Source organism: Thermobia domestica, chromosome 16 (assembly GCF_964235325.1).
Source record: "Thermobia domestica chromosome 16, izTheDome1.hap1.1, whole genome shotgun sequence".
Taxonomy (NCBI): Eukaryota; Metazoa; Arthropoda; class Insecta; order Zygentoma; family Lepismatidae; genus Thermobia; species Thermobia domestica.
This window is the reverse complement of record NC_137469.1, coordinates 61247198-61375831: the sequence shown is the minus strand read 5'-3', so window position 1 is coordinate 61375831 and position 128634 is coordinate 61247198. Positions and strand designations below refer to the sequence as shown.

Sequence of the window (128634 nt, the reverse complement as noted above, 5' to 3'; positions counted from 1 at the left end):
AACCGGCGTCAGAATACAACTCTGCTCCCGCAAGCCTTCCGAACAACAACAGGACGCACAATATCCACTCAAACGGTCCGCAATCGCCTTCGAGAAGGTGGTCTCTACGCACGTAGGCCTATGGTGTGTGTCCCATTAACTGCGCGACACCGTGTTGATCGAAGAGCGAAGGTAAAGGAACATCGTGGGTTGGGACGCAATGAATGGGGCAATGTTTTGTTCTCTGACGAATCTCGATTCAGTGTGGAGCCTGATAATCGACGTGTTTTCATCTGGAGAGATTGTGGAACACGACAGAATCCCATGTTTGTGCGAGAAAGATCCCAGTATCATGGTGGTGGACTGATGGTGTGGGCAGGAATCAGCATTGGTGAGCGTACTGAGCTCCACATCATCCGAAATGGCTCTTTGACGGCTCTCAGATATAGGGATGAGATTATGAAAACTCTTGCTCTTCCCTATGCTGGTGCCATTGGTGATTCGTTCCTTTTCATGGATGACAATACTCATCCTCACAGAGCTCGGTTAGTGGATGAGATGCTGGATGCTGAGGGTATCGCTCGGATGAAGTGGCTAGCATGCTCTCCGGATCTCATTCCAATTGAGCATGTCTGGAATATGCATGGCAACGAATTGCCGCTAGGCCAGTAAATCCATTAACCATTCCAGAGCTGGAAGTCGCTCTTCTGGATGAGTGGCACAACATTCCCCAAGAACTCATCGATAATCTGATTGAATCCATGCCACGCAGGTGCGAGGCTCTGTTGGTTATTCGAAGTGATCATATGACATATTAAGGAACAATCAGTGTTGTTGCCTTGCCTGTTTGTGAGCAGTTCGAGAGGTACACACATAACCGTCTTGTGTCATGAGCCATGTGAACAAGGTTTTCCGTGCCCCAACACCAGTATGTGCCCCATTTTTCTAGTGTATCTTAAAGCATTCCTTTTTGTAAGATATATATGAGTCAAACACAAGCTTATTCATACACTATCTTAAGGTCTTGTGTGATGTTTCAGCTGAACCCCTAATTTTTTTGAGAATTATATACAGTATAGTGGCGGATCCAGGATATGATCAAGGGAGGGGCTAAACCATAGTTTGCAGTTTTATCCAGTGTAAAGCAGGATTGAAGCCCATTTTATGCAGTGTATACTTGAGTGTGAAGAGAGGGGGGCGATAGCCCCCTTGGATCCGCCTCTGTGTGTATATATGTATATATATCTACCTATATATACATACATGATCGAAAATGGCCTCGAATCCATACTCGCTGAGATGAACAGAAGATGCCGTTTAAATCCACAAATTCAGCCCCATTAGTACTCTAAGGGGGATGGTGACATGTAAAGATAATTGAAAATTATCGGTATTAATGTCAAATTCATAGTTTTGGGGCTTCACAACTTCATTGGGGACAGTTTTGGTGCCCTTTGCGTCCAAAATGAAACGTATTCTCCCCGTGCGAAGAACGGATATTCTGCTAGTCTGTAATAATAACTAACGGAAGTTTCACTTAATATATTTCTCGCTGCTCAAATTTACTCACTTGTGCGGTATATGTGTGTAAAGTAGAACTAAAACCTGTTGCTTTAAGTATTTTTCCGTTAGCGAAATACATTGCATATATAGTAGGACGTCGATAATCCTAACGTCAAAAATCCGAACGCGGTCCCTAGAAGCTTTTTACATTTTGTCTTAACGCGAGAAACAAACAATAGCGTGTCCATCGACGTTATGTGAAGTCAGTGTTTTTACAAAAGTTCATTTATATGTAATTGTTCGTCATGTATTTTTATTTTTTTTTTTATTAGGCCTATAAATTTTAAGTGTGACTTACAAGAACAGTGTTATTTAGAGTACAAGCAGGTTCTTCAGAAACATTAAATGTAAGTAGCCTTACGTACGGTATTGTAATTACTGTATGTACTGAATAACCACTGTATCGATAGAAGAACATACCGTACAGTATATGTAAGCCTAAATGGCATTTTCTTGGTCATTTTCGAAAATCCGAACAATTTGAAAATCCGAACTACCTGTGGTCCCAATTAGTTCGAATTTTCGACTTCCCACTGTATATGTTGCAGACATGTTACAGCAAGTAAGATTACTAGCATCAGGCCAACAAATAGTTTTTAAACTATATTTTCCTGTTTTTGCCAATATTTCCGAACAAATGATTTCTTTCTAATGGTTTCAAAATTTCCGGAATTTTACATACAACAATGAAGATATCTCTATGAAATATGTTTGATTTAACATATTAACTAAAATGATTCTGTGATTAGCAAAAATGATGATTCTGATAATACCCAAATTTTCCGTTTTTTCCCCAGCTCGGGAAAACCGTAAAAAACTGTTTTTTTACCCAAAATTTCTGTTTTTTTCACAGACCTTTACAACACTAGTCTGAACACACGGTGCACCGAACACTCCTACCGATGGCGAATGTTAACACCACGACATCGGCAACTACAACTGAAATGAATACGTTACCATCGCCACTAGAGCTTGGCACAATGGCAGAGCGTTGCATTATCTGATGAATCCCGATATCATCTTCATCATGACGATGTGAGGGTGCGAATCCGTCGTGTTCCAAGGGAACAGCTCCTTGATATCTGTACTGGGGGGCGGAGACAAACTGGCTGCGGCTTAATTATTATCTGGGGAACATTCAGGTGAGCATCCATGTGTCTATTGGAGCTCGAGGAAGGCACCATGACGACCGAGGCGTCACACGCTGCTTGCAGACTACGTACATTCCTTCATGACGGCCATGTTTCTCATCGGTAGTGGCATTTTTCGACAAGATAATGCACCATGTCACAAGGCCAGGAGTGTGATGGAGTGGTTCGAGGAACACAGGAGCGAGTTCCAAGTGCAAACTCTCCGGATCTGAACCCAATCGATCACATCTGGGATGTGATTGAACGTGACCTGAGGGCGCATCACCCCCTCCCCGGAATTTACGGGAATTAGATGACCTGTGTGTGCATATGTGGTGCCAACTCTCTCCAGCGACCCACCGAGGAACATTGCGACCACGCCAAGACGCGTTGCCGTTGTTATTCGTGCCAAAAGGTGGACATACTAACAATTAGGTAGGTAGTCATAATGGTCTGGCTGATGTGTGTGTATATTTTAACTCATATATTTTGTCTCGACTCGAATTTCGAGACGTCTCGACTCGAATTCGAGTCGAGTCGAGACAGAGACTGTCGAGTCGAGACGGCAACATATTTTCGAGTCGAGACAACATTTTCTCGAGTCGAGTCGAGACAGGCTTAAATCTCGACTCGACTCGACTCGAATGCATCCCTAGCCTCGGATACTTTTTGGAAGCGGAGATATGGTGTTTCCTCGCGTACTCCCTGCTTTTACCTCTGTTATCAAGTACCCGGAAGCCCTGATACCGCGTACCCCTGATATTTTTGCTTTATCATTAACTAGCATTTGTTATCGCATAAACAAGTTGCTAATTTAAGGAAAAATGACCAAAGTGGAATGAGTCATAATTGAACTTGGGTCTTTCTTCCAGAAAAGTCCTCAATTAGTACAATCAATATGTAGTTCAGAAAAGAGTGCATGACTTCCACAAATGCTCTGCTCACAGTGAGCACACCTGACAAAGGCAATCGAGTTACACTTGACACATTTGTCGTTAACAATTCCGTCAAAGCAGTAGTCGTAAGGAGCAATCCATTTAATTTTGTGCTGGTTAATGATAAAGCAAAAATGGTTATACCGTTGGAGTTATGGTAAAATTTGCTATTAATAAGGTATCAATGTCATGCGTTTTGTTTAAAACTTTTTTCTGATTCAAAATGGCGGATTTGAACATGGCCGCCATCAAGGCAACTCTTACCATAGACCTAATATTTATCCACCTGCTTTTTATTTAATTATTAACACAAAATTTACAAGGTGGGGTAAAGGACTAATACCGCAACAATATTTAATTTCCCTGTAACTTTTTACTAATTGCGCGTAAATCAAAATTAACGTCACCATTGTTTTTCTGATTAAATTTGCGCCTTAAATCATGTATCACATGACCCTATTCCTATTTTAAAAACTTAACCTTAATTCAAAATGGCGGATTTCAAGATGGCCGCCGTCAGGTATACCCTTACTATATGACTTCCCCCTAGTCCTAATATGCACTCATATAATTGTTATTCACCTTTTGTCGTTACAAGAGGTCTTACAGAGCTTTTACCTCCAACTGTATGAAGAGTATTCTGTACTTCCATGTGATGTTCTGGTAGCTGTATCTCCTAAACCCCTGGAGCTTCGCACCTACAACTTCACTGAAATTCTGACCACATTTAGGACTACTTTCTCATATGGGTCTCAGTCAGCAACTCGATTCACCCAAACGTAAGGTTTACTTGTCAGACCTCAGAGAACGTCATGGACTGCCTTCTAGATTGGGCTGTGTGTTGTCGGCTGACATTGATTGTGTTGACCGTGTTCTTTCTTTTCTGCACGCCTCCGACCTAGCTCGTGTTCTCTGAGGATTTTAAAACATCCGTATATTGCTGTTACATTTTTAGCTTTTCCTCTTCCTTTTTTCTATTTACTGTTATATATTTTATCTCGTATACTTACTAACTCATTTTTTTCTTAGCATCTTTTATTTTTTTATCTCTGACTTAGCTGGATCCACTGTTTTCTATCAGGCAGTCCGTGTGTGAGCTCTCGCCTCTATCGTGATGGGGACAAATAGCCTTGCAGCTGACGTCCCCATTCAATTATATTCATTCATTTAATTATTCAAAGAGGTTTCAAACACAATTCATATTGTATGAAGAAGGGTACTCGAAATTCTTCCTTAAAAAAATAAAAAAAGAGAGTAAAAAGAGCCAGAAATCATACCTTTCCAGCCCGGACGGTACTTCTAAGTAAAAGAAAAGGAATCGGATCTCTCACACACAACAATCAAAGTATTCTGAAATTTAACAATGAATACATGACTACCAAGCGTGATGATAAAAATAAAAAAAAATATCTAAGCACCTACCTTTAATAGTAGCTCTCCCAAACACAGGATACTGAAAATAGTGACTCAGCTGTTTTGACTATGTGTAACAAAATTTTCTCTTTCCTACATCGTACTGCCAGCTATTAGTTGATTTGCAAAGCAGAGAAAATTGTTACTAAGGAGTACCATTCGAACACAACGTACCAGTTCTTCCCCACAACGGTTTCTTTCCACTGGTACTTTAAAGTACCGTTAGTAAATAAAGGGTTAAGCAAAGATGTGAAAAATGATGAGCCAATCAAATTGTATCAAGAATAATCTTCCGGCGATCAACCAATCAGACTGCACCAAGAATTGCTTCTATTTATAATTTTGACAGTGAATTGTGTTTAAAGTTCAAAGCGTTGTTGCATATCAATCGATTTATTAGGTATTATATATATATATTCACATCAACAATTTTAGCCCATGAGTCATATCTACAATTCTACAATTCTATATAATAACTATATAATGTGATAAATTCTCATAAAAGAGCATAAGTCAAAAACCTCCGAAATTTGCATTCTACGGGAATTTTGCTACCTACCGTATCCCTTGGATACTGGCTTCCAGAGTATTCCCTAAAGAAACAGTTGATAACAATTCAGGTTAGAGCTCGTGTCCTGTCCAAGCGCAAATTGATAGTAGTAAGATAAAACAAGTGATTTGACTTGAGTAGCTGCAGTGGTTCGGAGACTTAGGTTTAATCATACTTACTTTTGTGCATACATACGACTGGCAAGCTGACGATCCATAAGTATTCGCACACACACAAATAAAAAAGAGAATATTACCTTGGGTGAATTCTTATTTATTGAATAGATATGTGTATGTATGAAGCAAACGAAAAGATATTAACAACACAAAATTTTCACTTAATACAGCATGAATACTTGAGCGAAGGAAACTGCGCACACACTTGAGAAATATAAAACACTTAATATCACGAAAAATATGTGGTTAATGAAGACACTGAAAATATAGCCCTTTCGTTATATTTGTAATCACTTTCACTGAATCATTATTCACATTGAAGTTGGGTTTTCACTGCGAAATAGGGACAATGAGTGTGGGGGTTGGAGGGAACACTAACTTCTGACGAGGCTCCGCAACTTCAAAGTTGATGCACTTATAAAGTATTTATACAAGCAACACTTCGTCTACTTTTCAATTGATGCTGAAACTACAATTCCATCAAATACTTAATACTTTTCCGTAGCCATCCCATGTTAACACATAAGTAAGTTTGTCTGTAGGAAACATATGTTCTTCCTTTACTCAATACTAGACGCCAACTCCTCGCGTCTGCCAACGCTTGAGAAAATCCCGATCATCGTGTCTGGTTGGCAATGTATTTTAAAATTTAATAAGAGAAACACAAAAGTTTTTATATCCCTACATAGTACAGATATAGTGGTGGTAGATTTAATAGCTCTGGCAACACGTGTTTTAGTTTCGTGGGAGCGAAAACTTGAAGATTGCAATTAAGCTGGATCGCTAGTCACTATTAGGGTAAAACTTTCTCAATAGATGGCAGAGCACATTGCGACACATGCGATGTTGCCACATGAGTTACCGATCGAAAAGTGTTTAGACACGATCACATTTTATACATGATTTACTACGAAGAGAAATGAGAGTTTTATTTCCATTTTACTCAATACTACCTGCTTTAAAATGTGAATTAATTATATTCTTGGATCAAAGGTGATTTTTTCAACTCATAAAAGGTTATGCGTATATTTCTCTCAAACTAGATGTCTTTAGGGCGCAGATTAAGAAATCGTAAACTAAAACAAAATCATTACATAAATTTCATCTTGTGGACAAAACTGACTCTCAGTACGCTCAAAAATGGTATTTTATAAGCGTAGTTGCCATCCTTGGTGTAGCTCTACTTTAGAGGCTTAATTTTCATGGTTAAAATTCCAGCGTTTTCAGGTCAAAGCGCAAGTCAATTTGTATTTAGAGGAAAATTATATAATTTTTATGATAATAGTTTCTCAGAAAGTGGCAGTGTAACGTTATACATTTATTTATAATTACATGTCTCTACGGTGCAAATTAAGAATATATGTACAAATACAAAATCATTACCTGGGTACATAGGACAAAACAGATTCTTAGTAGTTCAAAAATTGTATTTTATAGGCGAAGTTGCAATCCTCGGAGCTGCTTTAGTTGGGGACGCGGCAGAAGTCCTAAACGGCATTAGACCTAAAATGCACAAGTCCTAAAAATTATTTAACGGCACAAGTCCTAAATGGCAGAAGTCCTAAAAGGCACAAGTCCTAAAAATCATATCGCGGCAGAAGTCCTAAAAATTATACCGAGGCAGAAGTCCTAAAAGGCAGAAGTCCTAAAGTGCAGAAGTCCTAAAGTGCAGAAGTCCTAAAGTGCAGAAGTCCTAAAAATCTCTTGTGGCGCTACCATCGCGTCCGTAAGAAGAATACTGTCAATCTGTTAGTCAAAGTTTTAGATATACTGTTTCATATTACAGAGCCTTAGTTCTTACAAGTTATTTGTATAAATACATATTCTATCGTTTTGAAATAATAAATAAATAAATAAATAAATGAAGCCTATTGTCCTTTCTTACTCTTTCCATGATATATTTCTATGTTGACAAAATTTTAACTTTCTACCAAATGTGATTCCCAGATCTTTCATAATGTCTGTTTTTCTCTATTTCCACACCATTGACTTCATATTAGTAACATAATATTGTGTTTTAGTTATGTACGTCATAAATTTTGCTTTCCTTGTTTTGTTTTGAAGTAAATTATTTTTACACATATATTTCTTGTACAGAAGTCTTTCTGTAGCAAATAATTGTCAAAATCGTAATTAACTACTCCTGGGATACGGCTGTTTCGGTGTAGGACGTTTTGGTGCAGGGCGTTTCGGTGTACGGATTACTCGGTGTAAGGACGTTTAGGTGTGAGGCTGGTTCGGTGTAAAAGTTCTAATGTTTACACCGAAACGTCCACTCTTCAAAATGAAAATTATTCGTTAGGGAGAAATAAATTCACGAAGTAGAATATATAAATTAATAAATAAAATAAAAATTAAATGTTTCTGTAATTGGCAAGGGTTACTTATTTATAGTGAGTCCCCTCGCTTCACTCTATGTCAGAACTTCTTATATCCTCAAATGTTATAATTATTAATTGATTGGGAAAACGTTTTACGGTAATGATATATAGTAAAAAAGTGTGTGATGCATAAACATTGTGTACACCACACACATCTTATTACGGCAATAACTGTGCACAAATCGCAAAATGCTGCACAATCTTTGAAAGAAAATTTTCAAACACAGGTGGTTTTTCTTCCAATAACCGCTTTTATATCATGCATACCCAATAACATTAGCAAATCTAGGAAAAGAAAACTGATTATGAATCAGTGATGAGATCTTAATTATATTATTACGGAGATGTAAATTCATGTTATAGTTGTAGAGAAGGACAGTGTCAGAAAAATGTCTCAAGAAAATTTTTAACGGCCTAAAGAACACAACAAGAGGCTGAATCCTACCAGTTGTTCCTGCAGAAATTGTTTCTATTATGAGTTACTCTTTTGTTCTTAAAATAGGTCAAAGTTGAATTGTGACCACTCCACGAAACTAATAACAAAATGGACTTTGCATTAGACGCTTGAAGAAAAATCTCTTGGAACCATGATCTCACAAGACTTGTTAATTTTTCCGGATTTGATGCTTTTACAAGGATATCTTCAAATATAAAGAGGTTGTGTTGGACTATAAGACCAAATGTTCCATTGTTTTCCTACAAAACAATTAAAAGTGTTGATAACAAAACACTATTTGCAGAAATTAAAGGCTGTATGATGTAGCTACGAGTCATAGAATTTACAGACTGTACCACCCTTTCTACTGTTTGTGTCCCTGTAAACACTAGAGTACGTCCCGTCTGCATTTAAAAATTAAACCTATTGATCAGAGTTATAAATATTTAATTTTCCAATATGTGTTGCTTCACATTCGCGACAAATGCATTGGCATTGGCTTCTAACTTTTTGGCTATAGATTTAATCAAACGTCCTATTAAAATAAGTACAAAAAGGGGTTTCAAATCAGTCTGCACCTTCTCTCAGTAGCCCCTGCCAATTATAATTGTTCTTGGCTAACTGCAGAACATTTCAAACCAGAAGACTATTTGTAATTGTAATCATCATATTGGATCCGCCAATTTGAATTTTGTAATTTCAACGTCAGGTTCTGAATCACCTGTCCTAAAACCTCCTTGACAGTAAGCTGGTCGTATCATTTAATCTTCTATTTTAATGATTGCTTTCCATTTATGCTTGGAGCATAACCTCTAACGTTCAAAGAGTGGTTTCTACCCTTAAACCCGCACCATTGCTAAAAATAAAATTTAAAAAAAAAGTGACGATTATTTTTTGATATTCTACAAGTATGCAAAGATTCATTCAAATCAGTAAATTACACTTCCGTAATTCTCCTTGTTAGTGCTGTTCAAATGGAAAAAATAAGTTAATTGGCGGATATGAAGTCAGAACAAAGAAAAAATACGCCAATGTTACGAAGAGACTGAACAACGTTTGTGAAAATTACAAATCTGACGATGTGATTACAGTCTTAAAAGGAATTGTGTACAATTTTAGATTCTTAGTTGATTCTATGTAATTATATTTTTTTCAACAAAATTCCTTTGAGTTGAGACGAGTTGATTCTGAGTTTAACGTCCCGTTCAGCAGTGAGGCTATATGAGACGTCCACATACTGATTAACGTGGAATCCGAACCACATGAGCTCTCACCGGAAATCGAACCCGGGTCTCCCACGCCAAAAATTCCTTTGAGGTGTTATTCAGTTTGTATATATTATTACTGTGTCTCAGGAACTTTGTACAATATATTTATTTAAATTTAGAAATAATGCTGAATATTTTGCAGTAAATTTGATTATTATTCTATAAAACTCGCCTATGGACATCTTTGAATAGAAATTATTGTTGCGAATGGATTGGTGTTGTATTATCATCCTGTCTCAATAACAATGAGACTCAATAACAATGTTAATCAGTTTACACTATTCCAGATGGCTACACTATGACACTTCATGCCTGTTCATTACAAGCATATGATTAATGCAATCAAATATTAGGCTATACAACGAAACGTCCTTTACAGCAAGTGTCCTTACACCGTAGCGTCCGTACACCGAAACATCCTACAGCGAAACAACCTACACCGAAACGTCCTACACCGAAACATCCTAAACCCTTACTCGTTATCATTATTAATAATAATTTTAGTGTTACTAACATAGTTGTTACCGTTGGAATTAAATACGTTCATATTGGTATTGTGGCAACTACTTAGTACTGAAATGCTTTATCGAATATTTAAGTCTGTAGTTTGTAGCAGGGTGGCCATAGAAATTAATGGCTTATAGCCCATAGTGCGTCACTGAAATTTTAGAGGATCTTTGAAAAGCAACTTAATTGAAATTAATGAGAAATATATATTTAAAATACATTTATTTAATACAAGAGCATTACATTTAATCAATTCCGCAACCATGGTTGAGGAAGGGATGTATTAAAGTACGAACCATTGAAATAGTGCAGAAGCAATAGCTGAGTTTTTTATAAACATATATATAAATGAAAGTATACTAGAATGTAACTAACTAGACTAGAAATGAAAGAATGTAACTATATATATATATATATATATATATATATATATATATATATATATATATATATATATATATATATATATATTTATTTATTTATTTATATATATAAATGAAAGTAACTATATTTGTAACTTAACAACACTTGAACCACCAGACTGATCTCGACAAAAACTTTCAACATAGATGAGGTTCGGGCCTGAGATGGCTTTATCATTTCACTTTGAAGGTGCAACTTGGAGGAAGGAAGTGCGGATATATATTAAAAATTATCGATCTTAGTGTCGAACCCATAGTTTTCGGGGTTGTGAGATGAACACTGACATCTCCGATGAAGCTTAAATTCTAATTCAGCACTGCAACTTGGGGGAAGAAGAGGAAGATGTATAAAATGATCTAAAATTACCGCTATAAATGTCGAATCCATAGTTTTTGCGGTCGCTGAGATGAACAGTTACACTTTCGATGCCGTTTAAATTCAAATTTACTCCCGCAAATTGAAGGAGGTACATAAAAATGGTGCAAAATAATTGATATTAGTGTGAATCCATAATTTTTGGGGTCGCTGAGGTGAACAGTTACACTTTCGATGCTGTTTAAAAAATTTTAATTTGTCCCCGCAAATTGAGGGAGGGGGAGGTATATTAAAATGTTGGAAAATAATCGATATTAGTGTGAATCCATAGTTTTCAGGGCCACTGAGAGGAACAGTAACATTTCCGATGCAGTTTAAATCCAAATTCAACGCCGAAACTTTAGGGAGGGGGAAGGGGTGATATATAAAAAAAATGATCGAAAATGACTGATATTAGTGTTGAATCTATAGTTTTTGGGGTTGCTGAGATGAGCAGTGACACTTCTAATGCCGTTTAAACCCAAATTAAGCGCCGTGACCTGGGGACAGAGGAGAGGGGTATATATATGAAATGGTATATATATATATATATATATATATATATATATATATATATATATATATGTGTGTGTGTGTGTGTGTGTGTGTGTGTGTGTGTGACCGATATTATAGTCGAATACATCGTTTTTGGGGTTGCTTTGATGAACAGTAACACTTCCGATGCCGTTTACATCCAAATTCATCTCCGCAACTTGGAGGCGGAGAGATATATAAAAATGATCGCAAATAACCGATATTAGTGTCGAATCAATAGTTTTTAGAGTCGGTGAAATGAACAGTAACACTTCCGATGCACTTTAAATCCAAATGCATCCCCGCAACTTGGAGGCGGATATATATATGATCCAAAATGATCGATACTAGTGTTGAATTCATGGTTTTTGGGGTCCTGAGATGAACAGTGACACTTCCGATGACATTTAAATCCAAATTCAGCACCGCAACTAGTGGCGGGAGAAGAAGTAGATATATAAAAATGGTCGAAAATTGTCGATATCAGTGTCGAATCCATACTTTTCTGGGTGGCTGAGATGAACAGTGACACTTCCGATGTCGTTTAAATCCAAATTCAGCCCCCATTATTACTCCTAAAGGGAGAGGATGACATGTAATAGTAAGTGAAAATGACTGATACTAGTGTCAGACTCATAGTTTTGGGGTCCCTAAGTTCACTGGTGACAGTGTTGATGCTCCTTATACTGAAAATGAAACTATTCTCCCCGTATGAACAACGGGTATTCTGCTAGTCTTTAAGAATAACGAACGGAAGTTTCACATGTTAAATTCTTTATTATATTTGTCGCTGCTCAAATTTACGCACTTATGAGGTGTATGTGTGTATATGTAAAGAAAATCCTTTCTCTTTTTGAGTTCTTCGAAAAGTATACAAATAATAAAGAGGTATTTTTTTTTATCAGAAAACTAAAAAGTAAAATTAAAATATGTTGCTTTAACTATTTTTCCTGCTAGCGAAATACGTTGTATGTATAGATGCTGCAGACACGTTACAGCAAATAAGATTCGCATCACGCGAATAAATAGTTTTTAAATTACATTATCCGGGTTTCGCCAATATTTCCGAACAAAAGATTTTTTCTAATGGGTTCAAAATTTACAAAAAATTACACAGCACAAGGAAGATACGTGTATCCATAAAATAGATATTTGATTTTAACATACTGGTATTAACTAAAATGATTCTGGGGCCCTGTTATTTTAACACTTCCCTGCCATGAAACGGTAACTTTTAAGATTACTTAAGATAATTTAAATGCGTCTATATTATTTAATCTAACTTCGATTATATTTCAGAATTTTTTGTAGCCATAACTCCATTCTATCACGGTGCTAACTTTAAAGGAATGGTGTAAATATATTTATTGCCATTAAATTTCCCTATTCTAATACAAGAAACATAACTACTCAATGATCTTAACTGTAAAGCAGTAAATATAAAATAGTGTAGTTTTCATTTTAAAAGCATAATGTGTGAAACATTCGAATATTTCAATTTTTCCCAATCTTTTCGTTTTTTTCAGGTTCGGGAAAAACGGTAAAAAACTTTTTTTTAACCAAAATTTCCTTTTTGTTTTTTCTAGACCTTTGCAACACTAGTCGCACATACTGTGAACATTCATCAGACACGAAGATATGATTCATCACTGAAACTCCTATTCTCCAATTATCAGCAGTCCAATGTTCTTTGCCACGTGCCTATTCGAGGCGCTTCTTTGTAATGATTGGAGTAATTTTTGCTTTCTTTCTTGGCCTGAGTACTTTTATTCCTTTAACACAAAGAACCCTTCGAACATTTTCAGTCGAAATGTCTACACCATACTCAGCCATTTTAATGTTTAAGTCTCTAGAAGTTGCGTTTCTGTTTCTCAGAGCCAATCTTTTTTAGTTTTTTGATACCTCTTAGCAATAGCTTTGGATCTCACCCACTGTTCCAAAGCCTATTTTGCTTTGGAACAATATATATATTATTTTAAACTCTGTTAAACTAACTTTTGTGACACACAGAGTTTGACCGTGGTTTAGCAGATACGCAGTAGTGACCAACAAATTCCCTTTTGTTGTATGTATATCTTATATAAATAAACAATCATCATCATTATATATTTTCTCTCTTATTCCATTTTGCAATTGTTAAATAAGATTAACAAAAGTTTGTAAGAACTAATAGCGTTATATTAACAAAGGTTCACCAAGTAGTTTATAAAATAATTTCGTCCTTATTTGTAATGGAATTGCAGGGGCTTATCGCCCATCCTTGTTAGGAAGAAGAAGCATATGCAGTTTATTGCATTGCAGATAGCATACCCTACAGGGAAATTAAATTATAGGTCACACTCTATCACTGTACTACCACACCAAACTAGTAATATTCCAAGACAAGAACCATTGTCTTGTTCTACAAATAACACTAGACTAGCAAGTGATAACACAATACGTGTACAGAAACCAATACATAGTCATTCAGGGAGTAGCCAGCAAGTTATTCTAGAGGGCCTTGATTTTTACAAACTAAAAACAAATCCAAAGTTTCTTTCAAGATTATGAAAGAATAACGCATAGATACATACGTATTTCAGAAGTGCATATTATTATTATTATTATTATTATTAGTAGTAGTAGTATGTAGTAGTAGTAGTAGTAGTAGTAGTAGTAGTATAGTAATAGTAGTAGTAATGGTAGTAGCAGTAGTAGAAGTAGTAGTAGTATATTTCATATATGCTACATTTCTGAGACTTGAGTCTTGAGAGTACGTGAAGTTAAAATCAAAGGTTATGTTACGGACGGCAAATGATGGCTTAACACCAAAAACACATTCCTGGCCGGGACCGGGAGTTAGTCTGTTTTATGTTTACTAAACGTGTTTAATAATTACAGCATGAAGGATGTTTATAATAGAATGTGAAAGAATACAGTTTTAAAAGAATTAAACTACGTCAACATGTTAAAATAATTAAAAGAACCTAATTAATTAGCCACTTTGTACTCTTGTTTGCTTAACTGGATGAACCGAGGCCTAAAGGAAAAGAGTTTTGCGCCCAAATCTTATAAGTAGTGGGATATTTTAATATTATAGAAATTGACCCTCCTTCCCCTTAGAAGTGTAATTTTCAAGATGCTGAAATATATAGTATTTTATTACTAGTTAAAAGTTCAAATACCGAGTTTCACGCATCTAGCTTAAACAAATCCTTCCTTAATTTATTTACATATTTTCTGAGTAAGTAATGGGGAATTCGAACATAAAAAAGTGCTCCCTTTGCTCTTTCCTTTTTATGTGTTCAATTTTCAGTTTTTTTTTAAACAGGAAAGTTTATATGCCAAGTTTCATTTTACTAGCTTCAGAAACTTGCGAGATACACTACCATTTAAAAAAATCTTGCCCCATCCTTTTTACGATACTTATTTCCAAAGATTTTTTCTTATGTCCTGCTTTCATAAGAAAATTATATTTTATAATTAAAATTTAACGGCTCTATTTGTAGTAGTATGCCCAAAAAATTACTCATCTTTACTCTTTTATATAAGAGTACAGAAGATAAATACAGTCAAACAAATGGATTTCCATGAACAGTTTCCGATTTCTTATAACTACCTGATTCGTACATTTCCCACAAGCTGTGATTTTAAATTTACGCTCTGTCAAGGTCCAGGTTTCAAAAAGGAACTAACTGGAAATATAATAATATTATGTATTTGTGTACATGTGTAATATGTATAAATTTATTGTCTTATTGAAGCTTTCGTAATCTGGAAATAAACTTTTGATTTCCTTTTAATATATAAAAATCATGCTCCCCTAGAAAAATTTGCAGGCTACACCCCTAAATGACTATGTAATAATTTCTGCAAAAATGGCACAGGAACTAAAATTTAGGTCTAGTGCCTATATTTTTAGGACTTGTGCCGTTTAAGACTTATGAATGTCACCCACTGTATTACATAATAAATGTTCTTTGTTCAGTTTTAAATTTACTGCGTTCTTTATGTATACAGTTGGTATTTAATGTTCACTCGTGAAATGTCTAGTGAGCTTTTGTCCTAATTAAGTAAATTTCGGTGGATTTTTGTCCTACTCTTAATAAAATACGCTCCGCACAGTATATATTGCAATTCTGAATGTTTGCTTGGTTTCAGAAGTCTGGTAAAATATGCTTTTTAAACATTTTTTTAATTATTTATTTATTTATTTATTTATTTTTGTTTTAGGAATTTGTCTTGGGATTCTCGTATCTTCATTCGAAAGAAACGAATTTCTTAACTGATTATGTAATTAATTCTTAGAATGAAATAGGTTGTATTATGTAATTCGTGTATAAGTGCAGAACAGATAGTGATAATAATAATCTTAGTAGTACAAATATAGCTGTTACTGTTGGAATTATATACGTTCGTAACATTATTGCCAACTAGTTGCTGCATCGTCCCAATTTCGTGTGGTGGTGGCGAATTTCAGAACTAAAGCAAGTGAATGAAAAAGGCACAAGTCCTAAATGGCAGAAGTCCTAAAAATCATATCGTGGCAGAAGTCCTAAACGGCAGAAGTCCTAAAAATCATACCGAGGCAGAAGTCCTAAATTGCAGAAGTCCTAAAATTTAGGTCGTGCCCATATTTTTAGGACTTCTGCCTTTTAGGACTTCTGGATGTCACCCCTTTAGTTTAGGGGTGTAAATATCATTGCTAATATCTAGCGTTTTCTGGGCAAAATACGGCTTAAACTGCTTAAATGAAAACTGTTACCAACTTTTACTAGGTTGCTTACTTACATAGGCAGATTTGTTCCACAATCCAGGTGGAATGAGGAATCTGAGACTTATAGGGCCTTATGCAGAGTCGTTTTGACGTATGGTTTGCGTCATACTAAAAGCCTGATCACTGCAGGAAACATATTTTAATCGAAGGCTTTAGTATGGCACTAATCACGCATCAGATCGACTCTGTATAAGGCCCGTAGTGAGTAAAGCTACGCGATTAGCACGGGTGTTAGGGTACCGAAGGCGTTATTTCAAATTCTGTTGTTTAATATTCCACTATTATATCCCGAATCTAAAAGAAGCAGTGATGGTGACTATCGAAATGGTGTACTGAAGGAAGTGGGAAAACACCGAGAAAATCCACACACACTATGTGTCCTACATAAAGTCCTCCGGGTAGTGATCCACCTTAAACAAGTGTTGCAGACCAACTTTGAAGATTCAGTCCATGACTGATAGATTTTCCACCTCATAGTTCGATACAAAGCAGTTTAGTAAAAAGGAATGCACATTGGCAATTGTGTGGCTTAGCCATTCTGTCTGCGACTCATGCAGGCTGCGAGCACTGTTCTCACGATAGGTGAGATAACGAAAAGTTAATGCGTGGGAATGCAACGTTCAACGCGCACTTGTTTACACTGTAGCAACTTCGTGTCTAAAGAGATTTCCAAACTTCAATAATTATTGTCGCGAAGAATATATATAAAATAGTGTTAGTAGCGAAAACCATGAGTTGGTAACTTCACTCAGGGAAAGAAAAAAAAGTTTGTTGTTTCAAAGCTCTCTGCTAAGGAGATAAAAGTTCGGTGCAGAAACAACGATTTCTTTGTATTATCATCAGAGACGACAAGACTGAGGAACACCTGCGGGCAAAGAAAGAACAGTTTCTCACCAGCTCGGAAGCGTTCAGAGCCAAGCAAGAAAACAACTTCTCCTTTTCCGCGAATAAAATAATTATTTTGCATGATGATTAAATGTTAAGAAAATACAGTCTGTCCAAAAGTGCATCCTTGTGGCCATGCTAACGGTCACAATTTTTTTTTTTTATCCATATAGAAGAGAACAAGATGGACCACCAAAATTTACAGAGGTACATACTCTGATCCTATACTACGATACCAAATGTTTAGTTTTGGCAATTTTCAAAGTTTAAGAGGAGTCGTCCTATGCATCCGACCCAAAATTTGGAGATGAGCCGTGGTACTCCTGCCAAAATCAAGAAGACATTGACTCCTACGACGCTGCACCACGTGATCCGGTAACGTGATGTCCCACAGCCAATCGGAGCCGAGTAAGACCAAGTGGCCGCATTATTACTCATTGCCACTGCCAAAAACTGATTTTCACATCTGACAGCTCGTCTTTACTCACAGTGACTATTCATGAGACACGAACAAAAATTGAATCTCGTGTTTTTGGCTTATAATCAAGACATTCTGCTTACTTGTACTAGATTTAGCCCAACTTGTCTGAATTTGAGAAGTTCTCACGTAAACTCCTACAACTCTGTTACAGATTCCATAAATAATAAATTAAGTTTTGTATTGTTCCTTGATTTCATTGCCATAGTCCCTTCAGTGCTATTTTTTTGGCTCTGTAAGAAATCGAGTTGGCTACATGTTTGGTTTAACATGTAGAATTCATGGTAAGTTGTTACTCCAGTAACATAAGTAGTTTGACCAGTGGTAGCAAATTGTCAGTGTTGACTGGGGATGTACACATAAAATGTTGCACCAACGAAGATACACTAAACTAAAAGAATTCCCAACAATACATCTTCCGTGTCAATTACATAGGAGCTACAGGTACTCAACATTGGACCTACCTTATTAAAGTTGCACAAATATCCAGACGATAGTTTTTGAAATGTCTGTGAGGGGAAAGTATGATCATCTTATCTAATGATAAACCAACTGTAAAACAATGATCCAAAGTTAGCCCAGCTATTTTATTCCTACTGAGATAGCTGCAGTTGCTTAGCAAGGCGCTAAGTCCGGACTGTATGTCAATGTGGTAAACCAACTAAATTTCGCAGTAAGCTCCATCGTCGCAATACTAATATGAGGTCTGACATTATCGTGTTGCAGCTGAAAGCCTTTCCTCTTCTCTAGTTTGACTCATGCAATTCGGGCTTTTAGTTTATTCAGTGTCTTCTTGTGGAACACAAGTTTTCCTGCAGATTGGCTGTATCTTGGACTTCTTTCTTGATGAAGAACTTGCATATCGCCATAGACTGGTTGACTGGACTGACTTTTGCGTTCCAGTTCACAATGGTGACATTACGTCTCATCCACAGTGACAACGCTGTTCAGGAAATTGTCACCTTCAACCTCATATTGGACCAGCAGGTCTCGACACATGTCGATGTGCTGGGTTTTGTGATCATCTTCAAGCATCCTCGGGATCCATAAAGCATGAATTTTTACGATAACCCAAGTTATCCAACATATCTTCCACGACATTTTAGCAGAAATTCAGCTCTGTACACAGTTTTGCGATCGTAATTCGCCTATTAGCACGGATGAGTTGATTGAGGCATTGTTCATTGTCAGGGGGGGGTGGCAGCAGAACAGGAACCCCCGGGGCCGTGACTCGTGTATGTCATTTTCTCCACTTTAGAAACGCACTACTCATCGCCTTCTGTGCTTACATCATTGTATCGTCTCCGCAGGCCTTCAGAAAGCGTAGACGAATGTAAATGAGTGTAATTTGTTCATCAGTCAGGAACCCAATAATACATCTCTATGTCAGAAGGAAGGCTTCATCTTGACTAGAACCCGAACATCGTTAGATCTGAATGTTATACATAAAAATACACATACAAAAGGAGGCATTACTTACGGAATGACCCTCGTATATCACAAACATGTATTTCTTTAAATGCTAGAGAACAGCCTGAGTGGTCTATGATTAGAAAAGGGGCAGATGCACAAAATACGAACAATAAATATAACATTACGTTTGCTCTTAGTCCATGAACACAGAGGAAACCGTTTGAAAATAACGTGATGATACTTTTTCCCGACATATTAAATTTGATACAATTTGATACATATTAAATTTGATGACCTTTGAAATTCAAGACTGAAAAAAAATATTGAAGACACACGGAAAGTTTGGTAACCAACTTGAAAATGTACGGAAGAGGAGGGGGGTATGGAAAGGGACAGCAGCAATATTTTAGCATACAGTATGTCAAAATCAGAGAGACTAAGACTATAAAACTCCTTTCAACAAAAATGTTAGCCGACTTCAACACAGCATCAACCGAGATGATTCATGGCCTAGTTATAAAAATTACCATCAGATCCTAAATGAACTAACAAAAATAAACACAATTCCTGCACCTATGTCGAAGTTATACGTAAACATTCCCACAACGACTTAAATTGAGAACTGCCACTCTTTTTTGAAGTCAATTAAGAAAAAGGCGTAAGAAACTTAGTTCCCCTGGATATCGTTCTCAGGCTGCCACTGCGGTCAAAGAAAATAATGTGTGTGTTAGAAAGTCAATAATTAGTGCAAGGTATTTATTTTTAATTAACCTTCTAAACTACTGTAATTCCCAATGAATATCAAAGCAACTTTCTGATTACCTCAACTATTTTAATGCACCTGTATATCTCTGGGTAATTAACATACACTTTATAACCACTAAGATTCAGAGATAACTACACTTCAACTAACTTTGATAATTATACAAAAAACTCAGCCACCCAAGGCTCATATCCAATCTACAAATAACTTCAGCCACTTATGGCTCCTTTAAAACCTAAACACATTTTCACGTTGTTTATATTACATAGTTACACTAGTTACGCCCTTCATTTGTTTTCACAATTTCTTAACACCTTGTCCGATTATTCAATAGCAAACATCTTGTCCAACTAATTGACAACCTAACCTAACATTCTCCCGCGTGTTACCGAAAACCAAATTTCCAAACATAGCAGAAAACAATAACTCTTATTTTTAATTTTGAGATTCTGACTTTTTCTTCCTTTTTTCCCGTTCTTCCAACTTTTTCAACTTGCATTCCATCTCTGAAATTCTGATCCATACCACTTTAAATTCTTGAACTCGACCTTTTAGTTCCCTGAAAATAAACTTTGTCAACTCCTGTTCCAAGTTGAGCATTAGGTTTTTCAGCCCATTATCCCCGTTGCGTAGACTAGCAGCTGATGTCTCACTCCTCATGCTTTTTCTTCGAGTTAGTTTAGGGGAACTGTAACCTTTTTTCTCCGACTCCATAGTCTTGTCTCGCACTTCATCTTCTTCCGAGTCAATCAGCTGTTTATATTGACTTGCACTCTTCTTGTATTTCTTTTCTAACTTCTCTTCTGCATCAACCACTATTGAAATGAGTTTTTTTGTTGTAGAGAAGCGAAACAAAGTCTGCTTTATCAGTTTAAAGCAACATTTTCAAAAAAGCCCAAAATTTCCCAAGCAAAAAAGCGAAGCAGAAAAAACCGAGTTTTTTTTTCCCAAAAAAGCCGGTTTTTTCCGAGCCCTTGCATCTCTATATTTTAAGCACGTAACCTCTGTGTGGGACGCCCTGGGCAATTCGAAGAAGATGCATATACTTTATTACTATTATTGAATTTACTCAAACAACTTGACTTTTGACAATGTTCTGTTCATATTTACCTGACTTGCTATACATCGTTTTTACACTCTTATAGTTTTTGAGATATGTGGACAACTTCAGTTTTTTCATTGATTTTCCATTGACTCCAATGTTCATGTTTCGTTATTTTTACTATGTTCCATCCATTTTAGGACAATTTGGGATATAGAACCTACATAGTCTCTTTTATATTAAAGCTGAAATTCAGCCATCTCCCTCTTTTGGTTTTTGAGGTAACTGGAGAAATTATTTGTATTTCATTGATTTTCCATTGACATTAATGTTAACGTTTCGTGCTTTTGACCATGTTCCATCCATTTTAGGGCAATTTACTTTTGGAATATAGAATCTACATAGTCTCTTCTACTGTATATTTAAGCTGAATTTCAGCCCTCTCTCCCAAAATCTGTTCACATCAGTGCAACCGGAATCAAAGAATTGTTATTGAAGGCACGTTGGAAGCATTTACAGATAACACACGATCGGGAAACGGAACATCAGAAGCATAGAAACTTTGCTCACGGTGTGCAATCTTCACAAAAGCTAACTCATTACACTTGGAACAGGTGTCACTGTCGATTGAAAAATAAAATGACATCTTTAAGTTTTATGTCCTACGCTTATGCCGGTTAGGCTAAAGGAGACGGTGATGGTGAGATATGAGTGAAATGGTGGAATGAAGAAAGTGGGAGCAAACGGAAGAATCCCGAGAAAACCCACGAGCACGGTGTTTGTTCACCACAAAGTCCACACAGTGCGAGCTGGAATCGAACGAGGAACCCCAAGCACCGGAGGTGAACGCTCTACCACTGAGCCACCGCGCCCCCACACTGTCGATTGAGTCAAAATAATAATCGTAAGAGGAAATCCACTTTCTCGGTGCTACGTTCAAGTAATCAGCTCTGATCTGGTAGTGATCCACAAAAATAGCATGCTTTATAGATTAAGCTACGATAAAAAAGATGGAATAAGGGAACATTGAGCGAACTTTGTAGAAATAGCCAACAGCCAGAAGTAGTATGCAAAACTGTCGTAGACGAAATATTGCTGAGGAAAAATACAAAACGTCATTGAGGTAGAAATTTCATTTTTACTTATTTTACATAGAATGAGCGTAAACATGAAAACGTTAACATATCTAAAACCTAAGCTTACGCCACATGAGGTTTTGCTGTTAATGTGGTGAACAGAAGTAAGTGTCTCCATTACACATTCTTTCCTTCTGGTGAAACCATTAATCTTGTTACGTACACTGCAGAAATTGACCAAATCAATCGGAAGCGTGTATTTAACAGCTGTTTTGGGTCAACAAGAAGGATCTTCTGATACTGAAAGACAGCAAACTTATGGAGCAGAAGCTGAGTGAGCTAAAGTACGAAACATTTCCCAATTCTTATAATTCCCTTGACTTACACCAACAGAATAACATATGTTTGTGCTTTAAGTTACTTCCTGAAAGACAGGGTGTTCAAAGGTACGGTTGATACCAAAGTGCCTTTCGGAGCTTTTTTGCATTATAGGACTGTCTTTCTTCAGGAACAGGCTTGAGAGTTTTGTGCATACGAAGGCTATTTTGAATCATACAGGTATATTTTCTTTACTGGAAAGCTTGTAACGTCAATCCTGCGGCGATGACCACCAAAATTATGTATAACGACAACCGTAATATTTTATATGACGACACTTATACAAAGGCCCTCAGTCATATTTATATTTAGAACAAGCTACGAAAATCACATAAAACAGTTTATATGGCATTTAATTTTCCTTCTTTTTATTGTGGCACACAATTACTAAAATAAATACACACCTTTAAAGATTATGTGTATATCCTCCTTTTAAGATGGATCCGGAATTACATCATTTATTTACAATTCGTTGTTATGACAACCTAAAGACAAAAACTCATCAAATCACAATCTCTACATAATAATCTTAGAATCAATTTGAAAATGTTTTTTCTTCTTCTTCGAACTGGTTAGTGCCTATTTTAAAATCACACATTGCCCGGAAATATAAGAAAAGATATTTAAAAATTATACAGAAAATACAAGATATTGTTACATGATGTCGCCCGAAATATAGGACTTTCTTTTATTGAGTTTACAAATAAAAGAAAAGAATTCTGGATTATTAAGTAATACATATTAATCATTCGAGTTTTCGAATGCACCTCGTATATATAAAAATTACAATTTATATAAATATATATAATATTTATTTTAAGCTTTATCATTGACTTCAATTATTTACATATTTTAACGATGATAAGACACATTCGAAATTCGATTTACAAGTTATTTAATGTTATTTAATTTTAAGTCCTTTTCGGGTCCATTCAAATGTCCGTTACAAGTTAATAATTATTTACTTGGGCATAATGAAGAAGGTTTTGAAAAAGACGTATTTATGATACTCATATGGTTGTTCTTTGAATGAGGAAGGATCAAGTACATATATTTTCAAAAAAAAAAAAAAAAAAAATATCAATGGTATTCACGATAAAACATCATGATTAACATCATAACAAAAATTAAAGTTACAGTTTGAACAAAAGATAAAGATAAGATTTTATCGTAATCATGAATGTACGGGATTTAAATAAAAATGTGAACGATAAACAGATTCATAACGACACCTACAATAAAGCAAAATACAAAATTAAGGGAATATATTACAACAATTAGTTAATGTTACATATCCAACAAATTCATTTACTTCATATTAGATATCATAAATTAGAATTTAACATGACACGTTGTATATCTCTAAAGTTCTTTGTTTCCCATTTTGAGAATTAGTGCCATCTGTTATAGGCCATTCGTGTTGACTTTAGTCGCAATCTCAGCTGGAACGAAAGTCTTAACTAATTCCATCCATTTACTTCTAGTATACTTTGAAGAACGTGCCAAAATGCAGTTCATAAAAAAGAAAATGTTACGATTTGAACGAAAGAAGTTCTTATCAAGATCATAAATGTACGAATGAATTATCTTCATAGAATTCACATAAGGTACGAATAACAAACAAAATCATAACGATATTTAAAGCGAAATAAAGCAAAAATCAATTGAATACGGTTTTCTCGGATGCCGTTACTTTAGCTTAAGTTACATGACCAATAAATTCGTTTAAGTTGCCTTGAAAGTCATAAACTGGAATACAATCTTGCGTGTTATTTACATCTACAGTTCTTTGTTTCCTATTTTGGGAATTTGTAACATCTATAAAATTTCTACGAAATCCAATTCGAACGAAATTAGATCTAATGAGTACATGCTTCTTAAGTGTACGATTAGTATTACTGTTGCTACCAAGATTAGGTTCGGTTACGCGATTACTATTACTGTTACTAATAAGGTTAGGTTCGGTTATCTTACCGGTAAAATTAGGTTCAGTTCTCATTCGTTTTACTGGTGGTGAAATGTCGTGTCTCCTAACGGATCTGTACTTGTCCTTTACATGATATTTACGGTAGTCTGTCCTACCACGGTTTCTGTTTTTTCTGTAATTAGGTTCGGTTACATTACCGGTATACGTGAATTTAACATCACCTTTTACATTGGGATCACACTTTAATTTCACATGGACATTTCGAATTTGGTTTCGATTACGGTTAGTTTGGTTCAAATTAGTACTGTATTGCATCATTGATGGATTTTCAAAATTTTGCAATGTCATACTTAGATGATTGAAATCAATGCACTGCACCGCATTCGGTAAAAGCACCATCTGATTGTTCACTACTATCATTTTGGTCTTTTCGTTGAAGGAACATTTCAATAGCTCTAACTCAATCGAACAATCATTACAAACATTGGTAGGAACACACGTTTTCTTTCTGAATTTCACGAATATTGGAATCAATTTTCTTCCTGCTACATGAACCATGGTCGGGTACATATCATTGAACAATTCTATTACCATTACTTCATCTCCGGGATTAATATCATGTTGAATATATTGTGAATACAAGCAGTCAATAGCATTCACTAGACGAAGATAACCATAACTTTTCACATATTGATGCAAACTAAAATCTTCATTACACAGCATCAGTAAGACAATCAAAAACATTCGAATGAAGAAAGAAGTCGGGATAAACTCATTCAATCAACACTGCAGTATGCAGTGCCTTTCGGAGCTTTTTTGCATTATAGGATTGTCTTTCTTCAGGAACAGGCTTGAGAGTTTTGTGCATACGAAGGCTATTTTGAATCAAACAGGTATATTTTCTTTACTGGAAAGCTTGTAACGTCAATCCTGCGGTGATGACCACCAAAATTATGTATAACGACAACCGTAATATTTTATATGACGACACTTATACAAAGGCCCTCAGTCATATTTATATTTAGAACAAGCTACGAAAATCACATAAAACAGTTTATATGGCATTTAATTTTCCTTCTTTTTATTGTGGCAGACAATTACTAAAATAAATACACATCTTTAAAAATTGTGTGTATATCCTCCTTTTAAGATGGATCCGGCCGGAATTATAACATTTATTTACAATTCGTTGTTATGACAACCTAAAGACAAAAACTCATCAAATCACAATCTCTACATAATAATCTTAGAATCAATTTGAAAATGTTTTTTCTTCTTCTTCGAACTGGTTAGTGCCTATTTTAAAATCACACATTGTCCGGAAATATAAGAAAAGATATTTAAAAATTATACAGAAAATACAAGATATCGTTACAAGCTAAGTACAAATCAACCTGATAATACATTTAGTCTTACACAGACTTACAAACTTCAATCGTGTTACTTGTTCATTTAAGACCTAGTCTAACCCATATTAACTCTATGTACACCAAGGTGGGTTAAAAATTGTCCACCCCTTCATTAGAATAAGAATGTTTATGGATGTTTCTTTAGTATCATGTCATAACTCAGGTTTTGTGACAAATATAATTTTAAAAAGATTCTGTCATTCAATACTTTTAATTTCTAGAAAATAACCCAATTAAAAAAAAAAAAAAAAAAAAAAAAAAAAGTGGTGGACATAAAGTATCCTCCCTTGGTGTAACGTGTTACTATAATGTGCATCAAGTTATTTCCAATTAAAGTTGCAGATTCTGACACGGCGTCGCTACGGGTACAGCTGATGCAAAGCGTTGTACACCTAAACGGAAAAAATACCTGCTGGTTTCAGAGTAATTCAATTAAAAAGTGAAATCATGGGTTACGCGTAACACCGTACACCAAGCGAGGGTTTAAAATGTCCACCATATAAATTATTATTTTCTGTACCAGAAAATATACTATTCTTCTGTATTTTGTGCCTTCAGTTGTCTTAGTTTATAGTTAATACAAAATAGAGAGGAATATTGCATTTTCTGGGACAGAAAGTAATGATTCATTGCTGGACATTATTTTTAACTCTCCCTTCGTATGCGATGTTATGCGTAACCCCTTGGTGTATGTAGGGTTAACAGCAACAAGATTGCAATATTCTTATAGTGACTAGACTATTAGAGTCCGAACAATTTTTCAATTTTTTTTTTCCAACTGCCCAAACATTTGAACGTACTTCGTTAATTTTCTTATGCAAACCAACTAAAAAAGTAATAGCCACTCTTGAAATTGTTCTCTGCAATAAGAAATTTCAACATTTTTGATTTACTCTTTTTACGTAGTTCTATCAAAATAATTTAATTTTAGAAATGATTTTTGTAGTTCGTATTTACTTCACAAAATATATGAATTTGTCCCAAAAACTCTTGCACAACAACCACTTACATCAAAACATAAGATATAAATTTACAGACGACAAAAAACAAGACTGAAACGAACTGTCTCTTACTCTTTCAGAACAATGCAAATAAAAATAGTGAGAACATGAACCACTCTATTATTACTAGGGTTAGGATCTTGATGATTTTGCATCTTTTTTCTGGATTAGTATAAACATTGCTCATTGAGTTATATATCCTGTTTTATTAAAAAGAAGTAATTTAAGACAAACTTGTTTGTGCATTTTTTTGCATTTTTTGCCCATTTCTGTGTATAAGTGCATTTTTTAAAGTTTTTGGACATTTTACGTGCATATTTAGTATTTATTCTTACTTCTAACTGCATAATTCTCATTTTTCTTATAAAAACAATAAATTGAAGCAGAATGCTTCCGCCTACACTATTCTAGTTCGAAGATTCGTTGGAACAAGTGTGGCCAATGTCCGCAGAATGCAGTTTCTGGCGATTAGTCGCATGAAGCCAAGGAGCGAGAGTTCAGTGACCTTGGCATTCACTGTTTTGGTGAGCTGTTGGTAGACGCCTAATTCCGCAGTTTATCTGGTTAAAATGCCGAAGATAAAAGAGAGTAGTGCTTCCAAGCTTAAATGATTTGTGAGTGAATTTGGAGCTGAAAAAGTATTTACAACAGATGGAAGTGTTCTCTACTGCAAGTGTGTAATACGGCAGTTTGAGCCGAAAGAAAATTTACCGTTGAACAGCATGTTTCAAGAGACAAACACACACGGGGACTTAAGTTACGTGCGAAACGAGAGGCAAACGCCGCGCAAGAACTTCTCCCGCAGTGTGGTACATCCAAAAATCATTCTGCTTTTTTCGAAGATTTGTGTGAAGCATTTATTTGTGCTGACATCCCGTTGAACAAAGTGGACAACGTGACATTGCGTGCCTTTTTGAAAAAATACACTTGTAAACCCCTCCCCGATTCTTTGACATTAAGGAAGAATTACGTGAACAAACTATACGAGAAAACAATGCAGCGCATTAGACAAGAAATGGCCGGAAAGAAAATATGGGTGTCCATGGATGAAACTTGTGATTCGGAGGGACGAAATGTAGTGAATGTTGTTGGAGTGATGCATGAGGGTGGGCCGGGTAAAACATTTCTTTTGAATTGCGAAGTTCTGGAAAAGGTCAATTATTCCACGATCAGTAAGTTATTTGATAAATCAATGTATCTCTTATGGCCTAATGGCGTCCTTTACGAAAACGTGCTGCTCTTTGTAACCGATTCTGCACCGTATATGATAAAAGCAGCAAACTCATTGCAGACGCCATATTCGAAAATGATTCACACTACGTGCCTCGCGCATGGTTGCCACAGAGTGGCTGAAGATATACGTGTGCAGTTTCCTGATGTTGATAAACTCATAGGAAGTGTAAAGAAAATGTTCAGTAAGGCCCGACCACGTGTAGCTGCTTTTAAGTCGGAGCATCCTGAACTCCCTCTATCACCTAGCCCCGTTCTTACCAGGTGGAGAACGTGGCTAGAAGCCTGTAAATACTATTGTCCAAACTTCGAAGCTGTGAAGAAAACGATAGACTCTTTCGACTCCTCCGAAGCTTCCGCGATTCGAACTGCACAAGAGATACTGGTCAATCCTGAAATTCAAGGTAAACTTGTGCACATTCACTCTAATTTTGGATTTTTCTGCCAGGTGTGATTACTTCTTTAGAGAAATTGGAGAAAAGTTAACTTCAATTGACTCAATCAAAAATGCAGCAAGTGCATTAGAAAGTGTTCCTGGGGAAGTAGGACTTGTACTGTCAAGAAAAATGACAGATATGTCGAAAAAAACTCAGGTTACCATGTTTTGTGTGCGATAGTGGACACTCTTTCAGGCAAAAAATTTGTACTGCCCAAATTAGAAAGTGATCTAGGAATTAGTGATATGGCCTATTTCGAATATGCTACGGTGGTTTCTGTAGAAACTGAAAGAACCTTTTCAATGTACAAATCGTTATTTGCAGACAACCGCCAAGCATTCCAGTTCGAAAACCAACCTTCATTTTTTTTTGTTTTGTTTTGTTTTGTTATGTTTTGTTTTGTTTTGTTTATTGCAACTCAGTGTTAGGTGCAACTTTTGAGAAAAACACAACAGGGTAGAACCACGTATATATATATATATATATATATATATATATATAGGTAATCCACTAATAAACAGTAATGGATGATTCTCTGTGAAAGCATTTTTTTTTCAAATTATAGTACATTTTTTTTAGATTTTTAGTGCATAATTGCATTTTTTATTTTGCATTTTCCCCGCATTTATAGTGCAATAAAATCCTAACCCTAATTATTACCATACAAACCATAAATAATACGAGAGGTTTATGACGATTAGTAATGATGTAACATCCATGAAAAAAAATCGAAACAGTTTCCGATACAATATTACTGCAGTAAGCACCTCGTCATATTAAACATTCACACCGAAGTCTACTACAGATGTACATTTCTTTACGAACTAGTAACATCTGCCTTTTTGCTTTATCTAATACCGAAGTTTGTTGGGAAGAAAATGAAAATGAAATATCTTGAGTTTTACGTCCCACGGATATGCCGGTTACGCTAAAGGAGACGGTGATTATGAAAAACGAATGAAACGGTGGAATCAAGAAAGTAGGAGGAAACGGGAGAACCCAGAGAAAATCTATGCCGTGTCCACTACAAAGTTCACTTAGCGCGAGCTGGGATCGAACCAGGGACTTTATATACCAGAGGTGAACACTTTACCATTGAGCCACCGCGGCCCCTAAGTTCGTTCGATTTTTGGCGGTCCACATTACGGTCACGACTGCCATTTGAATAAGGACGCTAAAACGACGCATTAGCTGTCGTGAGCAGCAGTGTGTTTCTGAAGCTGTATGCGGCAAGTGTCGTCACATGGCGCATAAAATAAACCGTTACTGTCATGGCACATGCTCCATTTTCTTACGTACAAATACTGAAACAATCTCAGGAGAATGAATTCACACTCGGTGTGAATACTACGGAAGTTATTGTGGTCCGTTACAGAAGCCAAGAGGAGTCAAAAAAAAAAGACTCCATGGAAAGTGTCATTTGCAATACTGCCGGGGATCCACCGATCCAATATGCCATGGGACAACGATTTAATCTGGCACTTTCACTATGAATTCAGTCATTCATAAGCGGATGGTGCGTCTGTAAAGCCACGTGTACATCACCTTTTTTTCGCACCACACTGTAGGGCGAAAAACGAACTGCAGGAAACTGTGCCTAAAACAACTGATGGGATCCAAATGGCAGACAGTCGTTACAATAGATGGGATGTGAATGCAAGCTACTGTCACGAATTCACTATGACATCTATTTTTCGAAATCGACATCGGGACACAATAGTATGCTGTTGACGTCAACTAGGCGAGAACCCAATAGACAAGGAGTCATATCATATCGCCAGAACAACTCTCAGTTTTTATCAAGAAATGAAACGAGAATTAGGAATTCGTATCATTCTGTCTCGAAGACATTTCCATGAAGAGCCCTGATGACAGTCCAATGATTTCTGCAGCTATGGCCTCTTGAAAAGGCGCCATCAACATTGGCATCCATGCACTCTCGCTGGTTACTAAAAAGCTTCAAGGAAAAGTTGAGCGAATGTCCTTCCCAGTGCTTATCCGGAGTTTACTCCAATGGAATTTCGATGTTGAGCTATATTCTACAGTGCTAGGAATTCAATAGAACACGATCGGTGGTGGTGGCGAGGTTTCTCGTGAGCTGAGTACCATTCAAAATCAGTCCGATACAAACCGAATAACCTGGTGTAAGGTATTTGTTTCGAATTTCGATTTGAGATTAGTGGCCCTTTCAGCAACGAGGCTATATGACACATGGATCTACAGCATAATGTGTGATCCGAACCACATAAGCTCCGCCGGGAATCAAACACGGGTGTCTCGCGCCAAAGATAGTAAGGTATTTGTGTTAAGAAATACTACTACTCTCCGAAAAGTTCTGGTAGATTTTGATTCATGTGTCATTCCATCGCATTACAAAGATAAGCAAAGAATATCATTTTCAATCCTTGGCGTTTCTTCAATTTTTCCAGAACTTAAGAATTTTTCAAATTAGTTTCCTTCATCCACTTCATGAAGACAAACTTCCATTTTCAGTTCTGCCTCAGCCGAAATGAAAATAATCCTTCCCTTCCTCTAGATTCAAAGAATTGAGATTTCTTTCAAAAGTTCCTTTTGTTAAGTCCTGTAAAGAAAAGAAAATCACTAACACGTTCTACCACACGTAATTTCTGATCTATTATATTTATTGATAATTAACTCATAATTAATATATTTAACTCTTAATACGCTAGAAACCCCTTGAAAAAAATCTTAATTAGAATTTCCAGAATTCGTTACATAGCTAAGATTTATTGGCTTGAGGTGTGACGGTAGCTCAGTAAAAAAGCTTATTTCTGGTGAGAATGGTCCTTAGTTCAATTCCAGGACATGTAGGCGTTTGGTCGACAACGTATGTACGTGGGTTTTTTCAACGTTCTATCACTTCCTCCCATCACGTCATCATTCTCTTGCATTTATCGTCCGTCCTTTTTGTTCTACATGATTAACTGAGGAAGACAGCTCTTTCACTTTATTTTAACGACTTCACAATTAAAAACAATGAACACTTAGAATTACGGAAATAAACAGAAAAGAAAATCATCAACTCTTCTTTTTCATTCTTTTTTGTTTGTTTAATTTCAGATAATTACTACTACTATCTCGTCGTCTTAAGAAAAAGTTCTTCTCATTTTTAAAAATGAAAATGAAATGAAATATTTCAGTTTAACGTTACACGATTATGCCGTTTAGACTGAGAGGGACGATAATTAAGACAAGTGAATGATTATGAAAAATGGTGGAATGAGAATGTGGGGGGAAACAGGAGTACCAACGATAAAACCCACGGACACAATGTTGTCCACCACAAACTACTTGATCGGGGATCGAACCAGGAACCCCACGCACCAGAAGTAAGCTGTCTACCACAGAGTCAGCATGTCCCCCCCCCCACAGAAAATTTGAGGTATGAAAGTAATTCTAAGATTAACCAAGAAAGGGGAAATTTCGTATGAAAAACTTCAGTGATTTATAACTAAACATTACGAAATATACCTCAATTTATTGAAGTAAACAGAATATACACGAATAAAACAACACATTTTTATTATTAGTGGGTCACACCCAAAACTTACCATTTTAACGCAAATAATAAACGGCGGCCTTGCTTCACTGAAATGAACTATAGGTATTTGTGGTTTAGGTATTTCCGTGGATTCCTCGTAAGTGTAATACTTGTTGATCTTTTTAACATCTACATCACAAAATGCAACAACTTTTTTCTGGTTAGTTTTTGAGATGGATCTAAAGAAGCGACGGCCCTGCTTCCCAGCATTCCAAATAGTAAATTTACACCAGAAACATAACACTTTGTCTTGCAGTCTTTTTATTCTGATATTCCAAATTGTTTCCCTGAAATAAAAATGAACTATGTGTGATTATTGTTACCTGTCACGAATATACTAATTAAATATGCAATCTGCTATACTGAACTCCATTAATCATAAGGTTTTCATTTCTAGTTCACAAAATTGAACAACAAAACACGTTGATACATATATATCGAGGAAAAATTTTTTGCCTGTCCTCAGGAAAATCTATTACTTGTTGGAATGGGTGATTATGAGACCACCTGAAATCATTTCGATATTTATTGCCCTTATTAAACCTTTTGAAGCTGTGAATGTGGTTTAAATAAGTAAAAATTACTTTCACTAATGCCGTTCATGCAACATATACAGGAACGAGCAAGCAAGTCTGCAAATGTTTTTTTTTTTTTTAAGTGAACAAATAATTATTCCGGGTTATAATCTGGTTTCTAGTTATTGTAGAAATACAATGAAGTGTGGGGGTGTTTGCATATTAATGAAAAACACACTTAACCCTTCACGCCCCAAAGTAATTGACAAAAATAGAAAGCATTGACAGACATTTTGAATATACTGCAGTAGAGTTACCAAATAAAACAACTAATCCAATTATTATTGTAGTGTATCGCACCCCAGACTGCAATGTATGTATATTCTTCTAAAAACTACAACAGGTTTTAAGTGGTCACCAATAAATATGATACAGTTGTACTATGTGGTGATTTTAACATAGATACAAAAGAATCAATCACAATGCGTGATACATTCCTCAATATTTTATCAACTTTTAATTTACACATGATAATATTTGAACCAACTCATTTAACAAGATCTTCCTGCAGTTCAATTGACAATATATTTACAAATCTTCATCTAAATTGTTACAGATCCCATACTCTTAACATGGCATTGAATAACCACGTAGGAGAAGCGTTCTATTTGACACGTTTTTCTAAAGATAGCGAACAAACTATAAGAACGTTACGGAAAAGATACTATAACGAACACAAAATAGCAAAATTTCTCTCTTTGCTTGAAAGCGAAAATTTTGTAAGTGATGAAACTGTCAATTCTAACGTTAATGACATGTACAGATATTTTATTTATAAATTTAAACTATTATTTGAAAGCGCCGTACCTTTATCTAATGGAAAAGTAAACAAACCGTGGATTATACATAGCATTAGGGTTTCTAGTATGAAACTAAAAGAGATGTTCAAACTTAGCAAAAAGCAAATAATATAGGAACTATTGAGTACTATAAAAAATATAAATCCATGTACAAAAAAGTTATTAATAAAGCCAAAAGGGACTATTATAGTAATAAAATAAACAATGCACAGAATAAAAGCAAAGTGAATTAGGAAAGAAAAACGAAAAGCACAAAAATATAGAGTTACGTATAAAAGGCAGTAACTTAACTACAACTGACCCAAAGTTGGTTTCTGAGTACTTAAATAATTACTTACTTTTGTACTGTTACAGAGAAAGCTATACGTGATATATCTACCCCAAGTGACATAAGTAGACTACAGCCGCTTAAGTACATCAGTAGGTCATTCTTCCCTACCCCAACTTCCCCATATGAGATCGTGGAAACAGTAAGTAAATTTGATAATAAAAAGTCTGTAGGAATGGATGATATTCCGCAGTTTCTTTTGAAGAAATGTATCCACATTATCGCGCCTGCATTAGCGGACATCATTAATGAGTCATTTTCCCAAGGAATCTTCCCTGATGCACTAAAACTCTCAGTCGTTAAACCTTTGTTCAAAAAATGATGTAGAAACGAAATAGTAAACTACCGTCCCATATCACTTTCTTCTGTTTTTTTCAAAACTTGTTGAAAAACTAGTATGTAAGCGACTACTAAGTTTCATTAATCAACAAAACTTAATCACGAAAACGCAACACGGATTTACAAAAGGCCAATCCACAATTACTGCCATATATGAACATATCAAAGTAGCTATAACGTCTGTTGATCAGAAAGGCAATACTGTAGGCATATATTGTGATCTCTCAAGAGCGTTTCATTGTGTAGACTATGATATACTTTTTGGTAAATTAGAAAAATATGGCATTAGGGGTATTGCTTTGGATTGGTTCAAATTATACTTGTGCAATCGTAAACAAATAGTACAAATTCTTCATATGGACGAAACAACTAAAAGTCTGAGCAAAATAAACTCAAATGAACGAATAAATAGAAAAGGTGTTCCATAAGGATCAGTTTTAGGACCAATTCTCTTTCTTCTATATCTTAATGATTTATACTTAAATACAGAGAAGGGTAATTTACTCCTTTTTGCTGATGACACAACAGTAATTGTAACTGAGAAAGACAGAGATAGCTTACAAGAAACCATTGCTCTTACAACATCCCAACTTAAGCATTGGTTTTCTTCAAATAAATTAAAACTAAATGCAGATAAAACAAAGTGTGTTTTCTATCATTTATCTCTCAGAATATCACACCAACTGCCACAGATATCATTGAATAATGAAATATGTACATTTACAATATTGTAAAATTTTTAGGTATGTATCTGGATGATAATTTTTCATGGCAAGAACACATAGAGAAACTAAGCAAAAAATTAGCCCAGGCTATGTACATAATACGAACTCTAGTCCCAATACTTAATCTGCAATCAATTCTGTCCTGTACTATGCCATATTCTTTTCTCATATTAAATACGGAATTGCGTTCTGTGGGTCTTCGCCGAAGCTTCAGAATATATTTACAACAAAAAGTGTCTTAAGAATCATTACTAAATCACCGAAACGCACCAGCTGTAAGAAACTATTTGAATCATTGAATATGATGACAATTCCTTCTTTATACATATTTGAACTTCTGAACATTACCTGGATCATTTAGATAATATTAAAAGAGATGGTGATACAATTACCTTACACGTGGAAAAGATAACTTACCCACTAAGTACCATAGAACATCTGCATACGGAAAATCACTCATCTATATAGGTGTAAAGTTGTATAATAAACTACCTGGGTGCATCAAAAATAGTCATGGAAAGAGTTTCTCTGTAAACTCAATTGTGCAAACTGCTATTAGAAAACACATTTTATACTGTAAATGAATATCTTAGTAGCAAATTTTGAAACTTCCAAAAATAATTAAATTCCAATTGTATATACTAGATTTATGTCAGTTCATGTAATTTTATATATAGTTAGGATGGTAAGTACAAATATACAGTAATTAAAATAGTAATTAAGTCCATATATATATATATATATATATATATATATATATATATATATATATATATTATTGTTATATAGATTGTAGAATTGGTTCAGCCTATATCTATTTTCACAAGTTGTTGAACACAAGAGCATTATATTTGTTTTAAATATTGTATCGAAATTATGTACTGACGAGTTCTATACCATTTTGTACAAATGTACGTGTAACATGGTCCAGAGAATGATTAATTAATCTAATCTAAGTTCACACAAGAAAAATATAACCATCATTTCTATATGCATCGGATCTGTTGATGATGCAGATCTGTGAACAAGTGGATATTGTTCTTAGCTACAAATCAGGTGTCCCGTATTCAACGCTTCTCTAAGTACAGAGATAGAGATGAAAAAAAATGTAATCAGAAATTCTGGTGTAAATGTTGAGATCATTTTTTGGATTTTTCGATTCTTACATTATGATCGACAATAACTGTTAAAGAATATATCTAATAGAACATACTTTTTCTTGTATGTAACTTGCTTTGCTTTACAACCGACAAGTCAAAGGAAAATCAGTACTACTTTGTAAGAAGCATTACCAATTATAAAAAAGTGGAAAATAATGGGGAAAATGGAGAGCAGCAATTTCGGTTATTATAATAGATGTTTCTATAACTATAATGTAATAATAGTAAATAATAAATACTATGTCTTCCTTTCAACGTGAATTTTCTTGGGTAGTATATTTCCTTGGTAGTCGAAAGAAATAATTCAATGAACATTTTACCTTTACCATTATATAGGGAAGAAAAAATATTGGTGCCGATAGAGTGGAGGCATGGTGGACAGTAGTTTTCCATTTTGCTGAACAAATTACCCCGCTGTTTCGATATATATATATATATATATATATATATATATATATATATATATATATATATATATATATATTGTAAAACTTTGTCCCATATAGGTTAAAGGTAGAGCGTTAATAAAAAGAGCGTCCGGAATCGACTCCCACTACCGGCTTTTATTATAAAATTTCCGTTATAAAAAGTATTTTTACAAAATACTATACAAATTTACAAGGTTAGTTATAAATAGTCTTTGACCGTAAGGTCGCAGACAGATCTCTGCAAAGCCCGAAGGAGGCTAGGCAGAGTGGAGTTAGGGGCCCACAGCTCCGAAGCAAGCAGTGGGTTGGTTAGGTGACCAGAGCCCCGAAGCAGGCTAAGCGGCTGAGGTTGGGCGAAGCAGGCTAGGCCAGGAGAAAGGAAAGACCTAGTCCCGAAGCAGACTAGAGGCCTGGGGTTAGGTTACTTCTAATGTTCCGAAGCAAACAATAGGAGGGGCACCAGTGAACTGGTACAGAATTGCCGTCGTCCAGCCAATTTATAGAGGTCCTTGGGTGGCGGTGGCGCTGCTGCTCAGTTGACATCGTCTGCTCCGTGGGAGGGGCCAGAAGCCCGTCGTCGGCAGGTGATAGTAGATCCATCTGGTGTGTGGAGTCCTCTTGCTAAACCACGTGGTGGTGTTTGTAAACACTGGCGTGTAGAAATATTTATACACAACACCATGTGGGATATTACAATATATATATATATATATATTGATAATTAAAATTTGTAAGAATGGATCAGGTGGTGATCTTGCCCTTTCTACTAAAAATTTTGCCTAAAACGTCATATACTCCCGAAAGTCATACTCATTACAACATCCTCTACACTTTGAATGATTTTCGTTAACCTTGTCTCAAAGGAAAACAAAACGGTGATAATAATAGCAAAAGTTTTCTGGTCTGACAAAAAATCGAGCTCCCGGTTTTTTACTCGACCCTGGATCCTCCTCTTCTTATCACCCTTATCAGACAACATTTTTCTGTGTATTTTTACATTATTTCCTATTCTGTCATTAAAGGACTCAAGGCGAAATTATTCTATGAAAATTGATAACTATTCCGCTTGGTATCCAATGGTTAAAATTATTAGATGTCAGATTTATATTTCTATAAATTTTATAGAAAAATAAATTTCATCCAGGAATAAATACTTCACATGTCTCTGTTTATTTATTTTTCCTAATCTCTTTGGTAGTTGTAGATAATATTTGCGCAATTCTTCTAATATTTATAATCATGATTTTCTCTCTCTCACTCTCTCTTTCTCTCTCTCTCTCTCTCTTGATCAGGATTTGGACGATTATTTACTTTTCATTAGAAACGCAACAGAAGTTACTGAACAAAGTATTCTATGATAAGTGATTATCTATACGAAATATGTTCTAAAACCTATCTGGTTAGTTGGAATCTAAGGAATAAGCAATGAATACAAAACATTACATGTGTTGGCTGGTAGTTTGTTCATTCGACCTGCAAATCATTGGCGTTTGATACTACTCCTAACCAATAATCTTATCTTGCTGTTATTATATTTTACGTATTCAATACCTGCTCTATGTAATTCACAACTTTTCTAACAGTTTCATAATATTGTGACTGTAAAATACCAGATAAATCAAACTTACTTATTTCAATGATTAATTCCATTTTAACGAGAAGTAGATAAACAGAGATTACAAACAAACAAACCAGCTGCATGTAATCCTAAAAGAGACGTTCCAACGCTGCTTCTAATAGTGGAAGAACCCGTTGGGAGGCCCAAGAGAACTACTTTGAAGGAGATTTACATAAGATTGTGGTATTAGAATACACATTTTATTCTTTATTAAAAGGTCGGACGCTTTTTGAACAAACCTCGTGTATAGAATGTTGAAATGCACCTGGTCCCCACCTGAGAGTTCACACCTACTTCTGTATTATTTAATTTTGGTTTTGGTTTCTTCCATTTCTTTCTGCTTCTATCTGATGAAGCATTTAGCGATAGTGCTTTTTATTGTCTTTACTTAGTGTTATGTGTTACCATGTTTTCACAATTTTCTGGTAAGTATATCTACAAGATCAAACGTGGATTTCACTTTTATATAAAGTACTTACACCCACACCTTAGTATGCACCAAAAAATCACTACTTTTCAAACGTACCTATCAAATCTTAAATAGATCGATGATAACGATATGTGTACTTACTCTTTCACTGTAAAAGTCGTAGCTCCAATATGATATCTGTACAGTACTAGAGGCTGATTAACTTTGTATAATGAACCACCTTTATCCAAATGGTCATAGAAAAATATTAAGTCTTCAGGTACACCTAGGCCTTCTTCTGAAAAACCTCCCACTCTGTAAAATACAACAATAACTAATCAATTATTGTAACTCCCAAATATAAAGCTTGAAACTTGTTGGAAGAAATCAATATTATTTTAACCTTTTTTGGCTCTCTTTTTATGGCGTTATTTTATCATTTTTTTAAACCTTTAGACTTTTTCAAGCAGAATTGGTTTGAAAAAGGGATTAGGTGTTATATAAAAAATGAGACACCATATCCTCCATAAGCGCGAATTCAGTTTCATACTTGTTTAATTTTCACGGGATTAGGTAAATTTATGGACACCTAAATAAATGATAAGTAGTATATTATAGCAAAAATATTCAAGTAAAAGCGAAATTTTGCGATTTACAATTTCTTTTTGTTTCTACGATTTGTTCTGATGTGACGTATATGCACTGTTCTCGATCTTACCAGGCTCGGGATTTTATATAAATTATTATACTTCCAAAACAATTAACCCTCAGATAAGGACGACTAAGCAACTTTTCTTTCTGGTATACTTGTAATATTTCGGAAAGTTAGCTGATTTGCACATATTATGGATAAAAGGCCTGGGTTGGTAAAATCGAGAACAGTGAGCAGTGAGCACAATAAACCTTAAGAAGTTCTTTTTTCTTTTTTAAATACGTGCAATATGTATTTCATTGTACGGTTACATGTATTTCGTGCATATGTTCATAACTTATATAATATTTATGTATTATCCTACATGCAGGGCTCATAGTGGTCTGGTCTCTTGTAAATAGTTGAAAAGTAACCCAAAGCACACAAAAAGTGACCAAAAGCACACGAAAATTGACCAAAATTCATCATGCCCCTTTTTTCCTTTGTCAATTTCTCCATCACCTCTCTCTTTGTTGTTTTGTTTCATCTTTTCTTCTTTACTTCTTCTTTTTAAGCTTCCTCCTTTCTTAGGTTTTCTAAGTATGCTTTGTAGTTACGGCAAGCAGACTTCGTAGATTTAAGAAGCTTCTGAGTAAGTGGAACCAGTTCTGGCCTATTTCCGAATTTCTTCATCCCAGACATTATATTTAACTTAGCATTGAGAGTTCTCAAAGCCATGAAATATTCAAATTCATCACTACTCTTAAGAAGAACATACAAGAAGCATAACACAAGACGAACATCATGAATCACACCACACACACACACACACACACACACACACACACACACACACACACAACGTTGAGCGGAGAGTTAACTATTACGAGAGAAAACTAAAAGACAATTATGATAGATTAAAGAACAGACACAGAAGGGTTCTCAACTCCACCTTGAGAACTTAAGCATCCACCAACCATCCACTGTGCTTTAGAAAGAATAAAAGCTAAAGTGAGAATAAAGCTGACTTTTTCATATGTGACTGCAAATACTGAAGCTTATTGAGTTGAATTTCAGTTTAGCGTCCCTTTCAGCAGCGAGGCTATGTGAGACGTGGACCTACTGATTAACGTGGAATCCGAACTATATGAGCTCCCGCCGGGAATCGAACCCGGGTCTATCGCGCTTTCAAAAGAGCAATGAGTAACAAGTTTCTGCCTTTTTCCATTTATTTTTATATTTTTCTTTGAAAACTGCCAATGTAAAACATAAATCACACCAAAAAGTCACTTTACCTCCCAAAAAAGTAACTTTTGGTGACAAATTTGAAAAAAGTCTTTTAGTGATCAACTTGAAAAAAAGTAACTTTTAGTTAAAAAACTGACTCGCTATAAACCCTGTACATGGACAATATTTCTACGCGTATTTATGACTTTTGTACGTATATATGTAATGTGCAGTTCTGTATACCTTTTAATGTTATTTATTGTACGGTTAAACAGTAGAGCAGCCTATAGTTGAACCTTGCCTCATGAATAAGATTTCAATTCACTTTAATAATGGACCGTAAACTCATATAGCTGCAGTTCTAATGCGCAGATGCATATATGAATTAGCTGCAATCCTCCCTACAGTTCATTTCAGATAACTTGATAGATCAAAACAAGTTATCTCCCTACTACGCTTACGATTTGTCTCAAAAAGATGACTTTTCGTGGCCCTTTTTCCACCATCAACTCTCACACGCGGACGCATAGAATGTATGTAAATCAGGGTTGGCTGGTTTAAACGAAAAATGTTCGTCAAAGTGTAAGTGTAAGCCAAGAGCAAACACAATCTATGTGGGAGAATTACAGTATCAGACCGCTAACATGCTAACGGCGGAACTTGAAATGATAAGAAAAACAACTCATGTTTTGTCCGTCTCTTATAAACAGATGTTTTTACATTAAGAAGAGAAGGAAAAAGAAAAAAAAATGGTAGAATTTCAACATGATTGGTTTGATTCACAACCTTTCTCGACTCTTAAATGAAAGAACCATGGAAATTAACTTCATAACGAATGAGTTCTTATTTCTAGATCATGGCTAAAAGGAATAGCAATGCCTTCTCAACACCAAATGCAAGCGAATTGAGGTAAAAATTTAGATTTTACACGATACTTATTTTAAAAAAGCTTCCCTCCCCGTCAAAATTAGCAACTTGTTTTTCCCTTCTGCAATGGCCAAGAGGTGAAGAGAAGGGGAGTTTGATTTGATTGTCTATCAGCTTATCTAGAATGAATAAAAGGAATTAAATATACCGGGTGTCCCAACAGTCCCGTTATAATTACCATCAGTTACAACTTCCAAACAAATGACATAGAGCACCGAGGTTTATTGTAAAATATATCACAACTCACTTAATTTTCCTTGAATGTCACTGGTTTCTTTCCTCTGTTTTTTTTTTTTTTTTTTTTTTTTCGTTTCAGGTTGCACTCATTGAGTGCTGTAGTATGCAGATATCAAGTAGCCTATTATCGTACAAAGGAACTTTCGTCAGTCAATATGGTAGTAAAATGAAATGAAACCTTTGAGTTTTACGTCCCACGATTATGCCGGTTAGGCTAAAGGAGACGGTGATGATGAGGAATGAATGAAATGGTGAAATGAAGAAAGTGGAAGGAAACTTGAGAACCCCGAGGAAACTCACGCACACGGTGTTTGTCCACCACAAAGTTCATTTGGCGGGATCTGGGATCGAACCCGGTACCCCAAGCACCAGAGGTGAACGCTCTACCACTGAGTCACCGCGGCCCTCAATATGGAAGTGATCCTTTCTCAAATTCAGAATTCGGAGGTGAATATTGTTAGATATTGCAAATATAATGTTTAGTTTTTGTGTCTGGCAACAGTGGAGTTTTTTTGTGTGTGTTCGCTAGAAGAAGAAGAAGAGAGACAGACTGCCTCGTGCAAAGAGATGTGTGTTAAAATGGTAAAATAATTGAAAACGTTCTTGTTTGTATTATTAATATTTAGATTAAATAAAACCATTAAATAATCAAGTTCCTGTGCATCATACTCCCAATTTTTAACAGGTTATGTGGCCCAGACACGAGAGCATTGTAGTAAGTGAAACGTGCAACTAGCGATTGTGACTGTTCTCACTTGAAATTTGTTGAAATTGGTTGTCGCCGATAATAAAGTACTGTTGTTGTGAAAAAGTATTGTGTCGCTGGGACAATGGAAAGTCAAAAATTAATGTTAAAAGGGCAGTCTAACGGGAGTGTGTGGAAGTTTCAGACTACAGTAGTGCTGAAATCTAGAGGGTTGTATGATGCAGTTACAGGAACAGAACCTAAGCAAGAAGATGGTAAAAGCGCGGCAGTATTTGAAAAAGAACTTAAAGAATTCAAGACAAGGGACAGCAAAGCACAGGAGTTGTTACTGACGTCTGTAGAAGAGCAAGTGTTGTCACATTTACTAACGTGTAATAGTGCAAGGGATATGTGGGAAAAGCTTCTGTCAGTGTACGAAAAAAAATCTGAAGTGTCTCTTCATCTGCTGCAGCAGCAATTTTTCAATCTTAAATTTGACGGTGAAAGTGTAGCTGACTTTATTTCAAAGATCCAGGACATTTGTTCTAGGCTGAAATCTATGGGTGAAAACGTTTCAGATAATATGCAGATTACGAAGATACTAATGTCTCTGCCGGAGGAGTATAAATTTCTAGCCACTGCGTGGGAGTCGGTACCAGCAGAGAAACAGTCTGTGAATGAACTCATTTCAAGATTAATGGTGGAAGAAGAAAGGTTGAAGAATTCAAGATCTATAGATTGCAGTGAGGAAAATGGAACTCGTGCTTTTGCAGCCAAGGCTGGATACGGGAAAAAAATCACCGGTACCAGAGAGAAAGTCAGAGATAGTGATTCGGCAACCGGTAGTACTTCAAGAAGTGCAAGGTCAAATATAAAGTGTTTTTTGTGTGGTGGTGCCCATTTTAAGCGTCATTGTCCACTGCAGCAAAGTGAAAAGGATAAACCCGTGTGTAATTTTTGCAAAAAACCTGGTCACATATTTAAAAATTGCTTTGTAAGGCTGGGAAAAGAGAAGGCAGGTCGCAAAAACAAAACGTCATCAAATGCATTCGTGTCCGCTTATGTCAGTGGAGAAGTAAACAGTGCAGATTGGTTTGTAGATAGTGGTGCAACAGAGCACATGTGTTGTAAGAAAGAAATGTTTGCCACTTACAAAAGTTTAGATGTACAAAGGTCAATCAAAATTGGTGATGGATCAGAAATATATGCGTTGGGTGTTGGTACAGTGAAAGTAAAAGCTTTTGACGGTATACAATGGGTAGATTCAGTAATTGAAAATGTTTTGTATGTACCAGCTCTTAAATTGAATTTATTTTCAGTGTGTGCAGTGACAGATAAAGGTTACGATCTAGTATCAAACAATAAAGAATGTAAGTTGGAGAAGGATAATGAAGTAAAATGTATAGGCATAAGGGTAGGAAAGTTATATAAAATGATGTTCAGGGTGGATTGCCAGTTTGAAAATTCTGCGCATGTTAGTGTAGCAGCAACAAAAGTAAAACTAACGTTAAAGGAATGGCATGAAAGATTGGCTCATCAAAATGCGGCACAGGTTCGTAACATTCTTGTGAAGCATGGCATTGATTTTGTAGACGAATTTTTTTTCTGTGAGTCGTGCATGAAGGGTAAGCAACATAGGTTACCTTTTCAAAGTAGTCAAAATAAATCTAAAAGACCTTGTGAGTTAATACATGCAGATTTAGCAGGGCCAATGGAAGTTGAATCTCTTGGGGGGTCAAGATATTTTTTGCTGTTGAAAGATGATGTGTCTCATTACAGAACTGTTCATTTTTTTAAGAACAAAAGTCAGGTACAAGGGCATTTAGAAATTTTTTTGAATAGGGTGGAAAATGAAACAGGGTATAAGGTAAAAACTTTAAGAACTGACAATGGGTTAGAGTTCGTAAATAGCGAAATAAAGAAACTTCTGGAACGTAGAGGAATCACTCATCAAATAACAGTAAGTTACACGCCAGAACAAAATGGAAAAGCTGAACGTGAAATGCGCACAATCGTAGAGGCAGCAAGAACTGTTTTACAAGCTAAAGATCTGAATAAAGAAATGTGGGCTGAAGCGGTGCATCACGTAACCTACATTTTAAACCATTCAGGTACAAGCGAGGTTCAAGGAAAAGTTCCAGTCGAAGTATGGTCAGGTAAGAATGTCTCGAAGGAAGAAATTGAAAATTTTCATGTTTTCGGTTCAAAAGTGTGGGTGCACATTCCCAAACAAAAAAGATTAAAGTGGGATTCTAAAAGCGAATGTGGTATTTTTGTGGGCTACGATTTGAACAGTAAAGGGTACAGAATTTTTTATCCTGGAAGTAAGAAAATCGATGTGGCTCGGGATGTTGTTTTTCAGCCGAACCAGGAAGTAAGTCAACACAAACCAAAATCCAGTAAAAATAACAATTCTCACATCCTAACCGAAACAGAAGATTCGGAAGCTCTAGAAGAAAGTCAACAGGGTCAAGAATGGGAAGAATCATCGGTACTGCAACCAGAAAGTGAGAATGAAGCACAGCTTCCTCAGCTCAGAAAAAGGGACAAAATTAAGGCTCCAACTTGGCTTAAGGACTACGAAACAGTTTTTGTTTGTGAAACAGATGAACCTACAACGGTTGAAGAAGCCATGCGGAGCAAAGAAGCAAATGCATGGAAAAAGGCAATGCAGGAGGAACTGAAAACACTTGAAGACAATAGTACATGGACAGTAGTTGAAAAACCCGAAGAAGGTGACATTGTGGATTCCAGGTAGGTATTTAAGAAAAAGAGAGATGAAAATGGACATGTGACATACAAAGCAAGATTGGTAGCAAGAGGGTTTCAACAGAAGAGTGAAAGTGATTCAGCAGACATTTATGCACCGGTTGTTAAATTAAGTACTGTAAGAATTTTATTAGCTGTAGCTAACAAGTTAAGGTTACCAATTTATCAAATGGATGTTAAAGGAGCTTTCTTAAATGGTGAAATGAAGGAAGAAGTTTTTATGATACCACCAAAAGGGTTTGAATGTAAACAAAATCATGTATTGAAGTTGAACAAGTCCATATATGGTTTGAAAAAATATCCTCGAATATGGAATGATACATTCAGTAGTTTCTTGGTGAAACAGGGTTTTGTTAGGTCCAAAAATGATTATTGTTTGTATGTCAAAACCGTGAATAAGGAACGAGTATATTTGTTAGTTTTTGTTGATGATGTACTTATATTAGGGACTGAAGAAAATCTTGTTAGGGAGTTAAAAGAGAAGTTGACAAAAAACTTTCAAATGAAAGATCTGGGAAGGGCGTCCAATTACTTAGGGATAAACATCCATCAAGATTTAGAACGAGGTGTTACAACCTTAAACCAAACAACCTATTTGAAAAATGTACTGAAACGATTCAATATGGAAAATTGCAAGCCAGTAAGTTCACCAATGGAACCTAATTTTGTCATAAAAGCAAGCGAAAAATCAGAAAGTCAAGAGTTGGAAAATAAATGCAGACAAATTATAGGTAGTTTGATGTATGCAATGGTAGCTACTAGGCCAGATTTAAGTATACCTTTAAGCATTTTAAGTAGATATCAAAATTGTGCGAATAAAGAGTTGCTAAATGCTTTGAAAAGAGTTTTGCGATATGTGAAAGGTACTTTGAACTTGAATCTTGTATTTTGCGCTGAGAAAGAATCACATGTTGTACAAGGTTTTGTTGATGCTGATTGGGGAGGTGATCTAAATGATCGAAAATCAACCAGTGGTTACATGTTTCAAATATTTGGAAGTACAGTAGTTTGGTGTAGTAGAAAACAAAATTGTGTTACTCTGTCATCAACCGAAGCCGAGTATATAGCATTAGCCGAAGCAACAGCAGAGGCAACTTGGATTTATAATTTGTTACAGGATCTAAAACTGCCTGATATTTTTTATAAAGAAGTTCTTTTACTCGAAGATAATCAGGGAGCAATAAAAGCAGCTAAAACTTTTGAAACAAGTAAAAGATTAAAGCACGTAGACATAAAGTACCATTATGTAAGAGACGAAATAGAAAAGGGTAAAGTTAAAATTGAGTACGTTAGTTCTGAGAATCAGATTGCTGATGGTTTAACTAAGCCTTTGAATAAAACAAAATTTGAAAAATTTAAGTCTGGGTTAAAGCTTTCAGCTGCTTCAGATGAGTAAATGTACTGTGTATAACATGTAGGTTGTTCATTTATCTAGTAGATTTTTATTATATAAAAAATTATAAAAATAAAATGAAAATTAGTTTCTGTGTTTAAACATTACATTTGAGGAGGGGTGTTAGATATTGCAAATATAATGTTTAGTTTTTGTGTCTGGCAACAGTGGAGTTTTTTTGTGTGTGTTCGCTAGAAGAAGAAGAAGAGAGACAGACTGCCTCGTGCAAAGAGATGTGTGTTAAAATGTAAAATAATTGAAAACGTTCTTGTTTGTATTATTAATATTTAGATTAAATAAAACCATTAAATAATCAAGTTCCTGTGCATCATACTCCCAATTTTTAACAAATATACAACTTTAGGACTTGTGACGAGCATGAAATGCTGACTACTGTCGCAAGAAAGTGTCGATAACACTGCTCTGCATGCATTCTGATGTTTTCAAACGAACAACATATTCTGAAGTGTATTTTTAACTGATTTCAAATATGTAATCAGTTTTTTTTTTTTTTTTTCTATCACGTCAGGTTTTTGAGAATTCGACATATTCAAAAATTACGTTTTCGTGGAAAAACTACTAGAAAACATTAATATATTCTAGTGATTGCTAGAAGATTGACATTAATTTTGCTATGGGCGAGTCCTACGATGTCTTGACTTTCACCCGGGACTACTTTCTCTTAGTATAGGCAAAGAAAACATGAGATCTTTTGTTGTTGTTGTTGTTGAACATCGATCAAAGGTTTACTGCCGTGATATACCAGGACTTATAGAATGGTTTGGTGTGACTTACAATGCTTCAGATTGGAGACATTTTATCGATTCATCGAAATGAAGTTTGAAAGGCATCTTAATTAACAATGGCAATATCTTTGGGTCTATTCCTGTTGCATATTCTATTCATACGAAAGAGATATACGAAAATGTTAAGTGCTTGCTAAATTATGTGAACTACAAAGAACATTAATGGTTCTGTGTGGCGATTTTAAAGTTATAGGCCTCCTGCTCGGACTTCAATCAGCCTACATCAAAAATCCTTGTTATCTCTGAGAATGGAACAGTCGTGCAAAAGGTGCACGTTGGGTTAGGAAAGAATGAATGGCTATCCCGAAAATCTCTTTCACCTGGCGTGAAGAATGTTGAACATTAATCACTCCTGGAGCATTCAAAAAATTTTACTCCCTCCCTTGCATATAAAGTTAGGCATCATGAGACAGTTAGTTCGTGCTCTAAATAAGGCCTTAAGTGTTTTTAGTACATATGCAAGGTGTTTAATACTATGACCATCGTAAACTCACAACTGGTATATTTATTGGTTGATGGATAAGAAAACTTATCAACGATCCATGGTTTGAGAATACCATGACCTAAGAACTTCCTGAGTAATACAAGAAGCCCTGTTTACAAACGTATTGTAGAAGAGTTGCTGCAAGATCTTAGAAACTTGTGTGTAATATGGGTGTCAAACTACACTTTTTACCTGCACATTTCGAAAATTTCCTACACAGTCTTGGTGTCTATAGTAAAGAACATGGTGAACGCTTTCACCAGGACTTAAAGGATATTGAAAAATGTATAAAGCTGGTTAGACCATTAATATGATGGCCGACTATTGTTGACTGCTGAAAAGGGAGAATACAGGTGGGTAACTCCTGGAAAATTGACAAAACGAAGGGAATTGTTACATAAGTATGATAATTTTTGCCATATTTGAGTAAATTATGGTATTTGCATTTGTGTATATTTAGTTACTTCTGTCATTTTGAAACTACTTTATGTACATGAAAAATATATATTATGTATTCTATATTATAATGCAGTTTGTACGCATTGATATAAATATACCTCTCCATTTCCACGAAAACGTGACGTAATGGTGGGGGGGGGGGAGAATTGATGTTATATTCGTAATCAGCGCCCCAAAATTATTGGAAAACGCCACTCAAGCCAAAATCATCGGAACTTTTTTTAAAAATTTTTTTAATGCATAGCAGTGTAATCTGCACGTTGCATTTCAATATATTCATCAACAATTCTTTTGTCATGCCTTGTAGGAGTCATACGTACCGAAAACAACTGCTCATAGGGTCCTTGTTAAAATGATTATGAAGTGCAAATCGTCCAAGTCGAATAAATAGCAGTGAAATCAAGTTGAACATTCATGAATACGTTCGCGGTACCGTAAATGAACGTGTGGTCTGGGCTAACGCACAACAATATTTTGCATTTACAAAGTGATTTTTCTTCAGTGAGAATATTTATTAAACTGATTCGATTAGGGTTTACCGTCTCTTTCAGTACTGAGAATATATGAGACGGGGACCTATAGTTTAACATGAGATCTGAATCACATGCCAACGGATAGTATTGTTACACGTTTCTTGTTGATTACTTTTTGCTATTACTGTTATTATATATTTTAAGGTAAAATGACCAACATACAATATCTGGAACTATACATACATACATATCTAAATTATAAAATTGAAAGTGACTTTATTTGTGACTCTTAATCTCTTGAACCACCCGACCAATCTTAATCAAATTTTTGACTTAGATGCGGTTCTAGCCTGGAAGAGCTTTTAGTTATTCATTTTGACGGTAGAACTTAGGGGTGGGGGAGGAGGGGAATTATAAAAAAAATAAAACCTAATAACTCTTGAACCGTTCGCCCGATCTCGATCAAACCTTCAACATAGATAAGGTCCGGGCCTGCGATACCTTTTTATCATTTCACCTCGACGGAGCAACATAAGGGAGGGGAGAAGAGGGAGATACGTAAAAATCAACATATATATAAAAATAAAAGTGACTACGTTCGTGAGTTAATAACTCTTGAACTACCCAATCGATATGAGTCAAATTTTCAACATAGATGAGGTTCGAATCTGGCAAATTTTTTGTCATTTCACTTTGACGGTAGATCTTAGGGGAGGGCGAGAGGAGGAGGAAAAATATATAAAAATGAATAAAACTTAATAACTCTTGAACAATCCGACCGATCTCGATCAAACTTTCAACATAGATAAGGTTCGGGCCTGGGATGTTTTTGTCATTTCACGTTTACAGTGCAACGTATGGGAGGGGGAGGATATATGTTAAAAAAATAAAAATAAAAGTGACTGTCTTTGTGGCTTCATCTCACTTAAACCATGTGACCGATCTTAACCAAATTTTCAACATAGGTAAGGTTCGAACCTGGAGTGTTTTTTATGATATCACTTTTACGGTAGAACTTATGGGAGAGGAGAGATCTATAAAAATAAATAAACCTTAATAACTCTTGAACACCCGACCAATTTCGATCAAATTTTGAACATGATGAGGTTCAGGCTTGGGAAATGTTACATATATATATTTACTTTGACGGTAGAACCTAGGGGACGGGGAAATTTATATATAAAAATAATTAAAACAACTCTTGAACCACCGAACCATCTTGATCAAATTGTCAACATAGATGACGTTTGGGCCTGCGATAATTTTTGTTATTTAACTTTGACGGCGCAACGTAGGGGAGGGGGAGGAGAGGTATATGTAAAAATAAAAATGAAAATGACTGTCTTTGTGACTTCATCACTCCTGAACCACCTGACCCACCTCGATTAAATTTTCAACATAGATTAGGTTCAGGCCTAGGATAATATTTATTTATTCACTTTGACGATAGAACTTACGGGAGGGAAGGGAGGAGTTAAAAAATAAATAAAACTTAATAACTCTTGAACCAAACTATCAATCTCGATAAAATTTTTAACATAGATGATGTTGGAACCTGATATGTTTTTTCACTTTGACGATAGAACTTAGGGGAAGGGGAGATATAAAAATAAATAAAACTTAATAACTCTTGAAGCATCGTACTGATCTCGATCAAATTTACAACCTAGATGAAGTTTAAACTTCAGATATTTTTTGTCGTATCACTTTGGGTTAGTTAAAGTGGGGTGGGTGGGGAGAGACATTTAAAAATGATCGAAAATGACTGATATTAATATCAAATCCATAGTTTTCGCGGGTAGCTAAGATAAACAGTGACACTTCTGATTCTGTTTAAATCCAAACGCAGCCCCGCAACTTACGGGACGGGAAGGCGTAGATATAAAAATGACTGAAATGACCAATATCAATATTGATCAGTGTCGAATTCATAGTTTTCGGGGTCGCTGAGAAGAACAAAGACACTTCGGATGCCGTGCCCTGCAACATGGGGAGGGGAGGCAGATATATAAAAATCATCGAAAATGACCGGTATCAAAGAGCGCTTTAGTAATAGTAAAAAGTGACTGACTAACGGTACATATTACTATTTTTTTCTTAACCCAGCGAAGCGGGTAACTGATGCTAGTAAATAAATAAATAAATAAATAAATAGGTCATCGAAATGTAAAGCGAAAGGAAAGAACAAAAATATAAAAAATAGAACTAGAAAAGTAAAAAAAGCATCCACTTCTAGAAAATCTATTTTGAAAGTTATATTAATTGATTACTAAAACTACCTGCTTACAGAACATACCTGTCATATACATCTCTGCTGCAGAACCATGTTGGCATAATTAATGTTGGACCATGAGATGTATATACTTGAGTATACAACTGTTCATCACGTATACTGTTTGCCCATTTCGTAAAACGCGTCGTAGAATCCTCAGGTATGCGATGAAATTCAGAACCAACAATCTGTAAGTGAAAGTACCGTAAACATTCAAATTCTGAAATGCACTATTACGACAATGTTAAGAAGGAAATAAAATTTCAATTATCTATTATTGTTTGTGCCCTGACTTAATTAATAATGACTAATTGAGAAGATTTACTACGTCCAAAGAAAATGTCCTTTCACACTTTGTTTACACACCTTTAGTTACAGAATAACAGCCACGCAAAACTTTAGTAGAAGTCATTTATTTAAGGAAGTTTAAGATACAACTATGAAGCTATTGTAAATGGAAGCATTAAAATGAAGAAAAAAATTGGCCAGAGCGAATCTATAAATGAACCATTCTAGCAGTCGCCTAGTAGGACTAAACAATAATCTCTGGAAAATCTAATAAGGATGACGAGATTGTAACATTTAGCGCGCAACGATGGCAATAGTTCATTTAATTTGGATCAAAGAACCTTACAGATTGCTTTATAAATGATAGCAGAGTAAATCTTCTTAAACAAATATAATGAGAATCTTTCAGCGAAGACATCTCAACTGGAAAAGATAATGGATAGAAGTTATTTTCTACAAGGTGAAAAAAAAAAAAAAAAAAAAACCTATTATACTCTAAACGATGGAAACAACTCTCCAGAAGTTATGTAGCACCACTATGCATTACAGATTATCCAGGAAAAATTTTCAAAGCTGTATCTGTGAGTCTAAGGCTTTTCCTTAGCGTCTTTCGAGAAGATATAAAAGTTTCGTTTTTAACAAATATTAAAGAAAATATAAATTTTGTTGAATTTACTCGTGGAAAAACTGCGTAAGCTACATTTAACTAAATTATTATAAATTATTTTAGCTTTAGTTTTGTATCATCAATTTACTTAAGTACTGTAGCTAGTTGTGTGGTGTTTGTACAAAATTTGAAAGGAATAAAATCATGTCGCTTTACGTTCCCTCAACTTTTCTTACGATTCTTCGCTCCTACAATCCAGATAAGTACTCAAAAATTCAGTCTAACTAGACTCGTGATGCTGGAATGACATTGCTACTATTTGTATAAACAGATTTAAAAGAATCCTTACATCAGATTATACTATAATTACTGTATATCATAATTTTCAATAGTCAACACGTATACGGTTACTACAAAGAACTGAGCTCAGAATTATCAGTTATTTCAGATATTAACGCAAATCAATGATGTTGTAGAAATTTTAAAGAGAAAAAGTCATTCTAGGTGCGTACAGAATACATCTGGAAGAAATATTGTGAGTGCTTCTCATTTGCACTATTTTTCTTCCATAAGGTATGTTAGCCAAAGGATACCGACACACTGATCTGTACAGAACGATATACTTAAGGGTAAATTATTGTGTAGTTTTTGAGGGAGTCGAGAAAAACGAAATTGTATGACACTATAAAGTGTGTCGTTAACTGCCAATCTGGTGAGTTGATAATTTTTATTCTGCCGGAATAATTATTTATTGACTTATGTATTGTATACATAAAATAATAACATCGTTCAGTAGCAGATTGTATCTACTGTCGTTTGATTTCTCCTTACAGTGACAGAATTCTTCTAACTAACACACACAATTCTGATAATGGCGCACATAATCCTAATATTGACTCAAATACTACTTGGAAAACTATCATAATAAAATTATACCTATCAGGTATGGGGGGGGGGGCGTCTTATAACAATTTTGTATAATTCTCACGTATATACATTCTTACTTTCAAAAATGTAAGTATTTCTTATCCACTTTGTTGCTTTGTTCTTATCTACTTTTTCGTGAACTGTTGTATTAATGAAATATACAACGACTGATACTCACTGCGTTTGGATTGTCTTTGGCTGCTTGGTATTGCATTAAAATACGATCAGGCATCATTATATCATCCTGAAATGTATCAAAGGGAATAAATTATGCTAGGAAACACTTCCAAATACAACTGATGCACATTCATAGACATTCAGATCACTACAGTATTTGAAAATGATTACTAACTACCCCAATCAATGACACTTACAAGATGATGGATACTTTTGAAAAGCTGTTACTAACTGACGTCGAATAATGAAATGTACAAGGGAAAGCTAGAAAGACGTTACCCTCACCGTGATAGAGATATGCTACAAATATGGAAATCTGCACGATAGGTCAGCATCTTACTAACATGTGTATTAATTTGTATTTGTTGAATTGATGTTACAGCTAAAAAAAAAAACTAAGTGGCAGCAGCATGCTTACAAAATTGAATACAGGCTTTCTATCTTCAAGAAAATCGACACAAACGATACATAAAGAGATGGCAGCTGTGTATGACGATGACACAGTGAAACGCTGGAAAAGAGAATTCAAATGTGGTCGCACAAGTTTACAGGATGACCCAAGAAAATGATGTCCCCCAACGACAACAAAACAAAGCGTAGTGGCAAAATTTGAGCAGCTAGTGTTTGAGAATAGACACGTCACTATTAATTGTCGAACTAGGGAGGTGATTATTAGTACGGGGTCAGTTCACACTGTATTACATGATTCTGCACATGAGCAAAGTAGGAGCAAGCTGGGTTTCCTGATTGTTGAAATCTTTTCAAAAACAGCAACATGTGCAATGTGCACAAAGTATTTTGGACATATACTACAAGAACAAGATGATCTTTTAAACAGATTAGGAACTATTGATGAACGCTGGCTGTATCTACAGTATCTGTCCTTGAAACCATATAAATGATTAAACATCAGGGTGGGAAAAAAAATTATTTTTTAACAAAAAAAAATCATTTTTGATGATTTTTTTCATTTAAATCGATTTTTTTGATTTAAATCAAATCTTTGTCCTCGTATAATACAAGTCGCGAACTTAAGAAAAAGCATTACAAATTAGTATTAAATATCAATTATGCCATTAAGTGAAAGTATTGGGGTTGAATTTTGAATTAATCCTCAATCGTTAACCTATATCAATCCCAAACAATGTTTCTTAATTTTAAATTATGGTATTTTTTTTTGGTAAATTATAGACTTTGAGTCAAGCATCATCCCTATTTATCCTAGGATGATGGTTCATACCTCATTCTCTTCAGAATAGAACAGCCTTTAAAACGGTAACACTCACATTTTCCCTATCATGTCCCTGAAGCGGAAAATTTTGAGAGATGTCGGGATTTTTTCTGATTCTTTTTTTTTTTTTTTTTTTTTTCAAATTTTGATCCCATCTGGACTCCCCTGTGTTAACACACAGATCTCAAAATCAACTGTTAAATACTAAGAGTGTGCTAAATGTGTGTACAAAATTTCAAGCTTCTATCTTGAATAGTAAGGGCGGGAAAAATATTTAACAATGAGCTAAGAACTTCCTCACCATACCCCAGATCACCCGGATGTAATATAAAAATTTCCTCAGACATCCCTATTTATCCTAGAATAAAACAGTTTCAAACGGTACCATTCAAATGTCTCCATCGTGTAGGCTATCTGGGGCCCCTCTGTACCGCCTTTGTTTAAAGGCAACAATCTGAAACAAATCTGAAAAATACTAAGGGGTGCAGTGAATGAGTGTCCAAAATGTCAAACTTCTAGATGCAAAAGTAAGCCCGCGAAAAATAATATCCCCAAATACCCCAGATTCCCGTATAAAACAGAATCTCAGGAAACAGTTTTCTGAGACATCCCTATTTATCTTAAGATCATGATTCGTATATCATTCTCTTCAGAACAGAACAGCCTTTCAGATGGTACCATTCATATGTCTCCATCTTAGGCGGGGAAATCGCGAAGAAAGCTATTTTTTTGTTAAAAATAGCTTCTTTTTTTTTACTCCCTGTTTTCACGCAGAGATCTGAAATCATCTGAAAAATACTAAGGGTGCATTGAACGAGTGTGCAAAATGTCAGTCTTCTGAATGCAAAATGTAGGCCCGCCAAAAAATAATAAAAATAGGCACAAAAAATATCTTTTTTAAAAAAATTTATTGCGTCCTCACATCCTATGTCTCGAGACCGAGAGACGTGAAAGCATATGTAACGTGCTCTACAATTCCTTCAATCTTGGAAAAACGAAGTAACAAGCTTTATTGGTACTTTTTAAATCGAATAATGAAGATTTTATCCTATCACCTAAAAATAGGTGATATAATTTAAAAGGTTAAGCATTAAGGAAAAAGTACAGCAACGCTTATCAAAGTGACACTTTTTTCCACAAAAGTCACTGATATTTGGCAGGGGCATACTTTTAAGGAAATTGTAACTAGCTTGCGGCACGAAATACATAAATTTTGCCTAAAGTTATAAAATCTTAAAAAAAAAAAAAAAAAAAAAAAAAATCGGAGGGATAGGACACTTCTAAATACGTCCTATTATCTGGGAACAAATATATAGACGCGCACACAAAAGAATCTTCGTCTTAAATGTCGATGGTGATTTCCCCGTTGGAATAGCTAACGATTTACAATATAAACCCTATATTACGAAGAGAAGAAAACAGGATTGCCCTGTTACCCGTTCAAAACGGGATTTTCCCTAATCATCCTCTGCATGACACTTGTTTTCAAAGCTGTACATACTGTACATTTGAGTCTCCTCCATAAAATCGGAATAACAGAACAGAAACGGGACTTTACTTATTTTCACTTTAAATTATTTCGGAATTTGATTTAAATCAACGATTTTTATTAAAAAAATCAAGTGATATAAATCTTGATTTAAATCAATCCACCCTGGTAAACATGGAATCATATCTTGTTCCCCACCCCTATAAAGGCTCAAGTGCAGCATTTATCCAAGGTCATGTTGTCATGGCAATACATACAAAATATGTATTATACTTTAAAATAACTTGAGAAGCATAGTGGCAGAGTGGCCACCTCTGGTGCGAGAAGTCTTTGGTTCAATCCCAGTTCATGTGAGTTGTATGGACAAAATTGTATATGTGGGCTTTCTCGGGGTTCTTTCGCTTTCTCACATTTCATTTATTTATTTATTTATTTATTAGCCTGTTTCGCATACAATGGAAGATTTTTGCGACTACGCATACAGTTGCCAATAATTACAAAATAATATACATGCTCGAACAAAATCTCAAAGTACAGAAATAACTAATAAAATAAAATAACTTTTAAATTGCAGAAACGCGAACACACAGATAATACGTCCATAACATAATTAATACAGAAGGAAAATTATAAATTGTCTTCATAAAACTCATTTACAGAGTAATAACATTTATTTACTAAAAAGTTTTTTTTTTTTTTTTAAGTTGTGATTTGAATACAGAATATGACAGGCTTTAGAAACTTAGGTAACTTATTGAAAACTCTCGTATAGTTTATATATATATATATGCTTTTCTGGAATAAAAAGAAAACAAATAATTTTGCAAAACAACACATAACACAACAAATAAATTATTGTGTGTTCGCATGTGCGGAACATATAAATTATTATGGACATTACTGTTTTCTATAAATAAATGCTAATTACTTAAAGTAAACAAGATTATTTAATATCAATACACACAAGGAAGAGCCATCAATCCTTCCACAATCATTCACTGTCTCCTTTAGCCTCAGAGCATACAGTATGGGACATAAAATTGAAGATTTTATTTCATTTTTTCACCTTACAGGAAACTTGACGCCTTTTACATATAGGTATATTAAACTAATTTCATTGTTTAATCTTAGACAAACAATATATCTGTATTTAACATAATGGTATTTTGGATGAAAATGTTGCATATTGCACATGGATGTTCAAAGTATTCTTCCGATAATAAGCAATTCAACGAAATTCCATGACCTTTCATGGTTTTGAAGTCGATTTTGAACTTTTTACTAAATAACTGTACGCATAATTACAGAAACATATTACAACGAAATTTATAACCTCAATTCCGTTATAGTATTTTTGAATAGTAAATGTGAGGTAAATTTCTTCCAACAAAAATGTGCCATACACATATTAAATGAATTTATCATTATAGGATGTAAGCTATGTAGTACGTACCACATCCTGAAAGCACAAGTATTTTCCTCTGCTTCCCTTTACAGCAGCATTCTTAGCGTAGCCCACTGGAAACAAGAGGCAATAACATAGCTAGAGACTAATGCAATTGACAGTAACATTCAAAATTACTAATACAGTATTTAAATAATATTTAGCACTACCAGTAAATACTTTATTGCGGAACATATGTTATTTCACTTCACTGATGGATTCTTCTTGTGGCTCATTATTTGTCACGCAATATCTTCTTACCGTGAATAAAACTGCTTATTCTAGTATTCAAGTTGCAAAGAAACTATTAGATAAGGAAATGGTCTATAGGTATTCACTGTATTGGCCCCAAGCGACTCGTTACGTTGCAGTTATCTCAAGCATAAGAACACTGATTTTTTTTTTTTTAATCATATTATCAACTACTTTATTATGAGACGTTTTCAAAAGATCGAAAAATTGATCGCACATCTTCGATATATGAGGTGCTGGATTCAATTTCCGACAAGAAAGCATTGAAGGCATTACTGTGATTCAGATTTCACCTTGAACTGTAGGACTACGTTTCATATAGCCTCGGTGATGATAGAGGACGAACTACAATAAATAAAGAAATATGTTGTGTGTTTTAGTAGAAGATAAAGGAAACAGTACTGTTGATAACGGAGAAACTGTGATATTCCTCTTCATTGACCTGAATGTTTTGAGGTGTAACATACCCAATAATCTATTAGTTATGCAGAATTGTTAAGTTTATATATTCACTATAACGTACGCAAAATTTCACAAAAATATCATGGTTTCTTTCATATGAGGGCCGCGATGGCTCAGTGGCAGAGTACTCACCTCTGGTGCATGGGGTCATTGGTTCGATACCAGCTCGCGCCAAGTGAGTTTTGTGGTGGATAAACAGCATGTGCGTGGGTTTTCTCGGTGTTCTCCCACTTTCTTCATTCCACCATTGCATTCATTTCTCATCATCAGCGTCTCCTTCAGGCTAGCCCGCATATGCGTGGGACGTTAAAGATTAATTTTTTCTTTCATATGATTTTTTTAAAAATGCAAATGTACTCTCATACATCTACTTGCAGCTTTAAATGTCATTCCTGTGCAGTGTTTAAATATAATGGAAATGGCCTTCAAAAAATTCCTGCTACTCGTCAATTGGGTTACAGAATATAAAGAAAAAAAGCGAAATGCGCACCGAAGACTTTTAAGAAGATAGCACAATAAACAATGATGTAAAATATTTATCTTTTCTTAAGTTAGGTTAGTGAATGCATTATTTCCAAAGAAGAAAGAAAAAAAAAACGAAAACTACAATACCTGATTAATCGTCACCGTCTATAATTACACACCTTTGCCATCACCATAGGCGCGCCCACCAAAAATTTTCTGGGGGGAGACAGCACCCTTCACTCAACATTGTGGGCCAAATTTAAAGAAAGACTGATGTCATTGCACCCCCCCCCCCTTAATTCACAAAATGTCACAACATGAATTAAAGTGCCGCAATTTAGGATAGATAAATCCTATCATTGGTGATAAGTTCTATTCCAGGGACACAAAAAATCCTATTTATGGCACTGTTGACAATATTTATTATAATTAATGGAATTTCCAGAGCAATGATATTAATTTGTAGGTTTCTTGACAGTACAATGAACTTATGATCGGTGACTAAGCATATTATTCAAGTTCATGTTTTCATTTATGATTTGTATTGTTTCCCATTTTGACACTGAAATTGGATCTTTAAGTGTCCTGTTAAAAAGCTCCAACCTCTGATAATATCTCTAGTAATATGAGCCCAAGAAACGTAAATCCTTCTTCAAAAAGCCGCAAAAACCCAGCTGCTGATCCTGAAGATGTGTTGACAATTCCGTCAGTCTTCATCTTTTCCAAAGTAGAGAGAATTTCTTCATAATGTTAAACAACTCCCATTATTAGACTAAGTCTACAAACTCACCTAGTGGGACACAAGGATTTAATGTTTACAATGTCTAAGACGAGACCACAAGCATTAGCCTCGATTAGAGCAGAAAATCGTGACCTCACTGAAAGTGACTGCGAAAACAGTACTCATAGTTCGTGCACCCACTGCAAAGAGTTTCATATTACTTCTGACGCACTACAGGCATCCTTAATCACAAGATTAGTACTGTGGGCTCCACAATGTACGTACAAGGCAAGAAGTTGCGGTTTACATATAATAGATGGAACACTAATTCCAGAGAAATCACTCGTATTTCCAGAGTCATCATAAACTTGTCCACTGAGTTGAGCAATGGAAAGCTGGAGTCTCACCATCTCATCCAGAATAACTGAAGCTATAAACTCACCAGTAGTTTTTTGATATACTGTAGAGCACAAGAAAACTTTCATGAGAACAGAGATCTTCATCAACTCACCTAGCACAAATACTTAATTGTTCTTCGCCATTCACATCACTGAAACCATCAGACATGATAGAGAACAGAGAAGGGTTTTGAAATTTGATTTTGTTACATATATGAAAAGCAATTTATTGGCCCATGGTTTCGAGATTTCGTTCTGGATTTCAACATTCATGAAATTACATCTCTTCATGTTTACCCTTATCCGGCTCTTCAACTGAGGAAAATCTTCAGAGCAAAGGCTCGTCAATTGAAATAAATTCCTGAACCGGAAGTCATGTTATCTAAATGCGAGTCCTTGCCTTGCAAGATAACGTATACTTGAGATTACATTTTTCCAGGAATTTCCTGGCTTTCAGTTGTTCATCTAAAATTTGTCTGTTTAGTTGGTTTTCTATTTTTTTTTTTTTTTTCTGCGTGTAGCGCAGTACAGCCAGTTTAGGGCATTCTGAAGTTTCGTGTATACTTAATTTCTCTTTAGCCTTCTTCCAGTTGCAAAATCCTACAGTAGAGAAAGCGTCTTCCATGAATTTAGTAAGAACTTAAAAAAAAAAAAGTTTTTCAAGATGTCCATACAGTAAAAACAGAAAATGACGTTAATTTTGTTTGGATTGATGTGCAGCCACGGAAGGAACTAAGTTGGCACAAATTTCAATGATCGACCTTTTCAGAGACTGTTGTGGAAAATTTGTAGATAACACTAAAGTCTAATTGCTCTTTGAAAGGTTCGAAGGATGGAGAAAATCTGGACCACTTGCTAGACGTGAAGATTGAGAGGTTTCTTGTATTGACACTGATGGTGATGGTGACCGATACAAGATTTGAATTTCCATTGTCAGTTTCAGGTTGTAATCCATCAGCTGAACTATCATTTGAATTAATTTTTCTCTTCTTTTCTTCAACAATGGGACTGCTTTGGCCCATGTGTTGTCTTCTTTTCTTTTTCTTATGACAAATTGATCCATTTCAAACAATAAAACAACATTAAACAGAAACAAGAGATGAAAAACTTCATATCAACGTTATATTCACAGTCACGCACATAAACACAGCTGTCTAAATAACGTTACTATTGGAGAAAACACGCTGCAAAACATGTCCTTTTAAAAACAGTGACACACTTTCGCACAGCTCAGTTGACGAAGTTCAACAATACATTAGAGAGAACACGCAAAGAGGCCTACGTTACCCGCACACGAAGAAAAAGGTCTTTTAAGGCAGGTTTTGAGCTATAGTCTATTTCCGAAGCTAAACAATGTTGTAAGTCTTCCATCGATTGTCCAGGTTGGCACAATAATGGTGGTATTTTTACATGAAGCCGAAACAGCAAGAGTCGGTATATTAAATAAATAAAAAAAATCATTCCCTATTTTCTCTTTTCTCTTTGTAATGCTATAAGTGTAGAGGGAAAGGAATCTTTTTAGATACTTGGAAAGCGATATTATTTTTCTTGCAGCTACCGCTTTCTTGGAAGACTAAAGATAAAATCTCAAGGCAGAAATATTTGAAACTGAGCATTAAACTTTTGATAAGTACTACGTCGGTAGCTGTTCAAAATGAAAAGACACACTAAGAATTGCGTACTTTCAATTAGAACCTATTATTTTCATAAAGATACTAGCTCACACACACAATTAATTATAATGTCAGTGATAGGCTATATGGTGTTCATTGGGCCAGACACTCTAAACAATAAAGATTCATCTTACACTGGAGAAATAGTTATGCTTCGTTTTTCATTATCTTTTGACAATGAAACAAATGCCGAAGAGATATACTAACCTCGTATACAAATGTGCGGTGTTGGGATGTATAACTCGTTGAGATATGATGCTTTACTTTTTTAAATTTTCAATACTTCCGCGTACTTCTAAAAAATGTAATAAAGAAATAACTGCCCACTTAAAAAATATTCAATTATAACTCAACAATCTTCACAAAATTTGCAATCGATCAGTGAAAACGGCATCTTTCCAGAGCTTGTAGTCTCCGAGATATCATTTTTAAAAGAATTTGCCACTAACATACTGTATAAACTTTTCTTGACCACAAACATATAAACGTAACATTTTAATATATAGATATTTCAAAATTTTCTTTTTGCTGCAAATGAATGTGTGCACGCTTTATGGTAGTTTTTGACGTAGCTAATACAGTGTCGCTACATTCTGTACTTCATTTATATACCCTGGTAATTGTTAGAATTTTCTTCAATGAAGCTGTAATTCCTTTCAATTCCAGGAATTATTAATTGACAATCGACGTTCCCATTCCAGTATTTCATCATTTTTGGTGAGATATTTGGGGAAGAATTCCTGCTATACAATTTTCTGGAGGGGGGGACAATCCCCCCCTAGAAAATTTCTGGGGGAACGCGTCCCCCTTATTCCCCCGGCTTGCACGCCCATGCAATCGCTCAGCCAACGAATTCAGTGGCTACAGAAGTCTGTGGTTCAAGATGTGAAAAATTCCTCAACCGCACGATGCACCGCCCGCACAATCACCAAGGAACATTTCCTCCCAAGAAGTAATGGAGATGCCGAAAGACGTTGTAGTCAGTGAGAGAGATATTAGAGGAATAATAATGAGTGTGGAAAGATTTCATACTGCATACTCATGCAACTCGTCGTCCTCTGAGCTACATGATATTGTGTAGTTTTATGGAGCATGAGGACACAATGTCCGTTCACTATTGCTGGATGCTTGAGAATAATTTGTGTTGTATTTTATTGAGTTTGCACTATAACGATACACAGTGACAGTTTCACCTCAACGAAGAAAGACATGATGAATCATCCCAATCATCGACCAACATATAAGCAACGAAAAATTCTGTGCGTTTTGGAAACCATCCTGGTCGTTGATCACAATTCAACATTGTCCTAACAGTACAATTGTCGCAGCAGATCCATTTTTCATAAGAAAAGATAATCTGATACAAGAAATCTTCCCGATTGTTCCATACAATCAGAGAACTAAATACATTCAGGTGGCAACCTTTGTTAACTGGTATTAACCCATTTGACACTCGGAAGTCCACCTTTTTCATCTTATTGAATGGAGCCACACAGTGATATACCTAACTCGCCTGCAATGGGACGAACACTTTTCCAAGGGTCTACTTCCACGGAGTTCAAACGAACATGATGCTGCTCAGTGTCCAAGAGACTCAGTTTGCAATGCTGCGTCACTGGAACGAAATTTCATAAACCAATGAAGAATGGTGCGTTCATTCGCCATTTCTGGTTCAAATGTACTGTTAACATATTTTTTGCAGTTTGCTGTGCAGAATATCTCAGTTTGAATACGTAAAGAAAAATCACTTGTAATTATGTGTTATCCATGGTCCACTTTCATGGACATTGTTCAACAACGCATTCCCTTCTGACTGTGATACCCCAGCCTGCTTGCTAGGCGTGTACGAATTTGTAATGGACCTCAATCCATTCCTGTATTGTATTGCTGAGACGAGTTTCCCACCGGATACCAAAATGGACATTTCATTTGCACTTTGTCCACTTTCACGTAAAATAAATAGTAATACAACCATAATGCAATATTTAGAATTAAGTATCGTTACACGTCATGATGAGTGAGATTGAATGGCACCACGAAAGGCTATCCAATATCAGACATATACCAACTTTGGGTCGTTCTAATGATATCTTGTGAAGAATGTAATGCAGCAAAACGGAAAATAGAACAACCACATTAGCAAAAAGATCCTCACGGCAAATTTTATAACTAGTAACAAGCAACAAACGAGCTACTTCCATGAATGTAGTCAAGACAGTGTTCATCTCAGTTCAGTCAAGTGTCTCTAATTTTTGTAAAGTGACTTGTTTCCGTTTTTAACGGAATAAATCCATTTGATATTTAGTTGTTGTTTGGTTAACATTACATGGTCACTGAAAATATTGTGCTTTGTTGTATTCCCATAAACTTACATCAACAATTATGTTATGTTTACTTTTTGGCTAAAAGTGATTATTTGCAACAAATGGATCATTTCTTGTTCGAACTATCAAATCAAACTCTTCTCAGATCTACAGCCTGAGAGCTTTTGAAATATCTACATGCAGAGGATATTACACTTCTCGTCACACTTTAAAAAAAATAAAAAATAAAAAAAATAAAAATTAAAAAAATAAAAATAAAAATAAAAAAAATAAAATGAATAAAAAATACAATAAATAAATAAATTCACGGAATGATAGCTAATAGATTGGCAAAAACAGATTTCTGGATTTTTTACCTCTAAACCTGTTTTATTGATTTTCGAAAGTGGTAAAATTACCGTTATGCACAGATGACATGTGTCATTGTTTTTTTAGGAGTTGAACGGTATTCACCAGGTTATGGCATATGCTGATGATGTAAATTTAATAGGGGATGATAGGAGAACAACAGAAAGAAATGCAGAGATCTTATTAAACGCTTGCAGGGACATGGGTTTAGAAGTAAATGCAGAGAAAACTAAATATATGGAAGTGCGTCGGGACCGTAATACGGCAAATTATGGATGCGTTAAGATATTAGATAATACTTTTGATAAAGTAGACAGTTTCAAATATCTAGGATCAATGTTCACATACGAAAATCAGGGAATTTGTGTTACTATTCGGTTCAAAATCTCTTGCCGTCGCGAATTCTGTCGAGGAATTTGAAGCTTAAAATATATAAAACGATAATCATACCTGTTGTTCTGTATGATTGCGAAACATGGTCGCTTACTCTAGGAAAGAACATAGACTGAAAGTATTTGAGAACAAGATCCTGAGACGAATATTCGGACCCACGAGGAACGGGAATGGGGAATAGCGGAAACTTCATACGAGGAACTACATAATTTATACGGTTTACCCAACATTGTTAGGGTCGTCAAGTCTAGGAGGCTTAGATGGGCGGGTCATGTAGCTAGAATGGAAGAAAGTAGAAACGCTTTCAAAGTCTTGACTGGAAGACCAATCGGAAAACGACCATTAGGAAGACCTACGCGCAGATGGGAGATTGGAATACAAAGTAGAAACTGGATGCAGTTAGCTAAGGATAGAAGTCAGTGAAGAGCTTTTGTGAACGCGGCATTGAACCTCCGGGTTCCATAGGCCATAGAGTTAGTTAGTTATTTCTGAGATAACAATCTCGTAATGACAGATGAGTAATGGCTTAAATTTAATATTGGAATATAATTTATAAACGGGAAGGGAGAGGTAGAACGAATTACTCTTAAAGCAGCATAAGTTATTGATGAAGATTATAATACTGATGAGTGAAAACAACTGAATACAAGAATTTCATATTTGTATCATTTACACTATAATTTACATCTGTCTGCTAAGTATTTATTTTACTAAAGAAACACATTTCCTGTGACCATCATATCTCGGAGTAATTACTATATTTTCTTCACAAATACTGGAAGTGTTCAACTAAAAGCATTTTAGATACTGCCTATCTTGCGATGAACCATCTCAATTTGAATGTATGTCAACCGCAATGCGTTTCTGATTAGTATGTGTACGGCATAGATTGGTAGTCGAAAACCCACTCAAACTGAGATCCTACATATCTTATACGTCATAGTTTAGATCAACAACTACAATGAGAAGAGACCGTTCGAATTAAGACAGTTGGCTATTAGCGTCGGGTAGCACGGTCCGATGAATGAACATATTAGTTGTTTCCCAATAATGACCAGTTTATGTATTACCACTTTGGAACAGTAAAAGAGAACAACTAAACAGCCCAAGGGAAGATATCTTAGATAGTAATTAACTTTTATAAAGTTATGCATGGAATTATATTTGTTAAGTATTCTGAACAGTCTGTTAGTTTCTAAATAATTCTTAAATGAAGAATTGAACCCAAATTAATGAAAGGGTTATGTTACGAAGTCAATCATTTACATAAAAGACATTACAGAACCAAAACTAATTTGATATCCGCGAGTATACAGATACAGTTTGTTACAGAGAAACTCAGAACTACAAGAATCTATTGAAACAACAACCTTACTGTTTGAAGAAATCTTTAAACAAAATATTGACATTCTACAACATGAATGAATGTCTTTAGAACTAGTGTCGAAAATAAAGTCAGCGTTAATATGAAAAATTAATTCGAAACGGTGGATTATTAAATAAATACGTAACTGTATTATAGCGTGATACACAATAATTTGTTCTTTTACTAGTACTGAGTGAGACAAATACGTATATAAGAATGACATATGAAAGTACATTCTTACGAAATTTGAGATTTTCGAAAACTTTTTCTAGTAGCTTCCAGGAAATGAGGAAATGCAACTACCAAACGGATTAATTTTAAAGTGTAACATATTGCAAATGAATTAACATATATCAACTTTCTACCGAAAATTACCAGTATGAATTGTATTACAAGAACAGTACAGATTCATGTTACCCGCTTGGCTTCAGACCAGAATTAAACCGACGATTGCCTTTGATCGAAGATAAATTACACATATGTATATGACATGTTAATTAACTATATCGACAAAATGTAAGAGAGCATTCTTCACATAAAAATAAGAAAGAAAAAAGTTTATATGACCTACGGGGAAAAAAGTGAATAGTTTCAGAACCAGGGCTGTACAAAATCGTGGAAAAGCTACATTTCAACATGAGTTATTTCGAATTCAGACATCACGAAGTGGCAGTACATATCAGCGAAAAGAAAGACATACAAGGTATGTCCGGTAAGTAATGTCACCAAGTCTACAAATATGAAAACAAAAACATTTATTCACATAATAAGAAGAATAATAGTACCTGTACATTAAAATTCTTCAAAATATTGTCCTCCTGCGTCGATATATCTATGGAAAGGGATTTCCAATCTGCAAAGGCATCCTGCAAGTCCTGTTCTGGAAGTGCGTTTGAATCCATTTTACAAGCTGCTTTCACGTCGTAAATTGTTTTGTAACGATGTCCTTTCAGGGGGAATTTCTAACGGGGAAACAAAAGAAAACTGTGGGATCCAAGCTGGGACTGTAGGGTGGCTGAGGCACATTAGATTTGGTCAGGTAGCTGGTCACGACGAAGGCAGTGTGAACTAGCGCGCTGTCATGATGAAGTTTCCAATCGCCGTTGATGTCTGGTCTGATGCGCCAGATCCTTGCTCTCTATCTCTTGACTTCTACGTAAAAATTGGAGTTAATGGTTGACCCGGGAGATACAAACTCACGGTGGACGATCCTCTGATGCCAAAAATCCAATGAGCAATGGTTTTGATTTGATCATTCGAGCCTTCTTGGGGCGAGGGAACGCCGAGATGTGCTACTAGGCACCTTGCTTCTTCTGTTTCGAGGTCGTACTGGAATATTCACCTTTCATCTCCATGATAACATTGTTCAAAAAGTGAGGATCATTTCCACACATTTCCTAAACGTGTTGAGAAATTTCCACTCGGCGAGATTTTTGGTTGTCGATCAAACGCTAACACTCTTGGGACATGCTTCGCACACACTTTTCTCATGTGTAAATCCTTGGCCACCAACCATCTCGCAGACAATACTTTTTGGAAAAATTAACTTGTCAGGCGTTAAACGAACACTCATTCGATGGTGTGTTTGCAAAAGTTCTTTCATACGAGTCACATTTTCGTCGTTGACGAGTTTGACGGGCGTCCAGTACGGGCTTCGTCGTCGACTTCTTCACGATATTCCAAAAACGCCTTGTACCATCTGTATACTTTTTTTTTTTTTTTTAAATAAACACTGATCCCTGAAGCTTGTTGAATCATTGGAAAAGTTTCCGCTGCAGACTTGCCGTGTTTCATACACAACTTGATCATGTGCCTTTGTTCCAATAAGCGCTGCATTGCGATTTGTACAAGAGATGGAACAGAGGTTTACGAAATTTCCCGTCCTTCATCTCCGAGAGCTAGGAGACAACTGAGCAAACATTCGCTCGGTAGTTGACTTATACCACCATCGATCTTCTTCAGATATAGCGCGCTGCAACGTACTGTCGATTCACATTAAAATGTATGACATTATTTTCCGGACAGACTTTGTACGCTATATAAAAATGTATATTTCAATAATGTGCAATGGGTGCGTAAGAGATTCCCAAGAGAATATAATTTCCAGATTTGCTCCCAACAGAATTATCAGATATGATCTGAGCTCAAGTAGGCTCCAAAGTAAGTAAAAGATGGCCCGTGACAACGGTGAACATAGAATGCTTCGGCAGGAAGTCAGAATTGTTAGGGACTGTCAGCTCCACGATATCTTGTTCGGAATAACGTGAGGTGTGATGTATTTTCTTACGGTGTTATATATACTGACCAGCCAGAACATTAAACCCCCCATTACTTTTCGAACGAAGTCATTGGGTTGACGTAAAAGTCACGGGCAACACAAAAACCACTTGCCAGTGGCATGGATCTCACCCGATTAGTCAGTATGATGCTTATGTGTAGAATGGGGATGGCCCACGATATATCAGAGTTTGATAGGAGCCAGATTATGAGGGCCAAAGAGCTGGGAACGACCATCTTGGAAACAGTGCGACTCAAAGTTGGGAAAAAGACGGTGAAATCAGCACCAAATGAAAAGGTGTGGGGCAGTCACACCTCAATAAAGATATCGGACGTTGTAGTGTCGAGGTTGGCACAACTGGATAGAGCGAAAATTACGGGACAATTAACAACAGACTTTAACAGTGGACAAAGCACGAGTGTGTCTGGGCATACAGTTCACCATGCAATGTTAGATATGGGCCTTCACAACAGATGTCCCACACGCGTCCGCACGGCATCGTCGATTACGACTGAAAGGAGCAAGAGAACCGCCTAGCTATGGCACAACGTGGAATAGTTCGATGAATTATGATACTGTCTTCATCATATAGATGGCCAGGTCAGACTCAGTTGTCTTTCGGTGGAACAGCTGCTCAAGACGTCCACAGGAGGATGGCGACAGACCAGAGGAGGCACCATGATGGTTCCTAGCTTTCGCCAAGTCATTGTTGATCATATACACCCATTCATTTTGGTCATCTTTCCAACTGGTAATGGTATCTTTCAGTAGGACAACACATCCTTGTGCTGTAGTGGTTCGAGGAAAGCTTATCGCGAAATTTATAGGAATTATGTAACTTGTGAGTGCAGAAGTGGTCGATAAGAATCCAGCGATCTACCAAAGCTTCAGTGTTTTCATGCCAAACATCACTGTTGATGTCTTGCGAACCAAAGATGGAAATACCAGATATTATGTAGGTGGTCATAATGTTTTGGCTGGCCAGTGTATGTGAAAAGGTAATTAAATACTCGTCAGCTAGGGAAGTCCAAAGAAGAATCCACCACCTGAAACTGATCACTTGCTTCGAGATTTCTTAAAACTTGAAACATGTTTTAAATTAAATCTATCACAGAAGAAACTGACTTGACCTTGCTCTGCAGGAAAGTGACTATTCACATGATCGTTCTTCCTGCATTATAAGGTACTCATTTTGCAATACACGCATAAGATAGGCAATTGTAGCAGAAAACTTATATTCAAGTTATCTTTAATGAGCACTCATACTTAAAATGGCCACCCACCTTCCTTTCAAAGGTTTATTTTAAGAACCATATGTAGAACATTTTACTACTTTGGCTTAAAGTTCTCCCATAGTCATACAAAACTCACATTTGTTTGACTCAATTTCGCTAAAGAAAAGTAGTTGGCTAGGTAGGAGAGTAGTCCCAAAAGTAAACGACCCAAGCAAGCAAAAAAAAAAAAAAATCTCAACATCGTGTCCTTTTAGCTCAATACACTTTTCCCAGCGATGTTCAATAGCTTCGATACTCTGTTTATAGTATGAATCGTCGAGCTCCTCAAAATAGCCATTAACAGCAGACTCCATCTCTTCATTTTTGACAAATCTTTTAACACCGAGCCATTTTTCCCAAGTTTGGAAAGAGAAAATATTCCGAGGGGGCTAAATCTGGCGAATAACGTGGGTGAGGAAGTAATTCAAACTTGTACTCATTGATTTGGGCCATCGCGATAACGGATGTGTGAATTGGCGCATTGTCTTCGTGAAACAACACTTTCTTTTTTGACCAAATGCGGCTCTTTTCCTTGATTTCATTATTCAAACGCTGCAATAAGTTTGCATAATACTCGTCGTTGATTGCTTTTCCATTTTAAAAATTATCAATGAAAATCATCCCACACGCATAAAAAAAATAAAAAAAACAAGCCATGATCTTGCCAGCAGATAGAACTGTCTTCGCCTTCTTTGAAGCCGATTCTTCCCTTTCAGTCCATTGTTTTGACTGTTTCTTCATCTCAAGTGTGAAGTGATGGACCGATGATTCATCCACGATGATGAATCGACACAAAATATCGATTTTATTGATGTGAAATATCACCAAACTTGATTGGAACATCCTCACGACGCTATTTTTGTTCTATTGTGAGCAAACGCAGCAGCCATCTCGCGAACAGCTTTCTCATGTTCAAATTTTCAGTCAATATTCAATGTACAGCACCTTTTAAAATGGCTACCATGTCTGCTAGCTCGCGCACTTTCAACTGATGGTCATTCAATAATATTTTGTACATTTTCTTGACCATATTTGGCGTGGTCACCTCATTTGGTCGACCAATACGATGTTGTCTTTGCAGTTCGTACGGCCTCGCTTAAACTGTGCCACCCAATATTTTACTGCTGTAAACGAAGTAACAGACTCCCTCAGAGTAGAATCTAGCTCTGCTTGGATATTAGTTGGACTGAGACATTTCAAATTAAAGGGGCCGCGGTGGCTCAGTGGTAGAGCGTTCACCTCTAGTGCTTGGGGTCCCGGGTTCGATCCCAGCCCCACCAAATGGACTTTGTGGTGGACAAACACCGTGTGCGTGGGTTTTCTCGGGGTTCTCCCGTTTCCTTCCACTTTCTTCATTCCACCATTTCATTCATTTCTCATCATCACCCTCTCCTTTAGCCTAACCGGCATAAGCGTGGGACGTAAAACTCAAAAGATTTCATTTAATTTTTTTTCAAATTAAAGTATTATATTACATAACGATGACCCATTTTTCCATAATTACAAATTAACTAAGGGTGTTCATTATTGATGGCTGCCAAACAAATACTAAACAAGGTATCGTTTTCAAACTTAAGTTTTATAAGGTTGGTACTTTCGAGCAAAATAACGTTTTTGAAACAACAACCGCCATCCTTACATCAGGTCGGTTACTTCTGAGAATACCCACGTATTAAAAAAGTGACTGTAGATTTCTTGGAATGCAAAAAGAATGACAAATTTGGGCTTACCAAAACATTTATTTCAACGAAAATAATAATTAGTAAACTATACATAATTCAAAATCAAAAGTAGAAGGAAATACATTTGAATCGTTTTTTAACACCATACACTCATAAGGCAGTTTATAAAAATATTGGGATATAATACGTAATTTTAATTTACAAGATTAGTTCTTATATTTAACGCTGATTCATGTAATTCTTGATTAGTCACCTTCGACGCAGCAAATGTTCAAAAACATTCTAATTTGCAATATAGAATAGGATCGAGAATTTCGATAGACTGTCAGATAAGATCCTTTTGTGTTTTACAAGTTTCTTTTAACCTAAAAAAAAAAAAAAAAAAAAAAAAAATCCTTTATTCACTCTACAGATACACTCTAGAAAGAGTTCGAAAATTAGGAATACATTACCACCAATGAAACAGAACCTGAAGTTTATGCTTAAGGATAATAATAGCAATAATAATACTAAATCAAATCGTTCCTATTTTTGTATTAACATTTATTCTGATAAAACATTTTGAATTTTTTTTAATAATTTGAAACCATACCTCCTCTTGGAGTTGAGTGAGCACCTTTCAGTATATTTACATTTACTGATTTCTCCGTCATCTTCTCTTTCCAGTATTGCAGAAGCTCCTGTGTTTTATCTGTGCTAGCGTCATCATAAATGGAAATTTCTAACTTTAAAGTAGTACAGGCCGTTTGATCATAAACTGACTGGAAGCACTCATTGATCCACGCCTCCCCATTATGTATAGGCACGATCACTGACTGAAACAGTTACAAAGCGAATTATTAGATATTTTAATAATGACTACTCCATGACTTAAGAAACACAAATGTCTATCGTTACAAAGATAAAAGCCTATCAGTGGACCCTATACTGTATCAAGCTTATTAAGGATGAATTATTACTTGCTTTCCTAATATTCATATTGCACTTCAACTGTCATCTTAAATAGCTTCTAGACTTCTTTTCGAAGCTCTGTAACTATCAGTCTACAACGTTTATTTTCCCTGCCTAGGACATGTCAGCCCACCTTAGATACTCGATCATATTAACCGCACAACTTAATGAATTTGGCAACGTCTGTCAAGGATATGCTTTAATGTAATAAGAAGTAAGAATGTCTTCCATTGGAGGAATAATAACACTAGCCTACGACGGTTTTCAACATTTGATGATGGATTCCTATGTATCTTGGTGCGCTTAATCCAAAAAGTAACTTAGTTTCTTTCCATCACGTCAGACTTGTTTATAAATGGCAATGTACCAAATGTAATATATGTCAAAAAATTATTACAAATATGCGATTTTATGGTATAGTTTGATCACCGTTATTATCTTAAGATCACCACACATGACCCACTGATGATCATCATACTTAATTTTCTAGAGTATAAATAGTAAATTTTCGTTAACGTTCTTGTAAGTGTACAGAATATCTTATGGGTATTGACGCACACCTGTTTCCATTGTGAAGCAGGCCAACTGTCTGGCTTCGTTTCAACAAATCGATGAATAATCTCCAATCAGTGCTTTCGTACGAAATGTTAAATGTCTCAAACAGTCCACACACATCATTGCAGAATACCAAGTTTTCTTCTTCCGACAAGTCTGGAAGAAACTGTTGTTCTCTATGCCTAAACCAAGATAACGAAGTGCCAGTTGCGAGCAAATTCTTTTCTTGCAGCCTGGAACGAAGCAATTCTTCTGCCTCTTTGATGAGATGTAAGTCGCGAATCAATCGTTCCATTCCAAATGTGTAAATGGTTGTGGTGCAGAACTTGCCAGGTTCGCAAGCCTCGTCGTTCTCGTCGGCGTCTTCATGTCGTTCACTTTCGGAACCATCTACTTCAGGTAAATGTTCTGGTTGCATAGGCACGTGCACGTCTGGAGCATGAGGGAAAGGATGTGACGCCGATGGCACATTTTGGATAGATGATGTTTTTAGCTTGATATTGAAAACGTAAACACTAGTTGAACAAAAGTAACAATCAGCACTGTGATTTTGTGGCTCGCGCCGGACCATCGGAACGTCAAATCTGAAAGTCTGTTGTTTCCCGGTTGACCACCGTCTTGATGTCCTACTTGTACACCGAAATACGCGAGATACATTTGCCGCACGAACGTTGTTCAACTGATCGCGGAGTGCACGTAAGAATGGTTGCACCAGCACTAACAGTTGCAGTGTACAGCGCGTTTAATGACGCAAGTGCTGTCATCTGCCGGTTTATGTTGCTAACAATCATAACAAAAAGATCATCATCAGACAGATGGCATCATTTTCGATGTCTTCACATCTGACCGTATGTCTCATATTTGAGATGTTTTAAGACATGTAACACATTGTGATTTACAAACAATTCTGACGTGTTGGATACGCACTACGGTCATTTTTTGATTAAGCACACCAAGATACATAGGAATCCATCATCCAATGTTGAAAAACATGAAACAACAGAAATAATGCAGGCCTGTGAATTGATGTGTTCAAGTGGGTATCTATGTCACAGTCATAATTACTCGGTTCTTAATAACTTGCTTCACTGGCTTAACAGTTTTGCCTAACACGTTAAGGAAATGGCTTAAAACCTATGGGAAATGTGAACATACATATTACAAAATATGTGGTATCATTCACAAAACGGTTGCTTTGAAGCATCTTTTCTTGACGTAACACATCGTTGCGGATATCGAAATGATAGCATGCTCCTTTTCGATGTAACTTGTAATTGACTGGCGTCCGGAACGACGTACCGCTACCACGGTATGTTTTATAGAATGTGTATTTTAGTAGTAGCAGTGATTGTAGGAAAGAAGTCGCTGCTGAATGGAGTATTGACCAGCCAGATCCCGAGCTGTCCGCATATGCTTATTTTCTTCCGTCGATTTTCCAACTCGAATTCTTTCTGAAAACACACTGGTCCTCTACCAGTAGTTCTTCCATTTTGGCTTCCAGTCCTCTATAGACTATTTCTGTCAAGATTTTTAAAGCATGCATTAGAAACCTATCGTTTTATGAGTCTCGAATTTCTCGGCATATGTTAATTTTGGTATTGCCACTATCTTGCTTTCTTGGAAATTTTGGAACACCTTCCTTTATAATTAATGTACACACCATGTCCTGAACTATTTGACCCACACTTTGTACAATTTCTGTCATTATCTCTTCAGTTTTAGTCATGGATCTCTCTTGTTTACTTTTATAATATATTGCTCTTTGGACTCTAAAATTTGACTTACAAGCCACCCCACGCCTTGGCAAGTTTTTATTATTATTATTTTTAATAACAGTATTAACTAAAACACGATTATTCTCCGCCCAGAACTAAATTTTCTTTCTCTTCTGTTACGCCTTCCTATCTGGCTGGGGCTTCTCTCACGACCTCATTACCAAAATAAAATTTTCTTCTACTTTTACACCTTTTGCCACTGGCATATACAGAACGTTGCTCACGATAAAAATGGTCGACTTTAAACGCTCGCCCAGCAGCGCAGTTTCCACTGTAGCAAACTCATACACAGAAAAGTATCTCTCTCTATAACGCCTTGCTAATTTCTGAAGACTCTGCTGAAACCCTGCAAGGTACGGCGACGACGTCGACCAACTACTTGTTTGAAGAGTTCAAGCCCACTCTAGTGCATTGGTGACACGCCAGGGAATTTCACAGCGATACAAGAATATAGGATAACTCGAATTCCAGTCTCTTCTTCCCTCTTTGCGAATGCCTAGGATGACCAAGAGGTAGGTATGATTGGAGGCTTTGTCGATATTGATCCATGTATTTCTGGTCTCGCCAGCGTACAGATGGGGGATGTGTCCGTTCTACAGAGGATCCATGATGTTCTCCTGGAAATAAGTTTCGTTGGCTCTAGTGTTGGAAGCAGTTCGCCGAGGGCAGCGTTCCGCGACTACAATATCGCGACACCACTAGAAATCCCTTGGAAAACTTTTCCATCATGCACTGTAACATTTGGAACTGTACCAAAGTGATGACAGTTCTAGGGCTATGCTAGGCACAAAAGACCGTATTTCAGTTGGAGCCAGTAATAGGAAGAGAGTCAAAATTTCTAAACGTCTGCTTTGTGTAATTTGCAACCAGTACATCAGCTATTTTCAATGCATTTCCTTATTGAACATAGGATTTTCTAAATTTACACAGCTTCGTCCAAAGAACTTTAGCTGGTGCTAATGGAATGTACAGTCTGAATTTGTACAACACACTAAAACGTCAAGTTGATGAAAGAAAATGTTAAATATCAAACTTTCACTAATGATTCCATAATTTACTACGACTACCTACAGCTTATAACGTGTGAGTCTGTTTCTGAGGACTGTTCTTTAGCAACTTGCTTTTCTTGTCCACGAACAGATGTCAAGAAAACTACTGGAAGGCGCCCTAGAAAAAAACTTAATCGCAACTTTGACTTTCCGTCATTTTTTTTTTATAGCTGTAAATTAGAAATCAATGACGTTATCATAAATTATTTAGTTATTTTGTCAAAAATTAAACGATCTTTTTATAATAAATTCATAGCAAAGCAACAAGGTCCGTTTTTCAATTACATTAAAGCAAAACTTTCTGAAAGTGAATTAGTTGTTGTTCGTGACTCAGGAAAAAACAACGACTTCACCGTACAAGATAAGGCACAATCATTTCATTGGACTATTAACCAAATTACAGACTACCTCTTCGTTATTTATCATTAAAAAGATGAAAAATAGGTTATTATAATTTGGTTATAATATCTGACTGAAAGGAACTTCATATTCTTTTAGAAAGCTTGTGGAATTCCACCAAACTAAACATGGTACCGTCCTTGAAAAATTTTTTACATCTCGAATAGTTTAACTGCACAGTATAAGAGCCATAAGAACTCTTGTACTTAGGTTTACATCAATAGAACTTTGGAATGTAAACTGAGTGGCTTTTATTTATTTATTTATTTATTTTTTTATCACAGCCGACGCAATGAAGGCGACACTGTAACGAGACTGGCAAGGAAATCAAGTCTCCAATGCTTATTCTCCACCATTACAATTTGATGAATGGGCCAAGAACAGTATTTTAGTAATTAAATTAGTATTGGTTACTTATTCAGAAATTGCGACGACTGATGAATTTCTTAAAATAAAGTTTTGAAGATGTTCATGAAATTCCGGGATGCAAAGCCTCCATACCTTCCTTTTCCGCGATAGAATGTCTGCACGACTAAGCCCTTCTTCTCTTCAAAATCTAGCATACACCAGCTAGTGATATACAAGGTGTGACAATTAAATAACGAGACTGCCCACCTCCTGTCGTGCACGATGGTGGGGGGGAGGTAGCTAATGATGTGTTCTTGATCCCGAACCTTCATGAGCAGCCACTGTTTGTTTCATGATTCTGAAAGCTTTTCTTTTCTTTGCAGGCTTGCATGAAGACAGTGTTCTGTAGTAGTGCCGGAATCATGGTGAACAGTAAAGCTGAGCAGCGCATTAACATCAAATTTCTGGTGAAATTAAACAAAACACCGACGGAAAGTTGTGCAATGTTAAAAGAGATGTATGGTGATAATGCTACGTCACGTACGCGAGTTTTCGAATGGCAAAAACGATTTTCAGAAAGTACGGAGGAGGTTGAAGATGATGAACGACCCGGCTGCCCTTTGAGTTCAAGAACGGACGAAAATGTTCAAAAAATTAATGAACTTGTGCGGAAAAACAGACGTCTGAGCATTCGGATGATCGCAGACATGACGAACATTAACAAAGAGACAGTAAGACAAATTTTGCATGATAATTTAAGCATGACTAAAGTTTATGCAAAAATTGTCCCGAAAAACCTCTCTCAGCAACAAAAAGACATTCAAAAGATCATTTGCTGTGACGTCATGGAATGACTCAAAGCAGAACCAGACTTGCTAACATGTGTTATCACATGTGATGAAACGGATTTTTCAGTATGACAACGAGACTAAGCGTCAATCCATGCACTGGAGGACTCCCACATCGCCAAGAATGAAAAAAGCACGAATGAGCAAGTCGAAAGTGAAGGCAATGCTCATCGTTTTTTTCGATATCAGGAGTATCATCATGACTGAATGGGTGCCTCAGGGTCAAACGGTGAATCAGACTTACTACAAAGAAGTCCTAATCAAGCTGAGGGAAAGAATAAGGGAGAAGAGACCGGATTTGTGGAAGAACGATGCATGGATCATCCACCAAGACAATGCGCCTACCCATAATGCCCTTTCTGTGAAGCAAGTTTCAGCAGCCAAGCGCATTCCTGTGCTTGACCATCCTCCGTATTCCCCAGACCTGACTCCCTGTGACTTCTATTTATTCCCAAAAGTGAAATGAAGGGAACACATTTTCAGTCTGTGGAAGAGGTGAAACGAAAAACGGCAGAGTTGTTGAACAGTGTGACATCTGATGACCTACAGCATTGCTTTGAACAATGGAAGGCGTGTATGCAGTGGTGTATAGATAGGGGAGGGGAGTATATTGAAGGGGATAATAGTTAATTGTAACTTTCTTTGCAATACATCACATTTATGACACCAGTCTCGTTATTTAAGTGCCACACTTCGTACACAATGCTTCTATCAAGTGAAATAACTGAATACGTCACTGCAGTTTACGAAGGGAATTGGTGGCTTGGATTTGTTGTCACTACTAATTAAGGCAACAAAGTTAAGGTAAAATTTTTGCACCCTCATAGACGATCAACCGTCAAATTTATTATTCAAATACATTTGATGTGCTGTGGATGCCTTCACAAGACATGTGTGCAGTGACCTCAGTTAAACCTACTAATCGTATATAGCGTCCTGAAGATGACGCCCCAAAAAAACCGCCAGAGCCTTCTAGAACTACATTTCTTCAAAGTAGACTTTAGTCAGAGGTAAGTCTTTGCTGATAGATGATATAGTTGTGTAGCTTGAACTGACTGCCAAATGTTACAGTGCAAAGGAAATTCCATTCAACGCATATGCACACCATTTAGCCATTATCAGTAAGTTTGGACTGCCAAACATAGACATATTAACATTATATTATTTTTTATTTATTTTACATAATTTCCTTCGAATAATGGCGTTTATTTTTATTTTTATTTTTTTAAATGTATGCTCTTGCCTATCTGTAGTTAATATACTAAGATTGATCTACAAACGTGCTTGCCTTCTTGTCGACTTTCTGGAAAGAATCACATTAATCTTAACGTAATATAGGCTTTGTAATTTAGTTAATATATTTTTCTGATATTCTGGTCTATGGATTCTTGTGAATAGATCCCTTCAGCGGATCTGATACACCAGCACTTGAAAAAGCTATAAACAGGACTTGTCCCAAAGCACCCAAAATTATCTAACTGTGAACATATCGCAAAAGTTACTGCTTTCCACAGAGAATTATCGTTCTGTGTGGAACTACATCCATTGTTTATCTTCTTCGAATAATGTTACTTACTTATCTTATTTCCAGTGGTCCTTCATAAAATTTCCTTTCTGCATCAATATTCATCTTTAGTGCTAACGAAAAGTGTTTAGATACAAAGGAAAATTTATGGGAGAAAGCGGAAGCAAGAAAAATAATGATTTTTTATTAAAAAAGATAAGTGTTGAAGAAAGCAATGACTACTACTTAATGAACACCAATATTTGTTTTTGAGTTGATTTTGAGTTTAACGCCCCCTTCACCAGCGAGGCTATATGAGACGGGATCTACTGACTAACGTGGAATCCGAATCATATGAGCTCCCGCCAGGAATCGAATCGGGTCTCCCACGCCAAAGGCGCGTACGCTAACAGCTTAGCCATGAAAGAGCTCAGTATTTGTTTTTGTGTAGCTAAGCTTTAAATTCAGCACTTGATGAGTTTTAGGTTTAGGTAAATTATATGTTACTGTTGGAAAACCGGTTGTTACATTTCTATGAACTTGTTTAACTACGCGTTTAACAAGCTACTACTAAATTACTGGATTGTTTTGCAGATAATTTACTGTAATTTTCCCTCAAATTTTATCATCTAATCTTCACTGTATTTTATAACATGTTTGTAATGCCGTTGATAAATGTTACACACGTTATAGCATCTGAAAACGAATTAGGGAAATTTAATTGAAAAAAAATCTAAAAAGTGTAATGACATTCCACAGAACACACATATGAGTGCCAGTTAATTACTTTAATGATGTTCAATGAAATTCCAATAGTGAAAAACTGCGATTACGGTTGGAAATTTAAAAAGCATGGTTATAGCCACGCTTAACTCTTTATATGTTCTTGGGTGAACATTGACTCAGTTGTAAAATTTACTATTGGCGAGACGAATCCCTGATTCAATTCCATGCTATATGAGTCTGTGGTCGACATCATGTGTCCTCCTTCCACATTTCTATTATTATTTCTTAACTATTTACTTTCATCAAACTTGCTTCTTTAGCCTAAAAGGCACAAATGTGGCATGTTAAGCTAACGACTTACACTTATATCAGATTTTTTACATACTAAGTTCTTATATTACTAGCAGTAAGTTATACGAATATGAAGGCCATGAGGAGATACAGTGGTAACTAACAGTGAGTATGAACTGAAATATTTCGTTGGGTAAGACTGAAAAGATATTACACTACATACAAAGCTTACTGAAATGTATTAGTCACACCACTTGTTAGTTATTATAGAGACATGTAAGCATACAAATATAAAGTATACATATACTATTTTTTTTTTTTTAAATAGTACTGTTGCATGAATTTTTATCTTTTCCAAACTACCGTAACTAGAACTTGTGGCATACTATTGTTTTCGTTCTTGTCATTAGATGACATCTACAGGTTCATCGACATACTCATCTTCTATTACATCCGTCTTCTAAAATTTGGTATCGCTGTAGAATGAACGGTAAACGGGTAATATCCAACGCAGTGCCGATATATTCTTTCTCTTCTATTCGTCAATGAGATGCGGTCCTGAGTACTTTCTTTGTAGACTGTATGATTGGGAGATTCGAGGACGAGCTCTCTTGTTTTAAGTGTCCATCATGAAATATGTTTGAAACGGACAAGTTCACCCGTTCGTCCTTCTTGTGTCTGCTGACACGGGAGGGTCCCACAAGTTGTCGCTAAAATCTGATTGCCATATAACACATCTGATAAAGCATCATGAGAAATGAACATGAGCAAAATTTAAGGTGCTATGGACCAGAAAGATAGGAACTACGGGGATTCGAAATTTGAATATCCAAAAAATTATATCATGGAATTAAGTACGTTTAAAGTAAATATCTTCAAAACCACTATATTCACGTAATAAAGTGAAATTAACAAGTTTTTATATCATTATTTCTACACAGAAGTTTTTTTTTTTTTTTTTTTTTAATGTAGCTCTTCGAGCATTTTTTTTCTTTCTTCGCACTAATGATGGCGAAAATTTATCGCTGTGATCTCTGCGATTGTATTGTTGCTCGAATGCTTAGGTATGTATAACTTACTGTTATTATTACACTTAGTTAGGTTATATGATCTTCCCGTGCTTATTGCTTATATTATTGCCTATTTCCGTACCTGATATTAGAAGATTATTCGAGGTATGAGCATACAACTTAATGTGAAAATCGAACCGTATAAGCTCCAGCCGGGAATAAAACAATATAGCCACGAGAGATCTCATTATAAAAGTAGAATAGTGTAAAATAGAATAAGGAAGTTATTATACATTCGATCTTTGTTTATAGGAACTATGTCAGAAGTAGACCCTTTATTAGTGTACGTAACAACTCACGTTTTCCTGTGAAGTTTATTCTCTTTAATTACTGTATCTGGCAGTCGATGGCAGCACATAGTAAACTGAATAACTGTTAATTAATCTTAACATAATGTGCCAAACTTTATTTATATCTCTAAGTTTCTTTCTTCACATAAAAAAAAAAAAAGTTACTACCGTTCGTACAACTCTGTGTAAACCAATGTTAAAAAGAAACCTAGAAAAAGGTAAATTGGCAAAATGCTAAGCTTACAATTTGGATGTTTTTCCTCGTTTAATGCACTTTTTCAGCACCTAGACGTACTCCTACAGTTTAATGCAGGATCTAAAAGACGAGTTCCCGAGACTACTGCGCTCAGAGTGCGAACGCTAACCATTCGGGAACGAGGCAGAAGATTACCAAACGAAACATATATATAGCTATATATATGGTTAAATTCCAAAGTTGGTCATCCGTGTCTAGCAAAATTTTGAAAATTAACCGGGGAAGAAATGGATAATTTGCTTGTTTGTGTGCTTGATAACATGTAAGAAGGACGGAAGTTGTGTTTATTATCTCTATAATCGATTATTAACATAGAACTATTTGATAAGCGAAGGGAACTACTTGGCGCAAGAATACAGCATAGATATATTGTGGGAAAGCAACGAGCATCTGTATTCTGAATATGGCTGGCTGCTGGTGTACAGAGACGTTGTCCTGGATGTCAATTAACAGTAACACAATTTGTGGAACAATATGGTGATAATGAGGAATATCTTTTGAAACCGCGTGAAAGTCATGGATTAATAAATCTAACAAATTGCAGGAAATGTGGTAGGCAAGTAATTGGATAGAAACGTGGAGAAAGTTATACTTTTCAACGCAACGGTAAGTCACATGGTGAAAGGTGCTGCTGGAGAAAAGCAGCAACGAAGGAAACATTTTTTGAGCATGCTCACTTATCCTTGGCCTAAACTAACCTAACAGTAGTAATGGGGGCACTTGACCGAAATTTGACGCCCGGCGACCGCCAAAAATTTGCGCCCCTGCGCCGGGCGCCCACCTCGGAATCACGTGGTATGCCCGTCATAGGGTCACGTGGTGTTAGGATACGCCTCTTTGGCTTACGTGGTTTTATGCTCTGTCTTTATGGGGTAGGCTCACCAAGGGGTCGATTTCGTTCCCTTTTATGGCATAAAATTTGGAGATTGTTATCCCCTTTTATGGAATACAGGTGTATGTATAGCCCACCTTGCGGTACCTGATTTTAACTTTTGCGGTCCTGGAGTGTGACGCTCGCCGAAAATTTGCGCCCGGCGTCACATCTGCTTTTTTTTCTCACCTCATTCTCTTGGTGTACCTGCTGATCATAAAATGTCTGATGTTATGTTCATGTTAAATGTTAATAATCTGTTTCCTTCTTTTACTGGAAACAAAATAAAAATGAACACGTATATTCATATGTTTTATTTTCTCTTCACAGAATTTGTACCCCGTCAGAAGTGAAATCAAAGACACGCCTTTCCTTGAAGAAAAATAAATGCACACAAACATGGAGGAAAAAATACATTGTTTGAAAAAGTAATTCTGTACTTTATTTCACATCCTAAAATCAAATTCTTTTTCGGTACCGCGACTTCAATTTCTTTTTCTGAATCAGTTTACCAGTAAAATAAAATTTCTGAAATTGTTGTTTCGCGAAAAAAAAATCACAAAACTAATTTTTCGTTACTAAAATTTTGTTTCAGGACACTTCAAAAAAAAGTTTCGTGTACGAAACAAAATTCTCTTTCAGAAAACTTTTAACCAAAGTTATGTATACAAAATAAAATTCTGTTGCAGAAAAATTTTAAAAAGTTTTATGTACGACACAAAATTCAGTTTTCGTCATGAAACTGCCCCGACTAAATGAATTAATTCATTCTGATAAAATATAATTTAGTGTTCGCAACACTGAAAAATCGCGCGACCATTGTTACCGATTCATTGTTGCAGTATCGCTACACTTTCGTTTCATGCGCTCACACGTGGGATTGGAACACGGCGATACTATAGATCTGGCTGCGAAACGCGCATGTACCGATGGCAAGGCCTGTTTTATTGAACTTCCTCATCAAAGCTACTACTACTTCTTAGACAGACAGTACAATTATGCTTTGACACGATGGCAACAGCAAAACAGAAGTGGTTCTGGCCAATTCTCCTGGACAATTGTTGGACCTCACAGCCCCAAACCCAGGGATTTCATTACTAATTGGTCTCGCGCTGAAATCACCATCTACTATCGCATCTTGTTTGGAACTGCTCTTACTCCCGCCAAGCTTTTTCAGATTTGCAAGGAACACTTACCATTGTTGGTGCGACAAAGGTATAGGCATCCTTAACCAGCTCTTGTTTGCATGCGATCTTCTGAATCAACATCGACATTTCTTCTTACAGCAATTGACTTTCTACCTTGGATTGGGCCCTTTTTCCTATCAGTACATCTTAGCAACATACAATTGGTTCGGCATAAGAATTCTTATTAACTTTCTACACAACAACGGTATTTTACTCTAACATACTCATCACCATTTACTATTACACACCAAATATTCATATATATATATATTTTTTATTGAAAGAACTTTATGAAAGAATTCTGTGTTCAGTCATCAATTTTGCAAGATCTTTACGGAGGTATTCTCTGCCCAGTCATCAATACTTGAAAGAATTTTAAGAAGGAATTAACTGCCCACCGTAAATATTGCAAGAACTTTACGGAGGAATTCTCTACCCAGCCGTCAATTTTTGTTTTCAGACCATCGATCGATCTTCATAAATCTATGAAGTTCTACCCTGATGAAGCACTTACCTGTTGACCGAAATATTCCTTCATCCATATTGAATTTACAACAATCAATTTTCTTCATCTTCTCTAATTGATCAATACAACACTTGTGGCCTACATAGGCGTTCCGCCTGAGGCACTCCCCCCTATCACTGATAATAGTGTACAAGAAAGAAGTACGATATAAACACAACTAAACACGAACGAACAATCCTAAAGGTCTGATTCATGTTTAAAAACAGCAAAACTAAACAATAAGGTTATGTTTATGACATAATTATATGTTTAAATACCAACGCTTAGCACTGCATTATGAATCAGCAAGGTTTCCATTAAGATCAAAGTCGAAAAAGAAGCAAAATTAAATAGTAAAAGATGATAACACAGACCTAATAAGAAAGTTCCTTTTCTATATGAAACATAAACTTATCCTGAAAACTGCTCGCACCGAGAACTAAAACTTCTCAATGGGTACGGTGATTAAGCAGGGTTTGAAAAAACTAGTTTTTTTTTTTTTTTAAAAAAAAAGCCCAATCCACCTGGGCCCATGTGGGTTTTTTCCGTTTTTTTTTTTTTTTTTCAATGTTTTTGGGGTAAAAGAGTTAAAATGTGATTTATATTTCAAGATTATCATTGTCACAACTTGTCACAACAATTTTCTATTCACTGCAGTTTTGAAAAAACGGCCGCCATTTTGAAATTTTACGTTGGATCGCTGCCAAAGTATATACAGCTAATTTAGATTGTCTCGTGCTTCTACTCTGAACATGTCAACTTAAAAGACCAAAAACTGCACTTTGTAGAGTGGATATCAACTATTTTGAAAAAAGAATGGCCGCCACTTTGAAATTTTACGTTGGTATACCGTCAAAATCCATACAGGAAATTTAGTATGACTTGTGCTTGTACCCTGAAAATTTAAACTTAAAAGACCGAAAGTGATACCCTGTAGTATATGTGGTACAGGCAGACCAGGGTTGACAAAAACCATGGTTTTTATTGAAAAAAAAAAAACGGGTTTTTTGTTTAAACCAGGTTCTTTTTCTGGTTTAAATAATTTGCTCTACGCATTCATATCATATATGGACAGAAATAAGTTTGTTTCGCCTTGGTGTTATTATGCAACAACCGGGTTATGCTGGAAGGATCATATAAGCTTAAAGCGGAATCCAAACCGCTTCTCAACTTACATCCGAGAGAAATTGTCGTCCATTTGAACTCGGAACCAGGACTATTTGGCTACAAATGCGATACGGCCGCCAACTCACTCACGAAGGACTCCTGATAAAAATACGTTGTACTGATCTTTACATACTTGTTAATATAATTGTCAAGAGTAATTTCAAAAAGGCAAAAACATGGACAGTTGCACAAGTGAAACCATTATACAGAATTACATATGGACAATTTCAAAGTACTACAGAGTACAGAAGAACTAATTTAGTCCAAGTTAGTTAACAACGACTGTTATTAGTCCAAGTTGAAGAAATACGACGACTTAATTTGCATATCAGTAAGAAAAGTGAATAAAGATACGAATTATTTGAGTCCACTTTGGCTCTGACCCACTTATACATAAATAGTTCCCAAAGATAGTTCTAATTTCACTAAATGCCTCTCGTACGGTTTTATGACCCCCCCCCCCACACAAACACACACATACACACACGAAAGTACGGCATTTCGATGTATTTTATCAAAGTAAATATTATTGAAAGGAAACAATATTTAGAATTTTTCTTTGATTGCAATTGCATAACAATAATAACAAACTATAAAAAAATCACAAAACAAACATTCATAAACTTATATCTATATATATAAAAAAGTTGCTTTTTTAATATAATCTTTTTGAGTAATGAATGGGGAATTTAGGTCTGAATATAACACGAATAATGTATGGGAGTAAAACGTGATAACCCACAAATGTGTGTTCATCAAGATTTTGCAAACACTTGCACTTTTACGAACATTTTTCGTTTTTTGGTTTAAACCAGTTTTTTTTTTTAAAAAAAAGAAAAAACAGCTGGTTTAAAACAAGGTAGACGAACGAACAAATGTAGATCCAATCATCCGAGGAGCCTCAGTGACGTTTGCCAAATATGAGCACCAATGTTTCAAAATGTCTTATACGACATAAATATTTTCCAATGTAAAATAAACAGTTTAATTGTTGGAGTTACTTCCGGTACTTTGTTCGTTCAATTACGGGAATTTCCCGAGCACTTGTTGCAAGACGGCTCTTTCCAGAAAATTAATTTAAAACAATTAACACAGACATAATTCATATTTTATAAAGTAAATGTTTAAAAATGTCTTAAATGAAATTCAATATCTTCTAGCGTAAAATAGTGTTATTGTTGAATTATTCAGTTGCGACGCTTTGTGCGTTGAACTGCGGGAATCTCCCGAGCACATCTTTCGCGAAGTTTTCTTTTTTCTTCTTTCGAAAATGCAGCTTTTTCTTTGTGTACATCGAAACTTCAACTAGTAAGCAAGTTTGAATTCAGCATTTGAAATAGTAAGAGTTACGTAATCTTCGGAACTCCGAGCATTAAGCTTCTTAAATTTGACAAGAATTTTTACGCTATTGCTAAGCCTGCCATAATTTTTTCATGAGAATACGGGACACCTTCGATGCCCCCCCCCCCCTAATTCTAGAAGGTGCAATGGAAAAATGGCATTGCAAATTTCTCAGTCAACTTCATTGCTTTCATAAACGGTGACTCCTCCTTCAAACTGGAAGAAAACATGCACTCCAGTTTTGGCACGTGCATTTTATCAAAGATTGCAGATCCTCTTGATTGTTAATGGACAACTGCAACTCTGCGCTGCAAGTTGCTTCCTATCAAATCGGAAAGGGTGTGTGGTAATTTGCTTGAAGCTGTTACATGGTACACTGGTACAGCTTATTGTTCATTCACTAATTGCAGGATTCCCAGCCAATGTCATAAGTTTTGATTTTTCACTTTTCGAATAAGCTGATATTAACAGAAAAAATGGACCGGGATTAAAATACAGGACATTTCCCTACATTTACGGGGACGCGGGGCACTCGGACCCAAAATCAGGACTGTCCCGTTTTTTACGGGACGTATGGCAGGCTTAGCTATTGCTGGTGTTGATTCTGCAGAATGCTTATTTGAAGAGTAGCAACAAATAACTGAACTAAACTGTTGTTGTTGGAAAACCAAATTTTACTGAAGAATAGTTGTGTTACCATCAAAGGTAATAAAACAATAATACTAATGGTTTTACTAATGAACTACATATTTACTGGTAGTACCGGCACCTATGGCCTTAAACCCGATGAGGGATAACGTCCCTTGGCGTCGCCAAGTCAGCGAGCACATTTTCACGGGAAGTATTTTCTAAAATATACAATTGCATATCTTACTACAAATAGGCTATAAGCATAATCTATACATTAATTTGTTCTATAATTACCTCAAGCTAAGGTTTTTAAATTTTTTTTTCTTTTTTTTATTTCATTCAGTGCATTCAGAAGTTTATAAAAGTTTTATGTTGTTGTATATCTTAACGTGAAAGCATCTCATTCGCCCAGGGAAGTGCAAAATCTGATAAAAATCACTTTTAATGTAATCACCTTAGTTGTACCAACAATATACTAACAAAAAGCTCAAAAACCCAGGTGGGGTTTTTCAGGTGGGTCCAACTCGAAAAAACCCGGTGGATTTTTTCGGGCTGGGCCCACTTGGACAAACCCTGTGACTCAGTGGTAGAGTGCTTATCTCTGATGTGTGAGATGCCTGGTTCAATCCGCAAGCAATGTTTATGATAATTTCTCTCACTTTCTTATTCCACCATTTCTTATCATCATCGTTTCCCTTAGCCTAAAGGGGGACGTTGAACTCAAAATTTCCTGAAACTAGCACCAAGAATCGAACTCGGGACCGTGTTCGGACAATTGCAATGTCTATAACATAGTAATCACGAGGTAATTACCACATGTAGGTATCTATGTTCATACCGCAATCACCCTACCATTTTAAGAAACGGAATGGATCACGAAGTACATATACTACCATATCAAATTTAAGGGAATGATCTTAAGTACGTCTCCAAATAATCATATGACATAATAAGGTCCCATCGTAAGAGAGGTCAATCACTTCCAAATTAATCATTAATACTCATCAATGGGAACGAAAAAAAAAAAAAAAATAATAAGGTGGACTATGCATACACCCTGTACTCCATCACAAGGTAAAAAAGGTAATATCAAGCTCCCAATTTTATGCCGTAAAAGGAAACATATAAACCCCTTCGGTGGGACTACCTCATAAAAGCGGAGCGTAAAACCATGTAAACCAGAGAGGACGGAGCGCAAAATTTAGGCGAGCGTCACACTCCAGGGCCGCAAAGGTTAAAATCAGGTACCGCAAGGTGGGCTATACATACACCTATAGTCCATGAAAGGGGATAACAATCTCCAAATTTTATCCTATAAAAGGTAACGAAATCGACCCCTTGGTGGGCCTACCCCATAAAGGCGGAACATAAAACCACTTAATACCGATGTGGGCGCCCGACGCAGGGGTGCAAATTTTTGGCGGTCGCCGGGTGCCAAATTTCGGTTAACTGCCCCCATTACTACTCTAACCTTATGCTTTTTGTCGAAAACCAAGTTGACGACCAACTTTGGAATAAATGCCAAAATATATTATGAGCCTGGCTTAGCTTACCTGACATGCTGCAAACATTCTTACGCCTTTTCTTGCCTTTCCAGACCACTTCTACCATTCCTTGCTTCTTACAACATCCAAAAACTTTAAGACTATATCTTCTCCATGCATCACAGCTTCATGTTTAAATATATAGTACGCAAGATAATACTTAAAATCCTTTTGGCGATTGTAATCTGGTAGAGTATCTTCTACAGTTTTCCATGGGTGATCAATTGTGTTCGTGGAGCAATCACATGCCGAATCAACAAAACTTAATTTATGTTTTACTGTGAGGTGTTTGTAAACTGTTTTGGATAGGTTTTTGTATCCTTCCCAAAAGTCGACAATTATTGTAGTTCCTGGTTCAATCCAGTCTTTTATCAGACTTAACAAAGTTTCTTCTTTCCTATCCTCGGCAAGAATTAAGAAGTAGGAACCCGAATCCCTCTCTACGCTTCCAATGACAAGCTTCTCTTCAACTAATTTTTCAGGATTATAGCTCCGTTTACCAAAGGTGCTTTCAATTATTTCTACTGTCTTTCCAACTCCCCCCACTTTCCTACTACTGTTCTGTATATATTCTAACACTACATCCATTACAAGTTGTTTCCAGACCACCAAAGTTTGTTTACTTATATTGTATTCATGTTCTATTCTCAACAAAGAGGTTTCTTTCAGTAACTCATATGTCAATATTAACACTTCCGATAAGCCAAGATGACTTTTCTTAAACCATGATCTTAACCTCACTGACCGCCTCCGCTGACATCGTTCGGAAACCCACTGTTTCTGTTTTCGCACTTTTGTCCTTTTACCACAATTCCACGACTTGCCTTCTGAGGAACGTGCGTCACGTGTTAATCTCATGGGTTTTCCGCAAGTATCACATGTCATAGTAGTATTCAGCAGCCCAGCATCCATACAAAAATCAAGTACATGATCTTTGTCTCTTGCCAAAAGCAAGAAAAAGGTCAAATTTGGGATACCTTCTCTTCCTAAAAGTTTTCCATTTCCTACATTTGGTATATTACCATTATTCTTTAATTTCTCTTGGTAATCGTACACTACATCCGTTAACTCACGCATGTTTCTCACAAAACTTTCATGCACTGCTTTGATCTATGCAGATGGACGAAAATTTTCTCCCTTAGATGTGCTAGTGCGACCAGTGGGAGACGAAATCACTCAAAACATTTCAATAGTAATTCTAGGATTTCACATATAACTTTTAAAACTTGCTTCTCACGTACTTCATGATTAATCACACCTATTATCTCTTCCTTCGTAAATGTCCGCTCTTTATCAATAACTATTGAATATTATATCCTTAGTAACTAACACATTTCCTGTAAGTTTGAAAATAACCACCACATAAGGTTTGTCTCAAATCCGTATAAGCAAAAACTGACCCGCCCCGCACATCATGTTTACAAGAAAGTTGAAAGTTACTCCTAAAATGCACATATACCAAATATACAGTTAATTACAACTGATCCGCACTATTATTACAAGGAAAAAAACACGAGCCTCACCACGTCAATAGCGTTGCACTCATTACTAATGTCTGCTATCCCTGCCATTTGGATGCAATTGATTAATACCTAGAATCATACACAATGGGCATGATATGTTTTCATTTCTATGAATGTTCACAAATCATTATGCACTATATAATCCATAAATCTCATCTTACAAGTTGTTTTTCTCTGTACATTCACCTTACGGTAAACAAACTCATTTCGTTCTTCTTTTCTTTCTTACATCGTTGCCAGACATAGCAAACGGGAAAAAGTATGTGAATGGTCGATGAGGTAAATATTCGAATCGCAAAAAAAGATAACGCAAAAGATGCAATAGCATTATTAACAACTATACTGATAATCGCAAAGCAAATTTTGGGTTGCAATGATCGTTTTAGTAGTTATAACCAGTGGTACTATTCTAACTTTTTAGCAACCGGTTCTGTATATCTATTTATTCATCCAGAGAAAGAAAAGAAGATTTCATAGTAGCATTTATAGATATTGAAAAGGCGTATGATACAGTCAAGAGAAAGATATTATGGGAAGTAATGGAAAACATAGGAATATCAAAGAAATTTATTACGCTCCTTAAGGAATTATATAAGAACAACAAATACAGATATGAAATGGGAAACGTAAAATCAAAATGGATAGAAAGTAATAAAGGTTTGAAACAAGGATGTCCTCTATCACCAGTTCTATTCCTGATATACATACATGAAGTGGAAGAAGCATTGATCAAAACAAACAGAGGGTTAAGGCGGATTTTCATGTGTCCTTTACCTCCGTGAGTTGCGAGCGATTGTGCTAAACAGCCAATGAAATCACGCATCGGAGATGGCGCGCTACACTCGCGTCAGAGTAGAAATTTGTTCAATTCTGACGGAAATAGCGCGCGTACACTATTGTATTCACTGACTAACATGGCGGAAGTCGCAAACTTTCTATTTTACGCATGCGCATTAGGTAGGGAATAGTAATTTGGCGCAATACACGCACGGATGTATGAAAACGAAAATAATTTACGGTGAATACGCTACATGTGATGCTTCCGTTCTAACGCGGGCATGAAAATCCGCCTTTAGAATTAAGATTGCAAGGAAAAGAAAAAGTAAGAAAAATCCCTGGCACTCTATTTGCAGACGATGTGGCTCTGATGAGTAATAATATAGAAGATATTAAGGAAATGTTAGAAACAGTAGTTAGGAAAGGAGAAGAAATTGGTCTAAAAATAAATGAAGAAAAAAGCAAGTTCATGGTTTTTAGTGGAGACATAGAGGATAAAAATATACAAGCAGGAAACATAGAAATAAGCAGGACTGAAAAAATAGAATTTTTAGGAATCACACTTGAGGAAGGAGAACAATACTTAGTTGAACATGAAAAAAAAACTGAAAAATAAAGTACAAAAATATGCAGCAATTATAAAAAATAAAGCAATGTGGTCATACAATAGGTATGAGGTATCAAGAATATTATGGAAACAAGTAGCAGTACCGGCGCTAACATATGCAAATGAAGTAATAACTTTAACGGAAAAAACCAGGAGTATTCTACAACAAGCACAAAATCAAATAGGAAGGTTTGCCCTAGGAGCAAATAAATTAAGTGCAAATGTAACAATAACAGGAGAAATGGGATGGAGTGATTTTGAAAAAAGAGAAGGTGTGAGTAAAGTAAAATATCTTGGAAGATTAAAATTTATGGAAGAAACAAGATTAGTAAAAGTGGTGCATGAGGCCACTAAACATATGAGAAAAGGGGAGAACACGAAATGGTTTAGGAGAGTTAGGAAATTAGAAAGAAAGTATGATCAAACTACCCGCTGGCATAGAGAAGAAAATTATAAAAATTGGGAAAAAATCACAGAAAAAACATTTAAAGAGAAAGCGCAGGAAAAGTGGTATGAAGAAGTTGTTAAGAAGAGCAGTTTAAAAGGAATATACACACATAAAAAGAGTTATGAGAAAATAAATTACATGAACAATGATTTAGGAAGCATTTTACTTTTCAAAGCCAGGTCAGGGAGCCTTGAAACAGGGGTAAGACTGAAAAAATTTAAAGAAGTGAATGAAAAATGTCAATTATGTTTTAAAGAAGATGAAACATTAGAACACATATTGTTAAAATGTGAAGAAACCCAAAAAATCAGGGAAAAATGGAAATGGATTGATGAAATGAAAGAGGAAGGAAATTTGGTTAAATTAGCTTGGAGGCTAGGCTTTAATGTAAATGTAAGGGAACTAAGTGAGAAAGAAATGGAAAAAACCAAAGAGCTTCTTGAATTTTGGTGGAAAAAGAAAATGGAAAACGTTAAATGAACAAAAAAAAAGTACTTATTTTTTTTATTTTTCTTTCTTTTTTTCCAGGATCCAAACTTCCGAAGAGAAGGAAGGAAAATACCTTGAACCTGAACCTGAACCTCATCCTTCCATATATTATATAGATAGATAGATAGATAGGGTGGCGCATTTTAATTTTTCCACGGAAATATCTCGAAAACGGTTGAGCTTAAATGAACTGAACAAAAACGCAAATAGGAAATAGCATGGAGCAAATCCAATGGTGATATCGCAGTGCCCCAGGGCCACTCTTCAAGGGGGCCCGGGGACCAACTTTAAAATTTTAAATGGAAACATGGGTCCACTGACACCTCTTTCGATAGACCTTTAAAAACTAAAAAGCGATGTGGCAAAAAAAAACTTTTCTTATCGATCACCGAATTCAAAACTTTTGGCTCAGTACGAATAGACTTTCAGCTAGACCAGCAACTTAAGCAAGAGAGTATTAAGTATAACGAGCAAGTGAAAAATAATAGGAAAGTTGTACGATGAATGATTGATGTAGTTATATTCTTGGCTTGTCAAGAACTTAGTTTCAGAGGCCACGTGGAAGATAAAGAGTCGGTTAACAGAGGAAACTATATTGAATTACATCAGTTATAAAGAAAATATGACGAAGTTTTAGACAAACATTTTCAAACAGCTACAGTATTTTCGGGACTGTCAAAACATTACAAAATGACCTTTCAAGGGAGCCCGCCGCCCAACTTCAAAATCTTAAATGGAAACATGGGGCGAGTGACACCTCATTCCAGAGATTTTTAAAAAACTAAAAATCGATGTGGCAAAAGATTGTTCATATCGGGCACCGTATTCAACATGGCCGACAAGATATGTTACCTGTATCAGATAAACGTCCAGTACCACTAATATGAAAACCGTTGAATATAAATGAACCAAACGAAAGCTCAAATAGGACATTCATGGGGCAAATTGAATGATGATGTCGCGGTGTCCTTCAGGGCCGCTCTTCAAGGGGGCCCGGGGCCCAACTTTAAAATTTTAAATGGAAACATGAGGCGAGTGACACCTCGCTCGATAGATCTTTAAAAAGTAAAAAGCGTTGTGGCAAAAGATTGTTCATATGGGTCACCGTATTCAACATGGCCGCCACATGTTACCTGTATCAGATAAACATCCAGTACCACTAATATGAAAACGGTTGAACATAATTGAATCAAACAAAAACTCAAATAGGAAAGCCATAGGCAAATCGAATGATGTCGCGGTGCTCCCCAGGGCCGCCTTTCATGGGAGTGATGTAGACTTCATAGACTTGATGTACTATACTCTTACCAAAATTCATATGCGGTAAGGTACGGTTAGGTTAGGTTGTAATTGCTTAAATGCGTTTGTCTTACATATATGTGCAGTGGCGTATTTAGGGGGGTGGCTTCCGGGCTTAAGCCCCTCCCGAAATCTTACTTAGTATAGTAAAGTAAATGAAATATCTTGCAGAATTTTCACATTTCCAGGCAAAGCCCCCCTCCCCAAAACTTAGCAAAGCCCCTCCCGAAACAAAATCGTAAATACGCCACTGTATATGTGTAATGCCGATTTACCAATTTTAAAATCATCCATTGCCTGCAAATCTCAATTGTATCAAGAGTTTCAAATTTTTACACATATAGTAATCACAAACGTAAAATTGTTATCGAACTTACGCTGGTGAGGATCGGAAAGAGCGGAGGCAGGCGAATATCACACTCCATGCTGGGACAGGCACTCTTCGAAGATTATAGTATGCCTTTAAACGTGTGATTCAATTATCAGTTTACTAAGAAACGACTTTACAGTGTTCTGAGTATTAATATACATTAAACAGCGAAATTAGCCTAAAAATGTCACAAACAAACAAACAAAAAAAGATAGAGCAAGTTAGCTTTGGTAAAATATATATATATATATATATATATATATATATATATATATATATATATATATATATATATATATATATATATATATGTCTATTTTTATTTCTTTCTGGCAGAATATGCAAGGAGAGAAAGTGTTCTTCAAAAAGATTGAGATATATCTGTTCGCCCAATAAGTAATTAATCATTGTATCGCTTGTTGTACAGTGTGGCATTGTTTTTGTTTCTCTTTAATAAGTTATGTAGTACAATATTTCTAATTTCATTCTTGAAAAAAAAAATGTATGTACCTCTTAAACTGTTATTGTTATATCCAAAAACGAAACAAATCATTTTCATAGGCGAGCACCATGTAAACTTCTTCATATAACCCGCTCAAAGCTGGTTTGTTTGTCACCAGCTAGCTGAACAGGAAGCGAAAATGACGTTTACTTCACCAGCGTATAGCTCAAGAAGTTTTCGTCTGCTGAGGATGGCGGGAAAGTGATTGTCACCGCCCATTCCCCTAATTAGATGAGAGAAGCGAAAGGCTAGCCGCCGATAGCCTTCAATGCGTTCTTGCAGGAGCTTCGCTTCAACTTGCTTGATGTTTAAATAGCGTATTATAAAATAAATCCATTTTAATAAAATTAACTGTATCAATATCCAAAAGCAACATTTGAGGCTGATATATAAATAAATGGATAGGCTAAGCCTTATAGCCTTAATAGACACTACGTCCCTGGAAGAAGATGAATATTTAGCTGGAAGCGAAAGAACACTTTTAATGTGGATAACGCACGGACATGTTCTGTTCACTTTTCACCACAGGATTATCAAAGGAATTTGAAAAATGAGATTCTAGGTTTGCCTCAAAAGAAGTATTTAAGATCTGACGCTGTTCTCTCGTTTTGAAACCAAACTGATATCGGGAAATATAAAGTAGACACTAGTCAAGTTGAAAAACAGATGTGTAACAGCAATAATTTATTTTACTTTTATTGGCATTTGTTTCTGAGGGCCTGAAATTTAAAGAGTTTATGTACGTAAAGCGAAGTGGAAGGGGGTACCAACGAGAATATAGATGTTTACTCTCATATATTATTTAGTTTAAATGATTTTTTTTTTTTTTTTTTTTTTTTTTTTAGTATCTGAAACATTATTCTGGCAAAAGTGCACTTTTAGCAGAACATCCATAGGAACCTATTACGAACCGAAGTCAACGTAACCTAACGTAACCTTACCTAATCTATAACCTAACCTAATCTTGCCTAACCGCATCATTACGTCAGTGGTGCCCACCCCCCATGTCCATGACGCACCCCCCCCAAGTGTCTATCCGTAGGTGTTCTTCCATGAAAAAATCTTTTCGATTAATTTTACCCCCCCATCAAACATATTTATATGGATTTTTACCCCCCCCCCCACAATATTTCAATGACGCAGTTTGCGTCATCCCCCCCCTTGTGGGCACCCCTGATTACGTACAAATCACATTGGTCCTTATGCAGAGTCATTCTGAAACGTGATTAGTGCCATACTAAGGAGTTCGACTAACATGTTTCCTACAGTACTCAGGCTTTTAGTATGTCGCTAATCAAAATTCAAAACGACTCTGCATAAGGCGGTACGATTTTATTCCTTGCCACATCCTGTGACAAAATCACTTGTTCTGCTCAAAGTGCACTCTTACCATTATTCTTATAAGACCTAATTGAAGGACTACCGAGAAAGGGTTCTAAGCCACAAAAACTAAATTCCGAGAAATCGAAGGATAAAGTGTAGGACAAATAACTACAAATTTCCTTCTGTGAAGGTGGTTCTTTTTTATGTATACTATCCTATAGATATCTCTGCAACTTGTAATCTGTAATACATAATGTAAACTGTGTTGTATTAAGAGTAATAAACGAATATTAGTAATGTAAATGAAATATTTTGTAGTAACGATATCTGACAGTTTGGTTAATACACACTAAATACAATAGGTTAGATTATATTTCCAACCTAATCTAACCATATTAGATTAGATTAGGTTCGGTTATGTTAGATTAGGGTAGATTAGATTTGTAACGTAACCTAATCTATCCTAACGTAACCTAAATTGTTATTACATACCCGGAACCTCTGAATATTTGGAATTATGTTTGCTTTATGTATTTTACTGCCTGAAATGCTCTCTCGGAGAGGATTGGTTTACGGAAAGTATTTTAACTCCTTCCCCTTAGAATTCATTTTTCAATGAAAGTGCAATGACAAAAATTCATAATGTCACCCCTTTCCCAAGCCCAAAAAGGATGAATTTGGATTTCAATGGTATCGGAAGAGACACTATTCTTTTCAGTGAGCACGAAAATTATGGACTGGACACCAATTTCGGCTGTTTTCGATTATTTGTCGTCTCCTTCCTATCTTCTCTCAAGCGCGAGCCGAAAATATGGTAAGATCCTAAGTTAGGCCTGGGTGCATGAAAGTACCAAAAATCATTAAAGTTGGTAGAGGAGGAGTTAACCGCCAAACATTGTTATAATGATTTTTATTAATATGAACAGAAAATGCTCTTTCTTCCCCTTAAAACGAAAATTTTCAAAAACAATGCGGTATGTTTTCCTTTAAGTTTAATGGGGAGTTTATATTCCGAGTTTCATATTTTTAACTTGATAGGCTCCTGAAATACTATATTTTAGGCACAAATATTGAACCCCTTTTATCCACTTAGGATTCACCCTTTAATCAAAGTAATGCGATGAAAGTCTTAGTTAGGCCAGGTCAACTCATGTACTAAAAATTATACAAATCTGCCCAAAGGTCTAGGAAAAGTTAGCGAACAAGAATTATTCATTTTTATTTGTATAGATAATTAATCATTAATTACGATGTTTATTTATTTATTAAACTATATTGTTTCATAAGTGATTACAAAAAAAAAACATTCTTTGCATTTATAAAGACAAGGAAGTTCATAATTATATTGTTTTGAATGTAGTTTTACGAGTAAAGCGCGAACTGTAACAAGCAAGCAAGCGAAAAAATCTTCATCGATACCTCCACATGACGTCACGGACAAGGAGCCAATCAGAACACCAATCGCGAATTGGATCTACCTGTTATTTTATATACCTTGGTACTGATTTAGTTCAGACCTGCGCATCAATAGCTATAATATTAGCATATTCTTCGTAACTTTCTGCAGGCATTTGTAATTTAATAGATTGTATTAAATAATTTAGAAAACAGGTCAATTGATTTTGCAGCAATCCCATCAAATTTTCACTAAGTAGTTTGTCCCTTTTACATTAAATGCGAGTTAGGTTAGCTGACGTTAAAAAAGTAAAGTGCTGCTTAGGTATAAAATCGTTCCCTATCCTAAGCTTTAAAAAAAAAATCTTCAAATGGCGTGTTGATGACAGAACCACACTCAAAAAGAAAAAAATATCGAACTGTTTCCTAAAATTGTGTGTATCACGAGGTAATGTTTTGATGTTATTTATGCTTTGGCATAGAAGACTGTTTAAAAAAAAGGCTGAAATCAGAGAAAACCAAACGAAGCAATGATAATATTTTTCAGCTACAGGACTTACCGCCCATATCTGCATCAGACTTTCTTCACAAATCCTTCTCTGTTTTGGTAATGGTTAAGAATAACCCGTCAAACGAATAGTAATTTTACTATTATAATGTGTGAGTATGTATGAAGGAGAATTATCTGAGATACGGTAATAATTCCCACTGTCGAAACATGCCTGTAGAATGTAGGAAACCAGTATTTTATATTTAGAAGTTTAATGTTACCAGTATCAAATCATTACAAGAGCTATACTTCAGTTCAAATGAGTGAATACGATGTCAAGGGTTTGTTGCCTATTCTCATTTATACATTATTCTTATTCTTGTGCTGTAACCTTCGTCGATGACGCGCCTGCTCCGTACGGACATACTCTCCCGTGGACCCCCTTCAATGCTTCTGCCCCGAAACTGTTAAATAATATCTCGGTTTTATTTATTTATTATTATTATTGCACAGTCTTGTATGTAGCATATGTTAAGATGCGCATTTGTACCTTACGGGAAAGCACTGGCAAAATTAATCTGCACGCGTGAAAGCAATCTCTACCTTAAGAAATAACTTCTCAAATACTACGTGTGGATTTCATGATAAAATAATTAGAATACAATAGGATAACATGTAATCATTTCCTGGATACTCAAGTTTGCGAGCATATTATCAATCAGTACGCAATTATTTGATATTATCAGAGATTAATAACCAGGGCCCGGACCTTGTTGACAAGCCAACTTTTTTCTGTTACGCATAGGACAAGAAGGCAAGTTCAAATAAAAACGTTATCCATCAGCTCTAGGTTCTAAAAATATAGGGCCTTATGCATAGTCGTTTTGACGCTTGATTAGTGCCCTACTAAAGAGCTCGACTAACATATGTTTCCTTCAGTAATCAGGCCTGTAGTATGACACTAATCATACGTCAAAACGACTCTGCATAAGGCGGATAGATTTTTAGGGTCAACTTTTGGCATTTTTTGCCGTTTTGAAATTTCAGGTCCTTTTTCAATATTTTAAGGTAACGTTTAGGTCACTTATGGTCTTTTTATTCTCTTTCTTCTACATAAGGAAATCTTTAAATGAACACGGTTTACGGATGTGGAAAAGACGAAGTTGAATAATCTCTTTTCTTGCTTCCTGACTATTGGGTGTGGAAAAACTGCATAATTAACAAGCTAATGAAAACTAAGTTGTAGCTGGTTAACGAAAGGTGGGGGTTGGTAGGTGGCCAAACAGATGGTTTTGGGTTGTTGACCACAAAAGATGTGATCATGTGAATAACGAAAAATGGATTAGAAGGCGTACACAGATTTTAAACAGGTTTTTATCAATTATTCTCATGTAGTGTACACTTGGGAACTTCTATTGTTTAAGGCCAGTTTTAGACGAAAGCATTTATCGTAGCATTTCTCGTAGCAGATGTGCTGCTAAAAATCTCGTATAATATTCTATGGCATGAAAAGTATATTGTGCTTTTACATGGTAGCATTTTGTCGTGACGTAGCAAACAAATCACTGGAGAAGAGCGCAATTATGGCTCCAAAACTAAAAACAGATATTTCAGTCACTATTTCTTCTAAAGCCCTTTTCGCATATGGTTATTATGATACAAAGGACTTTTAACGGTGCAGTTATACTATACAGATCCATAGATTTTAAAATTTACAGAAGAAATTTCAAATGTTTTAATAGAGTAGTGTATAAGAAATGAAAATATGGTGTGCACTCACATCTGAGATGCGTATTTATGTGGAAATATAGAAATTAAAGTCGAACTTGAAATGCACGTAATTTTCAATAAGCTGCCATAAAATTTTGGCGGGTCTGTAACTTCCCCATTTTGTATCGAAAACAGAACCCAACCATCCCCATCGGGCTTCTAACCCATTTCCACTACTTACTTCTCCTCCTACTAGTACTACTATTACTATTATTCTTACTACTACTACTACTGCTTACTACTACTACTTATTCCTCCTCCTCTTACTACTACTACTACTACTTATACTATGGATCCGTATAGTAAAACTACACGTTACCACCTGTTAAAGTGAACCTGCACCGGAGAATGCAAGAACACACCAATAAATGAAACGAGAAAGTTTTTTTAAATGAATTTCTGTATGTATCCGTATAGTGAAACTGCACGCTTTAACTTTGTACAAACAAGGATGTTCCTCATATTTTTTTAATCAACATAATGATAGTATCCCTACTCTAACTTTTTTCTTTACTGCAATTCAATTTCCCACACATCGCTTCCTTTTAACACACCACGGCGCTGCAATCGGAGCAGAAATGCTGGGGAAAATGCTACGAAATAGAGCAGGTTCTATCAACAAGAAATGCCATAGGATATGCCATGGTATGGGAAATGCTATAGCATTTGCTACTTTACGCGGTAGGATATTGATGATACGATTTTTGCTACGAGAAATGCTACGATAAATGCTTCCGTCTAAAACTAGCCTAAGAGTTCTTCTTAGTTTCAACTCGGGAGTGAATTAACGCTTTCAATACTTACAATGCCGTAGAATGGGTTGATCAATATAAATAAATGATCAAAGGAGTGCAACTAACTGAAACAATTTTTTTTTTGGATATGAGTGAGAAATGTTAATTAAAAATCCATGGATGTTAAAAAATGTCAATGTTTATCGAAATAAATGTTTAAGAAAACGCAAGTTTTAAGGTAAATTTTTATGATTTTTACGGTCATTTTACAGGAATTTTAGTGTCATTTTATAGGTCACTTTTTAGAAAATTTTAGGTCAACAAGATCCGGGCCCTGTTAATAACAGTACAAAACATCCTATTAAATCAAGAAAAGTCAGTTATATATTCTTTTTATTTAATGGTCTCTTTCTTAATCTACACCCGGTATTCTTGTATATTAAATTCTCAAATTAATGCTTATACTTCTCATTGCCTCAAAATTTAGCAAAAGTTATGGGCATGCAAGCATTATAACTATATAAATCGTGAATATTATCAAAAAAGTTGTAAACAGTTCTCTAGCTGAAGCTTTATGCTATTTAATAAACCTTTCTTTCCAAACAGGAGTATTTCCTGATAAATTAAAAGTTACCAAAGTCAAACCAATTTATAAAAAGGGAGATAAAATGGATATCAGTAACTATAGACCAATTTCTCTTATTACAACATTTACGAAAATATTAGAATTAGCAATGAACAAACAGATTACACTGTATTTACAAAGTACTGGAACAATTTCAAAATATCAACATGGATTTATTCAAGGAAAATCAACGGAAACCGCTATTTATCAATATCTGAATTACGTAAGCGAACTACTAGATAAAAGAAATAAGTGCATAGGATTGTTTTTAGACCTTACAAAAGCGTTTGACTTAGTGCCTCATAGAGAACTTTTATATAAAATAGAGAAATGTGGAATAAGAGGAGTAATAAGAAACTGGTTTCGTTCATATTTGACAGATAGAATGCAGGTGGTAGAAATAACTAGAGTAGATGGGAGAAATTCAAAATTAACTACTTTCACATCTACAATGAATAAAATAAAATGCGGCGTACTACAAGGATCAATTCTTGGGCCATTACTGTTTTTGATATATATAAACGATCTCCCGAATAATTTAAACTTTGCAAAAGCCACATTATTCGCGGATGACACAAGTGTAGCAATAACAGGCGAAAACCAACAACGATTAAATACTAACATAGAAAACACCGTAAAGCAACTAACAAACTGGTTTGATCATAATAAGTTAATAGTAAATTCAGAAAAAACCTTGTCAATAAGTTTTAAATTAACAAACAACAATCTAGATAAAGGAAGTATAAAAATAGGAGAAAACGAAATAAAACAAGTTAGTTTTGTAAAATTTTTAGGTGTACATATATCAGCAGATTTAAAATGGGATTATCATATAGAAAAAATTGCAAATAGGTTAAGAAAAATGTGTTTTGCCGTACAAACCATCAAAAATACTATAAACCGAAATACAGCAAAAATATTATATTACTTCTCATTTGAATCTATATTAAGATATGGATTAATATTTTGGGGAAATACTGTAAAAAGTAGAGATATTTTTGTTCTTCAAAAAAGAGTTGTACGAATCCTAGCTGGTGTAGGACCCCGAGAGTCCTGTAGGAAATATTTTAAAGAACTAGCTATACTACCTTTACCATGTTTGTATATATATTGCTTAATAGAATTTGTAAGATCCAACATAAATGAGTACATAACAAACGGTGACATGCATGGATACAACACAAGAAATAAGACTAATTTTCATCCACCAAACCATAGAACAGCAATGTACGAAAAGGGAGTAAAATATGCTGGTATTATGCTATACAATAAGTTACCAAACAAATTAAAGGTAATCAAGTCTAATGTTACATTGAAAAGAAAATTAAAAGAATACCTATTGTCACATTGCTTCTATACAATAGATGAATATAATCAATTAAATAGTCACAATGTAAATAGTAGTAGCAAAGTAACAAGATAGGTTCATTTATGTATAAGGATGCTGTAGTATTTGTATAATGATATTTCAAATTACTGTAATGTATAAAAGTATGAATTATGTTTAACAAATGTGTCTAATATATATGTACTGCATCAATTAACCATGACGAATCCCATGTACTATCGGAAAATTATTTCCAAGTTTGTACAGAATGGAGGATAAATAAAATGAAATGAATAAAAAATACTAACAATATCTTCCGGCGCATAGCTATTGTTTATTATAATGCACACTTGGAATATCAGATAATTATGGAAAAGAGTAACGAAAAGATATTTATTCAACTGCAGCTCTGTCTAACGACAACATCATACTTGTTTTGTATTTTCCTGCACTCAACTCGAGCGCTGATTGGCTATTGAATGCTCTTGAATTGTATTGTTTAGAACAGGACCGAAACGAAATTTCTTGAACGAAAGTATTGAATTCAAGACAAAAATTACGTCAGTGCTGACGTGTTTTTCATCAAATAGTCTTGAATGGTCTTGAACAAGTGTCTTATTCAAGCTTTCTTGGATCAGCGGAAATCCCGGAAGAAAGTTGTTACTCCCGAACTTGCTTCTATATTAGATAGATCGAAATTATCTGATTGAGAAGCAACTTTCTTATAGCAGCAACGGCCAAAGGTTTGAGTCAAAATTTGGACGAAGTTACCCTCAGTCGTTCATCCATCAAACGTGCTCGCGAACGCAATCGCCTCGACTCAGCTGCCTTCATAAAGAGCAAGTTCCAAGCAACAAGCGCCCTCGTTGTCCATTGGGATAGTAAAATTATACCAGACATAACAGGAAAAGAAATCATCGATCGCCTACCTGTAATAGTATCTGGCATGGGAAAAACTTAATTGCTCGGAGTCCCAAAACTGAAATCTGGAACTGGACAAGCTCAAGCCGATGCCGTACTAGATGCATTGAGGTCACCGAAGTTATTGACCAGGTAAATGCAATGTGCTTCCATACAACTGCCAGCAATTCTGGTCACTACAGCGGAGCTTGTGTCATAATAGAGCGGGAAATTAAGAAAACCCTTTTGTATTTGTATAGCTTGTCGTCATCACATATTGGAGATAGTTTTGGCTGCAGTTTTTAAGGAATGTATGCGTGGAAGTGTATCTTCCGGCCCAGACGTAGCAATATTCAAGCGTTTTAAAGAAGCTTGGAACTCCTTGGATCACACACGCTATGATTCAGCAGAAAGAAATATAGATTTGGCCAATATCAAGGATGAACTTATAGATTTCGTACGTAGCCACCTTCAATGTAGACATCCAAGGGACGAATATCGTGAATTTTGGAACTGACTATTATCTTTCTTGGGGGAATCCCGCCCCATGGAGTGCGATTTGCGGCACCCGGAGCTATTCATCACGCCAGGTGGATGGCAAAGGCACTGTACGCGTTCAAAATATGGCTTTTTAGAGACCAATTCAACCTTACTCATCAAGAAGAAAAAGGGTTGATTACTTTGTGGACGTTCCTTGTAAAAGTTTATGTGAAAGCGTAGTTCCTATCACCAGTTGCTGCATCTGCTCCTAGAAATGATCTCGAATTCGTGAAAAACCTTCTTAAGAATGGAACAGACAATCCAGCCATTTACAAAGCCCAGGGAAAAAATCGTAGTCATCTCTGGTACTTGAGCGAAGAACTCATTGACTTGGCATTCTTCGATGACGAACTGTCCACAGAAGCAAAGCAAGAAATGGTGAAAAACTTGAACATAGCAACGATGAGCCTCCAAAACGCCTGCAGATACCTCGAGATGCTTTTGTTTCACTACAGGATGCCAAAATCGAGAATTTCGTAACGAAGAACACGATACAGTTTTTTCAACGTCTGAATTTTCGAACATTCCTTGCACACAATCCGGAGACATGGAAATCCAACACTGACTACTTAGCTGGTTATGAAGTAGTTAAAAACATGCAAGTAATTAATGACCATGCAGAACGCGGAGTTACCGTCATACAAGAATATAACGGTATTATCACAAAGGACGAGGAACAGAAACTGTACCTACTTCAAGTTGTTGTGGAACACAAAAAGCAATATCCAGACTTTCGAAGAATACCCTATCTAAGTGAACTCAAAACGTAAAAGTAAAGTGTAAAAACAGAGTGAAAAAATGAACTTTACAAAGTTTTAATAATGCAAATATAATCAGCAATAATGTTTTTTTTAAATCTAAATTGTGTAATATATGTATAACAAAGTGTATATACTAATAGCATTCAAACTTTCAATCTGCTTGCGCTACCATTAAGAACTGTAAAAATTTAAAATTTTACCAGTGTATCTATTTTCAGTGGCGTAATAAATGTTAGGGGTGCCGCAAGTGAAATTCGAAAAATTTCCCCCTCATTTTTGAACCACCCTTATATATATATATATATATATATTGAAACCTCTACAAACGGACACCTCCCACAACGGACAAATTTTGTAAACACTGTAATAGGAAAAAGCATATTGACAAACCTCTCTAAAGCGGACAGTCTCTAGTACGGACACGGACAGTCTTTCCTGTCTTTTATAGGTATTATGTACCTCCGTATTACGGACACTTTCTCTAGAAACAAGTTGAAAAGTACAGTAAAAACTTTTTTTTTTTTTTTTTTTTGTAATTCATACGTATGTTAGCAAGGAAGCACATGAGGGTATGACAACATTTTGCCTCCTCAACTGTCTGCTCAGCAACCCAGAGGAAAGATCTCTGTTTAACAACACCCTCATGCGTGTCGCCACGTTTGGCCTAATCCTCGTTTCGCCTAACCCATTATCTCACACTTTTATGACAGATAAATAATAAAATGCGTCTGCCATTTTAGTCAAAAAAAAAAAAAAAAAGATCCTCGTTTGGCCTAATCCTCGTTACGCCTAAAATAGCGGACAATAAGAAAACGTGGAAATTCAACTAGAGGGAAATTATAAGAGAAAATTTCCTAGTTTATGAAGAATTAAGAAATGCAAAATATATAGATTGATATTATATTAACTATTTTCGAGGAGTTAGGATTACCAAAACTCCTTTATGTATTTACTTGGACCATGAATATATACGAATATATATGAGTACGCGAATAGCAAAACCCGTTAAATTCACATTTTAAAATTTGTGGCAAATCGAGAGAAAAACTGTTTAAACACGTCATAATTGTAAAATAACATTTGAAACTAGCGAACATTAAAAAAAAATAAATAAATAAAGAATAATGTGAGTGTTGGTCTGTCAAAAGCTGTATAATCACACTAGTCTGTGAATTGAGTTATTGAAGAAAATGGTTTGGATTTAACAGATTTTTTGCGTATGTAAAAGGAAATAACAGCTTTTGCATCTGGACGAGCGGCGATTTTTGTTGAGGCTCAAGATATAAAACCTATCAAAAAGAAAGAGAGTCAAGAGTCAGAAATCAGTATTATGCCTACTTAAATATTGGGGGTGGGGGGTGGGAAGTATTATCAACTATACATTGCACAAGATTGGCACAAATGAATATGAATACATAAATGCTACATTAATTTTGTTCTAAATTGAAAACAATGGATCCAAATGTGCAAAAAATTGAGTTATGTAACCTCCTTTACATAATCATCTACTAAATGGAAATCCATATCGTCGTCGTCCTCTGGTGCATCACCATTTTCTCGGTTTCCTATTCCTGAAAAACCTCTTTGTAAAACGTGAGCTTTGAGCCGCTTTCAATCGTCAAACCATTCGTAACTACAAGCGGAGTTAATTATACCTATCCGTATACATTTCTAAACTAAATGACTATATTTTGGAAGGGTTTGTAACCTTTTACGGACTAATTTAGGGTGAATATTAATTTGCCAATTATCCCAATATATGAATTTGAAATATAGCAAAACAAAATATGCAAATGTTGAGTTTGAGCAAAACAGCGGCAGAAAGAGAATCAGAAATGGTAAATAAGTGCCAAATTTTGTTAACATGTCGTACAGGAGCATGTTATAATTTTGAATGATAATTGACACGACGAGATACTTTAAGAAAGAGGTTCTGCTGAAGCTGAAGAGACTGTTTAGAGAAGAACCTAATCCAACAATGTTCTGTTCAAAATAAAGAGTTACCCTGAAATACAAAACAAACGACTTTTAACCATAAGATAGTCCACTCACTTTGTCTTTTTGGCTACGTTTCGTTTCCAGTTTTTCATGTGTCTTGTACGTTTTCTAGACAATTTTGGTGTCTGATAACAAAATTATGATCATCGCTGCCTAGAGTATCGTTTTCTTTCGATTTTGCGTGCATTTGTCGAGTAACTATTAAAGAAAAGCAAACAAGCACAGAAAAGTTTCACGAACACTTAGGTTAAGGCGTATATCGCCTTATGTAGAGCCGTTTTGACGTATGATTAGCGTCATACTAAAGGTCTGACTACTGCAGGAAACATATGTTAGTCGGACTCTCTAGTGTGGCTCTAATTACGCGTCAGAACGACTCTGCATGAGGCCCATAGCGTCTCACTTTTCAGTCTAGGGGGCGCGGTGTCTCAATAGTAGAGCGTTCACCTCCGGTGCTTGGGGTTCCTGGCTCGATCCCAGCTCGCACCGTGTAAACTTTGTGGTGGACAAACACCGTGCTCGTGGGTTTTCTCAGGGTTCTCCCGTTTCCTCCCACTTTCTTCATTGTACAATTTCATTCATTTCTCATTATCACCGTCTCCTTTAGCCTAACCGGCGTAACCGTGGGACGTAAAACTAAAGATTATTTTATTTTCATTTTTTTTCAATTTTCAGTCCAAATATAAAAAAAAAGTAATGAAAGCACACTTCAAATTCTGCCAAATAAAATTTCGAATGATTTACGAAGAATTGCAATAAATATTCAGACTACTAAACTAATCCTATACAGTACGAAACCTCCAATTGTTTGAAATATGGAATTAACCGGGCTTGATTCTGCTTTTCTCATGAGGTTATTTGCAGGTTTGGGATTTAAAAGTTTATGAAACTGAATATGGAAGAGGGATTCAATTGGTTTCGCATCTGTTGCCATGATGGATTTAACAAGTTTTGCTAATTGGCACATACTTCAAGCTCAATTTTCAACTAGTTTAAATGGCTTTTTCTACTGAATACTATTTGGAAATAATAGCTTTCCAACTAAGGTTTCCAGAGCAACCAATATCTCATTAAAAAAAAAAAATGAATTTAACGGATTTTGCCATTGGCCTACTTATATATCGTATATATATATATATATATATATATATATATATATATATATATATATATATATATATATATATATATATATATATATATATAGATAGATAGATAGATAGATAGATAGATAGATAGATAGATATATAGATATATATATATATAGATATAGATATAGATATAGATATAGATATAGATATATATATATATATAGATAGATAGATATATAGATATATATATATATATCGACTAGGGATGGCCAGATCCGGATCTGGCCGGATCCTTTGGATCCGGATCTCGGATCTGGGTTCGAAATCCGGATCTCAGATCTTGATTTTTATCCAAACCCACATCCCACCCAAATTGTGATAAACTTGAATATCTAGAATTCGCCGACACGAAGTCCTGACAGTGTAGAAGAAAACAGAAAATTAAGACGAATATTGACAAGTCTATTTGTCTCCTTCATTCTACACTAAACATCAAATGTTTGCCTTACTTAAAAAAAAAAAATCTGATTTGATCCGGATGAGAGTTTGAATGTCGAATCTAGGTCCACCCGGTTGCAGGACCGAGATGAAATACGCACATATTTATATTTGAAACCAATACAAAACTCGAACATTTAAAATTCTTCAATACATCTATTTCATTGACAGTTAAGAAAACAAACAGTTAAGACAAGTATTGACTAGTTTTTACGTATATTTATCTTGCTCAGTCTGCTCTAAAAATCAAATGTATACCTTACAATTAGATTTAATAATTATTTAGTAAATCACAATATGAGCACCGAGAATAAACTATGAATTTTGGTGCCCCTTATCTAGATTTGAAATTTCGGATTTATACATAGAATCAGGCTGAAAGATGAATATTTGAGATCTGGAAACCGAAACATGTGCTAGTACTAAGATCGTAGCCGTTTGTACCTAGGTAATGCGAGCGGAAGGCACTTGCATTAATTCCGCATGTACTTTGGAGAACACGAGAAACTAAAAACAGATAAATGTTCTTTTTCAGGGGCAAGTCGCGCTTTAACATGACTTTTCATGGGTGTTGTGTTCAAATGCAAAAACTGTAATGGCGGCTTGTTTGAAATAAATGCCTTTACTATTTTAGCAATAAAGTTAGGTACTTTCACATCGAGGAAAAATTAGTAAAGCACATTCTACTGATTAGAGTGCTGGTTCTTATGGAAGCTTTCACACTGAACCGAAGATTTCCTCATGTGGGTATCGGATTGCCACAATTCACCTTGCTGAAAGACGTGGTTTATCAGGAGGTCGGCCAAGATTCTTTTGGACTTAGCCTGTAGACTGCTTCTGGTTAGTGATGCGCACGAGTCGAGCCGAGTCGAGATTTAAGCCTGTCTCGACTCGCCTCGAGAAAATGTCTCGACTCGACAGTCTCTGTCTCGACTCGTATCGAAATTCGAGTCGAGAATAAATATACGACTTAAAATATAGGCATACATCAGCCAGACCATAATAACTACCTACCTAATTGTCAGTATGTCGACCTTTGGCACGGATAACAACGGCGACACGTCTTGGCATGCACGTAATGATCCTTGGTAGGTCGCTAGAGAGAATTGACACCACATATGCACACACAGATCACCTAATTCCCGTAAATTCCGGGGTCGAGGGGCGATGCGCCCTGACGTCACGTTCAATCACATCCCAGATGTGTTCAATTGGGTTCAGATGTTCGGGGGGAAGGGGGCAGCACATCACTTGGAACTCGCTCCTGCGTTCCTCGAACCACTCCATCATATTCCTGGCCTTGTGACATGGTGCATTATCTTGTCGAAAAATGCCACTACCGTTGGGAAACATGGTCGTCATGAAGGGGTGCACGTAGTCCACAAGCAGTGTGCGATACGTCTTGGCCGTCATGGTGCCTTGCTCGAGCTCCACTAGACACATGGATCCTCACGTGAATGTTTCCTAGATAATAATTAAACCGCAGCCAGCTTGTCTCCGTCCCGCAGTACAGGTGTCAAGGAGCTGTTCCCTTGGAATACAACGAATTCGCACCCTCCCATCGTCATGATGAAGAAGGTATCGGGATTCATCAGACAATGCAAAGCTCTACCACTATACTAAGGTCCAGTGGCGATGGTCACGTATTCATTTCAGTCGTAGTTGCCGATGTCGTGGTGTTAACATTCGCACATGAATGACTGCGGAGGCCCATTGTTAGGAGTGTTCGGTGCACTATGTGTTCAGACTAGTCAGGGATTTATTTGTAGCCGGGGAAGCCTAGGAATTTCCCCCCTTCTAAGTTTTGGTTTCCCTGTCTCTAGGTTTAATTCTGGGAAGATATTTTCCACCTTTTTTAGGCTATACAATCGGTTTTAAAGTACAATAATTCAACTCCATATTTTAGTAACAATTCTTTACTTTTTAGTATGTTTATTGTTGCGAGCTATTCTGGTCTTGTTTATAGAATTGTTTCTCGAAGACAAATCTTGCAACTGATACTACTGATTATCATACTTCATCTGAGTAGCACAATAATAATAATAATAATAATAATAATAATAATAATAATAATAATAATAATAATAATAATAATAATAATAATAATAATAATAAACATTTTCAGTTATTAGTGAGCAGTCACTGCAGTTGTGAATTGGTAGTTTCTTCGTTGACAAGCACCTCAAAAAGAACATAAGGAAATGGATATTAGACTATATTTTAATAAAGGAAAAACTCCTGACGATTAAAAGGCAAGTAATTCCGGTACACAAAGTAAGAGGCTTTCGTGTTAATTATGAATGAAATTCGTGTTGAAAAGACAACTGTGATATTTAGAACTGCGTATGTTATTGCGCAAAATCGTCTGTCATTTACCGTGCATCTTATTAAATAGTAAGAAATAAATCGAATGAACATCGAACAAGTTCTCTACTCTAATGTTACATGTTCAAATATTGACTTTGTAGCTATAGAAATGAACGAAAAATGACCCAGTATCTTGCGAATTTCGATCAACCCTTCGCGCTAATGATGGACGAATCCTCCACTGTGTCTCATAAATCTGTTCTCATTGTGTATATCCGTACTGTAGTTAATCAGGTGTGTAGCAATATATTTTTACGTTTATTTGAGATATAGGTAACAATAGGCAGAGAGGGTTGTGATTCCATAGTATGAATCTTTCCAAAATGATATTACGGGAAAGACTTATAACAGTTTGTATTGATGGCGCAAATAACATGTAAGGCGAAATAATGGTGCCGTTTCTTTACTCCAGCGAGAATTAAACGCCAATTTATTCGTGTTTCACTGCATGAGTCATAAGCTGGAACTGGCTGTTCACAACGTTGTAAATACGATTTCAGATATGGTTCATTTTCAAAGCCTTGTAGAGCGATTGCACGGTGTTTACTCAATGTCCCCCGAAGAACAGGAGAGAAATCGAATTAATATCACAAGAACTAAGTATTCGCTTCTATAATATTACTAAAGTTTTTGATGTACGATGGTTAGGCTCTTCATACCGTTCAGTAGAAGCATTGCGGAAGTCCTATCCTGCTGTAGTGGAACACTTTTGAGAACCTTCTACAGATTTGCAGAGAAGCTTTCAGCAGCGTGCAATATTTTCAAATCTGTACGTAAAATTCACTAAGTGGAACTTTGTTTATGAAATGTCCATGATTCGAGATGCGCTGGAACCTCTACATATTCTTAGCCTGTTTCTACAAGAAAGGTCTGCATCCCTTATACAGGTAATAAGCAAAATTGAAAAACTGTAAATGTTCTGGAAGCGTTGAAAGAAAAAGGGGCATGTCCATGGAACAATTACGTCAGTTTGAAGAAACTGGTCAGTTTTGTGGAGTCTTACTGGCAAAACCCTTAGACAATTCTCTTGAGAAGTACCAGAAAATAAGATTGCAAGAGTCTAGCAAATAACATACGCTCGAAACGTTCAGTGAGGCCGAGATTTTGCTACAATCCAATTGGCGAGAATTGTCTGCAAGAAAGTTAAACGGCGACAAAGAAGTAATGCAAAGTTCAAAAATAAAATAAAAATAAAAATTAAATGAATTAAAATTTACCGCTGATTCAGCCAAAATTCTGCAGGAATTTTGAGAGCATAAGATGAAACCTAATATTGGCCCAAATCTACAAAATCTTAACATGGAAATCAGTCTTCTTCCAGATTCTTCTGCAGAGTGTGAGATGTTTTTCCAGCTTAAACTTCCAGCATACTAATACTAGAAACCATTTATCTCTAAAAACCCTCGAATTTATTCTTTTCATAAACGTTAATGGACCAGATATTACCTCGTTCAATGCAGCAAGGTATGCAATTAGCTAGATAAGAAATGGACATCATGATGACATGCTACTACTAACAAACCAACTGGGAAAAAGACGGTATCCGATGTAAAAGAACCTCGCATTGCTACACTATTCTAAAGTGAGGTACGGTGTGAAAGTATTGTTAATTTCTAAAGACAGTGTTAGATAACATGGCGTTAATCATGCTTCAGCTTAACCCAGTCTTTGTTCAATTTTGGATTCATTTTAATGCCAGTATGTTTCGTTGGCCAAAAGTTTACTTTTAGCAGAACATTGATAGGTGCACACACCCCTGAATGTACGGTAATTTTATTAAGTACAAGGAACAAAATGGTACGAAAACTTACTTATGATAATAAGGAATGACATTAAGTAGCGTCTTTCCCCTTCTATTTAATAAAATTACGCTCAAGTTTATGTGCACCTATCACTGTTCTGCCCAAAATATAACTCTTACCTTTTGTTGTATTTATTGTTCGGGCGACGAATTTGGTCTTTAAGGACCAAATTAGAACAGACTAAGAATTATTTGTCATAGCAAAACCGTTTTACGTAGGAATGTGACACTTGTTATGACAAGGTGTGCAGATTGCAACGCAACTATAGGGCTTTTACACTTGTCCTCAGCAGTAGAACAAAAAGTAGTAAGGTAACAAACGCATGCAATTTAATCTATCTAACCAAATCTTATCTAACGTACATATCCGTATTTATCATAAAATTGTTTTTAGAAAAGTTTAAAAAATGATGAACTTGGAGGGTCTCCTATCAAACTAGTACCATAATTTCAAAGTAGATAGGTTTAAAAATAACGTTGTCCCAACCCCACTTTCAAGTTGTTCTGTTATACGGAACAATATTGCATAAATATTCCCCCCTTCTACAAAATCCACAAATAAATCACTGAGACTAGTGTTGTAAAGGCCTGAAAAAAAAGAAAAAGAAAATTGTGGGTAAGAAAATAGTTTTTTATGGTTTTCGCGAACTTGGAAAAAACTGGAAAATTTGGGTAAAATTGAAATTTTCAAATATTTTATCATATTATGCTTTCAAAATTAAAACTATTTTGTATTTACTAGTTTAGAGTTTAGATAATTGAGTACTTATGTTTCCTGTATTTTCCTGTATTAGAATAGGAAAATTTTGTGCACAACTCATCCAAACACTTCAAAGTTGGCACCGTGATAGAATGGAGTTATGGCCACAAAAGAAACTAAAATGTAATCCTAGTTAGCGTAATTAGTATAGATGCATTAAAATTATCTTGAGCAATCTCATGTAGTTCCCCTTTGATGGCAGGGAAGTGTTAAAATAACAGGGCAGAATCATTTTAGTTAATATGTTAAATCAAACATATATTTTATAGAGATGTCTTCCTTGTTCTATGTGAACTTTCCGGAAAGTTTGAATCCATTAGAAAAAATATTTTTTTCGGAAATATTGGCAAAAACAGGAAAATATAGTTTAAAAACTATTTCGTGGCCTGATGCTAGTCATCGTACTTGCTGTAACATGTCTGCAGAATATACAATAGGAAGTCGAAAATCCGAATTAATTGGGACCACAGGTAGTTCGGATTTTCGAAAATGACCAAGCAAATCGATATAGTGCTTATTCTGTACATACAGTAATTACAATACCGTACGAAAGGCTACTTACATTTAATGTTTCTGAAGAACCTGCTCGTACACTAATTTACACTGATCTTGTAAGTCACACTTGAAACTTATAGGCCTAAGAGAAAATTAAAAAAAAAAAAAATATGTATGACAAACAATTATGTATGAATGAACTTTTGTAAAAACACCGACTTCCAACAACGCCGACGGACACACTATTGTTTGTTTATCGCTAGCGTTATATTAGGACAAAACTTAAAAAGCTTCTAAGGACCACTTCCGGATTTTTGACGTTCGGATTATCGACGTCCTGCTTGTACATACAATGTATTTCGCTAACCAAAAAATACTTAAAGCAACAAGTTTTAATTCTATTTTTTAGTTTTCTGATTTCTGGTAAAATCCCTCCTTATTCTTTGTATATTTTTCGAATAACTCAAAAAGAGAGATGATCTTATTTACATATACACACATATATCGCACAAGTGAGTAAATTTGAGCAGCGAGAAATATATTAACGAGTTGATTATGTGAAACTTCCGTTTGTTATTATTACAGACTAGCAAAATACCCGTTCTTCCACTGGGAGAATACGTTTCATTTTGGACATAAAGGGCACCAAAACTGTCACCAATGAACTTATGGAGCTTCCAAAACTATGAATTCGACATTAATATCGGTAATTTTCAATTACCTTTACATGTCACCATCCCCCCTTAGAGTACTAATGGGACTGAATTTGGATTTAAACGACCGGAAGTGTCACTGTTCATCTCAGCAACCCCAAAAACTAACAATAATTTTTATATATCTTCTCCTTCCTCCAATTTGTGGGGCCGAATTTGGATTTAAACGGCATCGGAAGTGTCACTTTTCATTTCGGCGACCGCAAAAATTATGGATTCGACACTAATATCTGTCATTTTCCCCTCTCCCCTTCCCTCAAGTTCCACCTTCAAAGTGAAATCATAAAAAACATCCCGACCTCATCTATGTTGAAAATTTTATCGAGGTCGGTCTGGTGATTCAAGAGTTATTAAATTAGAAACATAGTCACTTTCATTTTGATTGTAATAGATAATCTGTCGCACTAGAAAACAAGTATTTGTTTACATACAGGATTTTGTACATAAACTTTATATATGTGTCTATATCAAAATATTAAATAATAGTAATTATATGTTTTAGTGCATGAGTATTAGTGAAATTTGCCTACTGCTCTTTCTCTTAAGAAGTAATTTGTTTAATTTAACAAAACTTCACCAGACCAAAGAACTTATTGAGAATTCAGTTTCATTCAAGAGACCTATTTGTTGCAACAGAACACTTCATGTTGGTAGGCTTGTATGTAATTGTAATTAATGTATGTAACTATAAGTTCTGTAATTAATGCACATCCACAAATAAACGACATAACAGAAATAAGTGCAGACAGGGACGTAGTGTCCATTAAGGCTATAAGGCTTAGCCTAACCATTTATTTATACATCTGCCTCAAATATTGCTTTTGGATATTGATATAATTAATTTTATTAAAATTGGTTTATTTTATAATACGCTGTTTAAACATCAAGCGAGTTGAAGCGAAGCTTCTGCAAGAACGCATTGAAGGCTATTGGCGGCTAGCCTTCCGCTTCTCTCATGGAGTTAGGAGAATGGGGCGGTGACAATCACTTTCCCACCACCCTCAGCAGACGAAAACTTCTTGAGCTATACACAAATTCAACATGATGCAACGAAAGTGGACGAATGTTGACGAAAGGCTAGCCTTTCGGGTGTTTGGCGAAACGAAAGCGACAGGATGCGGTCTTAGAAGAAAGTATAGAACAGAGGCTATGAAAAATTTAGAAGCTCACATTCAGTAACGAGTTTTGACCAAGAAACAAAAGAGAGAGAGAGAGAGAGACAGACAGAGAGAATAAAAATGTTATGTTATTATGAATAGTATTAATTTATCAGAGACCTTATTGCGTACTGGTTTGCGTGATCACAGCGTAAAATTTACATTTTAGTTTTCGATAATTGACATAGCAGTTATAATTGCTTGTTGTATTTTTTGCGTTGCGTTGCTATCCGCAAGTTTTTCGAAGATCGATACTGAAGGAGACCTCAGATGAGGTATAGTTTCTTTCTTTTTTATATATATACTTTCAATCTAAAAATAGCTTTTTCTGTAAAAATCATCAATTGACTGTGAGCTACTGCTCCACCTTTTTCCCTTAGTATGCTTATATGTGTTGTTGTGGGTGAAGTGCTTAAGTTTATCTATGATTTGGGGAAGTTACACTTAAGATCGTCCTATAGCTCTCCGTTTTTATTTGTTTCTTTGAAACAGTAATACAGTCTTTGTGTCATATGCGAGTATCGCATATATAAGGAAACCATATATGTAAGGGAAATATGAAGCAGAACCACTCTTATACTTTTTCTTGCATTGTATGAAAAATATATTGCATGAATTAGCATTTTTCTATCAAGGATTACAGCGTAGTCACAATACTAAGACGTGATCGTTTAAATAAGGGCGGGATAGTTTTTTTGGGGGGGGTAACAAATTCACTTTACAATCATATATACATACAACAAAAAGTGAAAGTTTCAGGGGATTGGGCCCCTTCTAGCCACCCTCTAGCTACGAATCTAATTTCAGCCTACTCATTTCAAAACTTCACGCTACGTTACTGAGTGCAGACTGTTAATTTTCAACTAGCTGAACCTGCGCTCTCTACACAGCGCATCATTCACATATGAGCATGAATCTCCTTGTCATTCCTCATATCTGTACATGTCTCTTTACAGATACAAGTAAAGGAAACCTTCATAAAAATCGACAAGGTGTATCCTAAAGGGGATTTTTTTGATTATTTTTTTCAATATCTCGCACCGTCTGCAACATTTGAGCCCACTTGTGGTTGGAATTTCTAATTCATATATGACCAGTGTTTTTTTTCTTTCTTTTTGCATGCAGTATGTAATAAGTAAATAAATTACACACGCAATTAATTATGTCAGTGATATACGCAGTTCACTGGGAAGAAAACTCTCCAAACAATGAAGATTCATCTTACAAGTTACATTCGTGAAGTGTCCCCTCGGGATTCGTGTAAAATTGATTTAAATCCAAAGTTCTCAGCGGTCCAATGTCTATGGTACTAATTTTAGCGGCCCATACGGGTAATTTACATATTTATGGGCCTTCATATACCGGAATTCATACACTACTATAACGCTCGGACACAAATTGCTTTTAGTTTCGATAGATGTAAATGGACATGAATGTGGGTATATACAAAACAAATTGCATCAAGTACGGCTTCTCTGACACATGTTACTCACCCAGGCCGCCATCTTGGATCCGCAATATTGGATTTAACTTTCGGTTTTTTAAATGGAAATAGGTGCAAGTGATATATCAAATTCATATAGAATTTTCTCCGAAATCCACTGGGTAGTTAATTTTACAGTAGCTTGTACCGTTTGGAAGATATTGCATATTAAATCCCTCCAGGCACTTCGCGAATAGACATTTTAGAGTAATATCAGTTACGGTAACGATGTTGACAAATCAAAACAATTTCTAACTGAAAAAAAAACTGTAGGCAGTGGCGTATTTAAGAGGGGGCTACCGGACTTAAGCCACCCCCAAAATTTTATTTACTATCTTAAAGTAGGTGAAATATCTTGCAGAATTTCCACATTTCCAGAAATAAAGTTAGAAAAGCCCCCAAAACAAAATCGTAAATATGCCACTGACTGTAGGTATAAACAAAATCTTTACAACATTGGTGTTATAATTTTATTACATTTCTCTGAGTGATTGTTATTACTTTCATGTTGCACCATAACAATGAAGTGTTCTATTACGGTCAAAATACCTAATGTAAATGAAGATACGACCAGATTTGGGTGAAGACCTACCATTTCCGTATTTATGTCTGTGTGTATGTATGTATTTACGTTCAGGGAATATTTCGTCAACAATAAATCGTTTAAAAGATTACATATACACACGGGGATGCACAATCTTCTATTATATTTAACATTCGTGAAGTGCCTGATATTTAACATGCAATATCTTGCAAACATACAAGCTATGTCAAAATTAACTACACCAATGAATTTCCGAGAAAATTTTATATGAATTTGATGTATCACATGCAACTATTCCCATTTGAAAAACCGAAAGTTGAATCCAAAATGGAGGATCCAATATGGCGTCGGGGATGGATATAATGTGTCAGAGAAGCAGTACTTGATCCTATTTGTTTTGCATATACCCACATTCATGTCCAATTCTATCTAAAGAAACTAAAAGCAATTTTGTGACTGAGCTTTATAGTAGTAGTTGACTAAATTCCGGATATATGAAGGCCCATAAATAGAGGTCTGCGCGGATACAAAATATCGCATCCGCATCCGTACCGCATCCGCAGCATCTCCATCCCCACCCGCATCCGCAACATCTCTATCCGCACCCGCAGATAATGAGGTAGCAAATATATACAACTTACATATTCTATAATACACGTAGTTTTCTGAATCAAACGAAACAAAATATACGTTTCCTCGTGATCAAATACCAACTATGATAAATAAAATGCAATATAAACCGTGCAGATACAAATTAGAAATTAATGATCGATTTATGTACTTACCCAAGATCTTCAAATGCAGATATCGGACCAAAATAATGCCACGTAGGTAATATCCCCTCAATCGACTAATTTTAGAGCACGTTACTAAGTTTTTAAACTACATAATTATTCATAAAAGAAGGGGACATTTGTTCTAAACACAAAGGCGAAATAGAAATAATTGTTATTAAGAAATAAAAATTAATCACAGGACCGCAAACACATCCACATATCCCGAACTGACACTAGCACCGGTAATTGCACTAAATTAAAAAAAAAAAAATGTGACGAAACTAACAACGCAATACAATGCATTCTTTCACTACCAAGCTCCTTCGTGGCTAAGCGATTACCGTACGCGTCTTTGGCGTGGGAGACCCGGGTTCAATTCCCGGCAGAAGCTCATGTGATTCGGATTCCACGTTAATCAGTAGTCCACGTCTCATATAGCCTCGCTGCTAAATGCGACGTTAAACTCAAATTCAACTCAAGCTTTCACGACTACGCTTTTACTGAAACTAGAAGTGAAAATAACTTCGAATACAAATAGGAAGTCTATACCGTAAATTTCGGGAAGAGGCAATAGCTGAAGTTTAGAATTTACTGCTTTTCTTTGCAGCCCCCCACTCATTGTTGGACACATTTAGGGTAGGAGAAACAACGCATTGGTTGTTCTTTCTTTCTTTACCAGAGGCCCAGAACATACCCAGACAACACGTACCTGTACGGCACATGTGCACTTTCCATGCATAAGCCGTACATATGCACATGTTCATTTGTGTGGATGATGCATACATACATAACCCGTGCTTAAGCCGTACATGTGAATTTGCGTGGATGAAGCACACATACAGAACCCGGGCAAACACACATGTGCATTTGCGTGGATGAAGCACACGCACATAACCCGTGATTAAGTCGTGCATGTATACATGTGCACCTGCATGGATGAAACACACATTTATATAACCCGTGCTTAAGCCGTTATGTGCACATGTACATTTGCGTAGATGAAACACACCCACATAACCCGTGATTAAGTCGTGCATGTGCACATGTGCACTTGCATGGATGAAACACACATTTATATAATCCGTGCCTAAGCCGTTACATGCACATGTGCATTTGTGTGGATGCTGCACACGTACATAACCCGTGATTAAGAAGTGCACGTGCACATGTGCATTTCCATGGATGAAAAACATTATATAACACGCGCTTAAGCCGCTATATGCACGTGTGCATTTGTGTAGAATAGGCACACGTACATAACCAGTGATTAACAAGTGCATGTACACATGTGCACTTGCATGGATAAAGCACACACTTACATAACCCGTGCTTAAGCCGTTATGTACACATGTGCATGTGCGTAGATGAAACACACGCACATAACCCGTGATTAAGAAGTGCACGTGCACATGTGCATTAGCATGGATGAAACACACATTTATATAACCCGTGCATAAGCCGTGATATGCACATGTGCATTTGCGTGGATGAAGCACACGCACATAATCCGTGACTAAGTCATGCATGTGCACATGTGCAATTGCATGGATGAAGCACACATGTATATAACCCGTGCTTAAGCTGTTTCGTGCATATGTGCATTTGTGTAGAATAGGCACACGTACATAACCAGTGATTAACAAGTGCATGTACACATGTGCACTTGCATGGATAAAGCACACACTTACATAACCCGTGCTTAAGCCGTTATGTACACATGTGCATTTGCGTAGATGAAACACACGCACATAACCCGTGATTAAGAAGTGCACGTGCACATGTGCATTAGCATGGATGAAACACACATTTATATAACCCGTGCATAAGCCGTGATATGCACATGTGCATTTGCGTGGATGAAGCACACGCACATAATCCCTGACTAAGTCATGCATGTGCACATGTGCAATTGCATGGATGAAGCACACATGTATATAACCCGTGCTGAAGCTGTTTCGTGCATATGTGCATTTGCGTAGAATAGACACACGCGCATAATCAGTGATTAAGAAGTGCACGTGCACATGTGCACTTGCATGGATGAAGCACACATTTATATCACCCGTACCTAAGCCGCTATGTGCACATATGCATTTGCGTAGATGAAGCACACGCACATAATCCGTGATTAAGAAGTGCACGTGCACATGTGCATTAGCATGGATGAAGCACACATTTATATATATATATAACCAGTGATTAAGAAGTGCACGTGCATATGTGCATTATCATGAAGCACACATTTATATAAGCCGTGCTTAAGCTTTATATGCACGTGTGCATTTGCGTAGAATAGGCACACGTACATAACCAGTCATTAACAAGTGCATGTACACATGTGCACTTGCATGTATGAAGCACACATTTATATAACCCGTGCTTAAGCCGTTATATACACATGTGCATTTGCGTAGATGAAACACACGCACATATCCCGTGATTAAGAAGTGCACGTGCACATGTGCATTTGCATGGATTTAAAACGCATTTATATAAGACGTGCTTAAGCCGTTATGTGCACATGTGCATTTGCGTGGATGAAGCACACGCACATAACCCGTGATTAAGAAGTGCATGTGCACATATGCATTCGCATGGATGAAACGCACATTTATATAACCAGTGCTAAAGCCGCTATGGGCACATGTGCGTTTGCGTAGATGAAGCACACGCACATAACCCGTGATTAAGAAGTGCACGTGCACATGTGCATTAGCATGGATGTAAAACGCATTAATATAACACGTGCGTAAGCCGTTATGTGCATAAGTGCATTTGCGTGGATGAGGCACACGTACATAACCAGTGATTAAGAAGTGCATGTGCACAAGTGCATTAGCATGGATGAAGCACACATTTATATAACACTGCTTAAGCCGCTATGTGCACATGTGCGTTTGCTTAGATGAAGCACACGCACATAACCCGTGATTAAGAAGTGCATGTGCAAATATGCATTCGCAAGGATGAAACGAACATTTATATAACCCGTCATTAAGCCGTTATATGCACATGTGCATTTGCATAGATGAGGCACACGTACATAACCCGTGATTAAGAAGTGCACGTGCACATGTGCATTATCATGGATGAAGCTCAGATTTGTATATCTCGTGCTTAAGCCGTTATGTGCACATATGCAGTTGTGTGGATGATGCACACGCACATAACCCGTGATTAAGAAGTGCATGTGCACATGTGCATTAGCATGGATGAAGCACACATTTATATAACCTGTGCTTAAGCCGTTATGTACACATGTGCATTTTCGTGGATGCAGTACACATTTATATAACCCGTGCTTAAGCCGTTGTGTGCACATGTGCATTTGCACAGCTACTGCACATGTGTATGACACATTCGTAATACCGTGCAATTGTATTTAGTTTCATTCTGCTAATATTTACATTAAATATGGCTATAGTATTTTTAATTGAAAGTTCAATTTTTTAAAAATTATTATATTACTCATTCTAAATAAACAATATAATGTAACCTGCATTTTTCGAAGGCTTAAGTACATTGGAATAAATATTCAATCAGATAAATCGACACGCTATAAATAGGCTCTCTCAGTAGCATAAAAAATGTGCAGTGTTCGCTTTGATGTAATAAATGACGTGAGAACCGAATAGACATGTGTCTGATTATATACATACAAAAAGATATGTAAATATAATAATCTTAATAAGATTATTATTGTTTGGAAGTAAAATATTATTTTTCTCTATTAGTTATTAATTTAATTTTTATTTCGAATCACGCATACGCACTGGTTGGAGCTGTGTATTAGCCATGCACGGCGCGCTTATTTGTGTGGTCGGGTACGAGCTGTGGTGTGGTGGTGTTTGTCCAATGTTGTTGAAGGCGAAGAATTCAACATTATATTATAATCAGGTGAGTGATGAACTTAATTTTACTGTAATTTGTAAAATTTAATAAAGCACCCGTTTAAATAATAAAACTGGTGTTAATGTTGCCGTATACACATGCATCCTGTTCTTCTCAAGCAGTATTTATTAGTTGACATTTTATGTTTTTGGAGGGGACATTGAAGCTATAGATATACATTGAAGGCACTGTCATGATTTGCATCTCTTTAAAGAAAGATCTGCAAGAGTCATTATCACGTAGTCCTTTTAACATGAAATAAATTATGCATACATAACCCTACATTTGAAAGGAGGTAGTGTTCCAACGGCAGAACCTCCGAGATAATTTACAATCAAATCAAGGTATGCTAGTATCATTACCAAATCCAGAATGGGAATTAGGGGTAATAGTTAAAATAGGGAAGGTTCTAGATTACTGGTCCCCCATATAGATTAGTAGCTGGGTAGGTTTCTTTCTGTACTAAGTTTATGCATTTAACTTATACAGTATTGCCGAGCGAGCGTTAGCGAGTGAAGGCGGGTTAGAACCCCGCAGGGCACGTTGTTTTCTGTCTTTATTACTGCTCAATGGGAAGGGACCAGTAATCAAGAACCTTGCCGTTAAAATAGAACCTGATCGTATGCATGTATTTTTCTTGAGCCATCTTTTAAGAAAGGTATAAAGGCATTACTCGAGCAAACGGTTCTATGAAATTTACACGCATTTATTGCATTTTCCGGTTTCTTTTTGCAGAACATGCACTAAATGAGGAGCTAATGCATAAACCACGAACCAACTTGTCTAGGTGGCCACTAAAAAGCACGAATGCTATCTAACCGAATCAGGGCAGGAGCGCAGCAGGAGGCCCGAGCGGATCAAAGGGGTGCGTTCGTAGGGAGCAGGCGGGTCAGCAACAAGGGCATACGCATAAACGAGGATAGTGAAAACATACATTAAATATCTGCAATAATTTTTACCTTCAAAAGCACTTATATAATAGTAGTAATTCTTAATTTCAAAATGGCTTCACTGCTTTCCCGCGTACAAATGGTCTGCTGCGAGGAGAAATTCGTATGCTCTGAATTTTTACTTTTCTACACTTACCATGACGCTTGAAAAACTATAATACGACGCTCTTTATCACACGTATCGACGCTCTCTAATCGTATGCTTACATTATATCTATCGCAGTCGTCCATTGCTAACACGAACGGAACTTTCCCGCAGTTTATTTTCACCTTCTTCGCATTCTTGTATTCTTCCGCTTCAGTAAATAGTTACATGTAGAATACGTTCACTACCATTGAAAATGTATTTCAATATGATATCCACTGACAGAAATTACTTATATTTACACTCTGCTTCTTTTACGAAAAGTGTTTCACATCGTATTTTACCTATAAATTTTGTTTTCGGTAGAACCGCCTGCTCGAGTGAACCCATACAAGCATTTTTTTGAAGACCTTACTGCAACATGCAATATTTAAAAAGGATATCTGAATATAGATCGAATTGATTCAGGATATAGCTTAAGGGCAACTCTTTACTGTAGGTCTCACATGTAACATCTCCACTGTGACTTACTTCACAAAAGATAACTCTGCGAGGCAGGGTTGGTTTAAACCAGCTGGTTTTTCAGAAGAAAAAAAATGGTTTAAACAAGAAAGAAAAAAAAAAAAGAAAAATGTTTAAATCGTGTGAACTTTATGGTGACGTTTCCACATATCAAACCATCCGCATTACGTTTATCTACTTTTCACCTTTTAATCGAGGGGTCCCGTGTTCAATTCTCGGTCCATCTTTCAGGTGTAAAGCAAGTAGCAATTCGAGGCGTTTCTTTAAGCGAAAGTCTTCTCCGTGATAACGTTGGTATTTCATAAGGAATTTAAGCCTAAACATACGAAATGAAACCAAGTTATATATTTCTACTTGTTTTATAAAGAAGCCAAGGCTGCTTAAACATATTGATAGAAATTGGCAAAATTTATCAACTGCCTACGTAGCTTCCAACATCAGCTTGGATTTCACTTTGTTTTAATTTTATTGAATATCTACATACCCAATTTTTAATTTAATACCTCAGTTTTAGCCTAGTGATTATGATATGTTGACCTTCAAATTTTACACACAAATACATTTAAATAACAGGATTTTCCCAATGGAGTTTCCCGATTTATATATATAATTCTGTATAATGTTTTTACTTGTGTAACTGTTTGTCTTTTAGTCCTTCTGAAATGACTCTTGACTAGGGATGGCCACAAAGTTCCGGTTCCAGAACCGGTTCTTAGGAACCGGTTTCAGACTTGGATCCGAAAGCCCCCAAAGACCCGTAAAGGAGCCACAAATTTCACCTTCAAAACACTGCAAAGAGGACCATGCGCTTGTGCTCTCCCCGCCCAAACTCTCTTGTGCCCCCAGAAAACAATTTTGGTCCACCAGTTTTTTTTTTTGTTTTTATTTTGGTCCACCAGTGTTTTTTGTTTTTATTTTGGTCCACCAGTGAGTGTTTAGCCAAATGAGTTGGCCAATTTGCCTGTTTAACCATTAAGTTTGCCAGTTACCCAGTTAATTTTGCTAAATGAGACAAGCGGCCGCCACCTGGGTGCCTGCCTGTCGCTTCCACCATTTCATCTAGCACACTGTTCACAGCCTTCCAGCAACTCGTGTTTAGTGTAGGGATCGTCACAAAGTTTCGGTTCCAGACCTGGATCCGAAAACCCAGTTCCAGAACCGGTTACAGACCTGGATCCGAAGAACCGGTTCCGGACCTGGATCCGAAAAACCGGTTGTTGAACCGGATCTTCTAGAACCGGATCCGTTCAGACCCGAAAAACTGTTCCAACAGGAACCGGTTCTGGCCATCCCTACTCTTGACAATTATAGCTATTAACAAGCAAGCTTATGTAAAGATCAGTACAACGTATTTTTATCAAGAGTCCTTCGTGAGTGAGTCGGCAATCACATTTGTGACCAGTTAACCCCGGTTTCGTGTCCAAATGGACAATTTCTCTTGGATGTCTTTGAAGCTAGAACAGCTGGGGGATAGCCCAGTGCCTAGAATAGATAACTTGGTTTCAAATTTTATGCCCGAATGCAATCTCTTTGTCAAACCAAGGACCATGGGAGGGGGACCTCTCATAATTTGTACGTGAGAGATACTGGCGACCATCATTTTTGTATTGGCGAGTGAGTCTGACTTTGAAATTTTGCGCCCTGTTGTCTGTTATGCTATTGTCATTTTCTCTCTCTCTCTCTCTCTCTCTCTCTCTCTCTGTAATAATGCACGAAATTTGCACTTCACAAAAAAATCAAAGCTCTGTTCAGTCATGTCTTTAACCCGTTATGTAGATTCTTACAAAAAATAAAGTAGTACGAGAAAAAGCACAATCTTATCAAGAAAGAGCTGAGTTTGAATGATTTATGAGTGTTATCTAGTTAGGATATTTTTTCCTTCACTGCTATTAAATTTTTCATAGTCACTTATGAATCTTTGTAAATAGTGAATTGAAAAAATGAAATGAAATCTTTGAGTTTTACGTCCCACGGTTATGCCGGTTAGGCTAAAGGAGACGGTGATAATGAGAGATGAGTAAAATGGTGGAATGAAGAAAGTGGGAGAAAACGGGAGTACCCCGAGAAAACCCACGAGCACGGTGTTTGTCCACCACAAAGCTCACTTGGCGGGGGCTGGGATCGAACCCGGGACCCCAAGCACCAGAGGTGAACGCTCTACCACTGAGCCACCGCGCCTCCCAAATAGTGAATTGAAACTAAATTGTCCACAATAATGTAAATGGATTGTGTGTGCTAGATTTGACTTTAAAACTTGTTTTGAGAACACACAAAATTTAAATTTGAGCATATTACAAATGTGATTTGACGCGAAATAACTGTGTAGTAATATGTAAGAAAGATATGGTAAAAATTGAAGTGTTTTCTTTCATAATACTTTCATTTTCTTAAATGTGGGAAACTAGGTCGTATCTACATACTATAATTTTTCCGCTATTTTTGGAAACTAATAGGAAGTTTTTAATTATGTATACGACAAACGCCATGAGATATTTATTATTTGTCCACACGGGCCAGTTAATTTATATATATTAGTATGGCGCTAAATACGTTGTACAACTGTTAGGTGTTACACTACCGAAAACGTGAGAAAATTAACTTTAAGGATCCATAGCTCCAGTACTATGGGACCAATCGTGGTCGGGTCAAAGCGTCACATAGGAACTAGTATGTGTCCTATCCAAATATCCACGTTTCAGAATCGTGCGGCATTTGCGCATCAATTTCTGTAGAGGCAGTTGATTAGTACTTCAAATTTCCGGAGCATTTCCGAAATGCCTCTCTAAGCTTTAATGCGCAAATGCCGCACGATTCTGAAACATGGATATTTGAATAAGGCACACACTAGTTCCTAAGTGATGTTATGCAGGGCTCCCAGCTGTCCTCTTTTTCCTATTTTTTCTTATTTGTTTGGAAATGTGTGTATATTTGTCCTATATTTTAATCTTCTCCTATATTTCCTATATTTTTAGTGATTGCATTATTAAAAATACAAGCCAAAGACAGTTCCAGTGATGATTTAAGTTGCTACATATTAGCAATAGCTAAATAAGTCATAGCATTTTTTAAGGGACAAGTCACTAATCCTCACTATTACTTTTTTTAAAAAAATTTGCTCTTTACTATCCTCCTCTGTTCATTTTTTTTTCTGTTTCCTATGTGCTTATTCTTCCTCAATGAAGCTTAGCTGAGGAACCTTACCGTGCTCCAGACTCTTGTAACGCAAGCTGTGTTAGCATTTTCTTTCAGCAGTGTGTGCAGCAGTATTGTTTCGGCATTAAGGTGTGTTGGTATTCACCAACATATCCCAACGTCTTCCAATATTGCTGTACATAATATGCAAGGTCCACACGCGTCCTGGAAACCCTGGAAATAAAAGTGTTTCGTAAAAACGTCCTGAAAAGGTCACGGAAAACGTCCTGACGAGAACTTTCTGGAACTTCAAGATTTCCATTGAAAGTCAATGAAAATCCTCAATGTTGTTAGAAGCTCTGTTGTATCTTTTCTAGAGCACAAAGGTGAAAAATCCAGGAGTCTGAAATAGTTACCTATAATGAGCAACCAAGACAATATTACGTGAGTAGACATTTATAGACTTTATAACATTTCAGAAAATAAATTGTTTTCACAGAAATTAGTTATGTAGCGCTCCCTAGCAGAATGCTCCCGATTTTTGGTGACTGAATTTGATCTAACTTTGACCTAAGTTTTCCGGAGATACATAGATTATCTCCACTTTATAGGTTCAGATTCGCGTACATCCTGTATGAGATTTACCATTGTTATTTTTTTTTCCTACTAGATAGCACCATTAATACTCCTCATTGTGAATATAAACAACTAAAAGTAGTACTGATGGCACAGTCCGTCAATCTTCTATTTCAGTGTTCTAACTTATTAAATTAAAAAAAAAAAAAAAAAAATTCGTCGCTTTGCATGAGTAAGGTTGTGAATTTACGAAATACATATTTTTCTGAAGTCATGGCAATTGTATTAATTTGAAAGGGATGTTTGTATGATACTTTTTATATTGCTACTCTCACTATTTCATTGTAATAATAGAATATTGAGTGTCTGTTATTTATCTTATTGTGCTCTGAAATTAAACTTCACTTTCTGCTCACTTTTATATTGACTGTTCGCTTCTATATTCATGTGTAAGACAAAAACTTGACATTTACAACATTGGTGCTGAATACTAAATTGTCGTAAGAGTTGACATTTTGAAGTTATTAAATACGTTTCATCTGTATGCATGTTTTTTTCTATAAGTTAAATTGTGTAAAAAGTTTTCAACAACTAAGAATGTATGTGTATATTGACTATGTATATGTATAATTTTATCAAATTTGCAGAATTAAGACACATTCAAAAAGTCACACATTAAAGAATTATCTTCTTTAGCGATCATGGGAACTCGGATAGTACTACATTCCTCCACATGCTCTATGAAGTAAAAACAGTGGAGTTGGCAAAAAATGTAATGCATTTCCTAGGTTGGTTTCTTCAGCAAACAAACGAAAGTAACATTGAAAAAAAAAACTACCAATAACATTGATTGTTTAAAAGTAAGATGTATTAATCTATCCAAATTGGATCCTAGTTTTCATCAGATTTGCTGATTTATTTTTGCCACCACATTTCACATCATATAAAAGATATGTAACCTTGGCAGATAACTTAATCACAAGAAATAATTTATGGTGATTATTTGCTCTAACATTAACTAAATATTGAAAAATATTATTTATATGCATGAAATTTTTTCGCTGCATTAACACAGCACAATCGATACAATGTTACTTTCAGTTTCAAATGTTGGCGAGTGGTGGAAAAACTCCAAAACAACTAGCACAGAATATTCTTCGTCGTGTCGTGGTGGATGAAGTTGCTGAGCTGTATAGCCTCACAGGAAAGTCGGGAATAAATTGTGTGAGGAAGCTGTCGTTTGTGGAGACACAAACCTACAAGTTTATTGTTGGTAAGATTTTTTTGTGCATTTTTTTTTAATCGTGATCGCATTGTCTTCAATGCTTGATAGTTTATAGGGTGTTTATTGGGAAAGGGCAATAATTAGGTTGTGCTCAAGCATGTCCAGAACAAGAAGTCCATATAAACTTTGTTTCAGGGATATTACTATATGAATTTGGTACATGTGGACAAGGAAATGTGTACATTGGAGTTACGTTGAAACAGTTTCATTAATTTTATGTTCCCGCTGTTATTTACCAACACTGTACACCTTTTCTTTCAACCACCCATACAGTAGCCCAAGGGTGTTAGAACAGGTGCCTAGGTGGCCATTAGACTAGTCCAAAACATCCAATCCAACGACTAGTATTTTGCGTGAAGGCACTGGGTGATAGTCGAGTGAAAACGGTTCACCGTCCATTTGGTATCACATGATGCGTAGAAAGAATACTATCCTCCAAATACGGAGGGAAAGTATTTTGCAAAAGATGAAGGTATGGTGCACTGTCAACACGAAAGTTCCATCTGGTAACTGTTCGCATGAAGCATGTTGGTTTTCCGCGGACCATTGGTGCCAATTATGAGTAGTGTTAATCCTGTAGTATCCTCCTCAGTCCTCTTTACATTAGTTACCATTCTCGTGTCTTATAGTATCACAGTACGCATTTCAACATAATTGCAGTGTACCCTTGTCACCATGCATTAAACTTCATGTAGTGATATATCTGAAACAAAGGTTTAAAACGTATATGTTTATGTAAACTTGATTGTTGTAGTCGACAAATCTGACCGCCT

At 35.9% G+C, this 128634-nt stretch overlaps 2 protein-coding genes across 3 annotated transcripts in view; one reads left to right on the top strand and one right to left on the bottom strand.

The window, feature by feature from the left end:
- Positions 1–29387: 29387 nt before the first annotated feature.
- Positions 29388–89625, bottom strand: LOC145673091 (queuosine-tRNA galactosyltransferase-like). 2 transcript variants are annotated; one of them, XM_081742446.1, is made up of 8 exons: positions 89381–89625; positions 71143–71365; positions 56924–56988; positions 52752–52817; positions 50776–50939; positions 38551–38703; positions 32017–32293; positions 29388–31025 (listed from the first exon to the last, which is right to left on the bottom strand). In XM_081742446.1, exons 1-8 carry the CDS (start codon positions 89426–89428, stop codon positions 30945–30947), a joined length of 1077 nt encoding a protein of 358 aa, XP_081598572.1. In that variant the 5' UTR covers positions 89429–89625; the 3' UTR covers positions 29388–30944. The 2 variants fall into 2 exon arrangements, with proteins under 2 accessions (XP_081598572.1, XP_081598573.1); XM_081742447.1 differs by lacking the exon at positions 89381–89625 and adding an exon at positions 87867–88010 and having other exon boundaries at positions 29776–31025.
- A 31535-nt stretch (positions 89626–121160) lies between these two features.
- Positions 121161–128634, top strand: part of LOC145673090 (uncharacterized) — a 10858-nt gene continuing 3384 nt past the window's right edge. Inside the window, exons 1-2 of the mRNA XM_081742444.1 lie at positions 121161–121317; positions 127678–127849. Coding sequence (XP_081598570.1) covers positions 121216–121317; positions 127678–127849 — 274 coding nt within the window. The 5' untranslated portion in view covers positions 121161–121215. The remainder of the gene's footprint in view (positions 121318–127677; positions 127850–128634) is intronic.

Excerpts from the sequence above, each read along its gene's own strand:
- LOC145673091 (XM_081742446.1), bottom strand. The coding sequence starts at position 89,428 with ATGGCAGGGATAGCAGACATTAGTAATGAGTGCAACGCTATTGACGTG. Across the intron at positions 71,366-89,380 it reads AGTGCAACGCTATTGACGTG|TCAGTGATCGTGCCTATACA; the intron begins GTGAGGCTCGTG and ends TAACTGTTTCAG. Across the intron at positions 38,704-50,775 it reads AGCAGAGATGTATATGACAG|AGTGGGAGGTTTTTCAGAAG; the intron begins GTATGTTCTGTA and ends TGTATTTTACAG.